Source organism: Strigops habroptila, chromosome 1 (genome assembly GCF_004027225.2).
Source record: "Strigops habroptila isolate Jane chromosome 1, bStrHab1.2.pri, whole genome shotgun sequence".
NCBI classification, from domain to species: Eukaryota; Metazoa; Chordata; class Aves; order Psittaciformes; family Psittacidae; genus Strigops; species Strigops habroptila.
This window is the reverse complement of record NC_044277.2, coordinates 25215101-25351293: the sequence shown is the minus strand read 5'-3', so window position 1 is coordinate 25351293 and position 136193 is coordinate 25215101. Positions and strand designations below refer to the sequence as shown.

The 136193-nt window shown below is 37.4% G+C and overlaps 2 protein-coding genes across 2 annotated transcripts; both read left to right on the top strand.

Annotated features, from left to right (window-relative positions):
• Window positions 1-10986: 10986 nt before the first annotated feature.
• On the top strand, window positions 10987-22535 carry OTUD6B (OTU deubiquitinase 6B). The gene is made up of 7 exons (XM_030493934.1): window positions 10987-11187; window positions 13789-13943; window positions 15603-15698; window positions 17138-17450; window positions 18932-18993; window positions 19667-19773; window positions 20322-22535. The coding sequence occupies exons 1-7, from the start codon at window positions 11097-11099 to the stop codon at window positions 20404-20406; spliced, it is 909 nt and encodes a 302-aa protein (XP_030349794.1). The 5' UTR covers window positions 10987-11096; the 3' UTR covers window positions 20407-22535.
• Window positions 22536-45037: 22502 nt separating this feature from the next.
• Window positions 45038-112563, top strand: SLC26A7 (solute carrier family 26 member 7). The gene is made up of 18 exons (XM_030487949.1): window positions 45038-45517; window positions 59563-59673; window positions 63750-63922; window positions 72203-72367; window positions 79519-79671; window positions 80479-80561; window positions 82192-82339; window positions 83644-83757; window positions 87063-87140; window positions 89176-89271; window positions 95754-95860; window positions 98448-98514; window positions 102941-103078; window positions 105316-105364; window positions 107926-108026; window positions 109953-110007; window positions 110096-110217; window positions 112383-112563. Exons 1-18 carry the CDS (start codon window positions 45328-45330, stop codon window positions 112416-112418), a joined length of 1986 nt encoding a protein of 661 aa, XP_030343809.1. The 5' UTR covers window positions 45038-45327; the 3' UTR covers window positions 112419-112563.
• The last annotated feature ends 23630 nt before the right edge of the window (window positions 112564-136193 follow it).

Genomic DNA, 136193 nt, shown 5'->3' with positions numbered 1-136193 from the left:
GTTGACGTCATCTGCCTGGGCTTGTGCAAAGCGTTCGACACTGTCCCGCACGACATCCTTGTCTCTAAATTGGAGAGACATCAATTTGGTAGATGGACCACTCAATGGATAAAGAACTGGCTCGATGGCCACACGCAAAGAGTTGTGGTAAACGGCTCGATGTCCAGTTGGAAAACAGTAACGAGTGGTGTCCCTCAGGGATTGGTGTTGGGACCGGTCCTGTTCAACATCTTTGTCGGCGACATGGACAGTGGGATTGAGTGCGCCCTCAGCAAGTTTGCCGACGACACCAAGCTGTGTGGTTCGGTTGATACGCTGGAGGGAAGGGATGCCATCCAGAGGGACCTGGACATGCTTGTGAGGTGGGCTGATGCCAACCTTATGAAGTTTACCCAAGCCAAGTGTAAGGTCCTACACCTGGGTCGGGGCAATCCCAGGCACTGCTACAGGTTGGGCAGAGAAGAGATTCAGAGCAGCCCTGCAGAGAAGGACTTGGGGGTGTTGGTTGATGAGAAACTTAACATGAGTCAGCAGTGTGCGCTTGCAGCCCAGAAAGCCAACCGCATCCTGGGTTGCATCAAAAGAAGCGTGACCAGCAGGTCAAAGGAGGTGATCCTGCCCCTCTACTCTGCTCTTGTGAGACCTCACTTGGAGTACTGCGTACAGTTCTGGTGTCCTCAACATAAAAAGGACATGGAGCTGTTGGAGCGAGTCCAGAGGAGGGCCACGAGGATGATAAGAGGGCTGGAGCACCTCCCGTATGAAGACAGGCTGAGAGAGTTGGGGCTGTTCAGCCTGGAGAAGAGAAGGCTGCGTGGAGACCTCATAGCAGCCTTCCAGTATCTGAAGGGGGCCTACAAGGATGCTGGGGAGGGACTCTTCCTTAGGGACTGTAGTGGTAGGACAAGGGGTAATGGCTTCAAACTTAAACAGGGGAAGTTTAGATTAGATAGAAGGAAGTTCTTTACAGTGAGGGTGGAGAAGCACTGGAATGGGTTGCCCAGGGAGGTTGTGGATGCTCCATCCCTGGCAGTGTTCAAGGCCAGGCTGGACAGAGCCTTGGGCGATATGCTTTAGTGCAAGATGTCCCTGCCCATGGCAGGGGGGTTGGAACTAGATGATCTTAAGGTCCTTTCCAACCCTTACTATTCTATGATTCTATGATTCTATAATCTAGCACGATAACTATGATACAGTATTAAGAGCATATTTTGAGAGATAGGCAAGTCTTTTGAAAACACTTCTTACCTCTGTACTTTGTTCTGTGCCACAACCTAACGCAGACTTCTGACTCAGGATAGTATTGTAACTTGGCCTGATAAGCACAACTTGGCACTGATAAGCACAACTGTGTGATTACCTCTGGAACTGTTAGTATGTTGGGATCATAGAATCACAGAATGGTTTGGGTTGAAAGGGACCTTAAAGATCATCTAGTTCCAACCCCCCTGCCATGACCAGGGACACCTTCCTCTAGACCAGGTTGCTCAAAGCCCCATCCAACCTGGCATGTTTAATCTTTTTTCCTCTTTTATTTTAATGTATGTGTCTGTAATTTCATTCACATGCAAAAGTGTACAAGCACCATGAAAATGGGAACATCATACAATTCCATATTTATCTGATCTTGGGGAAAGGACTGATTTCTCTCTCTACAGCAGAAGTTAGATAGTAGGTCTACAGAGCAGAGAAATTAAATATGAACCTCATATGCAGAAGAATTTTATCTCTAGTCCCATCAACACTGCTCATCCTGTTACAGTTATGTGATAAGTCACCCTCCCACTGGCAAAACACAGACAGGGAACATTATGTTATTCAATGATGACAGCAGCTAATGCTGCAGAAAGTAGTTGTTCTTCCAACCCACTCCTTCCCACCCGCAGGGCTACGAGGGCAGGAGAACAGCACACCAGAGCAGCGGGAAGGGTCGTGCTTGCTGCACTGACAGCCTCTGCTTGTCGCCACCTTCTGTTCCCAAAAGCAATGGGTAGCATTTGGTCAGTGACTAGACAAGTCTATTTTTGGTAACTTTTTATCCTGTATATTCTATTCCTGTCACTACAGGGCACTCATGCAAATATATGTATGGAGGCTGCTGTTACAAAGCTGCAATTTACTGGACTGCATTAATTTTACTACAGCAGATTATGACAGACAGAAATTATCACGGCAAAGACGTCTTCATTTACACAAAAGGAGACCTCTTCTGTTATTCCTAACTGGAACTGCAATTCTCACAAAGCTTATTCTCCTGATTGCACATCTGTCATTTCTTTTACAGTCTTGGTGCTATTTCAAGTTAACCTTATTTTTAGAATAATGGAGGAATTTTCAGTGTTAATTCAGAAGCAGTTCACACTGGAAAATGTAATTTTGATTGGCAGGAAAATTGTTTATGGGTTTTAAATTCCTTTCCAGCCCAGCTCCGTATCAGTGTATTACCATAACTTGGTAAGCATTTTCCTGGTTGTCTTGAAGACACCAGCTGCTTTCAAAAATCTTTATTTAATATATTCATCTCCTCTTAATCACATTACATATGCTAAAGATTCCTTCATTATTTGTCAGAGGTTGCTACTCAATAAATACCTGTATCTAGATCACTTCCTTCTGTAAAATCATTCCATTTGTTTACTAATGCCAGTCAAATGGTATCGTACTAGTAGCTTTTGAATAACCTTTTAATTCACTTTTTTCAACTTTATTTTCTATTCTTGAATGGATGAATATTACAGAGATAAGTAGATACCTGTAAGTTTGTAGACACTTCTAAATGTTGGCATCATCTATGATTTTAATTTGATCTCCAATTTTTACTTCTGAGGGTGAGGGCTTGGTGGAACAACAAGGAAAAATTTGTCTCACACTTTTATTTGAGCTTTTTTTACAGTTTCGATTGGAGCTACTTTTTAGCCAGAAACAGCTTTGAGTCTTTGGTCATGAAACCAAGCAGTATCAGGCTTAGTCAGTACCTGGATAAGATACATCCAGGAAAAATAGGGAAAGATCTAAAGTTTCTTCTGGTGCTTCAGTAGATGGCACCCTTTGCTCTGATAAAGAATGGAGCTGCTGGTACCAGGTGGAGACTAAGTATAAAAAAAGAAGCTTAAAACTGAAGTCAAGGTTACAACGGCTTTTGATCATGAGCTATCCTGTGACACGTATCACAAGAACAGCAGCATCTTGGTCAAACTCCAGTTTGGACAATTAATCATCTGACTTGAATTCCCTTGGCCATTTCAGTCTCAATGAGCAGCCTTCTTCACTTTCAACTGGAACTCATTTCAGACAATGTGTTCATTAAAGAGTTACTCCATTTCAGGACTGGATGAAGTGACATAAAGTTCACGATTTGTCCAGGAGAATAAAAAAGAATAACAAGGCCTGTTACTCCAGTTATTTTTATGCAGGCATCAATTCTATTTCAGATAAGTAGCAGTCTTGCTGACAATCTAGTGTTTAGTAGGCTCATGACATCATTGGAAGTAGTATTGCAAAGACTGTTCCACATAGATATGGATGGTGTGGATTGAAGTGGCACAGCGCTGCTTTTTAAACCTAACTGCATTTGTTAACATAGTGCTCAAATGTGATCAAGACCAGTCATATTGAACTTTCAATCTTTGAATCACCAGCACTTTGGAAGAAACATTTGAAATTGGACAGGGGGAGAGAAAATGCTGCTGATGGCCCATCTCCAAGATAAGTTTTACTACTGGGAGCTGCCAAAAGACATGTTGCTGTGGAAGGAATGTGCAGATGTTGGAAATGTGATTGAATTAAATTCTTAAAGAGTGTCGGGTGCCTTGAGCTTGGCTCCGCTGTGGCTTGGGGTTCTGCAAAACTTCTGTGAGTTGGGAAACCTTCATATGGGAAAGAAAAGAGGTTGAGGAGGGGTGAGTTTACTGTAAATACCCAGAAATTAAACTGTTTGCATATTTGCATCTAAATACTGGCTGCACCTGCAGAACCTCTTTAATGGATTCGTTTCATAAAGCAATAATTTAGTTTTACATATATGGAGCCCTATTTGTCTCTCAGCATGTGATGCAAGGGTGGCAACAGCTGGTCTGGAGGAAATAATAATTTACTGAGAAACCAGACAAATTAGAAGCCTGGTGGGACTCCACCTACTAGAAAGATGAATTTCCTACTATAACACATTTTTTTTTTTTTTTGTCTGTATCTACATGTTACAAATTGAAAATGGAAAAGTGAAAACATATTCTCCCATTGATGTGAGAAGCATGACAATACCATCATGATCTTTTGTAGATGAATAATTTACAGCTTTTTGATATAAAACCCAATATATCCTCCTGGGAAAGGTCAAAACAGAGCCGGGAGCTACTCATCCTTATCAAGTGACCAATCTTAAGATTGTCAGGAAAAGATGCAGGATGTATAACAAGGAGAAAGAATGCAAAATGGTGCAATTAAGGTAACAACTAAATATAAAAAATCCCTTTGCCTGTAATGCAAACAAGTTTCAAGATCCATACAACTGAACTAAAGTGAAATGAAATGAGTGTACTTAATGTCATTGCATCATCTTTACAAGTAGTTCTCCTAATGAAGAGATAATAAATATGGAGTCTTTGCACATTATTACTCAGCACATAATGCATGAAACTGATTCCTGAGATCTTTTTATCTGGGGGAGTGGGAGAGGAAAGAGACTTAGTTGTTCCAGTGTATCTCTGCAAAAGTTATTTTGACGTGCATCGGCTCTGGGAGCTAATGACACAATTTTCTTGTGATCTTGCTATCAGGTTACTCACTTAAGTTGCAATATTTTGCTCTCTCCCTGTAGAGCTGGAAGACTTTGCATCGTGCTCTTATTTAATGTGCATATAGCAGTACTGAGAACTTCCACTTCCCTTATTTCCCCCAGGCAGCTATTGTAATTCCAGATCTGCCTTCCTTCCACAACTCCTCCCAGATGACCTGCTGTGTCGTTTGATGTCTCTAGTATGCTATCTATTACAGATCACAAAAAATCTCAACAACCTGCTATATGAAATTTATAATACCTGTCTTCCCTGATTATGTCCAACAGTGATCAGACATGGCATCATCTCTGGGCATGTTACTAGAACACATGACAGAGCAAGAATTAATACAATTCTCCAACATATTTTTGAGAGTACGCTAGTGGAAGTTCAGGAGTTTGGATTTCAAAGGAACTGATTTAGGATTTCCAAGGAAATGGAAAATTCAGTTCTGCCACATATTCAAGCCCTAAAAGTAGCTTTCCTCCTTAAAACCAAGCCAAACAAAAAACCAGAAGGAATGTAATTTGTTTCTGTAACTATCACTTTCTTGTAAGTATGGAAAAAGATTTTTGTGAAATATTTAATAAGATAAATGAAAATACACGCCAGCTTTGTTTATTGCTTTGGTTCTGGAGAAACTGCAGGATTTTCTTTTTTCTCCTGCATGATACACTGCAAATGTACAGAGCTCTGGCAGGTGCTTATTAATAGGTTCTATAACCTAGATATAAAAATTCATGAAGCAGTTTGAGACAAGGACTGAAAGATGGCTGTTGTTAATATTGACACTAATTTGAAATGTTTGCAGTACTGCTTCTCTACTTAGAGCCCCATAGTTCTAATGTACCGATTTATGAGTCCTTTGACCTGTTCTCTTCATTTACCAAGCACTGTATCCTCCATATGTTCTAAAACTTTTCAAATAATTCAGTTGTGCTTGTTCTCTAATCACGTGTTGTCTTACTCCATCTCATCCCTCTACACAATTCAGACATAAATCATTCCTTGTAGAGGGTGTTCATTCCAACATGCTGCAAGAACAAACGAAAGTCTGTTGCCAAACTCAGCCACTATTTAATCAGCTCTTTGTTTGTAAACGTTGAGTGTAGTGTGATATAGTTTTCTTTGGAGTGTGTGCAGCAATGTCTCTGCATGTCAGTCAGAATATTTGCATGGCCCACTTGCTTTGGGATTGCACTGCAGAGTTTTGGAGTTTGTCCATCTGTTTAGTTGATCTCTTTAACCATTCCCTTGCCCCAATACTAATGTTTTTCCATTCCAGATCCTTATCCTGTTTTACCTCTTGCTCTTGTAATCTGGATGCATGATTTCTTGATTCTCTCTGGCTTCTCTCCCAGTTTATCCCAATTTTCTCTTGCAGCCCTGCGTCTTGCCAGAGCTATCTCCCAACGCCACCTATCTGTGATAGGGATCAGTGATTCTCTGTCTCTGACTAGTTCTAGTCCCTCTGTTCATCTCCTATTTTAAAATTCACAGAATCACAAAATGCTTTGGGTTGGAAGTGACCTCTAAAGGTCATCTAGTCCACCCTCCCTGAAATGAGGGACACCCTCCACTAGATCAGGTTACTCAGAACCCCATCCAACCTGGCTTTGAACACAGGGATGGGGCATCCACAACTTCTCTGGGCAACCTGTTCCAGTGTCTCATCATCCACACAGTAAAGAATTTCTTCTTAATATTGAATCTAAATCTACCCTCTTTTATTTTGAAACCATTACCCGTTGTCCTATCATTACAGATCTAAACGTGGCGGGGGAGGTCTGCACACTAGATGGGGTTTGAAGCTATTTGCAGACTACCAGCATTTAGGATTGTCACCCAGCAGGTGTCACTCTTGAACCCCCTGATGACTACCCCATTGCTGAGGAATATGCATGCCTGTGTCGGGTCTCTGCTCAAGTACATCAGCAGTTTGTCTGACATGGACAAATATTTTTGGTTGAGTTGTGACAATGATGGAGAGAATTAACCAGTGGTCTGTTTTCAGGACAGCAATGGTCTGGATCAAAGTGTAATTGTATTTTCTTGATATATGAAATTATATTGAGTGAATCACAGTACAAATATTTAGTCATATATTTGTCTTGAAGTATATGTACATGTAAAATGCAATTTTAGCTGGAATGCTTGCTACTGAATACTACTTTGAGAGTCTCAGAAATTATAGTAACTGTCTAGTTATACTTTTTAGCAGTTTAAGGAGTTCCTGGGGTCCCTCTTTTCTTCTCTTCTGTTATCATGAAATCTGGGAAGATTATCTGGCAAAAAAATGGCTGCTTAACATGCGACACTATCTTTCATTGTTTTATAGCAATAAGATGAGCTATAGTTGGCAACTCCATAGTCTAGAAAGCAAATAAAGAGCATAGTGAAAATGACAGCATCTTCAAGGGGTTTAGCGGAGTGTGGATTATTAGCCAAGATCCTTGCCATGACCACAACAGCAGAACGTGATGACACTCAGTGCTAACCCTGTGAAACCTGATTGACAGTCTCTACTGAATGTGTTAAGTGACTGTACTTCAGTACTGGAAATCCCAAGTGTTGAATTTTTAATTCTTTTTCTACTAAAAAGCAGTGTGAGGAGCTGGAGCTGGGCTTTTTGCTTATTGTTTCTGAGCATTTAGTATGCATTCAAGTCGCCTCTTGTCAAACACATCACATCTCTTAGTCATATAGCCAAGAAAACTGCTTAAAAATCCACACTCGTGTGTTTTCATGAAATCTCACCATTCCAGCTGCTGAGATTTAGGAAAGCAAAACAATGAAAAGCTCACAATACATTTGCAGAGGTTAGCAAAATTGTACTAGCACTAACACACACATTTCCTAAGAGCAGTCTTCATAGAAATCAAGCATGTCTCCAGGTAACAGCCACAGTTTCTCTGCATCCCAGCACTTGTAAGGTAACTGTGAATAACAAGTGACCCTGAATGTCTCTCCATTAACAGAGACCTGAGATTCTTTTACGCCTTCTGGTGCTACACACAGAAAAGGTAAATACATTGGTGTTATAAACCCCACTATTTTGTTTAACTGATAAATACGACTCCTTACAGATTTTATTAAGTGATTGGATTTGCATTAGGTCCTGACACTTGTCAGATATGTGTTGAAAAATTACTAGAAAACAGTTCCACAGATGAGGGATCTTAGCTGCAGATGTCCTGTTGCAAAATTCTGTTAGCACTGTTTCCAGCAAACATAAATGAACAGAAAAGCCCAGCTAATTCATTTACTGATATAAACGAACTTTCAGACAACAATATATAGTACACGTACCACACTAGGAGATTGTAGGAGCTTAACAGAATGTGCCATATTGATCTTCATGTTCTATGGAGGCTTTGTTGCAAGCTCATGTATACTAATTAATTCATGTAAAATAAATGCAAATCTTACTACCAGCCAATTTTATGGCATAGTGTAAAGGAAAAATTAGTTACTTTTGCTTCAGTATCTGGGATCAAGTGACCCAAATTGACTGGTTATGTAGTACAAAAATCAGAAAATGCTCAACAAAACCTCAGTGAAACGACAGAGCCACTTAAGAGTGTTGTGTACAACTTAAGAGTTTGTAGCTACAACTAGTCTATAATTAACTTTAATGCTTAGCAAAAATCATCTTGGAGATAATGGAGGGGAATGAGATACACACTGACCTAAAAGTAGTAAGAGAGCTTCTTTGCTCCACCACCATTTTATATCATTTATCTGAGTAAGATTTGGATATTCTTTGCTGCTGTCAGGAAAACCATCTGCTACACAGCATTAGCTTATTGGGTTTGCAAGTGAAGAAACAAAATGAAGATTTTTGGGGAGGGACAGAAGTTCAAGGGGTCCCACCTTGGCTTATAAAATACCAGTGAACAAACACCCTTCCTGATTTTCAGTGTGCTTACTAAGTGCTGTGAAACCACTGTGAGAAAGATACTAGAAAGGATGTCAAAGTGTAATGCTTTAAATAGCCACGCATGCTTTTGTCCTCAGAAAAGAAATATGAAATAAAGTGAACATGGCAGTTGGTTAATTTGCTGTCTGAGTCAACTGGTATCAGAGGTAACCCTCAGTCACTGATTTCAGTGACTAACTTGACAATATTCGATCAAATTTCAGAAGTGCCCCTTAATTCTCAAAGTTTCAATTTTGACACAGACTGTACTTAGCACAGAACATCTTACAGCTATCATTGATCTGAACGGGAGCTTCAAGTTCCTACAAAACAGATTAATGAAGTCATAAATTTTAATATCGGAAAGAGCCGTTATGGTAATTCAGTCAGGCTTCTTTGAATTCTGAGAGCTCATCAGAAAATGTCACTTGCCTGGAGCCTATCTATAACTTATAGCTGAGCTAATACATACCCATAGGAAGGCTTTCAGTCTTGATTTAAAGACTTGTGTGATAGTGAGCCTACCACATCCTAGATAAAGTGCTTCACAGTTAGTTACCTCAGATTATTTTTTTTTTTCCTATTTCAGTTTCTAACCATCTGATTTTATTATGACCTTACCTGTTAAACCACCCTTTCTACCCAGGAATCATAATTAGGCAAACTGCAGTATGGCTTAATTTAAAGTGCTTTAATAGTGTCAGAGAAGAACACCACACAGAATTTGTGGGAGGGTAAAACATACATACACAATCCTGATGTACATGGTCCCAATGACCTGTCAGGGCAAGGGGTCCCTGCTGAGCCAGGGCCCCCGGGGCAGGCAGCGCAGGAGGAAGCGTCAGGGCCCTTAGTGCACACAGGGAGGGCAGGCGGGATGCCTGCAGCCCTGGCAATCCCACTTGACTCCAAGTCCCCAGTGTATTCCAGTATGTGGTGTTCAAATGAGGCTAGCATATCATAAGATCATTTCAATCAACCTACCTTCATCATCACTTAGCGCTTTACATTTGGTCACCTGATGTATTTATTTATTTCGTCCTTGGCATTTATTCTGTATTCTTTTGTATTACATATTAGGGACATGATAGAAGTCTGGCCTAAAACCAGTAGTCACCACAGGGACCTCACCAGATGTATCCCCATGGACTGGTGCTAGTTGTGCTGAAGAGAAGGAGCCTCCACTACCACTTTTGTGAAAGATTTAAGCCTGTAGTCAAAACTCCAGAGAGCTTGAGGGATGGATTGGGTCATACGTCTGAACATCTAATTGCAATGTCTTGTTATGGCAAAAAGAGGATGTTTTTTCTTTGCTGTAATGTTATGAAGTTCTAAAATAAACTTAAATACAGAAGGTACAAAAGTGTATTATTTTTAAATATACAGCACTTTTAATTGTATTTTAAGTGTATTAAAAGGCAGCATATTCATATACACATACATGTGTGGACAAATATATGACAAACAGGTAAGAGAGCACATCTGTATCTTAGCCAAGGCAAATCTAACCCAGACTTGTCCTTATTTTGTATTTGCTCATAGTATATGAATAATTTTAAACCCAATTACAGTATTAAGGTTTATAAATTAAATTTTGCCCAGATGCACTGAATGTTCCCCCAAATAATGTTGGTGACAGGTGAACAGAAAAGCATCTCACTCCACACTGGCACTCAACAAGAATTTGTAGTTCCCAGTTTGAGGTGGGGATTTGACTCCAACCAGTAAGTTTGGATTTTACTGTAATAAAAATATAACTCTTTATGAGACATGCTTTCACAGTGGTGGGGAGACACAAATCACAAACATCACAACTTGGAAAATCCAGAATCTTCCTGAGTGGTTTTTTAGCTTTCAGTAACTTCAGGTATAAAATTTGCACACAAAGCGCGCCGTGTGTTTTTGCACAAAAGCGAACAGGTTAAATAATTTCCCTCGACGTGATAAATCACTGCAGACCCCTAAACAATTCCTTTCTCACCTCCAGCCCTCCTCCTTAACAGGATTTGTCTCTAGTACCATTTTTCCTCAGTGCAGACATGTCCTTGCAAGTCCTTTATCAGGCAGGAGATACGAGTGAGTAACTCTGCAGTCTGTCAGGGGACAGTCACGGGGGGCGCGGGGGGGAGGCGCAAGGGGCAGCCCCAGGACACCGGAGAGGTGGAGGCGGCTCGGATACCACGGGGTGGTGGAGGGCGGCAGGCAGCCCACTGGAGCTCCGTGGGGCGCGAAGGCCACAGGAACGAAGGTGACTGCCACGCCGCCCCCTTCACCGGCGGGCGCTGGGCGGGGCGGCGCTGCCGGAAGCGCGGCGAGCTCCCGCCTCGCTCCGGGGTCGGGGGTTACGCGCGCTACCGCCGCCGACGCGGAGTGAGACCGTCCTGCGGGCCTCCCGTGCGCCTATGGAGGGCTCCGGAGATGAGGAGCCAGAGGCTGACGGGCCGCTGCAGCAGCTGGTGAAGCGGCAGCGCAAGGAGAAGCGGGAGCTCCAGGGTGAGGAGCCCACGGGCCGGGGAAGGGCGGGCAGCGGAGAAGGCTGGGGAGTGGGGGAACGGAGAGCGGCTCCCTCAGGCGCCCGCCTCGCTAGGGGGTGGCGGGGAGACGTGTGGCGGGCTCGCGTCCCGCTCTCGGCGTCCCGCTCTCGGCCGTCTCCCGGGGGACGCTCCGCGGGAGCGAAGCTTGGAGCCCCGCACGGCCCCGGGAGTAGCTGGGGTCAGCCGCACGGCCTTGGGGAAGGAGGGAGCGGCCCTTGCAGGGCCTTCGCCAGGGGCAGCGGGCGGCGGCCATGGAGATGCCGCGTCTTGGCAGGGGTGTCAGAGCTGTGCTGTGCTGCGAGGTGTGGTTCTTGGCATCTTGCTGTGGCCTCGGGAGCACAGTAACGCTCGAGAGCCGCACCATAGTGCTGGGTTATTAACGTTATGGTAGCGTTTTGCTGCTTTTGTTCTGAGGTACAGAAGGTGTGGGTTTGTTAGGCATTTTAGAGTGAAGAGCCTGCATTAGGGGCCTTGCTGCCAGGCAGCTTCTTCATTCAAAGTGCAGTTGATCTGAAATTAACTTTTAAGTTCTGTCCAACCACAGGACTGGACAGAAGTTTCTATAAAGTAAAGTGTCTATAGTAGAAGACCTCTGTGGTCTTACACTGCTATGAACTGTTCACAAGCCATGTTTCACCTACTCTGTTACAGTAAATTAATATAGCTAAATAATTCCAGTAGTTATGTGGATTCTGTTTTGTAGTTGATTATAACGTTTTTGTTAAGCCTTTCTCATTGCTGATATTCTCAGGTAAGCTATTACTCTCTGGTAAGCTATTCTCATTGTTATGGCCTTTTCCTTGTTTGGCTTTTTTTGCTATGTAATGAAATAGCCCCATCTGCAGCCTTTTCTCAGAGGGTTAAAGAAGAGGAGAAGCTATTGGGCATGGTATTGTTATTATATCTATAGGAATGTACTTTTTTGAGATGCCTTTTTCTCCCTCAAATTTGGTTGAAATTGAAAAGAGGAGTAGGAATTAAGGATCGTGGTTAGGTGGCTGGAGCACACGGCACATTGGTTGGGAGAGGCTGAGGTTTTCTCACCTGGAGAAGGTGATAGGAGGTATCTAATTGTAATCCTCCACTAAAGGTGGGAAGGGTATTCAGAAGACAGAACTCCTGTCTTCCCAGTCAGGAGAGGCAGGTGTCTTACAGGCACATATTTTCGTACTTGAAAAATACATTCCTTGTAAGTACAATGATAACTGTTTGACAGAGAGCAAAACAGTTTTTTCATAAGAATACCATAAAGTGCATCTCAGCCTCTGAAAATCCAGCATCTCCTCCAGCTGATGACCCTTGTCTTCACCACCCCCATATACTCTCCTTGTGTATTTGTGTGTGCTTGTTAAGTCCCAGATTTCCTTTTCCCCCATTATTAATCTTTATGAACAAAATGCTTTTCTGTCTTACCGACTCACCTGATCTGTGCGGCTGAATGCTTAGCATAAATCTTTCAGTATGAGCATCATTGCTGCCTCCTCTTAAAAAGTTTCATTATCATCCCCATCATCTTCAGCTCAGTGTGTCAGGTGAATGATAGGAAAATGTACAGCTGATGAATAGCTGGCAGGGTCTTAAATAGTTGGTGCTGTAACTCTAAAACAGTGGATACAGAACTAGCAGGGAATATTCATCTAAGAGCACAGGTTGTGGAAGTTGTTATTGTTCAGCCTGGAGAAGAAGAAAAGACTATGGGGGATCTGGGTGTAGTTCCAACTGCATAATGGATGGACCAGACTTTGCAAAGTGAAGTGCAGAGAATGAACTAGAGACAGTGTCTGAAAGTGGTAACAACAAAAATCCTTGTGGGAGGAAAAAGGGAAAGAAATTTCATAACAAGAGTAGTTAAACATTGGAAAAAAACTGCCCAGAAAGGTTGCAAAATGTCCATCCCTGGAGACTTTTCACAGTCGTCTGAATAAATTCAAGATCAATCTGAATCAGTGTTACCTGATGTAGGTTTGAATTCAGCCCTGCTTCAAGCTGGAGGCTGAACCAGATGACCTCTGGACATCCTTTCTAACAAAGCTGTTCTATGGTTTGAGAAATGGAGCCTTGACTTACAGCCTAAAAATACTTACGGAATTTGAGCAAGTTGAGGTTTGGTTTTCTTCTTCTTGAATAGAAGAAATTTACTTTTAGAAACTTTATTTAAAAGGATAGGTAAACTCTGGTTTTGCTTTTAATTTGCTGCTTGTGTAATTAAAAATTTACACATCTTCCCTGTGACAGGATTTGAGATCTCAATGCCCAGATAATCTTTTTGAAGGCAACAAGCTGAGGTCTGCTGCATTGAAGTTCATAAGCATTTGTAATAGTAACTTGGCACAAGTTTTTCTCTTCTTTGGATACAGCGTTTGCATCTTTTAAGAAAAATATAGCTGCTTTAAAATGTGATGATCATAAGAGGCAGTCTCATAGCTGAACTGTTAGAACATACCGATACGTTGATATTTGTAGAATTTCTTCTGCATGACTTGCTTGCAGTTGTCTTTTGTGCGGTGACTGAACTTATCTATATTTAGAGGTAATCTTTATTACACTACTTCTCTAACAGCAAAAATTCAAGGCATGAAAAATGCTGTTCCCAAGAATGATAAAAAGAGACGAAAACAGCTGGCTGATGAAGTTTCCAAACTAGAAGCAGAACTTGAACAGAAGCACAAGGAGGAATTAAAGCAGCTGAAGGAAGCTTCACCTGAGCAGAATAAGGTAGGTGCCTTAACTTAAGATGAACAGACCTTTTAGCTAAATTGGTGCAATACTGTTATCTGTGAATGATGCTAATGCTTCACGCTCATACATCTCCTGAAGTGTTTCTTTTGGCTGTTTAGGTCTTGTAAAGAAACAAACAAAACAGGGACCTTGACACACCTGTGAGGTGGGCTGATGCCAACGTTATAGTTTAACCAAGCCAAGTGTAAGGTCCTACACCTGGGTCGGGGCAATCCCAGGCACTGCTACAGGTTGGGCAGAGAAGGGATTCAGAGCAGCCCTGCAGAGAAGGACTTGGGGGTGTTGGTTGATGAGAAACTGAACATGAGCCAGCAGTGCGCGCTTGCAGCCCAGAAAGCCAACCGTATCCTGGGCTGCGCCAAAGGAAGCGTGACCAGCAGGTCAAAGGAGGTGATCCTGCCCCTCTACTCTGCTCTTGTGAGACCTCACTTGGAGTACTGCGTACAGTTCTGGTGTCCTCAACATAAAAAGGACATGGAGCTGTTGGAGCAAGTCCAGAGGAGGGCCACGAGGATGATAAGAGGGCTGGAGCACCTCCTGTATGAAGACAGGCTGAGAGAGTTGGGGCTGTTCAGCCTGGAGAAGAGAAGGCTGCGTGGAGACCTCATAGCAGCCTTCCAGTATCTGAAGGGGGCCTACAAGGATGCTGGGGAGGGACTCTTCCTTAGGGACTGTAGTGGTAGGACAAGGGGTAATGGCTTCAAACTTAAACAGGGGAAGTTTAGATTAGATAGAAGGAAGTTCTTTACAGTGAGGGTGGAGAAGCACTGGAATGGGTTGCCCAGGGAGGTTGTGGATGCTCCATCCCTGGCAGTGTTCAAGGCCAGGCTGGACAGAGCCTTGGGCGACATGGTTTAGTGCAAGGTGTCCCTGCCCATGGCAGGGGGCTTGGAACTAGATGATCTTAAGGTCCTTTCCAACCCTTACTATTCTATGATTCTATGAAAAATCTGTCTGCCTGATATTTCTGGAGTAGGTGTTTTAGTGACCTAACACAGAGTTAAGCAGAATATACTTTGGTTTGAAAATGAGTGAAGACGCTTCTGAATTACTTTTAGGGAAATAGACTTGATTGAGAAGCATCTGCTAAGAATCCTTATGGGGAAAAAACCATGTTCAGTTGTGAGAGTTATGAGCCTTTAACAATCTTCTGTAGCAGTTTTTAAGCAGATGATTAAAGCATAAGCATTAAACATAATGCTTCTGTTTACCTGAATCTTAGATTAGTTTCAAGGGTTTTATTTTGCTAAATGAGCTGTCAAAACTTTATGATGGACCTTTCAAGCTAAAATCCTTGCCCTGGGCATAGCTTTCCCTTTTGTCTGGTAAGCAGTGTTCACACTTAAGTGTGGAAGCTTGTACTAGAACATACAGAGCAAATTTGAGATATGCAGCTCATACCTGTATCTTTGGTGAGACTACAGAAAAAGTAATAAAATGCATGACTGTGGTCTGGGATGTGAAGGGCTTTACTTTTGGCTTTGACAGCTTCTGTGCTATACGCATACCTGTGTGGTTAAACTTCATAAATATACCCTGGAGTTACGTAGGAACAGAACTTAGGTTTCAGGAGATGTGCATCTTGGTTATTATTTATACTAATAAGAACATTTAACTTTTGTTTTTTCTTTTTAGACAGATTCTATAGCTGATGGGGTTGCAAATTTAGAGCTTGAAGGAGTAGAGCAACATAATCAGCATCCTCGAATATCAAAAGCACAGAAGAGGAGGGTATGACTTAACATTTCAATCAAATATTTGTAAAATTTTTAAGTTATATTCACTTAACTGTAATAACCAAAGTTAATCTTGCAGGGGACATTAGCTGGCTAATTCAGTATTGATGCTGTACCTACTGGGTGCCTTGAAAATCTGTAAAGCTGCTACCTAGAGATATGTAAGCATTTTATAAATAGTTATACTTTTTTACCCTCAGCCATGAGCTGGGAATCGGAATAGGTCAGGAGATGGGAGCCAGAAAAAAAATAATTATGTAAAGTGAAAAATTTTAAAAGAATTTCACAAAAAAGTTAATAAATAAAATAATTGAATTAAAACAATGTAGCATACTACATGGAAGCTATGCAAGTAGTAGAACTTTAAACATTTGCCAAAAGAACATAAATACTGAAATTCTTGTAATTTTTTGAGTAAAGAAACACCACTTGGTGTCCAGGCCATTGGGGTTGAATCTTGTTAAGCTTTAGATGTTAGATCGCGGTGGATTAACATTCTCATCGTATCTACATGAATGTTCAGGGCCAGAGAACCACTGCTTTATTGCAGAGTCCATCCCCTCTTACGTCATCACTACTGCAGAACTGCTTTGTAACGCACATGATAAAAAGATGTTCTTAATTCATGGCACCACATTTAGGCAAACTGGCAGCTCCGTAGTCTAGTTTTCCTGTGCTGTGGTTGCCTAAACCAGTCTGGTCTTCATTTGTGGTGAATTTGAAGTGTGAAAGTGGAAAAGATCATTCTCTACTGCTTCATTTTTATTTGCTTGTTTACTTTGACCCTTATTCCCTTGTAAATGTGAGTGTAAACTTACAAAGCGTTCTATTAAAGTCGTGTTTATGTTATGTATTATTTCATCCCCTCTAGTATTTTCTGTGTTTGCATGCATTCTTGCGTGTCCTTTAGGTTAGGAGCAACCTTTTTTATGTATAGAACCTAGCCCAAGGGAGTTTCAGTTTCATGACATGAGCTCCATAATGCAATCATATGTGTAAGTGGTAGATCTCACACTTATTATGAAACAGCAGTATTTTGTTGTTTAATTAGAATTCCCATACTTGTTTTTCAGTGTGTTGAAATAGGTGATCCTGAGAAAATGACTACAGTTAATAGCCTTTATACAATGTTGTGAAGTGTTATTTTACATGTTGTTATAATGAAGATTTCTCCAGTCACATAATTTTGGGTGTGGTGTCAGAGGGAGTTAGGATATATTGGTCACTTACCGATTGCTAAAGTTTGGATTTAGAAGGTCTCTAAGATTTGGTAGTACTGATTCAGGTGATCATTTCACAGATATGAATGTGCTGAGAAAACACCTGAAGAGTTAGAAGCAAGCACTAAGCCGAGAACTGTACAGGTGTCTTCTAAATATTAACATTTGATGTATTTTTGTGTGTGTGTGTATGTGTGTGTGTTTTAAATCTAAGGAAAAAAAAGCTGCCTTGGAGAAAGAAAGAGAAGAAAGGATAGCTGAAGCTGAGATAGCAAACTTAACAGGTGCTAGACATCTTGAAAGTCAGAAACTTGCTTCCCTGTTGGCAGCAAGGCACTTGGAGATTAAACAGATCCCTTCAGATGGCCACTGCATGTACAGAGCTATTGAAGATCAACTCAAGGATCGCCAAAATTCCTGGACTGTTGCAACTCTGAGGAACCAAACAGCAAAGTATATGCAGAGTCACTTTGATGACTTCCTGCCATTTCTTACAAATCCTAGTACTGGAGACATGTATAGCAGAGGTAAGACTTGTGGCATAAGAGACTTTAAAAACTTGTTATAATTATTTCGGATAATTCTCTCACAGCTGAATTGGGATTAACCCATTATGGTTTGTTCCTGAACTTTGTTGGTTCAGCTGTGTTCTGTGGAACACGGAACTGTGATCTGCTGTGAAACTTGGTACACCTGAATCTTTGTGATTATTTTTTAATAATCTTTGTAATTTTTTTTCTTTATAGTGATCTAACAAAACATTATTCCTCATTAAAAACAATAAAAAACCTGCTGATTATTAGATGGTAATCATGTTCTGGGATGTGATTGAAGTTGTTATAAACAACTTGTTAGAACTAACTTACCAGGTTAGGGATGATTTTTTTTGTCAGTTTTATACTGGTGTTTTCAATTTACATAGGAAAGCTGTTAAAACTGAGTGTGAAATTCAAACAAATCTATTTTATAGTTTGCTTAGATGCTTTTTCTTATTCTACCCTTTATTTTCAGTGTTTGTGCTAGGTCTTTTGGAGCCCTTTCTTGTAAAAACACTAAACTGAAAAATACAAAAGCATTTAGTGTGGAGCAATGGTGTAGGCTGAGTAAATGTAGTTAAATGGAATTTACATACTACTTATTTGAGCAATAAATGATTTTTTCATTTCTGTTATTCATGGCATGTAAATGACTTTATACATTGTTTTGAACTTACTGCTACATTCATTTAGTAGTTATAGCTGTGGATTTCATTTGGTGACTGGGGGCTGTTGTGAAGTAGGAGGCATCTTTTCCGGTGTTGACAAAGATAATTGTCACAGGATAAATGTTCCCCAAGAGAAGACTGAAAAAAGTTGCTACAAAGCAGCAGAGAGTTGTGGTTTTCTTGTGTCTCTGAAGTCTGTTTTAAGGGGAATATATGAAAAACAATTCTGAGCAGTTTTCAGAAAATCTGTTCTTTCTTTATCAGAATCTATTCATAGGGTTCAGAAGCCTGTAGGGTTGTAATTTATAAATTTGAAAGCTTGATTCCAGTCAAACGTGATCTGTAAAAGGATTATTTTGCTGTTAACAAAGAAACTATTGGGAATAAATACCTCAGAGGTTAAAAACAAGGCAGCTAATTTGGAAACCTGTTGAACTAGATTTTTATAAACACACCTGACACCTAGGTAACATAACAGCTTAGTGTACTACTTGCTATTGCATTCTTATCTGAAGTCAAAAAGCAACACTCTCTGAAACTTAACAGGAAGAAGAGTATATGCAATTTCATGCTTGTTAGCAGTTCCCTAAAATGTAAAATATAAATCCGCCAGTTAATGGGTGGATTTTTTTTTTGGCTTCTGGTGTTTTTCTTTTATTTTCCTTCTCTTAAGTGAACATAGATATTTTCCTGTATAATGTATTTGGACTTTTCAGGTTCTAGTTCCTCACTGTAGAATCAGTACTTTTCCTTGGTTGCTTGTCCTCAACTAAGGACTAAAAGTTGTCTTTTCTTTCCCTGCAGAGGAATTTGAAAAATACTGTGATGACATAGCAAATACAGCTGCATGGGGTGGTCAGCTGGAAGTAAGTACTGCATTGGTAATTTTTATTTGTGAAATTCTGAAGTGAGTGAACATACCTTCAAAAAAGGGCTTCATAAGAAAGAATACCCGAAGGCATAAGGGAACATAGTCATAAACTATTTATCCAGAACTTTTTTCTGTGGTTATAAATTGTTTCCCCTTTTCTGATGGTGCATCACTGTTCTTATGTATTTGATGACATGCAAGTTAATGAATTTGGTACTTCTAAATGTCATTAGGAAGACTGACAGTATAAGTGGGGGAAGACTTTCTAAGGAGAAAGCCTTTTATGAAGCAAGCTTAGATGGTAGCAAGGCTGACTAGAATAGAGCAGTGTTAATTTTTGTGATATAAACCAGAACTTGAGCTTGAGAAAATAAGTATTTATTTTAGTTTGTCTTATTTATTGTTTTATGAAAGAGTAGTTACCAATTTACTGAAGTTAGCCCAGTGTTACCTGTGTTTTATCATCAAAACAATGATTAAATTAAGGTAACCTGTTTTCAATTAAAGTTTAAAAAGTTAAAATAATTTTGCTTATTTTAGTAAAGTGTAATTTCTAACAATATTTGAAATGTTATGCCTGAGCTCATGTCAGCTAAAGCTAAATGTAATGTCTTCTTCTCCCTGCATTGGATTTAATCCTATTATTGAATTGCTTTTATGCCTTACAGCTAAGGGCTTTGTCGCACATTTTGCAAACACCTATTGAAGTTGTGCAAATGGATTCCCCTCCCATTATTGTTGGTGAAGAATATTCAGGCAAACCAATAATACTTGTGTAAGTATGTAATTTTATCGCTTCTTAAAATTACTGCACTTATTTCTATAGCAGAGGGCTCAGCTTTGATTCTCACCTGCTCTTTTATTTGCTGTTATATATCTGATGTTGAAATGCTGCTTGAATAACGATCTTACAGGTCAGAAATTATGTTTGTGATTGACACAGTTTAAAGATACTAAGATAAGTTTTAAAATACTTGTAATTAGAGTTCTGAGAATGCTGACAATCAGTCTGAAGTGTGATTTAATCACTGCTTTATAGAATGACACAAGGTTATTTTATCTCTTAGGTGATTACAAAATAGTAGTGAAATTGATAGAAGATGCAGGAAACTTTTTTTTTTTTTCTCTTGAAAGTTGACGTCGATTTGTGCCTGGAAGTCACCAGAATTTGAAACTATTAATACTCTTCTGTTTAATGACCCTATATTTTCTGTGCTAAAACTTGAATTTGTCTAAGCTATCTTCCAGTGCTATTGATGTTTATCATGACCTATACTTTTAGTTAAACTGAACACTAATGCTGTAACTTTTTTTTTTTTTCAGGTATATGAGACATGCCTATGGATTAGGAGAACATTATAATTCTGTAAAACTTTTAACAGACACTGCTACAGAAAATGGCAGCTAGCATACAAAAATCAGAAATCCACATGGATAACAGTTGCATCTTGATGTGTTGGGCTCCAGACAATTCACACATAGACTGGAAAGTAAAACTAAATGGAATGGATTAAAAGTGAAAAATACTTACGAGGTTTGACTATAAATCAGAAATAGCTCTTGATTTAAAACAAAACCAAACAACAGTATTTTGAACTTGTTGATATTAATCATGCTTAGAAGATCTTCTCTAAAAAGATGGCTGTGTAGATTGGATCTTTTTTTCGGTTTTTTAATAGAGCTTCTTCCCATGCTGGAGTGAAAATACCAAGTAGTAAATGTTCTCTTCTGCATTTCTGCTGAATGTTCTTTTCTGCATTTCTGCTGAAGAGTTCAGATTACCTGAAGGTTCCTGTTACATTGTTTCTGGCAGATTTTGATGATTGTGGAAGAGTTAAGGCATTTAAAATATTTGATTTTATTTTAATGGATGCAATGTCCTCTACAATGCGTTTTTAGTTCCAGCAGGATCTAGTTTTAACACTGTAGTAGGGATCCTCTTGTTTATTTGGGCAGAGAAGAGCAGGAGGCAAATCCAGTAGTAGGGTATGTTGCTTGTGTGAAGGAATTGCACAGTTTCAAGACTTTTGCCTAAGATTTTTACTAAGGTTTGAGGACTTAATTTTTTTTTTTTTTCCTTGCAGTTGACAGTAGGAACTGAACACATGGTGCTGCTCCTAGTACTGAATCTGTAGGAAAAGCATTGTTCATGACTGTACATCATAACACTGATGCGGGTTAAATGTGTTTTTCATCCTTCATAGTCTTTCATCTGTGCATTTCAGTGATACAGAAATCTTACAAACAAAAAGCTCCTCAATGTCCTCACTTGAGGTAGTGAAACTCATCTGACCTTGTAACTTATGGATCTGCTGAGCTAAACACTTAGTGTTTTAAAGTATGATGTATTATAATGCTCTAAAACAGCTGGTTGCATACGGGTGTAGAAATAAACACTTTGGGTTTTGTTAGTAACTTTAAAGGTGATCTGCAGAAGAATTAGGTTTGTTGTCTTTGCTCCTTATGATGCACAGAGACTTGAAAGGTGGAGGTTTTTTAAAATGGCTTGATTATTTTACGTTAGAAATGCAGATTTTTGTCTTTAAGTTACTGTAAATGTGACTCCAAAATTAAGCACCATTCTGAAACCAAAGTTATAATGCAATTGTTTTCTAACCGTAGAAGTGGTTAGGTTTTGGTTTTGATTTTTTTTTTTTAAGTCTTAGTCTATAACATGATAATTTGTCTGTATTTTAGTGCTGATGAGTTGGTTTGGAGAAAAACAATTCATACCAAGCTTAAACATCTTTGCCCTCATTTGAGGATTATGAGCTAACAGTACACATCTTGTAGTCCTTCAGTAAAGCTAGCCAGCAGATTGACATTCCTGGGACTTACAGATTGCAAAGGAAAATCTGCTCTTAAGAAGGAGGAGATAAGTGTTCACTTTATAGATCAGAATATGTCTGTTTTAAAGCACTTTGAGAGAGAGGGAGGGAAAAAAAAAATCAGAGAATTGTAGCAGGTGGTTTTGGACAAGCAGAGTTTGAATTATGACTTCTTTAGACTGGTGCCTGCCGGGAAAACAAAGTATTAACCAGATCAAGAGGTTTTTTACATCCTTATTTATCTGATACAGTATAGCAAATAGAGCTGTATTTATAGCAGCTGGTTTACTGTAGAATTTGATTTACTACCTGGATTGTATAAAACAATGTTTTTAATTTCAAACAAAAAATTGGATACAACACTATGGAAAAAATGTTTCTATTTATAATACCACTATGTATTTCACAAATAATAATGAGAAATCCTCTTCTCTGCTCTTTAGATTTGATGTGATATGAAATGCACGCTGCATTTTATAGATACCCTGTGAAAAAAGTTCTTTGGTTTATTGGGTTTTCATTCTTGTTTGATTAACTGGCAGAGAAAAGATGCCAGAATCGTGGAAGGCCTGTACCAACAGTTTGTCCTGTTGAAGATGTTTACAATTTGTATAAAGCGAAATACTGTTTTAATATAGTGAGTGAAAGATCTTTACTCAGGCTGTATGGGACGTGCCAAAAAGTAATAAATTGATTTGTTTGTGGCAAATCTTGTTGTGATCACTTTTTCTTTTGTACTTACATTGTTCGCTTCTTAAGTCCTAGTATTAGTAAGTTTACTCATGTAATTTTTATGGCTTTAGGGTCCTACTGTAGTATGAATTCTCCAACAACTGACTATTCTTATTCAGTTTTATTCTTTATGAAATGAAGTTGTTTCTAAACAAAATTTATCCTCAGTGTTTTAGCAGTTAATCTTGAGCTCTTCTGAAAAGCTGTATTTGAAAATAGTATTGAACTTCACTTGATCATTTTTATGTATGGAGAAATTGAGAGGGTTTTCTCACACATTTTACCTTTTAACTTCTTTGTCAGATTACGTTTTCTCTGCAAAATATCACTACTTTGAGTTTTTATGTATTTAAGTAGCTTTTCCTGCTTTTATCTGCAATTGATTGACATCAGTTTATTCAGCCACTATTTCTTTTAAGGGCTATTAGGTAACTTTTTTTTGCAAGATTGAGATTAGTTTCCAGTAGGAATGCTCACATGAATAGGAGGGAAACTGTCTAGTGGTCTGCAGTCAATTGTGTGCAATATTCTTAAAGGGAAGAAGTTATTTGTTCTAGAAAGCAATGGGTACAGTCAGGCAAGTTGGGGCATGAAGGAGACTGGCCTCCTTTTGGAGCCACACACGGTGTTTAGCATCCATTCCCTTCACTTAGTCTGCTCACAGTTGTGTGTGTTCTGGGAAGTCCTGATCAGGCATTCTGAGTAGGTGTGCTAGGTAAGTGACATCCTCAGGGATGCTATAGCCTTTGTGGCATAGGAGTGAATGCAGAATGCCCCAGAGATAGCCCGAAGGCCATGATGAGGGTGGGCATTGGAATGTCCCATCTGCAGCATCTTGGTGGACAAGACAACGCTTTGGGTCATCATCTTTCATAGGCCATGGAATTGCTGCGAGTACTACTTTCTATTTTTAGTCCTCAAGACGCAACCTGCCTTTCTCTCTGTTATGTCCTGGGATGTACTTAGGAATGACAAGCAGCCCATGTTGATTACTTGATCTGTGTGGTAGCTGAGCAGACTTAAAAATAGCATCTGAAATATAGAAGGTGTTTTCTGTGCTTTCCTTGGCTCCAATAAGAATGCTAATCCACCAATTCCTTCGTTTTGAGAGACTAATAAAAGCAGCAGATGAGTTATGATTAATCACTAGATATGCGTACTTCTGAATGCAACTAAAATCCTTAGCAATTGCCTCTGTACATTATAAACGGATATATTATAAAAAGAGTTGTTTACACACACCATGTTCAGTAAAATTCAAAATAAACTGATTTAGTCTCTATGTCCCAGATTAAATAATACATCAAGGTGTCAATTGACAAGCTTTACCCTCTTCACAAATCAGAAAAACTAGAATGCATAAGCTTAAATAGTAAGGAGATAAAAAATATTCCTAGGGAGCTACATTTTCTGCAAAGCCTCCCTGAACTTCATCAGTCCTGCAAACAGGTTGTCATGGTGTCTGGAGAGATTAGATACATAAAGAGTCTGAAAGTGCTGCATTTACCAGAAACAAAAACATTCCAGATGTGAGTAATGCTGTTTTATTTTTCAAAGGTTTTTGGTTTGGGTTTTTTTTGAGCAAGATACCTTTGAGCAAGGTACCTTTCTGTCACATTGTTACGTAAGTCATGAAGATGCACTTTAATAGTTGTAATCTGGAAAGTATTTGCATACTCTTTCAAGGAAGTTAAGGGTGTGGAGATTTTGAACTAATAGTTCTTCATTTGATACATATGTATCCTATAAAACTCATCAATAAAACCTCAGCAGTATAAATAGGCAGTAGTTCGTTGTTCAATCCTAATGAGTCTCCACTGACTTGGGGAAAAAGCAAGGGAGAAGATAACATAAGGAACCATTTTTTCCTTAGCAGGATGCAGAATGTTGGAGCACAAAAAAACAGAAGCAGAAGAGGGAGAGTTGTTGCTAACTGGAAATACCTGAATGAAATGCACAAAAATACCTGGGCTAGGAACAATGAGAGGAGAGAGAATACAAATGTGAGGGCTAGAATAGCTGTAGGAGTGGCCAAGCAGAGACATGGCAAACTAAGCTAATAGCCTGTTTTCCAGAACAAAGCAGGTAGATTGTGCGTGACTCTGGGGATCTCTTCTTAGGCTAAAATACGTTTCTAAAAGGTGAAAGAAAAGAAGGTAAGCATTTGCTGCTTTCTGTAGCTCAGAATTTACTTAACAATATGAAAAATGTTAATATATATCTTTGTACAGGTCTTACGTGTGTGTGTCTTTGTACCTTGTGCTTCTGAAGCATTGCACCATATAACCAGCAGTCTCAAACATTTGGTGAGCTCCCCCAAAGAGACACCTGTTTTGTAGCTTTACTGGCAGCCTTCATTGCGCTGTGCTCACTGCTAGGTAGTACTGCAGATTGCTTCAATGGATTTTAAAAACTTTAATTTATTTTAATCTCTGGTATATTTATCAGTATTTGGCGTACTGTGTTTTATGCCAACTACTTAGTAGTAGTGTTTGCTGTCTGCTTGATCTGCTGTTTGGGTATGTTATCTGTCTGCTTCTGAACATTTTACCACAACTTTTGCAGACATGCAGACTGAGAGTCGGCATGGAGATCTTTGAGAAAACCTATGTGGGACAAGAAGCTGGAGAATGTAATGAAAGAATGCTTTAAATCCAACTGGAAAAACTGTGCTGTTTGGTAAGAAGAATAATGAAAAGATTCTTAAGGAAAATTACCCTGGTAATATTTCAAACCTTTACAATTTACTTTTTATGGTTTAGTTGTGACAATTAAGTAAAAGTTTTGTTTATTTGTTTTTAATAGAGAAGAAAGTGGATATCACGCCTCCGATAGGGCGTACTCAGGTTTTGCAGATTCTGTTATTTCTAAAAGAATGGTAGCTTTCCCTGACATAACAAATGATATTTCCCCTCTAGTGCAAGGACACATCACAAAAATTAAGATAAAGGTCTTTTTTCTAGTTAGCCCATTTTTGCTTCTAATGCTTATTGTGAAATATCCTTGATGCTGAGTGTAGGAGTAGAGCTGTTCAGGTTTTTTTAATTTAAAAAAGTGTCTTTAATGGTGGAGGTCTTTAGAGGGGACAGGAATGACATGGATTACTTTTCTGAGTTAGGCAATAATTGAACTGAGATATTTGGGCGCTCTGTGGGTCTACTGAGAAAACCATGTATTTAAAATCTGTATATCGGTATGCCATCTACCTTTTGGATCTGTGCTGATTTGTCGCATGTGATAGCCCCTTCAGAAAAAACTTCTTAGTTTCAGAGTTTTGGCTGGAGCTGGAAGCTACAGGCTGGAGCTGAAGTCTGTGGACTGTTGCAGATCTAGGATGTCACTGGCAATAAAAAGAAATGTGGAACAGATTATGTGACTGGAGTGGTGCACTGGATTGATACAGGGTTTTTAGGAAGGACAGGCTGGGAAAGTGAGGAGGAGACGTTTAGCTTCGCGCTCGGCTGTGGTAACAGGTCTGTTTGTAGCTTGCAGGTCAGGATCAGAGGGGTGGCCTACATGGGGCATGTGGTAGTGGGTGCCTGCTAACCACCAGCCAACGTATTTTTACTGATTTTACTAACAATGGGGAGTTTATTTTGCACAGTTCGAATTCCCTAGCCAACTCGAGCCTTAATCTAAAAATAAAACAAAGCAAATTAAATTTGAAAACTATTAATTAGTAAATACATTTGATTATGAAGTTTCCATTAAATCCTGCACATGAAACTCAGTGTCTTTTCACTGCAAGATTTATTTATGTATTTTAAGAAGAACACACTAGATAACCGATTTGTACAACAGGTGAGACCAGGTCTCGGTAGAGACTTTCTTGTATTCTCGCTTACTTCCCACAATGTATGGTACAGATCGAAGTGGCGCATGTAACATGAAAGTTTGTCAGATGTGCAAACTAAGGTATTATCTTCAAAGAGTGTGCTTGCCAAAACTGGTAACAAATATTGCAAGAGTCTTGAAATAATCTTTATACATTTCAGCTGCATTGGTATGCAACATTTTCCAGATCAGAGCACTTACAAAAGGTGATTTCAACGACTGTAAGCAGATATGCATTTTAGTGAGGAGAAAAAAATCCAACCCTGTCCTGCGCACTGTAAAAAGAGATAAGAACTGCTGACTACTATTATAATAGAATCTAAGTAAAGAGTCCGAGAAGAGAACAAACAGGTTATCTGGTAAACCTGTACGTTAATTTTTTTTAGCTGAATTACTTATGCATAAGATGCATAAAGAAAATATATTTTCAGGGCTACAAGTTATATTAGCTAATTAAAACCATTATTTTAAATAGCAATGCCTAATTAGGATATAATGTTGAATAGAAAAGTAGTTCCTGAGATTTCTACTCTTCGTTTCTCACAAATCACTGACACAAGATCTTTGATTTAATTTATGCCAATAGATTTAAAAAAGATCTGCAACTGATCATTAAAAAATATGCAAAATGCACCTTTAGAATGACCAAAAAAATGAACCACCACCTGCACTATTTGTGGTTGAATTCCTACTCATCAGGTGAGTGAACATCATCAGAAAAAGTACCACAGAAATACACCGAAAAAAAGATAATCTGAAGTTTCTTAGAATGTTCTGTATTACTGAAGAATTCAATAGTTGGTTTGAATTACTTTAGTTATAGTAAATGGAATATTTGAATTGTCTCATTACTACTCTTCAGAGGTCCAACAACTGATGAGTTGTTTCTAAAACAGTGCATTGTTGTTACAGGGCAATTCCCTCAACCTAAAGTCTTCCCTTGGAGCAGTTTTGCTGCTTCAGTTTACATCAACTGTTTTACAAATTAAAAAGCTATTTAAGAATAAAGAAATAAAAACAGATGTTCCATGCAGTATACTAAGTCAAAGCTCATCTTCCTTTGCAAAAATTTAGGAACTTATTGTCCCCTCATGCTTCTAATAAATAATTCTCATATTTTGATCAGACAGCTAATCCTCATTTGCTCTACTAGATTAATCTTGCCATTTGAGTGACAGTTTACTGGGAGAGCTAGAAACTGCCAAACTCAGCCCATTTGAGACCCTGAAGACGATCGGAATATCTGAGATCAACACATAAAAATGTCTTCTGCTTGACTGATTCTAGATGTACTTTAATTTTGATATCTGTAAGTGTTTCAGTGCAAATCACAGAGTGGTTTTAATAGTAGACTGTCCCAGCAGTGAAATGCTTCTTGTTTCCAAATTTTCAAATAAGTTGTCAAATAATTTTTTTAAAGCACTGTACAAATTAATTATATATCATTGAGAATAAAATTGTCAGTAAGTATTAATTGAAGAGCCTTAAAAATTTTAGAAGCAAATTCACTTTGAATTTTGCATATAGTACATCTCACAGACATTTGCTTTTGAAATATAGAAGTCTGGGAATAGATAACCCGTATCTATACTGAGTAACTCAAATTATATTTTAAATTAAGAAACTATGATTCTGCATGTCATCTGCCCATGAACATAAACCCCCATATAGGAATAATTAAAAAAAATCCACTTTTTTGGTAGTACCTTCCTCCCTCCCCAGTTAATTTTCTAAAGTAAAACAATAGTTAAGCAATTTCTAGTCAGTTCTGAACATATTAGTGGCACACAAAGCATATGACATTCTGCTCATTCAGTTAAGGGCTTCCAGGGTAGTTTAACCAATGATTTGAGGGACTGTACAGCAAGATTAGAGATACGTATTAAATATCTTTTAATATTGTAAGTATAATAAATTGCATTTAAAATAACATAAATGAAAATACGAAGTGGTGGAATGTAATGTTGGAATGTGAGTCTCAAAGTTGGGCAAAAATTCTTGACAAGTTTATCAGTGGCCTCTATAACACACGTTATAAAACTTAGCAAGTATCTTCCAGCAGTTGGTTTGCAAAATGTAACAATTGGTCACACTTTTCTAAAATGCAGTGCAAAACAAATGAGTAAATACGAAGCACACTTTTAGTAGAATATTTTCGTTTTGAAGGGATCTCTGGTGGTCCCCTAGACCAATATTCAGCTCAGAGCGGCACTAACTTCAGGCAGATTACATTATTCTTTCACTCTATGAGCATTGTCCTTCCATATGTGGAGAAAGGGAAGGAAAGGCTACTGACAACTCCATGGACAGAAAAGAAATGCTTGTTCTGTGTGTTTCCTTCAGCCTGTGGGTCCCTTGTAGCTGAGGGTTTCCTCAGTTTGAGCTGAGTTTTACAGCTTCATCCAGTTCAGCCTCCTAGTTCATAGTGAGGGAGATGTATATTCAGTGTTTTCCACTGTCAAAGTTGTTACTGAAGAACTTCACCTGTTTGACCTCTGTCCTTGCTTGAGATTCCTGGAGCTTTCACTTGTATACCATGGTGGTTGTGAACATGCCCCATGCAAAGAGATCCTCTTACCACATCTGGGCAGATGGTGAGCAGCGCACCCTTTGTTTCAGTTTGTTACTTTGCGTTTGTAATTGCAAGGATCTTTCTATGATTGCACCTCCCTCCAATTTAGCAGCAGCTGCACATCTCATTAAAGCATTTTCTACTTCCTGCACCTCATTGAATGAAGGCTATGTAAGACTGGATGGGACAATAGTAATTAACTTTGTCACACAGCATTAGCACTCTATCTCAGCGGTGCCTTGAACTTTTGTAATTCACCCTGAGTTAATCTATGTCACAGAGCACCAGTCCCAAAAAGTATGCAGTGTTTCTGGCAGACTTTGTTATGTGGCATCAAATACTTTGTTAGCTGGACATAAGTAACACCACTTTATCACTCGTTTTGTATGCCTTTCCCCTCTTTTGAAAAGACTTCCCCATCTCAGAGTAGCTGATGATTTCTCTGCATGTGTAGTTCTTACTGCTGCAACTGCAAGTAAGAGTCCCAAATATATGATGATTTTTTTTTAAAAATCTGGACTTCGTCCATGAGTATCTGGACTCAGGCCAGGGAGCTAATGTCAAATAGTTTGTAGTAAGAGCTCTTGATTACTATTCAGAGAGTACATAATGAAAGAGTGACTTGGAAACGGAAGGTCCTAAATTCCATTGCCGTCTCCATCAGCCATCCAGTCCTCCTGACACGCTTTCGTTATATTTACTTTCTGTAGCACTGATAATCCTAGCTTTTCCCTGGATCCTCTTGAAGTTACAGAGTTTTGGGAGTAAATGATTTGAGTGCTGGATAATGAACTTTCAACCCCATATTAAATGATGTAATGCAGTTAAAACACTGCCCTTGAAAGAGACTGAAGTGGATATGCCTCATTCAGAATGTATGTGACTTAAAGGGTCCCATTATGGAAAAATAAATGGAACTTCATAGCCGTAATTACTTTAGCTGACATGTTTAGCTGAGCAGCAATAAAACATATATCATCTTAATAGGTACTGTTAATCTTGCCAATGATTTATACCATGCAAGCTAAAATTACCCCACCAGGTTAGGTAGAATGAAGTCAGTGAAAAACAGCTAAGCTTGGTAAGATAGATAAAGTGGCAAGTAGGTATTTTACTGCTTAATATCTTATTGTAATTTATTTAGATACTGAAAGACAACATGAAATTCCTTTCTTTTAACTATGACTGGTCCTGCTATGGGTGTGTTCAAACAAAATAGATATTTCATAACAGTAAATATACAAGTGTTTTATTTGCAGATCTGCATTCAGTGTGCTGAGATTTTAGGTTAAGAAATACTTTCTGCTTTGAAACTCTTCCAATAACTTGTGGAAGCAAAGCAACAAACAAGAGAACGTCACTGTTTGTCAGGGCTTTTTTTTTTTTTTTTAATGTTTCTGTCAGTACTGCTTGGGAGAGGGGATTTTTGTTCATGTGTTTTTCTTACTATCTTTTCTCTTCTGAGGGGAGTCAACGTGGTGGTGATAGGATCTGAGAATCTTCATAATAGCAGAAAAATCAAATTGTGTATTCATCTACCTTTTCCATTTGAAAATTATTGTTATTTAGAGAAATACTGGGATATTTTCAAGCACTTTAGCATAAAATGAGATAATTATATTTCATCAGCCAACAATATACTTCTTTCCAATTTGACCTTTGGGTCAGGTTTTATAGAATCATTGTGCAAAATGGGCTTGCCAGTTTCTTATTTTTTTTTTAAGCATTCTATAATAGAAATCAGATAAGCAATTTCATTAAAAAAAAAAAAAAGAGGAAGCCGTATTTCAAACCTAAAATTTCGGAAAAAGAAAATCTGTATGTTTTGGTTTGGTTTTGTTTTTGTTGTTGTTGTTGTTTTTTGACATTCTATAACAACTTGGAGCAATATCTTAGTCCAAGATTTCAAAGAGAACACAGTCACTTAATGGCACCAGCACTTCGTTCTGTATGCCAGTGAATACATGAAAAGACAAGTGTCTTCAGATCAAAGGCCTGATTTCATAACCTATTTGTGGTTACTTTTAGTTTTTGTTTTTGACTGAGCTGTAAAGGGTGTGCTCTTATGCAAGCCTAATTTTTATGAGGTGGTGCGAATTAATGGTTGCTCTTTCTATGTTATCACTTGAACACAGGTGCAACTTTGTGCTTGTTATACAGGCCACCAATTTGCTATGGTAGATAAGGTCATAGAGGTTAAATGGTTTGTCTGTAATGTGATGAATCATACAACAGGAAAGAGAATTGGGTTACACGTAGATGTGGGATGAGAAATTGAGATGGAATTGTAAATCTCCAAGAAGCATTTGGATGTCCAATATTGAGAAACAGGAAGCCCTGAATGTGTACTGTTCAGCATGAGCATACATTTCTATGGAAGTAAATGAATTTTAAGGTGGCCAAAGTATTTGGATTTTAAAGCTCTATTGTTTTTCTGGTTCTGGATGATCCGAAATAAGAGGACTTACAGTACTTTTCATTGAAGGACTTAATATTTGTTTGGTTTCTTATATAACTGCTTAATCAAAGGCCTTATTCTTTTTTATAATTTATAGGTTTATAAAGCAATTTAAAGGTATTAAATATGAGAGCATTTTGGGTCCCAATGTAGGTGATAGAATTGAAGGTTGAAAGATGATCACATTGGAAAACAAATCTCTCAAAAGCTGCTTGAAAGGAGAATTGCTCCCACCCAACAGTGACATCTGGATTTCACAAAAGCTTAAATGACTTCCCAGATGGATGTTGCTTCTGCTCCCATTTATTTAGACACAGTTAACATTATAAAAAAAAGAGTGAGAAACTTGAGGGTCTGTTTACGGCATCTGTATAGTGCTTACCTTGTTATTACTGACAAGTCATCCATTTCATGGAGCTGGAGAATCGCAGAATTGTCTTGGTTGGATGGGATCTCCCGAGATCGTCTAGTGTAACCCCTTGCTCAGGCAATTGAAGTTTCTTGGTATGTTAACTATGGATAGAAATAGAATTAGGTTTTTGAAGATGTTAAACTGAATGTTGAGTAGAGAATAATATTAACAATACCTGGAATTTTGAAGTCAGGAGTGACGAAACTGCTGGATGCATCACACAGCTGAACCTTGATGGGGAAAGCAGTGCAGAAGGCTGCTGCAGCCCACTGCCAGGAGTTGCCACTCTCTCTGTGTTTGTCTGCCCTGTCTCTTCAGCCTTAGGCTGCACAGGATTGAAACCACTGCTGGTTATACGGGTAGTCAGGCCCTGGCCATGAAGACAGGTGGCACAGGGAGGCGGGTGTCTGTGTTTCTCAAATAAATGGAAGACAGTTTGTTCAGTTCACCAGGGTGATGTTTTTATAGAATGGAAGTGAAGGTATATATGCACCTTTTAAAGTGCAGCATGAGGAGTTAGTACTGTACTGCAGTACATCCAATTAATTAATTCCTTCTTCCTAAATTAAAAATCTGCTTTTGTGGTCTTGGAAAACTTGTTTTCTGCAGCAACATTCCTGTCTACTCCTTGCTCAGCGTTACATATGACCCAGCAGATAACAGTGGTCCCTGTCCTAAGGATCTTTACATTTAAATATTAGTCTTGAAGACAAAATTTGAGTTTAAGTTGTGCCCTTGGAAGCCTTTGTGCCTTCTAAGCCATTTGAAAAAAACTAACACTTTACAGGATGTTTGGCAGGATAAGAATTCAGCGGTATTTGTGGTACAGATTTGTGGAAAGTGATTTTGAAGCATCGGTGTTACAGCTTCTCTTCAAAAAGTATATACAATATCTGTTATTTTCAGAAGAAAATGAAAATAAGCTGAAATGTATACCCGCTACCTACAGGGATGGTGCTGTGTTCCTACCCAGCGTGGTCACGGACTGGTTGCTGTTGCTGTGCTGTAGAGCAAGCAAGGAATGCACTCACTAGATCAATCAGATTACTCTCTTTGGTATTGTTTGCAATAATTGTTAATTAGTTTCCTAGGATAGCACTTAATTTGTGGTCAAAATAAAATGTACACCAGATGGAGAGAAAATTAATTCTGAAGTAGTAATCTATTCATATATGTAATTATTCCAGCATTACACTGTAATGGTGGTGGTTTTGGCTGTTTAAGCTCCAGCAAAAGATAGATCAAACAGATGTCATTGGTTAAATATTATTTGGAGTTTTATTGAGTAAACCATAAACAGTTGATATATGATTGCTTTTTGACTGGCTTCTTCCATGTGTTGTGATGTGATATTGTGTTTAACAGTTTTTCAGTTAGAGACAGTTCAAATTTTAAAGTTGCAGAAAATGTTTGGAAGTGCATAAAGTGTTACTTCTAATATGTTTCATCATTTTCATTATGAGTCCTATTTTTCCTTAGTTTTGAAAATAGCTTTTGAAATGTGATATATAGATGTCAATATAGAAACAGATAAAATCTTAGAAATGAAGAAGATCAGGTTTCAAACGCTTGGAAGTTTTTGGTTTTTCTTTTCTCAAACAACTTTAAAGATGCTCTTATACCTTATGGAAAACATTGAGAAAGCACGAAGTACTTTATCTTTAGAAATTCTATATTCATACTCTTGCCTTTGTTTTTACTCTTATGGATGATTTTATGTGGAAGCATTATCATTACTTCTTTTTATGCTAAGAATCTCGTTATTCATGACATTTCTTTCTCCCCTGAAATTACAGTTGTTATTATCATAGTTGTTGTTATAGTTATCAGTTGTTATAGAACCATAGAACAGTTCGGGCTGGAAGGGACTTTCAAAAGGTCCACCCTCCTGCAATGAGCAGGGATATCTTCAACTAGATCAGGTTGCTCAGAACCGCATCCAGCCTGGCCTTGAATATCTCCAGGGATAGCGCATCCACCACCTCTCTGGGCGACAGAAATGATCATGATGTTACAAAGACAAAGCTGATGCAGGAAACATATTCCTAAACATAATTATATAATTAGTAATTTCAGTGGGTTTCTCAATGTGCTTGAATTTAAGGAAGCTTAGTAAACTTCTTTGAGTGGTCCACAGTTATTTATTTTGAAGTAATTCTACTAAATATACTGTTCCTATAGTAGATACTTGTAAGACTAAAGAATAAATAAATAAAAATTCCATAAACAGGTGCAGATTTTTTTCTATAGGTTTTCTGTTTAGAATGAAAGATTGCTGGCATGAAAACATATCTGAAGACTTTTGGCTCTGTGATAGAGCCAGTGGAGGCTTTTGGCATGATTCCTGAACAATGAGAATGGCTGAGAGATGAATTTCTTTTATACTGCTGTACAAACTGTGAGACGTGTCTCAGTAATGCTCCAAATATTCTGTCACCTGCCTGAATTTGAACATTTCAGCAAGCGGGTGATTTAAAAACATCTAATTATTTTTTGATTTTGAGGTAGAATAAAAATGTAAACATGGTGTAATAAATTCATATCCTTATCACATTAAGAGGATGTTAAGAATTGTGTGGAAGATGCCTAAATGTGTGGAAATGACAAAAGCAGAGTTGGTTGGAAGACCTTAGTTATGCTTTCCTTTTAAGGATCTTTAGAAAGCAATGTCTTATTTGCAATCAAGTTGTATTTCCAAATACCAGATCAGAGTCAGACTATTTTCATAGCTGCTTAGCATAAGATATAATATTATGCATGATAGAAAGGCCAATTGTTTAAAAAAATTAAAGAGAACCTACACAAATTTTAGTTTTTACCTTCAACTAGTTTATGTAATATATATATATTTAGTGTATAAATAATATTTAGTGTATAAATAATATTTAGTGCGAGGTGTCCCTGCCCATGGCAGGGGGGTTGGAACTAGATGATCTTAAGGTGCTTTCCAACCCTAACAATTCTATGATTCTATGATTCTATATAGTGATTTTTCTTCGGATAGGGCATAAATCAAAATCCATTTATGAGAAGGAGAAAAATATACTACTGAAGTTTATGCAAGTGCTGTCACAGAGCAAATGTCCATATGTGTACTTGCATAAACTTTGTCTATACGTAGGAAGAAATCCCCACATACAGGTTTTGTTTAGAAACCTTGGGTATATACACGTAGAGAATTTTGTAGAAATTTAAAAATTATCTGTAATTTATATACAAAAGATAATTCCTGTCCAATATAGGTTTATTGTTAAATGTAGACATTCCAATTCACACTGCAATGTTTATCCCATTTTTGTTTTCAAAAGCAGCTTCATTACAGCATCAAGGTTCATGATGTTTCCTGTCTGACGTTATACTGACATTGTGTTAAGGTGTTAACTTTTTAAATAATGCTCTTTACAAATGAACATACAAATAAATAAGGCAACACCAAAGTGGTAGATGAAATAAATCATTGATGGCAGACCGGACCCTCATTTATCAGACACCAGGGTCTAAGATGACTCAAGACAGCAGGAGGTAAAACAAGAGCTGGAAAATGAAGTCATGAAGTCATGATGTGGCAAAGTGGGTACTGGCTCTAACAGCTGCCCAAACCTTTGGTCTCCCAGCGTGGGTTCCCTTTACTCCTTTTTAGATCTTTACAGCAAAAAGGAAGGTTGTCAGGCATCTCACTGCTTTACTTTCCCATAAACTTCTCTGTAAAATTTCCTCCTTCCCTTTATGGGTTGCCGGAGAGCATCTGAAATGTAAAAGGACCATACACGGAACTCTTCTGTCCATGGAGGCTGAAGTGGTAGCCAAATGTGACAAGCTGGTGTCAGTACATGTATGTGAAATTAGTCTTGTTTCTCATTCAAAATGTGTAAGTAAGCACAACAGATTTCTTTGAAGTCTGAAAAGGCACTCTCTGAATTAATCTAAGTTTCTTTCATCCTGGAAAGTAGGTTTTCTGTAGATACTGTCCCAAAATGTGTTTCAAAGCAAGATATTTTTAAAAACTATTGTATCTTGGAGAAAGCTTCCCTTCAGTGAAATTCTATTACAGTTTCAGCTTTGCAAAATAAGCTCAATGTAGTTATAGTTGGAAACAATAAATCTGTGCTATATATGCCTTATTTTATGCACTGTGCTTCCTAATGTCTAACTTACTTACAAATATTGCAAGTTTCTGAATGAAAAATTCATTTGAGGGAAGTAATTCTAAACTGAGAAAGTGCAAAACTAATGTATGGTAGAAAAAAAAAATCAGTAAACAATAGCATCAGCATGTTTGAGCACATGGGAAAGGTTTTAACGGTGAGGAAGGGAAATGCCTGCATGGAGTATGAAAGTCAGAATGCAGAAATCTTGCATAAAAGGAGGAGAAGAAATTATAAACCAATGGAAGAGATGGCAAAATCAACACAAGAGCTAAAGAGTCTAGACTGCAAAAGTAGCAATAGAAAAGGAACTGTGAAAGGAAATGGCAAAAGAAAATGTTTTGTGTCATTTGTGAAAATAAGGAACTAAACAAAAGCAACTGCTAAGCACCTGAATCAGCAAACTATCCAGCCATATGCTCAAGTGCATTTTTATTTAACAAAGCACTTCACAGTCAATTAAGCAATCACTGGAGTCAGGAGAAATCTTTCCATAACTGCTGTGAGAATTAGTTTAATATCTCAGACTTGGGTTTTGTTTTTTTTCATTAAGATGTAGGTTTCGTGTTCCCATTTTTTATGGGGTTACAGAAAAGGAGGCTGGGGAAATTATTTTAAAAGATTTTTAAATTTTATGAATAAAATTTTAAATTCATACACAATGAAGAGCACAACCTTCATGATTACTTTCGAAAATGTATTTGAAAGATTTGAATGTAATCAATCAATGCTTTTCTGTTTTGGCAATGCATCTTAAAAATACATGTTTTAAAGTATCTAGGAGAGAGCACTGGTTAAGAGTAATCTCAGTTGTCTGTGCTCCCTCACCATGACAAGGGAGGGTGGCAATTTCGTCAGATTTGGAGCTGCGGTATTTATAGACCAGTAACAATTAGAGCAAAAATGTCCAAATTGTAGAATCCAGGCCATGCAAATTGGATCATACATGGAATCACTTTCTTACATAATCAGTTGTATAAAATGTACACAGTTGCGTAAAATGTGGAAGTAGATGCAATTGGTTGTGTTGTCATCTCAATTATTCTGTATTTTGTATTCAAATTAAAACTGACCTTGGCTTGGGAATCAGGGAATACGGGTTTGTGTAGTGGGAACTTTGAATAAAATATATGGGCTCATTTTGATTGCATCTTTGAAAAAGCAACTTTTTTTTTTTTTTTTTTTTTTTAATACATTTCCATGGTTTCTTAATTACCTGGCATGTGAGTCACTGTGTTCTGAGTTACCGGACACAGACTGAGTTGGTTTTGCTCCCGACACTTTGGAAGAAAGTGCTGGAGAAGTAGTAACAAGGCTCCTGATTTCAGAGCACTTGGCAAGTATACCTGTGGATTTACTTTGACTGATTTCTAACAAAACTGTTGGAATTTGGAATTAATATTTTTTAATAAGTTGTGGATGCATATTTGGGGTAGTTTAAAATACTTTCAGACTTAAGTATTTTGTGAGTAGTTCACTAAGTCCCAAGCAAGGATGAGATTCTTTATAGAAGAAAGGTAGTTCAGTACAGCTGTTTGTTGTGCGAGTTTTCTGAGGTTACTACCCTTTTTAGCAGTGAAGTTGTTTAGAAAAATAGTGTTCTTATGCCTCAGGCTTATTTCTGGAACCAGTTAAAGTTGATGTTACAATTCAGATTAGAATTAGCACAGAAGTTTTTGTCTTGTCTCTAACTTCATAAACACAAGGGTAGTATTTTGTACAATACACCAGATTTTCATGTGTATTTGCTAATGATTATTAAGTCAGTGTGGCAAACAACAATTCTGGTGAGGGAAAGCATTTGGGCTCATGTTTGAAAATCCCCTCTTTATTTAGTATGCACTGCGCATTCTTCATGAGTTCTTCTGTGAAACTTTCTGTGAAGTATACAGATTACAAGGTAGTAGGCTCATAAAACACCTTTTCAAGTATTTTAAAGCAAAATGAAGAAACAAAGGGCTATGTGAATAAGTTAATGCTTTTAGATCAGGTTTTTCAAGAACTGTTTTAACTGTCCCACAGGCTCCATGGAATTCGCTTGGCTGTTGTCCTGGAATTCCATCAGTTTGCTGTCTCTGAAGGCAGCAAACTACTAGCTACTGAATACTAAATTTTAATTATTACACTTCATAAGCTTTCCTATTTGAACGGCTGTATTTTCTGTCGTATGTTGTAAAATCTGTTACCACTGTGATTTATACTATGACAGCCTCCAGATCTGGATTAATATGCTGCTTTATAACTACACTATTAACTTACTTTCCTCAGTGAGATGATTAATTATCCATTTCAGCTGGATGAAATTAAGCCAATGAGTAAAGTATATGGACAGTCTAAGATTGCAGGCTTTTCCAACTAGCACTTGCACCGAGTGATGTGTCTGTAAAATCCTTGGCAGCAGCACAGTGCATGATAAGAGTTGGTATAAACAAGGCATTTAGAAACTTCCACACACGGGAAAAGGAGTGTGGTAAGGTTATCATGTCAGGCAAAAGAAGGGATTTTATTTGCTGAAGGGTCTGGAGGCAAGATATTGCTGATTGTTCAGATAGTGGTATCTTCTCTCTGTAGGAGTGTCAGAATGAAAACTTACAATTGACAGGCTATGTAAATCGGGATAACCTTTGATTTAGTATCCATTTCTCTGCCATAAGGTGATGCAACACTGAAGAGAGAGAAGACGAAAAGCTTTCTGTGTTGCCCACATTTTTTAATGTAGTGTATGTTTTGGGGAAGAAATGGTAACCAAAGATGCTACAGGAAAGCGATGCTTTCTGCACCACTTTCGAAGCAAAAGGACAATCATATCACATTTCAGCAATTTTTTTCTCTTAGCTGAAATTTGTTCTATTGATCTATCACATGACTATTAAAACTATTTTTCATGATCCTGATGGTAGGTAAGGTTTTCCTGTGTTCAACAGAGTCACATGCAGTAGAATTCCTGCGGCACAGAGGTGGCTTTCTTTTCAGTCACGCGTTGCTACTGCTCCACCTAAGTGCAACAAACTTCACTTACCTTTAATATACCTTTTCTGTCTGAAGGCTTGGAATCAGCTGATGTTGCCCACTGATATAAAAGACAATTAATATTTTAATTAGTTTCATGTGTGGTTATTTTTCTAATAAGACTGCCTTATTTTTGGAGTCCACTTGTAAGTGAACTGAAGCAAGGGAGTCTCGTGTCTGAGGAACAAGTAAAGGAAGATGATAGAGAAAACCGAGCCAGTCCGTTGTCAGGGCTGAACAGCAGAAGGGCAAGAGGCAGTGCTCACAAGCAGCAGCAAGGCAAATTCTATTTGAATAGATAGGGCGGGAAAAATGCAGCAAGGGGGGTTAAGCACAAGTATAGTTTGTCCCTATTGTTATAGGGCTTGTGGAATCTCCATCCTTGGAGATTTAAAAAATGCTCCTGAGCAACTTGATCTGGCTTTGCAATTATCCCTTCTTTGATGGAGCGTTTGGATGAGAGGACCTTCAGAGGTCCCTCCCCTCTTAAATTATTCCATAATTCTAAGTATATCTGGAGATAAAGTTCTTCAGGAATGCTTATTCTGTGATAGTTGTTCCCAGATAATTCTCTCATGAGACAAACAGTAATCAGTGAGTACCTAAATGTTCTTTGGTTAATGAGAACATTACATTAATTCAGGTAAAAAGTAACTTGACATATGAACTCTTTGATGGCTTGGGAACAGTGGGTGGTACTTTTTGAACACAGTTATGTTTTAGACCTATCTGCTGTTTGCCTAACTCACAAGGCATACTCAAGGGAAAGGGGGTCATTTAAATTTGGATCTGTTGATTTCCAAAGTTTAAATGTTCTCCTTTCGTTATGTGGCTTATAGGCTGGTTTGTGCACTCAATAATCAGAAAACCTGGTTTACGCTCTCTGCCTTAACATTTGGATAAGTGAACTAATAAGAAGAAACTGATGTTTGAGATTTAAACATTTATTCAACATGCATTTTTGGTGTTCAGACTTTAAACAGATCTCTCACATAGATGAGTCTGTGTCAAGGCTAAGGGTTAACACAAAATATTTCTGTTTAGTGTATGTGTATACTTATTTATGTGTAGTGGCTATGAATATGCAATCTCAAATGTATGAGTTCCTAAACTTCAGTTTCCAGTCCATTCCGTGACACTTATCCCAGTTTAAAAAGAAAAAAAAAAAAGAAAAAAGGGGGGGTGGGGGTGGGCTTTTTACTATTTTGAAGGTAAATTTGAAAGTAACCTTCAAACAGCTGCAAGAAACAACCTTAAAAGAGGGTGAAAAAATTACATTTTCTTTACAGATGTTTTCTTTAAGAGATGGACGCTAATGTATGTTCAGTTTAGATGTTCTAAAATTATTTAACATAACTTCCAAATAGTTTTAAGTTTTTTTTCTTCATTAGCACCTGCGTGATAAATACCAAACAAAGCCACTCGGTGTCAGTGTTGCTTCACACAGTTTCTTGCAGCCGAGCATCATTAACGGTGCTGAAGAGATGTTAAAGTCGAGCCCGAGCCATTCGAGTCAGGTCTGACTTCTGTGTTATCTGGCTGCTCACCTTTATCTCGTGATAATTCAGATTATTCGGTGACAAAGGAGTTATTAGTGTCACCATAGCATCTCCTAAACGTCCTGTATGATGAAGGGATGGAGATTTTAGCTTAATCTATTTTGTGAAGGGTAAGAATCATATCTTTTTCAATTTAGGTCCACATTTAAATATTTGATGATTGAAATCAGGAGTGCTTTTAAAGTTAGGTATTACTGAAAATAAATGCATTGCATACAACTGTGGAAGATATATTGGCAAGCTTTGGAGTTAGTGAATAATGTTTGGTTTTGATGTACCAGAATCTTAGAGGGGGAAGTTCCTTAAATTTCAGTAGTAAATAATACACGTATTTAAATGTATACTTCTTCTATGGCTTATTGTTGCAGTTTAACCCCAGTTGGGTTTATGAAATATGTGTGATTGATAACCTATTTTTAAAAAAATTCTCAAAATTCAGGAATGCTTTTTTAAAGGTATGGATTTTTGTCATGGTTTTTTTGTTGTTGTTCCATTTGTCAGCAATCTCTTATCATTCCAGTAGCTTGTATAATATTCCCATGTGCTGTGTTCTGTGGTGTACGAACTGCAGGTTTTTGCCTTTTTGAACTAGTACCTATCACCCCTTACTTTAAGTCTGATTTCCATTCCCATCCAGCTGTGCTTTGTCAAACATACTTGGAATTTTTCATAGGATTTCTCTTGGAATTTTAGCTATCTTTCCTAAAGTCAAAAGCTTTGAGTGACTAAGATTTTTGCCATTTTTTTTTTTCTTGATTCTTTCATCTAGTATCCTCTTTTAATCCTTTATCCATTGTTAACTGTATTTGGAAGAAAGACAGCAGCATCAAAACTGAGTTCATAGAAATTGTTGGTCAGGATAGAGGGCAAGGATGAGTGGAAATTACTTTCTCCACTGAAGAATAGGTGAGAAAAGTTCAATTATTATATATTCAGTACATATTCAGAGCTCAATCATATATACATTCTGGCAGCGGCCAGCCAACCAGAAAGGTGCATGTAGCTCTGAATTAATGATAGCATGTACTTTTTCTTGCCCACTGAAAATAGGTGGAAGGACGTGGGGAAGTGACTTGGATGCACTGGAAGTTCTTGGGGAGCAAATGATGTGCATCAGCACAAATACAGGTTTAGTTAGTCCAAATTGGTCTTATATTGGATATTTGCAGGTATTTAGTATAAGTGATCTGTCTTTCTAAGAGAGCTTACAAAGAGCAAGTCATATTATTTCCATCATGGCACCTATGTCTGCCCAAGGTATGAATAACTTAAATTAATTTCTTTGAGCATATGTAAACAGAAGTATAGGTCTTACAGTTCTTGAACTTTCCTGACAGTTTGTGTGGAGACTAAAAGCAGTTCTTGAGCAAGAACACAGTGTTTTCCTACAAAAGATGCTTATATGAAGTGACAATTAGGACTTCTATCTCAGAGTTTGCCAGAATTTTTTCTTTTTGAGGTCTAAGTTGGAGTAAGGTGCTAGATTTTATTATTGTTATTTTTTTAATCTTTTGAAGCAAGAGCCAGAGAATCAAACCCCTTACCTCCACATATCCATCATACATGTAAATACCCAACATATGTAAATGTTAGAGGAGCTGATGAAAATAGAGGCTGTCCCCACATTTCTATGCTCCTACCATTTCTATGGAATCTGCTATAAATCAGGTTTGAAAAGCCCACCAGATATGATCTATGATGCAATAATTCTTTCTTTTTATATATGATCTGTATTCTAAAGTTTGAATTATGGTAGTTATGTTTTTAGCGCTGTACAAATATACACTGCTAGAATCATACTTTTGTGTGTTTCCTAGAAAAAACAACTGTCTAATCACTTGAAAATAGGCTTTACTTACATAAGATAATCAAAAGAGCTGTTTGTAAAACATCCAACCGTACAGCAGTGTGTGAATACACTGACCTAAATGTATAAACCCAAATGTTTCTCACAATTAGCTTTTAGTATTACAGAGTACTAACTTTTATACACCTGTTTTAGGAAAGGAGAGCTTCTCATAGTTCTGGTAGCTCAAGTGCATTCTGATACAGTTTGAAGTATGAAAAGTCTACATATTCTGGGAGTTTATAGATTATAAATTTATAGGTTAATGAAAACCTCCAGATGGGAAAACTTTTAAACATTGTGTGTGTGTGTGAAACAAGATGTGTTTCAGGCTATTGGTATGGTTTAGGAAAGTGTCTTTTTCACGTTTCTTTAAAGTTTTTATGTTGGACTACTGTGTAGGGAGGTACAGGCTTACTGTTATGAATATCTGTACATCTGTTTTCCCTTAAAAATTTTGATTTCTTTGTCTGGAGGTTTTAAGTAATATGTTGCTTTGTGTCATTGCTAACTAAGAGTACTTTATTAATTTCAAAGTTACAACAAGGAACAATGATTTTCAAGACTACTGAAAATGTTATAAACTGCAGATTTAATGATAATGCAATTTTTTACTCATCAGAGTAATTGTTCGAGTAAAATAAAATTTCAGCAGAAATTCCACATCAACACAGACATCTCCAAGACTTTGCACATGCAGTTCTGTCTGCACCTAACCAGGCTGATTTTCGAGTACCAGTTGTAAGATGTTTGCACTCACGCATGCCCACACCCATAGAGAGAAACCATCTCTTGTTGTTGGTGAGCGACAAAAGTCTGTTGATATAGCTAATCCTAGGAATTTAGATACTAATCTGGGATTGATGACTCTGCAAATACGAGGTGGGAAAATCTCAATTACAGACTATTTCAAACAGCCTCAACATTTTGATATAAAAATTTTGACAAATGGAGAACATGTTCTTGAGTGTTTAGAGATGGTTCTTTGGTTTCATAATGTCTTTTTTTCCACTGTTTCATAATTGTCAGAACTTCTAGTGAACCATGATTAACAAAAAAAGGGACCAGTTTATTTTACAGTAATACCCATATTTGGATACATTTTTATACATACGTGTCTATGTGTAGAAATGTTTTGTTTTGTTTTCTTTTTTCCCCAGTAAATGCTATTACAGTTAGACGTACTGAACATTTTATCAAAACTAAGCAGTCTCTGACAGCTGAGTAGCTCTTGTACTAGAATCCTCTTGTAGCTAGGATTCCTGTCTCCTCCTGATCATTGAAAGTAGGGAAAGATCTGTGTTCTGAAACACTCGGTAGCCATAAAAGCCTTGATTATGAAGTCTTTGAACTGCACTTTTGAGCTAAAAGCAGGGACGCACACACAAAACCCAAACCAGAAATGCCACATCAAAAAAAAAAAAAAAAAAAAAAGAAAAAAGGAAAAAAGGAATTGATGCTTAGACGTTTATTCTAGTTAACAGAAGTAAGAAAGGTAAACCTGTGTTGTATTTCTTGTTTAAAACTTGTACATGGTTAAAAGGATGGGCAAGGCAAAGAATAAGTATGCCTGGGATAGTTAATAGTGAGGGTCTGTCTTAAGCAATCTTTTTCTGTTATTTTTTTTTCCCTTTGCACTTATAAGGGACACAACAGTGGACACTATCTGAATGTCACTCAGCAGAATGAACTGTGGTGCATGTGCCCTTGTGCTTTTCTCCTTATTGCATCTGGAAACAAAGTCTCAGTTTTCTGAAGTTGTTTTGGGTGGACGATGCAGTTCTGTTCATCTGAAACTGAAAAATAAAATGTAAAGTAATTTAGATAAACAAAATGGAAATGTTAAAAAAAAGTTGTTGTCTTCTGCAGAATAGTGATTGGGAAGACATTTTACACATATGATGGGTCTTACACTTTAATTTCTTTGTCATTCAGAGGTACAAAAAACTTGGAGAAAAGCCACTATGTCCTTGCTCCCTATTGGACAAAGCAGTTAAATGCTTAGTGACTTTTAAAGTTCTTCCATGCTCTTATCACTTTGAGTCTGAGCACTTTATATCATACACAAGGTGCATGATGTTATTACAAGATCAAAAGTTGCTTGGTGAGCTGTCTTTGTTGAGAGAGCCTTTGCTGGGTGGACTACCAAGAGCAGAAAGGAGTAGCTTTGAAGAAGAATGGTCATCTCAAGAGTTTTTGGTACTTTCCCACGTGGAGCTGATTGCTGCAGTCCTCACTACACTTTGAGCTTGTTACACTTAGGTGTGAGGCTTCAGCCTACAGAGAGAATCTGTATATTTTCACCAGGGTTTATTGCTACCTGATGTTCTGCATTTTCTACATAAGTAAGCTTTTTACTGTCATTTAGAAGACAGAACATTGATGGACTAAAACAAGTTTGTTAGCACCAGGGTTGCTGAGGACTTAGTGCCTTTCGACAGCGGCAAGAAAAGCTCCCCCAGAAGAGGCAAGGCTTGGCAGGGAGATGCCTGCTCTGCTGGGCACTTCCTGCTCATATTAGCATAACCCAGCCTGTATCGCACACACCCCCAGTAATACCTCATTTTGCCACTGGACTGAGGCCAAAAGCACAAGCATTACAGGGAATATAAAGTGGGAGGTTACTGGAAAGAATCACAAACTAACATGAGACTGGACCAAATTCTTTGCAAAGAGCAGAAAATGTGATCCTTGAAATAAACAGTTCTTTCATTTCATGTAGCTGTTTATATGATTGAGCATTTAATAAGTGTTTTTGTTGAGTATAGTTAGACAGCAGCTGCAGAAATCTGAAGTGCTTCTGTTCATTTTTTTTTTCTCTGTGGTTTTGGAACTACAAGATCTCTGAAGAGAACCGGAGACTGACATAGATCAGGGCAATTCCTCAACTGTGTGCTCTTCTGAAAGAATCACTGCTTTTGAGGGCTGGGAAAGATGACAGGAGCAAAAAGGAAAAGAAATGCAGTCTGCAGGAAGATCCAGGCTGTTCGCTTTGAAGATATCAAAATCTGGTGTATGAGAAGGCTGCCTATCTTGAAATGGATGCCTGCCTACGATTGGAAAGAAAATTTGATTCCTGATACAGTTTCTGGGATGATGCTAGCCATCCAACAAGTGACTCAAGGTACAGTGAACTCATTTCAAATTCATATTTTTAAATCTAGTTATGCTGGATTTCTCTGCTCTTTCTTTTTTTTTTTCTTGTTTAATATTATTGTAAAGCTTTGGTCAAAACAAAGATATGCTTACGTATCTAATGTTGATTTAATCTAAATAAAAATACAAAGAAAAAATGTATAGTCTTAATTTTTATGTGCATGTAGTGGATGTTCAAATGTGTATAGAAATGCCTTGTGTTATTGTAGCTAATTTCTATAAGCTGGAACTTTACTATATATCCCATCTGTCTGATAATTTTTTAAAGACTTACTACAGAAGATAAGAGAGCAGTAAGTCTGTTCACATAGTGTATGGTTGTATATATTGTTTTTTACCAGTTAAATGACTACCTTTTTTCCCTATTTCATAAAGAAAACAAAATATATCTACATGCTAATTGCATTATAAGATGTGCTGTTCTGGAAGAAGCTTTGGCTTTATTACCTGTGGAAGTCCAGATCACAGCAGCAAAGATTAACAACTTTCTGTGCATAAGGGTGCCCCTGCCAGAGACATTAACCATGGAGAGGATCTGCCTGCATCTGCAACTTGTGTACTTCAGCTTCTGTGTTGCTTTAATGCTGTATTACAGTATCTACCATTTCTCTTTTCAAGAAGCAACACAAAGTAGGGGTGGAGCTAGACTCCATTTGGCAGCTTAAAGAAAAAGGAAAAGCTCCCCAAAACAAAAGTATGCACAATGACCTGTAAAAACCTTAAGTCCCAGTAATGTAGGTTTGTAAAGGGATTGCTACTGAGAAATAAATGCTTTTGTCAGTTTTTGATGTGTCTTCCATAGTGTTGCTTTCTTTTGGCAGTATTTTATATTTGTCTCAGGCAAATCACAGCTTCTTATTTGGCTCAGATAGACTTGAGCTCCTTCCTTTATGTAAACTATATATAATTATTTCCTAACAATTTCCCATCTTAGCTGTGCTTAACTATTATTCATTTTTTTCAATTATAAGAACTTCTTTAACTGAATTATGCTGAAGCTGGAAACAACTGATTTGTGTGTTTGTGCTTTAAAATAATTAGGAACATCTGCACTGGCATGATTTAACTTTGAGAACCTTAACACTGTAAGACTGCAAAGTATCTAATTTCACTGGTATGTGTGTATACAACAATTCTAATTAAAATGCTGTTAATAACTGTATGCTGATATCCATTGAAAATATGAAGTTAAACAGCAGTTCTGAACTGCCGGTAATTTTAGCCAGGATTTTCTTGAGTCTTGTGTATCAAGAAGTAATTTAATGTAAAACAGATAAATTTAGGAAGATACCATGAAGGCAGAAAATATTGGTGTTGTTTTTCTAGGATATTATTAAATACTCTAGAAATAATTTTATCTTTATTTTACTGTTGAAAAAAAAAAAAATGCATTGAAACTCTTCCCTCCTATGGACCTGTTTTTACTTTCTCTTCCTCATGGCTTCTCAAGATTTCAGAATGATTTTAAAGGGTGGAAAAATAGGAGAGTTAGATACCTAAGCATTTTATTACATTTATGGTGCTTTAACTTGAACATAAGATGTTTATTTAGACCCTGCTTCCTTTAATGCTTTCAGGGAGAGGGTTATGCAAGAAAATAAAAAGTCCCCCAAAATTCTGATGTCTTACTGTGTCTGTTTCCTTCCACCCACAAAGAAAAACCAAGAAGTTTTGTAGTTAAACAAGAGGCAGAAATTCTAAAAATGGTAGGAAAAAATTAGTAACCAGTGATAATTGACATGCAAACCACAGCGTCATTTGGTGTTGCAACAGCATGCTTAAGTAAATTCAAGTATATGGAAATAAACTTGAGTTATGGAAGTATATGGAAAAGTGTGCAGTTGTATTCATATGCAGCAGTTTCTTGAGTGGTGAAAGTTACATACTCCAGGGTAGAAAGCAGTCCAGTAGCTTGAGAGTAATTAAGAAAGACTTTCCAACTGAGCTGTGTTTTTTACAGTTTTGCTGCTGTGAGATTTCTTACTCATGTGGCATTGGCCATCTTCAGACTATCCAGGCTGGCAACTGCTCTAATCTGGTGTAATGTAGCTAATCTTTAGATTATATAGCTGGCTTCCCTTTGTAAAGGAAGGAAGTAAAAGTGAAAGTCACTGTCCTTGGCGTGTTGTAGTGAATGCAACAAAGATAATCCTCATAACTGCTCGTCACAGAATTTTCTGTGTTTTGGTTGGTTTTTTTTTTTCTGGAGAATTCATATGCAATAGTAGATTTTGGTGTCTGCCTTATAAGTGAGAAAAACAATAGAGCAAATTAATAGAAATATCAGCAGTCAATGTATGCAAATATTTGCTCTGAAGAAGTCTTTTATAAAGGTATTGTATAGGTCAGAATAGCTGTTCTTACGTTATCTTTTATTTTGGATAAAGTTTGAAAGAGCTACTGCCATTCATCTTGTCATGGTCAAAATTATGAGTTTCTAAATGTGATTTAAGCCTGCAAACTCCAGTAAGATACCTTCAAGTCAGCTACCTTAAAATTAAAACACTTGAGCTCATATATCAGTTCAGGTTTAAATGTCTTCCATCATAACATAAACTAGAAACTATGTTCTATGGTGACAGAGTCTAGGAATGGTGTATAAGAAAGGCATGCTACCTGAGTGTTTGATTGTCTTTACTTCCATGTACAGTGTGGAAGAATTGGATCTTTAGAAGGTAAGGTGTTACTTTGCCTAACACTGAACTAAGGAAAAGCCATATGCTTCTGTTCCTTACTCTTTCATAATCTTATCCAGTAAAGAATATAATAATTATCAAAGAACACATAACAAATTATGTAATAATTTCTGCAAAGAGTGCATTTTCTGACTCTGCTTTTCAAATGCTTTTGAAAGTTGTTTAAAACATGACTGAGTCATATTTGACCATTCAGAGGGAATCCATTGATCATATTGGAGTGGGAGAGAAGAGACTGAGGAGTGTAGGGAAGTGGGAAGGAAAGGCATGCAATTATCATTACCTGCTGCTTGGCATTTATGGTGAAAGAGTCATTGCTGAAACCAAGCAGGCATTCTCCAAGTGTTCCTATAGTTGTTTTGTTGTCTGCTAAAAATGCCAAATTAATCTTAGGTTGTGAGTCCCAAAATTCACTGCTGAACTCTGTCCTATTTACTTATTGAGAGAATACTTGTATGGTCTCTCTGCATGTGCTCTAATTTTAGAGTACTTTAGCTGATTCCACAGAAGATGGAGAAAGAAGTGTCAAATATAATTATGTTTCTACAATTTTCTTTTTTAAATGGTCAGTGGAAACAGAGTCTACAAGTTCCAAAAAGTGGTCATACAAACTGATACCTTGTTAGGCATTTGGTAATCTGTGTAGAAAAAAAAATAATAGAAAAAAAGAAAAAAAGAAAGTCCCTTTCAAGTGCTCCAATTGTTAGAAAGATTTGGTTGGAGCTTGTACTGTTTCAAATTGCAAAGCCACAAGTCAAAACTAGTAAAAGAAACTAGGCTCGTTAGTTCCACCCATCATCTAATATCAGTTCCAACTACCATTTAATAACACAGAGCTCAACATGTATTTTTTTCCAGACATAAAATCCTTTTTCTTGTTCTGATACCTAAGGTTGAAAAATAACCTTCAAATCTGAAGTGAACTTTGTCATCCAATTTTGAAGTTTGTTATATACTTTCACAGTTAAGAAATTTGAGCTTTCATGCTTTGGTAACCACTACTTAATTCTTCTGTGTTTCTCAAAAATCTGTTATTGATAGGCTAGAGCAAGATGCCTCTAAATTAACAAATAAATCTTTAATTTTTTTCTTGGAATAGTACTTCACTGTTCTATTCCCTTTCCTTTTAAAACTTCTTAATACCCCATCAACAGTTGTCATATGAAGATTTTTCTTTCCATTTCATTCTGTGTTCCTCGTTCATAGACACAAATTCAATTGCTAACAGGGGATTGGCTCAACTGTAGACACTGATAATGTAGACATCAAAACTTAGGTGATATGTGTCTCAGCCGTTATATCTGTGGCATTATGAGTAATAAACAGTTCATGTTCAACATGGTCAAAGGCAGGTCTTCCTGTTTTTTGTAACTCATCCATTGACCTGTCACAATAATACCAGAATTATTCTTGTAGCTTCTTTGTGTGACCTGGACACCACCTACTTGTATAAGAAACATACTTCAACCAAGCTATGTCTGAATTTTTCTCACTTACCTTGCACAATAATGTTAAGATGCATTATGATGCTGTCTTTCCAGGTATAAAGTTGTCAGTGTGTTTTTTCCGTAGTCTTCTGAACATGTACTATAGCCCCTTCATATCTCTTCAGAATGCAGCTGCTTATCTCATTTTGAAAGTCTGTGGTAACTTTTTATTGCACCAAGCAAGTTATTCATCTTTACTTTCAAGGCCTTTCATAGGTGATCTTTTCTGGCATCATTTATTTATTACTAAGCTGCTGATCTATCTCTCATTCATCCATTTTGCTAGTCTTCTTTCTCCAATCTTGCCTTTTCAAGCAAATAGTTTTGTGCCTTCTCTTGGGATTTTAATTATGCAATATGTGTTGGTAGGTATGTCACATCTCAGTATTTGCTTTTACATTGTTGTTTAGAATGTGTTTCTTTGTGGTTTGTTCATTTGTTTGTGTGTGTGTTGGTTTGCTTGTTTTGGTGTTTTGTTTTGTTTTTGTTTTTGTTTTTTTTTTTTTTTTTCTGGGTAGAACTATATAGCCTGTCCATGAAGACTGGCATCTAGAAGTCATATAGGTACTGCTGCAACCCATCAGTAAGCTTCTCTGACTGTCATGGACTATAAAAAAGTCTAAGTTTGTCTGAAATGGTGTATGCAAATATACCCTCTGTTGTGCAGCTGAGTTTGTCACCACAGAAATTATCCCCAAAGTTAGTCTATATTAATTAGTGGCCATTATTTATGTATATCAGTTCTCTATATACTTAGGGGACACAGATGTATCTGAAGTATTTTGGTTAGGACATTAAATAATATGAAAATCAAGTACTCTGCTTAACACCTGACACACCTAACATTCTTTTTCGATGTAAATTCCTAAAGCAGGTACCCAGCTCCAGACAACGTCAGCCCTTTCCCCTAAGCTTCTTCCAAGATCTCACTTGAGGTTTTGATAATTATAGTCCTCTTCTGTGAATCATTAATGACCAGAGAGAATCCTGCTCAGAAAATACATGACTTGATTTCTATTTTGTCATTCACTGGGTGATGATGATACTTGCACCCTACACTTTTCATTACAGCATGTTGGAGTTCTTTTTCTATCCTGTAGTAGAAAAGTATATGGGGAGGGAAATCAGAAACACAAAAGTGCTTTTGCTTGAAACACAGAAATGGCTTATGCAACACTATATTGACAGTGTATGGTTTCGATTGTTTGAAACTAATGTGAATGTTGAACACCACAAATGAGTTAGACCCTTCCAAAAAAGCCCATACCCACAAATGTTTTTTCTGCTTTAGAAAAAAAAGGACAAAACAAAGACATGGTACTTTCTGCTTAAGTATTTGGTCTAAACTGAAGCCTCAGTACAAAATTAGAACTTTGTTTTCCTGAAGGATGATTACTTTGCCCATGTGCGAAATGGTCAAGCACATGGTTATGTAGCTGAGATTAAACATGGAAAATGAAACACACTCAGATCAAAGGCTGAGATGGGCAATTGTAATTTCAGGATTCTGAAAGAATAGGTAAGTGACATTGCATATGCAGTAACAAGTACCTCTGATGATTTTGTCAAATTTGGGATGATATTCTGTGATTGGATCATATTGAGTATTGTGTTGTATCCAAGTTACAAGTCTGTATTGCAGATGAGAGTAGATTTAGATTAGACATTAGGAAGAAATTCTTTACTATGAGGGTGATGAGACACTAAAACAGGTTGCCTGGAGAAATTGTGGCTGCCCCATCCCTGGCAGTGTTCAAGGTCAGGTTGGACAGGGCTTTGAGCAACCTGGTTTAGTGGAAGGTGTCCCTTTGTCCAGTGCCCCCTGTAGTGGACAGGGGGGTTGGAACTACATGATCTTTAAAGTCCCTTCCAACTCTAACTATTCTATGATCCTATGAGGGAATGGACCAGATGCCAGCAATAGAGGTGTATTTCCCTTTAATGATAATAAAATAGCATTTGCATGTGCAGCAATAAAGGGTACCAGAGCGACTGGTTCTGCTACCCAGTTCTGAAGCAAGACTCTAGGACAGCTGGTGGGTTTTAATTCAGATTTATATATGTGTTATAAAGACAGCTCTGCTGATGCTTTCAGTTAGAGCTAGCTTTAACGGTCTGCTGGAAAATAATCAAGCTATTTGAAAAAAATTATTTGTTAGGTGGGTTAAGAGCTGTGAAGAAGCTGATAACCACAGGTAGTGCTAAGTGTTGATCCATTATCTGAAATATACTGTGTAATTTTGGTTGTCTCTGTTCGTGGGTGATTATTTCAAACTTCAGTATGAGAAAAAAAGGCTAGGAGGAGGCTCAGAAAAACAAAGATTATATTCAGGAGAAGACTTCTATGGCTTGGACAGGTTAATTAAAACCTGAGAAGGTTTGTCCTTATCAAGAAAGGCATTTGAAGTAAAAGACAGTTTCAGCACATGAAAAAATGAGCATAAAGCAGCACGAAAATGTTTAAACTTAAAATTGAAAGTAGTTCTAAAAATATTCCATTAAAATATTTGAATATGAAAGCGTATCTCCTTATCTCACATAATTCCATTCATAACTGTACTGAATTACATGTTTGCCTGTCATAAGAGGGAACATAGCACAGAACATAAGGGTGTTCCTTCATGAGTTTGTTTCCTTTCAGCTGCTCAAAAGAATCTGGAAAGTTTGGAACAATGGTCTACCTATTCATGAGTTAAGACAAATGTGTGGTTTTTTTCAAACTGAAATATTGTCACTATTTCTTGATTCGGTCTACATCTTGCTAAGTTCCTGGTGTTTGGCTGGATTCATGAACATTATGCTATTTGTTTAGAAATAAACATCTGTCCATGTGCTATACTGTATACACTCAAGAGTTGCCCATGTGGAAGCATGGTGGTATAAGAGCTGGACTTTCAAATTTCTCAGGTTTGGGACTATGGCAGTGTTCTTTTTTAAAGAACATATTTTATGTAGTCAACTAGCACATGGATATACTTCATATAGAATCTATATGTACTGTTATATATTTTCTGCCTTTGCTATGACCTATCATGAACAAGAAATGCTTTGGCTCAAGTAGGTTTTGGTGGGCTGTTTTTTTGGGGGGGGTGGAGGGCCCTTGAGATGTATTTCCTCTAAAAATGAAATATGTAGATGGCATCTGATGAAATCATTGTTGTTATTTCTTCCAACTTCTTTTTTCATTCTGAAAGCCCAATAATAACCCTCTGAGGATTGGTGTGCTTTGTGTGTTTTAATTAAAGTTAATTTAATCTTGAGCTGAACAACTAATTCCTAAACACTGGCTGGAGACCTTGGTGTTGAAAAAAAGATCTATACTGCCTTCATACATTCCAGAACTGGTGCCCAGTGTTTTGGAAGGCATGATGCCAAAAACTTATACATGATTTCTTTTTTTTGTTTAGCTTTTCATGGAGGAACCCCAGCTGTGTCTTCTCAAGGGTTATAGTTTCCGGTTGGTTTTTTTTCAGGTTCTGACCAGAAATGTAAACATAAATATACCCTGAGCAGACTAACTGGAGCTAATAATTTTATTAAGGGGTAGAGCTGTCTTGTAAATATACATCTGGCATACAAATAGCATGTGTAGATGAAATTGAATAAGCACATTTGGAAGCAGAGCCAGAAAAATCTCCCAAAGAATGCGTTGGAGAATCCATGTAGTTCATAAATGATTTGTGGAAGAGAGTGTCCAGCTGAGCTCTGTTATGGTTCTCCAATAATGATGTAAGCTGATTATGAAATGTAACACGTTAGTAAGTAAATTAGGACAATGTTTCATATTTATACAACTTTACAGCAGGAGGAAAAAGGCACTGATGCTGCTGTGCATGCAATATTTCATTACTGATGTCTATTAAAATTCTTGCAAGTTACACACGTGCTAATACAGGCATGTCTGACAGACTACTAGAAATGTGAATTCAGCTTTTGAATGACCTCTGAATCCTTTGGAGCCTAACATCCAGGTACGCTTGTCTTAGTATGACCAGGTAAGCTGTGCAAATGTCCAATCCCTGTGCTGGGGCGTGCCTGAGCACCATGGACAGAGACTGACAAACCCAAGAAAGACTGATTCCCTGAAGGAAGAAGAAGAAATTACTTCACCTATAGTCTTTCAGGTCAGAGACATCAGGAAAACTCTTAATGATGAGATCGTTGGCCACCAATTTGTCAAAATGGATGCCCTTTTCATGGATTTTAAAAGTTCAGTTCATCTTGAGTAAGGCATGTCATCAGTCATGACTGGCCTTTGTTTCTCCACACCATTGATGCCCCTCAAAAAACTCTTAGTTACCTGCTTGCCAGAAACTTATGGGTTTCATTCTGTTTATTCTTACTGAGATGCAGAGGAATTTCTCTGTAATCTACTCTCAAAATGCCTCTTTATTTTTATTTGGAGACGGCCAGATTCTTCATGTATTATGGCTAAACAGTGTATAAAAGTTCATAGAATTCTCTTAATAATAGTTTACAAAATATCTGTGGTGTTCAGATATTGTGTCAAATTCATTCCAAAGAGGTCTGAACATTTAATGTCTGATTGCCTGTCAAGAATCATAGTCTTCTGCAGAAAATCCATTAAAAGAAAATAAAATAGTAGGGTTTGGGGTTTTTTTCTGTCTGTTTTTGTTTGTATCCAAGCTTTTTTATGTACAGAAAGGCCAAGCTATCTCTCACAGAGAATTCATGTATAGGTCATGCAGTCCACTTGTTTCTTCTACCATAATACTTGCATATTGTTTCTTTTGAATATCCAGATGCAATGTCAGGATCTCGAGATCTGCAAAGTGTCGAGTAGAGCAGTGCTTTCTCAAACATAACTTTGATGTAGTGGTTAGATGGTACACTGGGAGAATTACATTTCAGATACTGTGAAATACTGTGAATTCAGGTATCATGACTAATCCAGATGTCAAAGAACCTTCCAGAACTGCAGGTTTTTATGGGAAAATTGTTGCAAAATATATATATATATATTTTTTTTTTCTGTGGTATTTTGTTTCTTCAGTAAAAGTTAGCTACCCTGGACTTAGAAATTAAAGCCTGTAATATGAATCACTGGATGTCTGATTTGTTGGTTCTTCAAGAAACATTGATAGGAGACTCATTAAATCTATGTTAATTCTACAATTTTAGGCGTCTACAGGAAATACCTTTCTTACTACATAATTCAGCTTTGTAACTGAAAGAGGAAATTGTCTTTTTCTGAAGCACTGGACTGGCCACAACTGCAGATAGCGTTCTGAGTAGAATAAGATGTACTAGTGTTATTTTGGGTTCCCTGAACTTATGGCGTGACTATATTAGTATAGTCACTTCTGAGAATAAAAAGTTACAATAACAAAAAAGAATTTGAATATATACACTACTAGAATAAGTTTTAAATTTATAGTTTTTTATAGTAAATAGTAAACAATACAAATTTTGAAACTCCTCAAATTAATTATAGACTTACTAATCTGCCTGCTTCTTCATTTGAATTTCTGGTTTGCATACTGTATTTCCAAAAGTCATGGTATAGCTTTCCTCAGATCATATGTATGTATCATGAGTGTTTTTCCAGATGCAGAAAGTTGTTAGGTAGTTGACCATACTCTGGTGATTCATAGATCCTTTTATGGAAAATATTTTTTATCGCTATAGTTATGGCACTAGCTTAATTAGCAGAAACTATCAACTTTAACTGAGACCTTTCTCCTGTGATAGGACGCGGCCTTGTTTCTATTAATACCAAGCTTGTTATTTTATAGTTATCTGCATTTGACATTTACCAACAGTGGTGCAACACCTCTTGCTTCTCAGTGTGGCATGCCAGAAGATTGTTATGCATCTCGTGATTGCCAGAGAGCACAGTTTTCAATGACACTGTGTCGCTTAATGTTATCTTATGATAAGGAGCTAGTTAAAACAAAGAACCACAATATTGTTCTACGGTATCTGACCTTACTGTTCACTCTTTGTTTGCATTTTTTTCCATGGAATTTGTATTCTTATTTGAAAACTCTAATGTCACTGCCATGGAGGCTTCTACATATTACCAGTGAAGATTAGGTGGGATCCTTATTTTATGATCTATTTCTTCGAGTATTATTACTGTTTGGAATGAAAAAAACTAAAATAATATTTCCAGTCTTTTGACTAGTTCCTGAGCATATGGAATGCATTGTAGCAAAATTTAATTAAAAAAATAACCAAATGAGCTGAAATATACTACTGATAATATCTTTAAAGGTATTTGAACTTTTTGAACATTATATGCCTAATCAGAAAGCCTGAAGTCTTTACTAATTCTGTTTTATAATGCCTCTCTGCTCTTGCACACAATTGACGTGCTTCAGTAATGGGAGCATAAAGCTAACAGGACTGGTAATGGGCTGGTAATTTTAGCCCATTTTGGCTCTGTTCTAATTGCCATTACTGTACCATGAAAAGAACAAGACATCACTTCTAGAAACTTAATACAAAAAGATTGTGAAAGGTCTATAGATGAAATGAAAAAAACAAGGTCCAGATTTATGTTTAGATTATCTACTTGTAAATAAGAGCTATTCCTCCTCAGCAAGTCTGTGAGTAAAGCAAAATTCCTGTTGGATGCAGGGGGTTTGCTGGGCAAGGTAACCCCTTTTCCACAGTTTTACAGGACTCAAGCCAGATTTCTGTTGGCCAGTTCTTCTGACCATAACGGTTCACTCAGGTTGTGCCTCTGCTTTCCTCAGAGAGCTGTGCTGAGATGCTGGCACATTTTCTTTGTGAGTGATCTAGGGCTGGGTTGAGCTTCTTGTGTCCCACCCACAACATGCACTGTTTATGCTGGATCAAACACAGTCTGGCCATATTGTCAAATGTTTCAGATTCGGAAGGTCTAGGGAAACATAAAAACAAATTAAACACATGTAGAGAAGTGAGAATTGGCTTTTACAGCCAGATGGTGACAGAATATTTTGCGGTAGCTGAACTCTTGTTTTAATTCTAAATGTGAGAGGAAAGAACAATGTATACTGTTTTTAATCTTGGATTTACTGGAAATATTGAATAGTAAAAGAGCTAGCAGTTCCTCTTCTGGAAATATTTTAGCTTAACCTGTGGTGCATTACTGTACCCTTCAGTTTTGTTTTGTACAGCTTCCAAGATAACCTCTTTTTGAATTGAGTGATAAAAGTAGGGTGAAAACCTATAAATATTATAACCAGATAGATTTTATAAGGAAAACTTCAAGGTCCAAAATTAACATAATTGAAGGCCAGATTAAAAAATTATATGAACATAATCTGTTTTCTGCAAAATGAGCTTTATATTTCAAAACATATCTTTCAAAATTGTTAACGTTTCCTAGTGAAAAGGGAGTATTTGTGCTTCTCTTGTATATAGTTGGTGGAGTCCAAACATTTGAAAAGAAAAAAATGCAAGGAGGAGACCTTGCAAAGAAACTCACTGAAGTGAGTTCTCTATGCATTGTGTAGCTCTTCTGCAGTATGTGAATAGGAATTTTTGGAAATAGGAACGTTTTCAGATTAAAATGTTTTGTGTTTGCAGTTCTCTGGTTCAGTGTTAGAGAATTTCTTTTGATTAATAAGTATCTTTAACACAGAAAATTTTGCAGATCACCTTTAGCAGGATTTATAGACTTCTTCCCAATAGTGCTTGTAAAGTATATACCTGGCTCAGCATTCAGTACTGAATATTGTATATTTCTCTTATGCTTGTCCATACAGAGAGGTCACTATTTCAATTATGTTGTTACAATTAAAGTGTGGCTGAAGTTATACTGATTTTGCTGAATCCTTTACTTTTTGGAGAGTAAAATAAATTAGCCTTGCATAATGCTTTTTTACAGGTCTGGAATATCTGTGTGAGGGGTATTCTAATAGTGAATTAATTACAAGGTTTTGTTTGCTTGTTTGTTTTGTTTATAAAACTGTCATAATGGAAGAGCTTTACGGTGTTGAACAAGCCTTAAAAATCTATCTCTATATTTTTTCCTTCATGCTCACTTTTGACTGAATAGGGTCATGCAGTTCTCTCGTGTGCTGTTTTTGTTCTCCTCAGGCACACCCTTCTGTGTTGGTTTTGGGTCAGAATCTTCTTTTACATCTACTGATCATGTGAACATGGATGTAGGACTATAATTTCAAAGATCTTTCTGGTTCATGATAATGGTGTACTAAGAGAAAAAAGCAGAAGTGATGATCAGTATGCATGCAAAAAGAATGGCAAAAGAGCAGTGAAGTCCATTTCTGTTGAAAAGAAGGTACCAAATTTTTAAAACAGACATGTTTAAATATGTCTTCTCTCCAAGTCATAACTGATAGTGCTACTTTGCTGAGCGCAGTGCAGATGAAGATGATCCGTGTAAGATTCACCTCAGCAAAAGTTTCACTGTGATGTTTTTCTAAGAGCAGGTGAACTGCTTGGCCTTGTCTGCTTCACAGGGAACTTGACACTTCTGGCCTTTTGGCATTTTATTGCCTTCCCTAACGTTTGCTCTTTGTTACAGACTCAAATGCCGATTCAAGAAGAGAGCTCTTAAATTAAAATGTTCAAAATTGCCACTTAAAGCATTTAAGCAAAGATCCTCTTTGCACTCTCCATATTATTAAAACCCCATAAACCAATGTTTCAGGTAAAAAATGCTTTCTGGAGCAGTCAGAAAAGTTTGGTGAGAACAGTTAATCCTATAAATTTAATTTTCTTTAGAGATTCCAAATGTACACAGAAAGCGTCTTCATTTCATTGCTCTGAATCACCTCTGTCACAGACCACACATGGTCATTCTCAGGTTGAGCAGGGTGGACTTCAGAAAATCAGCTTATGTGTTACACAAGCCAATCCTGTCTTCCTTACTGTACAACAAGGTATTCACCAGGATTTACGGAACAACTCTGCCAGGCAATTCTTCCTACTCTTAGTTTCTAGAGTAAAAACTGTGAAAGGGCAGTGGAGGCTGCTGGTCTGAAGCATAGTCTCAGGAGTCTCTCTTTCTGCTGGTGTGCAAGAATTCAATGCAGACTTGCTTGCTATCTTATGTATCTAAAGTTGAACAGCAATCAAAGCTGTTGCTTTGCAGGAATGTCTCTGTAAAAAGCTGATTTCTTGGCATATTCTGAGACTTTCTAAGGAAAAGATGGATGCTGTCCTGCTGTCCTCTATAGCTGAGCAATGAAGGTAGCTAGTAAGTTTGTAAAGTTAAATCCTAACCAATTCAGTTCATTCTCCATGTCAATATGAAAGTCAAATACATTACATTTCTAGACTGAGAATGAAAAAAATGTTAATATCTAAAGAACTGAAAGAAACAGGCACCTAAAGACAATGAACTCTGGAATAGTTTTTTGTTTAAGAAGAAAGGAGGCTGAAGAGGCTCCATCCAAACCAAAATTACAGGTTTTGAACTGTTTGTAAGAAATAACCATCTGACCACCTGAAGCCCTGGCAGACTCAAACGCATGTTTGTGAGGGTGGGGGTGAAACAGTGCTGCCTCCTCCTGCGAGGACTGGCTGTTAAAAAAACACTGATGGAGACAACCTGGAACCATGGTAGCTGTTGACATAGATTGTATCTATGACCCATTTGTTTCTGCTGGTGACCAAGACTCAGGAGAAAGTGTGAGGATTTTGATGATAAACAGTAGATGAAAAATCTTCCACAGTTCTTCCTGATCCTAATTATAAAGTAGTTGACTTATGGTTTAGGTTTTTGTAAATGAAAATGGTTTTTTTCCCTTCTCAATAAAATTGTAGATATTTCTTCATTTAGAAAAGAGATAAAAAAAAAAGGTTGAATTCAGAATAGTTTTATCTTCATAATTCCATTTAACTTTCTATAGGTCTGGCCTTTGCTATTCTGTCTTCAGTCCATCCAGTTTTTGGTTTGTATGGCTCTTTCTTCCCTGTCATTGTTTATGCCATATTTGGAATGGGACGTCATGTTGCAACAGGTAAGTGTCTATTTGCTAAAAACATTTTCAGAAATAAGAAATTGGAAAGTGAACTTTTTTTATTTTGTTATAAGATCAATGGAAGGAAAATTATTAAACAGAAATAAGATGGGTTTTTTTGCTTCTTTTTCCAACTTTTTTTTCCAGTTTAAGTACTTCAAAGAGCCTCATTAAGAATATATAGGAGTTATTCCTGCCATTATAATTTAATACTGCATTGACACTTCCTTTGTAAATGTAATTTAAGGGCTTTTGTGTTTAACTTTACTTTAGAAATCTGCTTCAGGCTAAGATTTTAACAAAGGGCTCAGCCAACAAGCTACATGCAAGCAGGAATGAAAAAGTCCCAACTGCTTCTTAAACCATAGAAAACACACATTACTTCTCACCTGTCTGAAACACAAACCCTGCATTTCTTCACCAAAAAAGCTTTCCGTGCCTATTGCCTGCTAGTTTATTAAAGCTAGAGATTCTCCCAGTGAGTTCAGTACAACTCCTCTCTACTTGCAGAATAATCAGGTAGGTAGCAAAAGCAGCTACAAGAATTGAATGAGTGATTTCCTAATAAGTTGGCAAATGTTCTGTTTCTGACTTCAAGAAACTAAATTATAGATGGAAGTGGTGTGCAGAAGTGGGGACTGGTGGCCTCTGAAGTTTTCAGGAAGGTTGAGGCAGGCCCAGTAGGAATGCAGAGTAGGACTGGGTAAAGGGAAGCAGCCTCTGGTTGTCAGAAAATTTAAGCAGAAGGAAGTATGTTTTCATCGTGGAGGAGAAAAACTCCTGAAAGGAAAAAAGATGGTTCTGGGTAATGACACGCAAAATGAAATGCAGAACCTGATTGCTCGAGTATAGTCACTCTAGCGTATGCAATGTTTTAGTAAGAAGTTAGCCACATATTTTAAGCACCATTTTTGTTCAAAAAATTTTCAGTTAATTTAAAATATTATTAATATCAGGTTACATATAATTTTTAAAAATTTTAAATGTTTTAAGATATTATAAAATTGCTAAACAGCTACAAGTTGTCTTAGAGCAAAAGGAAAGCTGAAAGTTTCTTTTCTCTAGAGGCACAGAAAGTATTTGAGTCTTTTAATGTCTGAGAAGGATCTGTGGATGCTGTTAGTGACCTGATGTTGTAACAAGTGGTGGAATGTACTCAGCTCATGTGAAAAAGAGAAGCATTAAAAAAAAATGAAAACTTAAAATTTGAAAAATAATATGAGTAGATATTTATTAGTATACTTATTAAAACATGAATCTGTATTGAAAAGCTGTTTCAAAAATGAATAACTTACCAGTGTATTTGCAGCAGTTTATTAGTGTAAGATTATTAGGAAGACAAGAATCAATTATATGATCATATGTAGGAGAACAGATAAATAAGTATCTGGCTGACATAAATTCTAGTAATGAAACTAGATGATAAAATAGGTAAGTAAAGGTGTTAAGTCTGATGCTTTATCCTTGGGGGGGAATATAATTCAGAGAATGATTTGCTGTGTCCCACAGCTCCATGGCTGTGGATTCCTGAAGTCCTCGGTGTGGGAACCTGTTCCTTTCACACATGTCTATTCCAGAATTTAATCTTAAGAAAAAAAGGCAACAAAACAGTTCTCTTGCAGTGATGAAGATTTTTTTTTTATTTAATAAATGTGTGAGACACATACTGTTCCTTTCAGTAGAAATGTCTCATGCGCTTGTCCTACCAACCTTGGTTAAGGCATTCTGATGTGCAGGCTGAACTGGAGCTATACTGCCTGCCTCACATCCTCAAATGCTCCGTAATTCCTCATGTACATTGGTGACATACAGTGGAACTCTTCGTATGTGAAGAGGTTACAAAATTGCCCTTTGTTAGAGAAGACAGCCATCTTAATAAGAAATGGAAAACTAATCAATGGCCTGGTTCTGTCAACTTTTACTCACTTGAAATGTCTCTTCTGTGAGATAGCTGATCTACTTGAAAAGATTACTCATCTGAGCATCTAGCCCTTATACCTTTTTCTTGACTCTTTGTGGTATAATTGATCTTGGAGTATCCTCTGAGACAGCTTTATCTGTCATCGTACCACATATAGGTCTTTGATTTCAGATAGAATGATATGTAAACTGGTTTTAAATCCAACTTTATGTAAGCTGGGTTTTGTCTGATTGGTTTGTGGGGTTTTATTTCTTTAGTAATTATTGTATTTTGGGGGATTTTGGTTTTGCTTTTTTTTAATAAAAATAAGAGAATGTAGTTAAAAGAAAAAAAAGTGTAATCTGAAAAGTAAAATACCTGCAATAATCCTGAGTGTTGCATGGAAAAAAAAAAAAAAATATAGGCCCAGGTAAAATGTGTATCATGATTCAAAAAAGAAAATGTAATCAAAAACCACCTTTCATGGCTCAACAGGAAAATTAAGGGAACTGTCACAGGGAAGAATTTGGCACTTGAAAGATGGAAAGCTTAGCCAAATTAAGTGATCAGAAAAGCCATAAAATGTCAGGTCAAAAATATGCAGGTTTAGAAGGTTTGAAAAACGAATTTGAAGAATGCCATGGAAATGGTAATCAAACTGGTAGTTAAATGTTCTTTAAATACATCAAAACAAGGACCCTGGAAAGGAAACTGGTGAGACACCTCTCTGACAAAGGTGTAAGAAGGACATTCTTTTACAAAGCCACAGGATTGTCAAGTTAACAGTGTAATTGCATTGTCAGAAGGGCTCTGGAGGGAATCTTGGGAACTGCAGCCCTGTCTATAATAAAAATATGAATACCGAAATATAACCTGAGTCTGCTGGAGAGTAATATGACTCCTGTAGAGGAAAATCCTACCTCACTAACCTCCTAGAGTACTGTATGAGTGTCAGTAAGCACATAGAAAAAGGAAACTTTGAATATAAGATATCAGAATGGTCAAACAACTACTGATAAGGTTCCACATCAAAGGTTACTAAAGAAACTAAGTTGCCCTCGTGATTAAAAAAAGTTCTTTTATTGATTATTATCAGGTTAAAGGAAAAGAAATAAACGGTAGAACTTAGTGGTTATTTTTCAGGGTGAAGGTGTCTTTGGAGTCCATGCTGGGACATTTACTCTATGAAGGCCAAGATGGAGGTAGAACTGTGTTCACCATGTCCAGAAACAGTAGTAATAAGGAGGGCTTGATGAAACTGGTGGGAGATCACTTTAAAAGACTTTTAAAGTATAAAGAAAATACTGCAACAGATGGTGAACTTACAGAACCTGCTCCCAGAGGACATTGTAGAGGCAAAAAATGCAAGCAGGTTCAAACACAGCTTTGAAAAATTCATGAATGCTAGTCCATAAACAAAATCTAAAAGGGTAGTTCCCTAACATGACAGCTATGGATGCTGGAGGACTATGAGACGAATGGCCTGAAGAAAATGGCCAGGCTTGTGTGTTTCCTTGGGTAACACTACTGATTGCCACGGCTGGAAGCAGAGTACTGGAGAAGATAGACTATTGGTCTGAGATAGTAGGGCATTTTTTATGCTCTTCGAGCTCTGCAGAAATGTATTTATGCTTTTTAATATTAACTTATCATCCTTATTTATCTGTGTGTCGTTAAACTTACTTTACCTTTCTCAGTAAATGAATATTTCTTTCATAATCTGTGTCCATCTGTTAGAGTGCTAGGTACTCTATAAAGGACTAGGTACTATATATATATAGTGTGATTAATTGCCTTAGAAATCTAAATGGTGAACATTCGGGAATGTTCACCAGTGTTGGGAAAAAAATGCTATTTCATCACATCCAGGGTGAATTAAATAATTTCTGATGGCTTGAAATCATCATGAATTGTTGTTTTCGAACCTCTTTTGTTAATGTGTCTAAATAAAAGCACTCACAAATGAATTTACATTTAATTTGCCTGTACAAATGATATTTTACATGAAGAAATGTGTGTTACATAAAAAGATTACCTTAAAAACTGTTCTTAATATGACAGGAATGCACAAAATGGCACTTTCACTCATAATGCCCAAGTTTTGAAAAAGAGACCATGAGTGATGAGTATGGACAGATACAGAACTTTAGTGTCTAATGTGTGGCTTTTTTTACAGGAACTTTTGCTTTAACTTCCTTAATATCTGCCAAAGCTGTTGAGCGTCTTGTTCCTTCAGTCAGCGCTAATTTCACTACGAACAATAATTCAGGAGTTTTGGGCCTATCAGAGTTTGAAATGCAGAGGATTGGTGTTGCAGCAGCAGTTTCATTTCTAGGAGGAATCATTCAGGTTTGTGGTGAACACATTCTTTATGCACTGCATTTGTGACAACTATGACTTTTGTAATACTTCACTTATCTGGGAAAAAGAGAACATTGGGTCTGGTCCAATGTTAATGAATGATGAAATTAATGTGTTTTAAGAGTTTGCTGCTCCTTTGTAGAGGTGTAGTAATTGTATGTATACATGGTCCTAGGATGTTGCAATATGAATTAAAACCACAGTCAGATCTAACATAATGTTCAGTTGCTGCTGGTGCTCCCTTTCCTTCTCCTTCAGAAACAAAACATGAATCAGCTCCTGATGAGCACTGACATATTCCTGAGGATTTCTGTTGCTCTTGGCTTGAAGAGAAATCCTATACAGTATTCAATAATTAAAAACAGTAGGGAAAACATCTTTAAATTCTTTTAGAGTTCTCACACACATCATTAAAGTGAAATAAATTAGTAAACCAGATGTCTTCAAATGATTCTCCAAAATTTATTCAAATGATCAGAGGTCTTATAAATTTCTTGTCTTTTCCTATTCTGACCACAAGTGCTGAGTTCCTTTATCCATTGCCAGTTGCTTAGGTCTTCAAAAAAGGCTTCCCTCTTTCCTTGTTCATATTAAAATGGAAGAAATGTTCCATCATTTGACATTGCAACGCCTTCTGGGTACCTGGCCTCCTGAAAGAAACATAAACTCCTGTGTTTGATGCTTTGGATCCTTTTACCATGCAGAGGATGAGCAAAGAAGCCCGGAATGGCATCTCCAGCGGCCCACACGCTTGGCAGGAACAGGATCATATGCTTATGTTAGTCAGTGGGATACTTCAAGAAGCAAGTTCATTTCTGTTGCATTTTTTTTTCATTCTTTTATTGGTTACAAAATTATGACCTGGGGTAGCAGCATGAGAGAAACCATATGGATGACATACAGGGTAGAGCTGATGCTGATTGTGCCTGGCTGCTGCATGTGCTGTCCTGTTGCACCAGTGTTTGCAACACAACACTGCATCATGTGCAGGGTGCTTGTAACAGCAGAGTCCTTTGAGCATGCACAGAGTTCTTCATGTGGGAGTGCTGCGCTCACAGCCTGACAATCTCCTGTGTTGTCCCCAGAGAGGCCAAAATGCCTCAAGTGGCAAGCTGGTACCTGCATTTGACCTAACGTCAAAATCCAATGCAGAATTATGTTGCTTAGCTGCTGCTGAATCCCACTAGGTGTGTAAATCCTCTAGACATATTACTGTCTCATTCTGAAAAGTTCTGCTTTATTATGTGCCTTCAACGACACCAGCTGACTTATCTTAGCCTATGTCCTATTTAAGCCTGATTGGAATGAGAAGAATTAAAAAATCCTCTGCCTGCATCTTCAGAGCAGGTCTGATAGGGAACTGTGCGACGTGCATGGGCTCTTCTCCCAGGTCACTAACGTCACTTGCATTAGAGTCATACTAAAACAGCTGGTGCTTGCAGTGCTGCCATTAGTCCTTTATGCAAATTTAGTGGTTAGAGACCAGATTAAAATACGTATTTCCTAGAGTAGTGCCTTGTAGCTACTGATATGCGGTATGCAAGTGACAGTCTGGATCAAGGCTGTGATTAAACTTTGCCATCATCCCGGGTGCTGTGAAGCGTGGGAATCCATGTTTCTCATCATTATTCCAGCCTCCTGACTAACAGTTGCTGCAATTCCCAGATAAGGTGACATGGCACATCTTGCTGTTAATGAAGAGCTAAGTCAGTGAGCTGCTTCTAGTTGTCAGATTAAATTAGAAATTAAAGAATAGCTTGGAACAGATGTGATATTCTGTGACAAGAAGAATAATGTGGTGCATGTTGAGGCAACAGTTTGCCACTGAAGACATGCTGAAATACAAAAAGAAGTGGAATTGTCAGTGTAATTGGGATGGTATTTCTCTGGAAAGGGAGAAGACCTGGGTAACGATGTCTGCTATAAGACTGTTTATTCATTCTGAAAAAAGTTAAAATGCAGTGCTCTAATTAGCTACTAATTGTACAGAAACAGCTGATACTATGACTGTTCTACTGGGCAGCATCCACACTAAGGATGAAATGTCCCTCTCCAAAACAGGTGGTTCCTTCTTAGAAATAGTATGAAAAGACCTGAACCTCCTTGCCCAGAAAAGCAATTTGATGCTATTTTTCCTGTAGCCTGGCTAAGTATGCTAATCAGCAAATAATGTTAAAAAAAGAAAAAAAACATACAAACTAGTGAGTTGTGGGGAGAAGGCAAAGGGAAGAGGTGTATTTTTGAGATGAACTGCTGTTGGCTGGTTTGCGTTTTGTGAAGACCGGAAGTGCGCATCTGTGCGTGAGGCAAGCTCTGAGCAGGCTTTGTGAATCTCAGTGCCATCTAGACTCGAAATAAATTAGAACTGGTTTCTGATCATCAGACAAGAATAGGTGGAGCTTCTAAGATTTTAAATTTGGGGCTTAACTGCTTAATTTTTTTTAGGTAATAAGTTTCAGATTCCTTAACTACTTTTTTAAATCTAATGTTTGAGGAAGTGTTCATAAAAGAAGGAAAATATTTCGTTATCTTAAGAGGTATTCTAATGAAAATAACATAGTATTAAAATAGAAATTAAGTAAACATAAAAGAAAAACTGTAGTTACAAAAAAAAATTAATATAATGTGTTCACAGAGACTATTTCATTTTTAAAAGCAGAATGGAAGGTATAATGCCGATTTTTTCATGTTGTGTAACTGTTACTCTATGAATAGGACATGGAAAGCTAAACAAATTAGTGAAATTATTCCCTGATATTAAATACCTCAGAGTAATTGAGGGGAAGAGGAAATGGTAGAACATAACAGATGCCTATGGAAGAATTTTATAATTAGAATTGGATGATGCCTTTATAGCATTAAAAAAAAATCCTCAAAAAAAAAAAGCTTTTGGGTAAGATTTTTTTTTTCTATTAGTATATTGTCTGTTCAAGAATGCTTGCATAAATGTATGTATCTATAAAAAACCTCAACATACTAAACTAAAATCCAATATTTAATTTGCTGAATAAACAGAGAAAAGCTGCTTGCATTTCAAAGTGAGGAAAAAAATAGGTTTTATCATAGAAACAAGCATTATTCTCTTAAGGGCTGCAGTGCTACAGACTTCAGTTGTGCTACACTTCTGTAAGTGCTGGTTATTGCATTCTGGCAATTTGTATTTTAAAAACTTACAGATAACTAGTTGCTGATATACAGTGTTGGAAATAAAAAGTGTGTCTGGTTATCAGGAGAACAAATTTACATGGTCTATTTTCAGTTTAATAGTGAAGGAGCACGTTTTAATATGAAGTGTGTTTTTGTGAGGCTAATGGTATTGTCCAAAGCTTTGTTTACCTGTGGGGAAAATTGTGCTGCATTATCCTATGTTATACATATTTTTTCATTAGGTACAAACATGAGTCTTTATACAGTGATAATCAGGAAAAGAGTTCATTTTTCTTTCACAGTGGAAATAACTTCTTACAGGCTCATATTCTGTATCTTGAAAAGTACAACTAGGCTGGATGGGAGTCCTGGTTCCCACAATTACAGTACATCATAGAATCAGAGAATCATAGAATTGTTTAGGTTGGAAAAGACCTTTAAGATGCTACATGTTAGTCCAGAAAGACCACAGAAGGAAGTCTTTTTCAGGTACTGGACTGAAGAAAGCTCATGCCACACACCATCAGAAGCTACCAAACACTCTCAAGCCACCCACAATGAATTTAAGAGCTGCAATTGAAAAGACCAAAAGCTACCAATTATAACTTCTATTGAAACAGGTTTAAAATTGATGACTCAATCAAGCTGAACTGTGTCTGAGTGTTGTCTCCATATGGTCCATAGATGCCTTCACTTTTGCAGCTTCTGATTCTGAGATAATCAATGCAACATACTAAATGAGAAGCTCACAGCCTGTACTGTTTCCCTTCAAGAGGTATTCCCCGTGGCTGACCTTGTCTTCTTGGCCCATGCAGCAAATGATCAGAAAGAGTACCACCATATTCTGTTTGGTTTAACAGGGGAAAAAAGCCACACCTTCTAGGACGTGGAGTTTTGAGGGGTTTAAAATTCATTTGCCAAAACTGATTTCATGCAGCAGGTAACTTGATATCGGCCTTTCAATTACTGTGGACAGAAAGTTTGACATGAGTGATTTCCAGAGAGCTGTTAAGGGATAAAAATTTTTACTGGCCATAAAGTTAGATTGACTACACAGCGAGAGTGGTATTTTAACAATAATAAACCAAGCGTGTTGTCATGGTAAGAAAGTTTTGAAAGTGAATAAGAACCAAAAGGGCTTGAATTAATGAACATAGAGGGCTTTGCTTTTTGCTATTACTCATTTCTTTTCTCCTGGCTCCACCCCATTCTTTTCTTCTACTTGTCAGAGTAAAATTATGGACCAGTAAAGACAGCTGCAAGAAAAGGTTCTCTTTGTATTATCTTTCTTCCATTCTATAGTTTTCTTTTTTCTCTTTTTTTTTTCTTCTAAATCCTACCACTACTGTCTAATCACTTGGTTTTATAACTTGTTTTCAAGATCTTTTCTCTTTTACAGTGCATTAAATCAAGACTGCTTTCCTTCACTTTCTCCTGAGTTTTTGTTGGGTTTTTTCCCTTTCTATGACAGCTCCTGATGTATTCACATGAAGTTAATTGAAAATGTATACCTGGTGAAAGCAAAATTCACCTCAAGCCTTTTACGTGGTGTGATGTACTGAAGAAGCTGCACAAAGGAACTAGAGCCATGTGTCTTTCAAACTATTTTTGTTACTGTGATTGTTCTTGCTCTGAAATATTCCTTCATTCCCTAGGAACTAAATTTTGAAAGAGGAAAAATTCTGGAGTCAATCCTAAAATACTAAAATCCTAAAATCATAAGTTTTCTTCCTTTTACATTATAAGAAAAACCCAGTATACCAGTACAAATAATGAAAACAGAAACATATTTACCTTTGGCATTTTTTTGTATTTTATTTTTTGCTGTTCTGACATTTCACTGTCAGTTTTCCCTGTCTGCATCAAGAAGGAAGAAAAATCATACAATATATCAGAAAGTAAGATGGGAAAGCTGCAAAAAATGAGCATCACAACCAAAGCAAAGACAAAGTAGATTATTAGAAACTTCTTTAAGAATATTGACCTTTCTACATTTTGGTTATTGCTTGGTGGGTGAAAGATTTTATGACATTATGCAATGTGATGCAATTGTGTGCTGTCAGCTGAGCTTAGTTTCAAATGGTGTTTCTCCAAGAAGCAGTGACAGCCAAGCTATATGCCTGTTGCCCAGCACCAAGGGTGAACTGGAGTGTTGATCTGGGCCTGTATAAATGCAAAAAATTTTTAAGTGTAACTGTCAAGAAAACTCACATGCAACAAGATTTGGGAGGCTTATTTCAAAACAACTTTTTGTCTCCTCTTGATCTAAGCAGTTTCTGTACATTACCCATGTTGCAAGGACAGCAGAAGTTTCCCATACCAGCTTATGCTGAAAATTACACTCTCCTTGGATGTTTTCTGCTCTGATTGCTTCATTGTTACATCTTCATCATGGAAGATATATAGATGCACACTATATTTATTTAACTACAATGTAAATAAAAAGTCAGATGCACATGTTGATGAAGTATTGCCTTTGTTTCTGGAAATCCTGAGCTACCTTCTACAGTAAGAGATGGAGGACCAAGTGTAGGCTGCTGCTTGTTTAGCTGAGTGGCTACAGAAATTGACTACCTGAAAACATACTTATGGTAAAAAGAGTGGTTATAACAAAGAATTAAAAGTGTGTTTGAAATGTGAACTTTTAGTTACTACCTGTGAAGCATCCCCTTAAAATGCTGAAGATTTAAAGCAAAAAAATGAACGTAAAAAAAAGGAATAATGAGAGTGATGCTGAAGTTGCTAAGTTCCACAACCATGACACCTTTTCGCTGTGCTTCACTGTAATAACTTTCTCTGAAACGTAATATTAGCTAATATTTCTCTGTGATATTACATAGTTCATAGAATTGTCTCTGTTTTGATTCCACGGCTAAATAAAAATCTGTCTCTCTGGAAACTAAGCTATTACACAATTAAAAATTTCACATCCATACAATACAAATTGATCTTAGAAAACAAACAAAAAATTCACTAGTGAAGGAAGAATTTAATTCTTATTGAACTTTGCTACTGTGAACAATGTTTTAAATACATGAATAAGCACACTGTTAGAACAAACAGCTAAACAAAATATCTGAAGTTAGTAATTACCAGTTTTAGGCCTGACTAACTAAATTACTACTCACTGAAGGTATAACAGTAATTACCATCATTGGAGTCCAATCTGGAATGGCAGTTAATGTTCTGACTGTTCATAGTACAGAGCCATTCACACGCTGTTAGTGGGAAATAGAATAAAATATCTCAGATTTAATGTCTCAGATGGAAGAGAAAATTGCTCACTAGAGGTTTTTGTAGTAAATTAAAAGCCACTCTGGTAGTTTTGTTTCTTTTATGCTGTTTTAGCTCACTACATACAGGTGAAATTTATGGTGAAAAATAGTGTTCAGGCATAAAAAATGAGAACATTTGAAAATTATTCTTTTAGCTTCATAACAAAATGAAATAAAGCAAAGGGGGCTGATAGATATCAGAAGGATGATATTTAGTATATTCAACACAAAATAAACCTCTTTCTTAGAAAGTACTGTAACAAAACTCTTTGCCAAGAGCATGTACATTTTCAGGCAGAAGAACAGTAAATGCAGAAGACTATAAAAGTAAGAAACTGCTTTTTTATCTAATGAATGATCATAACTCATTTGTAAGGGGAGATATTTTAAATGTAACTTAATATAGATAAGAAAAGGGTTAAATGTTACACAAACCAAAGTAGCATGTCTAAGAATGTAACAACTTTGTACAAAGAATTAAGAGCTGTTAAATCTTATCCTTCAGAGGAAAAGAGTGATTGCAGTCTAGGATCAGGTGAGAAAACACAGCAGGATGGGATGATACTTTGGGTATTTGTCCTATGTTTCTACAAAGTATTTGCAATAGTAGATTCAGCTGTAGTTCAGATTCCCGAATTAGAGAGGAATATTATTCTTTCATTATACACCTGTACTTTGAAATAACTTCAATCAAAGTTGCAGCAAAGTTGAAATAATCTTCAAGGTCAAACGTAGCAGAGCTAAAGGTTACTTTTTTTTATCTAGCAGAGAAATGCAATTTTTATGTGATTGTATTTATGAAATTGGATGTTGAGGTTTTTTTTGTGTTTTAAATTTTCTGGTTATATACAGATATACAACTTTAAAGTAGTTCAGGTATCTCTCAGGTGCATAGGAAATACATTTTAATGGTCTTTAAAATAGTTTACTTTCACTATAAGTTTATAAAGTTTGTTCATACAGAACACATAAATACATAAACATCTCTGTTTCTCTGTAAAGATGGTAAGTATTTTTATACCCTTCACATCAGAAGCAACTTCTGTCACTCCCTTACCTGAATGCCTGCGAAACCAGAAACCTCAGAGTATGAAGCTGATGTAGCTAGAGGTAATGGACTACTAATACTTGATGGTTTTGTTTTGTTTATATTGCAGCATGATAGTGCCAAGTATTATAGTATATAGAATAGTACATGCAGGCTCAGTGGGATATCAGGAGGTTAAGAGTTTGTAGGAGGAGCAAAACTGTTGTGTGACTGCTTGGGAAGGGAAAACTGATGGTACAGCAGCCTGGGGTAGGGCAGGGTACCAATGGGATGATAGAGCGCTAACCGTGTGACTTATCTCTCCATAGTTTTAGCACCTAATAAGTTTGGTAGCAGTTGAAATTTCTAACATTGGGAATCCTGATATTGACTTGCTGTCAATTGTTAAGCCAGATCAAGATATGGCCCTTTGCCTTATCAGGCTGAATAGCAGTGGAGCAGGAATGAGTTAGCACCACTTTCACATTTTGAGTTGCTTTACTTCATGTCGCTGTATCGAGTTGATGTTTTTATAGTGTTTATTGGGCTCGCATATTCAAGCAGGACAGAATACTAAGTCCTTTGAGTCTGCTTTTGTTACTAATCTAATGTTACAGTGATGTGAGTAAGACAAGGCAGGTAAACACACAGAACTCCAGTGGGTTCTATTTTCAGCTATAGTTGTCCTTCAGAAGACTTTTGTTTTTTATCTTTATCTCATTTATCTTAAAGTTTGTTAAAAGGATCCTGGCCCATTTTCCTATCACCAGGAAGGGGCTTGTTATTATAATTGCTGATGCTTATGCCTTTGTCTTTTAGATAGCGATGTTTATGCTGCAGTTGGGCAGTGCCACGTTCTTATTAACAGAACCAGTGATAAGTGCAATGACAACAGGAGCAGCTACACATGTTGTGACTTCACAAGTGAAGTATCTGCTTGGAATGAAAATGCCATATATATCGGGACCACTGCGATTTTTTCATGTGAGTTCAGTAGAAGAGATGAATTATTCCATTAGCTAACATTTTCTTCACTATGCTATTTGGCTACATGTAAGTGTAAGAAATTTGTTATGCATGCTTGTGAATGAACGGAAGATGTAATACCAAAACATTCATCTTGCTAGGTCTATTTGTAAGAACATGCTAGGAAAACTTGATAAAGAATTAGCAGGAATGGATCTTATTTTGAAAAGATGCAGTAATCAATTTAAAGTACGTGTATTACAGCATCAATAACTCAATTTGCTATCTCAAGCAATTACTCACTTGTACAGGGAGGGTTAACTCTTTCTGGATCAGCATGTGGGAGGGATATATCCAATTACTATTCTAAACATATTTTCTTCATATTTTGCTGAATGAAACCTAACTGTCATTGTGGCAAAAGGAAAATTACCTGTGATTTGTGGATCTATGCAAAAATTACTGTAGATATGTTACTTGTAGCATTATGAGATGATATTACTTTGCCATGAACACAGCAATAGTACAGCTTTAAGGTAATTTTTAGAAAATGTGTACAGCCTTCCATACAGTATCATGGTTGCTCCCTTTGGAAACTAGATATTGTTGACTGAAGCCTTAACAGACAAAGTAGTAAAATCTTATTGCATAAAATACATGAGAACATATTCTTTATGGTAACTTATTCCAACAAACCTTGAGTTTAGGTGCTGTAAGCATAAGCTTCTGGCTGAAGCATTAGTAGTATTACAGTGGTATCTGTCAAAATGATATTTTGATCATAATAGAACTTTCTTTAATTTTTGAGGTGGTATTTACATCGCACTGATAACAATAAATGAATTGATTACCAGATGAAGCGAGGCTTAATCTAGTTAACCACTAAATTAGGACACCTTATTTAAAAGCACTGACTTTATTTTCTTGTGCTGTTCTGCTCTTTATCTTTTCTTGTTATTTTGGGAAATGTGTTAATGTTAAATTTGTGATGAGAAGGTGTTGCTTTTTAGAATTGTATTTCATAATACTTTATAAATTTGATAACACTTCATATGGATAATCTATTGGTAAGTTTTTTACAGGACCAATTTATTGTGATAAACTCAAATAATTTATCTTGTAGATATACAACTAAAAGTTTCATAGCCATTTTTATGAGCAGTCAGCCTGCGAGACTATTGCAAATGATTCATCATATTTTAAAATATGTTTTAATTCTTTAAAAACCTTTTCATAAATATTTCTTGATATAAAATGTGACTATCGTCTTTTTCATGGTGTTTCCATGGAGACTGTACTTACCTATAGGAATATTGTCATCTTGTAGAGATAACTGGTGTTAAGTGCCACAGCCAAGACATAATCAAAATATACATTATGAGCAATAATAAAGAACAGCAGTGATACAAAGAAATATTTCCATGTTGGTGTGCTGGTGATATCATAAATGAGGTCATTCAAATGCTTTGAAATAAATATATTCCCTTACCGCCTGTATTTTTTAATATATCTGAAACAAGTTCTTTGCCCTTCACTTCACTTTTGAAATCAAACCCCTTTGAACATTTTCCAAAGAAAAATTTTCCTGGTTTTTTTAAGGTTCTGAATTACTCTGTAGAATTATGTGAAAACAAATGAACAGACAAAAACCCTGCTGTACAACTTAAAAGAATAATAAAAACATCTCCATATTTAGAAGGGACAATTTTACCCTACAAGTCTTTTAAAGTTTCTGGTATCTGTTCAGAGTTATGGGCTGCTTTAAGAAGGTCCAGTATCTAAGTCAGAAGCACTAATTTGAATTTTAACTATTTTTTTTTCTGTAGTGGTAGTTTTATATGAAAATTATACTAATTAGATAAACCTTAATGTGTACGTCTAACTAGGGAGGGAAAGGCAAATTTGACATGTCTCTCTGGACATGTTCTTTACTCCAAATTCTTGAAACCCAAAGACTGGTATTTTTGCTTACATGTTTCTTCTTTCTTCACTCCAGAACACCTCCCACTCACAAAGCCAATTGCTTTGCCTCAGGCAGACCTTGGGCTGGCACAGCAGGAATAAGAACATTTAATAAAGTGTGATAGGAGAGTTGAAAGTGAAGCTAGCCAGTGAAATTGATTCTTTATAGCAAGTGAGATCATGATTAAATATGTAAAAATGCACTTTGCGCATGGAGAACAAATCTACTATGCAGGCGTTGAGCCTATGGGATTTTTGTGTTTATACATAGTTTATGTAATTTATTAAATTTCATTTTCCCTGTACATGGTTTGTAATACTGCAACTGAGCTGCACATTGCAGCATCAATTGATATTTTGCAAATGGGAAAAGCAAGGTGAAGATGAAGAAGAAAAATGATGAGAGAAGGCTACATGTGAGATCTAATTTTTACAAGAGACAAGAAAAGTGTTATCAAGTTTTAGTTAGTGTCTGAAAACAGAAAAGCATATCTATATTTGCCCGTTATCCATGTGCAGATATATTTATTCTTCCACAAGTTTCCGAGAAAACGAAGCACTGCAAAATGAACTGCAACATGACAAACTGATTTTGTAGAACAGGGTCTTTTGTGATTGTTTTGCAAGTTTGTTGCAAAATCCTTGTGGTTGTGCTGCAATTAGCAGAAAAATACCTTCATGTTTCCACTATCCGTCTTTTTTTCCCCCCTTTTTTCCCTCCAGTTTGCCTCCTATGCAGTTCACAGTAGATGCTTGTACTTTTTTCCCCACGGTGTGTTGTATTTGTCTAACAAACATCAGAACAAACCATTTCTGAAAATGAAGTTGTCTACGCTTTAACTGTATTAAGTGTTTTAACCAATATGTTCCTTTAACTCTTTTGTTTGCTTCAGCATCTATGCTCATTTTAGAACAAATCTTTTGGGTTTTCATGAACACATTTAAAAAAAAAGAGAGCTCAGCATTTCATTAATACGTCAGAATACATATCCTTTCTAGAATATAAACCATTACAGTGCTCATTATTACCATACGAAAGCATGTGAAAATATAATGGGGCTTAAAACCATTAGTTTGCCATGAGAACAGGGACATTCAGTGTCTGTATATATATTTGTACAAAGAAAGAATATTGCTTTTTTCACGTATGTGTAAATTTGCATCAATTGCCAAAAAAATTCCCTGATGCCTCATGATTGCCACATCATTTCCATTAAAAATCTTTACACAAAACTAACCATAAAAATAAAAACCTAAAGGCAAGCAGCTAAATATATTATTGCTATATTTTCTATTTTGCTGTTTATATAATGACACCAAAAAATTGCTTCTTACACTGTAATATCAAACTAAATTCTACTATAATTCAGTAAGTAGATCATCAAAAGAGCTAAAGTACTGAATTTGTAATGATGTTTGTGATGAAAACATTTGTAAATATTTCTTTTGAATCAGATGCTAGTTATATTACATGCTTGAACTCTAGGTGCTTACATTTAGGATTTACATTTTCACCTTAGTAACTGCCTGGATAGTGTAGTGCATGAACTGTGTAATACAGAGAGATGGCTGTAGTATATGTTATAATATAGTATATTGTGTTAGGAGCCACAGTCTCTCTCTTTCTGAAAAGCCCATGAATGGTTTGTGAAATGGTCTCTTGGATTTGCTGGTCATAATGACATGAAATGGGTGTTTTCAGATTTTCAGGGAATGGCTACTTGGGAACAGACTAGTCAGTGGAAGCTCTTTAGTTTGATGCAGTAATTGATTTAATATTTATTATTAAATTTTATTGCTATTATTAAATCTTTATTGCTGCCAGAACTGTTTCAGTGTACTACAGTCACTTTGGGGATAGGGCTGGTGGCGCAACTGTGAAAAAGCACAGTACATCTGAAAAAGCTGTGACAAAGGATTACAAGATTTGGCTATAAGTTTTAAAATTGAAATGGAAGCTTCTTTTTTAAACAATTTGTAAAGATAGACAGAAATTCTAAAAGCTTATGCATATTTCTTTGTAATCCTTCATTAAAATCATATTTATTCACTCAATCTTGTGTCTCACTTTGTCTAGGAAAATAAAATGCCATAAAAATATATAGCTGATGCTGACTCTTCAATAGACACTGTTTATTTCAAAACAAGCCCACGTCTTTGACTTTGACAATTAGGATTTAATCCATTTCTTTCCTTTTCTTACCTTACTTCACCTTAGATCTAGTTTAGCCTTTGGTGAGTTTGTGGGCACAGTTTGCAATATAGTTTTCCAGATTGACTCCTTTTGTCCTAATTAATCACAGCTTCTGCTTGGGCACTGAGCCAAGTCCTGTACTATCATGAAAATCCATTCTGGGAAATTATGGGTACAGACACCAGTCTCAAGCCACTCAAAACACATTCCACGTATTGTCTGATTACAGTGGGGCAATATGTGGTTAAAAACTGTGGTTTGATTACTGTTCTTCAGACTTAGGACATGTATAAATCATATTATTTAACAAGCTGATTTTAAAATGTTCTCTGAGCTTCTGAGAAACATTTGTGCTGGGTTATACAGTGCATCCTTGAAAAAGGTCCAAGGGCTAAATTTTAAAGGACTGGACTACATTTTTCCTCTTTATGAGGAAAATAACATTTTGTTTCCTTTTCTGTAACTATTTTTAGGTTTTAAATTTTTTCCCTTATATATCATGAAAATTGAATGAATGAGAGAAGAAAAATCAGGAATTTCTTTCAATCTACTCATTTTTTAAAATAAGCATCAGCTCTTCAAGGAGAGACAGAACAGCAGAAAAAAATTTTATCACCATATTGATCACCTTTTACTAGAACAGGGTTCTTTCCTAAGATAATTTTTCTAGTACCTTTTCCTTTCCAATATAAATATATGTATTTAAACTCCAAACTGTCAAAACTTGTTAGCATTATACATGTTTTTGAGAATAGGTTCTCTGGTGCAGAAAATTATTAATCTTTATTTTGATAAAACTACAAGTGTCACTTTTCATGTATTTTACTGGTCATCTTAGTTGTTGCCAGAGAAAACACTTTTCTAAATACTATTATTTCAACCTCAGTTTATTGATTTTGTTATCCTTAATGTTGTGGTTTAAAAAGAAGTTACTTGTGATGCAGGCTAAATCGACATCCTAGAGTTTAACTTCTGTTCACTCTATTTTTATGTTTCACAATAGTTCCCAGAATATAAGAATTCAAGGGACTGAGCCTGCCTTATTTTTTACCCCTGCAACTTCAATAAGCATGTGTACTATATCCATTTTCATGCCTCTCCGTTCCTCCAGGCAATAGGCTTTTATTCATGAGGCCTGAAAATAACTAGTGATAGGAATCTGATCATTTCTTTGTTTATTGGGACAGAAGTTCCATTTAACTTTCTACACCCCTTCTAACCATACCAGTAAACTTGTAAATTTTTTCATTACTTTCTGTTAATCTGTTGTCATACTGATTTATGCCTCATTTCCTGGACTCTCAAAATCAGAGTAGAAATGAAATTACAGTTCCCTGTTATCTGTGCTGGTGTGAAGGCAACAGCATTCTTCTGAGTCTGAGTTAGTTACAACATTACATTCATCATCAGTGATCCTTGTCACTCATCACTACTAGTCATTTGTCCTGGTTTCAGCTGGGATGGAGTTAATTTTCTTCCTAGTAGCTGGTGCAGCACTGTGTTTTGGCTTTAGTCTGAGAACAATGCTAATAACACACTGATGTTTTTGTTGTTGATAAGTAGCACTTACTCTGATCAAGGACTTTCTAGTCTCATGCTCTGCCAGTGAGGAGGGGCACAAGAAGCCAGGAGGGAGCAGAGATAGGACACCTGACCCAAACTAGCCAAAGGGATATTCTATACCACAGCACGTCATGCCCAGTATATAAACTGGGGGTAGTTGGCCAGGAGGTGCTAATTGCTGCTCCAGGATGGGCTGGGCATAAGTCAGTGGGTGGTGAGCAATTGCATTGTGCATAACTTGTGTTTTTTGAGATTTATTCCTCTCTCTCTTTTTCCTGTTATTGTTATATCTTACTTTATCTCAATTATTAAACTGCTCTTCTGCCTTCTTCTGATTCTCTTCCCCATCCCCCAAGGGCACGGATGGGGGGAGAGTAAGCAAGCAACTGCGTGGTACTTAATTGTCGAGAGGGGTTAAACCATAATTCTATTCCTGTTCCATATTTCTATTCCACATGTTCCTTATATTCAGCACCACATTTCTTTTCTTCATCATAGACCCAACTGTACTTCTGTAATGATGTTTTACAGCATGTTGTAGCATACTTTTAAAAGTTGAATGTCTCCTGTTTGCAGCTCTATAGGTCTGATCCAGTTTCCTCGTGCTCTTTTAATGCTGCAGTCAGCCTCTCATGTGCAGTGATGTAGTAATACACCAAAATCCCAGAGCCCGTTGCAGCAGGACTTTGAACTTCATGGGCCAGCATGCTGTACCCCTTGCACCTTTGCGCCTGCAGTTCTTGAACCTTGCCATGGAGTTTCCTCTGGAAAGCACTTGCCACTAATGTGTGAATCACCCCTTTGTGCCCTACCTTCTTTCTACCTCTTCCTTTGAAGCTTTTAAGTATAGGCTAAGGAAAGAAACAGGGCTTAGTAGATAACATCAGTGATTTAAATAACCAATAATATGCATATACAAGCATGATAACTAATTAGTGCATGTGGCATCTGGACCTGATCAAAGCCTGCTCCATGGAGCACTGTTTTTGTGATGGTCAAGAGCAACCAGCAGGGAGACTGAGCACACCCTGTTGAAGCTATACAGTTACTCTGGAAAAATAAATCTTTGTGCACAGAACCTTCTGTCAACATTTTTTGCAACACTCATTTATCTCACTGAATTTAATGAGACTGAAAAAGAAAAGGATATGTACCACATTTACTGGAATTTTCTTGTTTGCTTCTACCAACACAAACTTGTAAATTCCTATATACAAATATTCATTGAATTTTTTGAGATCTCAAATGTCCATAGTAATAATATTCGGTGATTTTCTTCCTTACGAAATCTTTACTGTAGGCCAGTTTGTCAGATGACTCAGCTCCTTCTGTACTGATTGAGCTCTCGCAAAGTACTTAAGATGTCTGAAGTTATGTAGAATATGCCATAGCATATGACCCAAAATCATATATTTTTTGATATGTGATTGTTATTTTCCATTCACTGTAGATTTATGCCTACATATTTGAGAATATCAGATCAGTTCAGTTGGAAGCTCTACTTCTCTCCTTGCTGAGCATTGCGGTGCTTGTTCTTGTTAAAGAACTGAATGAGAAATTTCAGAAAAACATTAAAGTTATTCTTCCCATCGATCTCCTTTTGGTAAGTGCAGAATCAAATATCAGACTTTTTTGTTTACAAAGATTTCAGTGGTTCAACTAACCTACTGAGCTTTACTGTGTTGTCTACAGTTATCCACAGCCACGCCTGCCATTTATTAAATGGATAGCTAATTTTCATGGCTGTATGTTAACTGTAAGAACAGAGAACAGTTTGGCTAAATAGTTAAGAAAGAAGTGACATACGTTCCCAATTTATGTAATATTTTTCACGTGTTTACTACTTTTTACATAATCACAAGAACATGAAGCCTAGAATGTTAACATGTAAGAAGTTTGAAATGGAAAATGGAAAGTAACCAGCACATTGTAACTCCAGGCAATGCGCTGTGTAGTGGCTTAGATGTTGTTTGTTATTTACCTGCAACAAGGTTAAATAGCTATGCTATTGTTTTCTGTGGTTTTACTTACAGTTTTCCTTTCACACAGCATAGGCACGAATTTAGAAAAGATGACTGAAGAAGAACTACGGTGCCACTGACTGGCAAGGTTCCCAAGGCTTTACAGAGGCTTGTACAGATCCCTTTCATTAACATAGAATATACAAACTCCACCATAGTTCTTCTTCAGCCATCTTTTCTAAATTTATTATTGTGTCCAAATCTTAGTTTCTTCTGACTCTCTTCCACATTTGCAAAAATTTTCATATTAATACTTCCACGTCTTACTGGGTCGATCTAAGGATAAATGCATTAACGCTATCATGTGCTTAAGTATGGCAGTAACAGGGACCACGTGAAAAACTAAAAGCAATAGAAATGTAACATCTTTTTCTCTGTTGAATCAATAGATAATTGCTACATCTGTTGCTTGCTACTATGCTGATATGGAATACGTCTACGGACTAGAAGTTGTGGGACATATTCCTGAAGGGTAATGTGTTTTTTATTAGCTTGTGGCTTTTATATATGTTTATTTCTGAGAACAGTCTCTGAAGAGGTCAAAGAAGTTTTTCTGAAATAAGGAATGGCATAAACCTATTATGTTAATTTCCAACCTCCTCAAATACTCTCTCACAATTGAACCCCATGTTAGCAGGGTATATCTGCATAGGTATCATTGTCAAAATACAGACTTTATTGCACATTTTTCTAGCTTTTTTATTACTTTATGGAATAACAAATAGGTACTAAGTACCTGATAATGGTTGATGGATGTATGACAGGAGGGCAGAGCACTCTCTACAAGATTATTGCAACCTGCTTTTTGAGGGTTGCCTTGGGTTATTGCAGCAGAAAGGACTTGCAATGTGATCAGGCTTGTAGATTACTACACTTTATTCTTCTGCACTCACTTACATAGTAATTTTAGAAAATGTGGTTCTCAAAGAAATATAAAGGATTTAGATATACTTAACCTAGAAAAGAGCATTCTGAATACAGATAGTGATACATTTTTCTCCATGATCTTGAAGAGAAGGAAAAAATATGCTTAAAATAACTAGCTGGAAAGAGAAATTAGATTAGATGTCAGAGAAAATGTTCAAACCCTAAGGGTTGGTAAGCACATGTTTTGTGTAATCTCCCCTTTGCAAATTGCAGGGTTTCCCTAAATTTCACAAAATATAAGTGCCAGACAGCATCAGTGCATGTGTGCCAATTTACAGTGATAGAAATAAAATAAAGGAAATTGCTGAGAAAGAAAATCGGTTTTAAGTATTTTGAGTATGCTATCACATGCTATGTATCTGAGATAAAAACAGGGCTAAATGTGCCCTTTCCATATATGTTATGAACAGTTACAATGTATTTATGCAGCTTTAATCAAGAACTTATTTTCTGTCTAACCTTGCATGAGAAGATTCTGTAGTTTGAAAAACAGGAGCAGAGCCTGGATCATTCTGATGTGTTTTTTGTAATTTACTTGAAATATAGAACTGCTTTTTCAGTGGAGAGTGCTAGAAACGTTAAGAGCATGATTTGGCTCCTAGGCAGTGTGATTTATACTCTGAAGAGAGTGAAGCCTCTTTGTGGAGTACGGAGACAAACCGGGATGGTTCAGTTCTTGGCTGAGGCATTTCATTGCTGTCCCCATTAGAAAGTCTCTATTGGATGGAATAAATATACACACTGTCCATAATCTACAGGAATACTAAATTGCTTAAAAGGTTTAAATTAAACATTACAGGAAAGCCAACTATAAAAAAGAAAAAATATACAGAAGAGTCTCTTTTATTGAGCATTACAGAATTAGGGAATGATTGCTTCTTTTATCTGTCAGAGAGGGAGCTAAGTTAGAAAGATCCCTTCATAATTCCTCAGATTGAAGTCTGCAAATGGAACAATCTATCTGAAACTGTTTCATCTGCTCCTACAAATTCTCCTCTGCAGGTCCTCATAGGCTGAGGTCTTATTAATCTAAATTATTAAAAAATGTCACCTTACAAGTATTACAAAAATTAGCTGCGCATGCAAAGATAGTTTATCTTTTATCTTCCTGAATTGCAGGTATATGCAGGCTATGTATCAGGCTTTTAAAAAAGGATTGTCTTTATTTTTTATAGGTTACCATCTCCAAAACCACCGCCCATGAATGTTCTGCCTGAAGTAGTCACTGAAGCTTTTGGAGTAGCACTGGTTGGTTATGTAGCATCACTAGCTCTTGCCCAAGACTCTGCTAAAAAATTTAAATACACTGTGGATGACAACCAGGTAAACCACTTTCTCCTTGCTGTCAGTAAGCCTTGAAATTGCTTCACCATTTTGAAAATGTATTCTAGATGGAAGCCCAGTAGGAAAGTGTCGAGAGGCCTTCCAGCAATTACAGTAAGCCCCAAATCTAGTCCAAATTAGCTCTACAGAATGCTCAGGTCTCTAAAGTATTTTTCAGAATGAATACATTAGGTCATGAATTTCTGTTGATACTTCAAAGCCATGTTCTCCAGGGAGCAGAGTGAAAATGTTTTGAGCTTAACACAGGTGATACTTCAGGGAGATATGCAGCATTGTCTGAAGGGCATTACATGGAGCACAGCAACCTGCATGTCTTTCTGCATATTTGGAAATCTTGTAGCTTACACAGCTTAATTACTGAGATGTTGGAAACTAGGTGTAAGTCTGCATGGAATAATGGAGCCAAAAAGCAAATCCTACATAAGATCAAAGACTACAATGGCAGGATCTTGCTGTCTTGCATTCAGGAGCCAGGCACAGGGCTCTGCATGGTGGCATGTGGCTATGTAAAGCTGTCTGGGGAGTTTTAAGGTAGTGCTGTCTTGTGTTATGAAGACAAAGTTACGATCAGATGTTGCCCTGGCTGGATACAATACGAATTGTGTCCTAGGCACTCCTAGCAGTACTGAGGTCTTTTCTTACACACTACTCTCAGCAGACAAATGAACTCCTTATAGGCTGGGGAGATGAATGATGCTGGGTAGCCAAGTTGGGGTGCTTTCTTAGAAAATATTCTTCAGATGGCTTTGCAGATACAAGGTGGTTTCTCCATTTTTTTCTTCTAACACCAAATGCACTTATAATGAAAGATAGCGTACAGATAGTATTGCTACCATATTTCACTTTCACTAAAGTATACTCCAAAAGAAAAAAAATCAGTGGCTGTCTTTTTCCAGTAGAGTCATAATCCAGAAGCAACCTGGACACCATCCAGATCCCACTGCTTGAGGCTCTAGCTTGTTAAAAAGCAGATGTGCATCAAGACGTAAATATTTTTGTTGAACTTAATTTTCAAAACTTAGCAATACCATTTATGCTGTGAACAAAATGTGCCTCCTGATTTTGATGAATCTGTTTCAGCAGTTTTATTATTCAAATTAGTTTAGAGTTGTGAGAATATATATTCTATTGGGAGATCTTTTATCATGTAGATACGTGATTTTTTTGTCCTCAAACATCCTTTGTCATTGCTAGTATTTACATAGGGGACTCTTCTGTTGGCAAGAAACATTGAAATGACAGAAAAATAGGAAAAAAACATATTCTATTTAACAACTTTGCAGGAATGTTTGGCTTATGGCCTCAGCAACGTGATTCCTTCATTTTTCTTTTGCATACCAAGTGCTGCAGCTATGGGACGGACGGCCCTTCTGTACAGTACGGGTGCCAAAACACAGGTAATGGGTTAGAGTGAAGTACATAGGAGAATTAAGGCTATGGTACTGCTCAATGGAACTTGTACTGATTTATCCATTGTATTTCCCTGTTCTCTTTTTTCCTCTGTCCTGGGAAATGACTCTGCCTTGTCATTTTTAACAATTTGCATGGAATTGTATCAAATCAACAACTGTCTTACTAGAAAAGCTAATGGTTCTACTTATTCATTTCTACCTGTTTAATACAATCTAAACTCTAAAGTCTGTGGCAGTAAGGAGATTAGGAGTTGTATATTCAGGCTGCAGTAAATGACAAACAAGCCCTTTCAATTTTAAGTGAGATTTGTCAGCACTGTAACAAAAGTGCCCTCTAATGGTGTTTAATGGATTTAATGGTATAGGCTAATCTGAAGTTTTAGAAAAAGGTCAGATTTAATTTAGTGCTTCTACCTGATTTTAAAAATAAAGTGAAAGTAACCATAAGAGCTGCTCATTTAAAAAACCCAATTAATCCACCAACTTTTGCTTTGTGACACAATGTACTTGTCCTGTTCCTCAGTATATACTGAACCCACAGAGATGACACTCAGATTTTTGAGGATTTTGGGGGCTATTTCCTGCTGCTGATAATTAAACCGACAAGTTCAGTAGCTCAGAAAAGAGGCAACTGCAATTGAGAAAAATATATATTTTATATATTCAAAAAATATATTGAGATAACTGTGGCCCTGTGAGGCTGTTACCTGTTCAAATCATGCTCATGAACAAGTGAGGCAGCAAACTGCTCTGCTGTGACCTACATGTGTGATGGCACCACGTGGGTCACCACAGCTGGGTCACCCTTGTGCAAGCCCCCTAAGCACTGTGTCTCACTCCTTCCTCTGAAACTCAAGGGATTCATCAAGGGCATTCTGCCATCTGAATGTTATGTCCTTTGGTGTTTGTTGCCGTTGTCTTTTTATAACTATTGCTCTTGCCTGTGTAAAGGACATTAATTGCAAGGAAAAGGGTAATAACGTACAGCTGATAAAGCGAAGTGCAGTCTGTAGATACTGTTTCTTCTTGACCATATCCTGCAATTATTTCTCATGCAGATATGACAATACTGAGAAATGATACGGGGCTTTATTTCAAAACTCTACATGTTCACTGCTTGCTAATTAACCTACACAGTACTCTGAACTCAGTTAATCATAATTGGTATTTTATCCAATAATAGTATTTAAAAACATTTATATGCAAATAGTTTAGCTACCACTTTGTTATTAGCTATTTCATGTCTTTGAGTTAGATTCAATGTCATACCCCATGTCCTCATTCTCACAGACATCTTCTTCTGTCATCTATTAATGTATTGATTGTCCAATTGGCAGTTGTACGGCACCATGGCTTTTCCAAGGAAGCTTTAAGGTAACCCAAAAACCTATACCTGAAGACCAGCAACCTGGAGGCACATAGGTCATACACTTTGGCTCTGGTACATGTAGGCCAAGGCCCCAGTAGAAGTTTATTCAATATACAAAATGAAAAAAGAAACCACCATAATCTGATTTCAAAGTAGGAAGTACATGGTAAAAATAACATATCTGCTTGATTTTATCCTTTGGTTTCACAGTATAGCAGAGCCTTCATTCAGAAGTTGGTATGGCCATGCATTAGCACTACTATGAGAGTACTTTAATAAACGTAAAGTTCTCTCTCCTGCTTTATTTTTGGAAAGCAACACATCCACTTAATCCTCTACTTTCTGGGGTGTCTAGGCAGAATGAAGAGATGAGAAGAACATCACTGATAAATGTTGGTCAGATCATAAGCAAAAAGAAGGGTGAGAGGTTGTTTGGACTACATAGAAGTCAGTTTACTTTGGCAAAAGACACAATGACACAAAAGAAATACAAAGAGTCTTTCAGGGGCTCATAGCAGCCCTTTTTTTCTCCAATGGCTATGCCTGAGATTAGGTGATGCCATTTATTTTTCAGTGATACATTCTCCTGCAAGAAAACAGAAATGAGGGAGTGTACTATAGAATCATAAAATAGGGTTGGAAAGGTCCTTAAGATGACCTAGTTCCAACCCCGTTGCCATGGGCAGGGACGTCTCACCCTCTAACATGTCACCCAAGGCTCTGTCCAACCTGGCCTTGAACACTGCCAGGGATGGAGCATTTACCACTTCTTTGGGCAACCTGTTCCGGTGCCTCACCACCCTCACAGTAAAGATCATCATGGGCTAGAAGCGTCGTTCAAATAGAATCAACACTTTTTTTCTTTTTTTTTTTTGCCTTTGGGAAAGCGGAAAGAGGGAAAAGTTCCTTGTGACTTCACCAACAGATTTTGTGTCCCTTTTTCTGTAAACATTCTGTCTATCCTTCTTGATGGTATTTTTAAGTACATCATGGCTTTAATTTTCTAGTGTTTTAGCAACTTGTCTGCTTTTGTTTTTAACAACTCGTCTCTTAAAATGAAACCTAATTATTTTAGTAAAGAAACATCAATATAAAAATAAAGTGAGCATCTGTCTACTTATCATCAAAAACCTTCTGTGAATCTGGACTGTATCTTAATGAGACCAGAAGTACCCCACTTTGTGAGCAATCAAAGTGGGGTAGGAGGCTGCAATTTTACTGTAGTTTTCCATCAGATTAATAGCATGTAATACTATGAAGAGAAATATAATCCTTAGACCATATATTTTTCTGGATTCATGCCACCTGCATTAATTATAATTTTTATATGTTAAAAAAAATGTTCCTACATTTTTTGAAGTCCACTGATAATAACATGAAATCATTGGTGTTTTCTGACTGAACACAATAGTTTTCTTTTAGTGTTGATCCCAGTAAAAGAAGTTAGAAATCTTCTCTTGTGCAAAAATGATGACAGTTCTCCATATATAACTTTTGCTCAGTGCTATGACAGGTCTCTTATTTAGTGCAAGACAGGGTGTGTGGCTATAAATGTGTTACAGAATGAGAGTGGGTGCTGCAAGACTTCTGGGATGAGATATTGCACACACGCTCCATTTAATTACAAAGTGTATAAGGGATACTGTGGTCTGTGTCTGTGAGCTGTCTGTGAGCTGTCAGCAGGGTCAAGCACAGATGTTGAGATCTCTTACTGTGTTTTCACCGTAGTTGGTTGAAGGTAGTCACTAGAAATTAAAACAGTAATTAAATGCATTGGCAATCCATAGATACATTAACAGCTACCATGCTCAACATCTTGTCCTTGACTTTGTAATATTTGATGATTATCCCTTTTCACACATTTTAATATATTTTTTTTTTGTTAGACTGAATAATCTGCTTTTCTTGTTTATTGTTTTAGGTCTCTTGCCTTATCTCTTGTGTATTAATTATAGTGGTGATATGTGCAATTGGACCTATGCTGTACTGGCTGCCTATGGTATGGTACTTTTCTTTTTTCAAAATTATGTCAAGCATTTTCTAGTGACTTGATTTCTTTCAGGGAAAGACAGTACTACCTCTAAAATAGCACTGTTTAATTTCTATGGGAGAACAAATATTAAGGGCACAACAAGTCTCAGAATTGTGAAATACAGAGGTGACAACATAATACATATAGATTTTACACATATAGTTACATATATAAGCTGTCACATAAGCATTTCTCTTCCGCTTACTTTTGGCACGTATTTTATGAAAAATATACATCCAGATTGCTGTGTATTTGTAAATTGACAAAGTGTGGTAGAAATTAATGAAGACCCACAATTTTTATCTAGTTGTGCATATGATGTACGACTTTGCTTCTCAAATAAATTTAACACAAATGATTGTAGCTAGTGATCTAAGGTTAATTACAGAAAGATATGAGGTGTTCTTACATCTCTGTCATGGAATACATCTTTTACGCTAAGACTCTATACAGCAAGGTGGTGCGTTTTCACACAAGCTATATCTAACTTCTGGTATTACAAATTAATAGCTAATTTTAACCAGAGGCATGTCAAAGATGCAAAATACAGCTCCAAAATTATCCTGAATTCTGCCATGTGTGTACATGATATTTTAACTCAACTGTGTTTAAAATTTACTTTGTGCTATTGTTTACATAGTGTCAAATGAAGATTCTCACTTTTCAAACACAGATCCTTTTATAGTTTATTTTAACCATGCAAAGTAATGACACTTGAAGAGGAATGCACGATGTCTTTTTTCTTACTATACTGCTCTCCTCCTTTTTTTTTTATTTTAATGGATTATATGTAAATTTTGACTGGTTTCCTGTAGGCTTCCCCCCATTCCCCATTTAAAAAAAACCCACCTTTTAATATGTTGCTTTCTGGATATTTTATTTCTTTTCTACTTTGCTTTCTTAGCCTCCCCACCTCCTGTGCTGCAACTCCACCATTTTGTACTCCATCCTTTTTGGCTCCAGATAATTTCTTCATCCATCTCCTCCTCCTTTCTGATTTGGAGAAAAATAAATTATTTTGTTTGCTTCCAAGTTTATGGATTTTTTGCTCTAAAGGCCTTCTCTAGGTGGTTGTCCTGGGTTCAGCTATAGCAGTCATTTTTCTGCTTCTTAGTAGCTGGTGCAGTGCTGTGTTTTTTAACTTGCAGCCTGGGAACAACGCTGATAACACCGATGTTTTTAGTTGTTGCTAAGTAATGTTTATTCCAACCAAGGGCTTTCTCAGTCTCATGCTTTGCCAGGGAGGAGGGGAAGCCGGGAGGAAGCAGAGACAGGACACCTGACCCAAACTAGCCAAAGGGGTGTTCCATACCACAGCACATCATGCCCAGTATATAAACTGGGTGGAGTTACCCGGAAGGCCCAGATCACTGCCCGGGCCGGGCTGGGTATCGGTCGGCAGGTGGTGAGCAATTGTATCCTCTGCCCTTGTTATTTCACTAATCATTATTATCATTGGTGATAGCAGTAGTGGTTTTGTATTATACATTAGTTGCGGGACTGTTCTTATCTCAACCCGTGGGAGTCACATTCTTCCGATTCTCCTCCCCATCTCCCCGGGAGTGGGAGGAGGAAAGGAGGGGAGTGAGCGAGCGGCTGTGTGGTTCAGAGTTACCGGCTGGGCTCAAACCACGACAGTGGTGAAGAAGAGGAATTAAAATTCTTCACCATGTAGAAGTTGAGTGCTGATTTGCTTCTGGGTCCCTCAGACTATGGCAGAATGTTGTTGGTCTGGCAATGCATGGAGATTCTTAGGAAGTCCTGAAATTTCTGTTGTTTTTTCTCACAATTGGGTGGCCTGCAGATTGCCTTCAGGAAAAAAACAAATGGGTTCGATACTGTTACGTTTCTGTCGCAAGGACAGCTGTGTTCACACCATTTCTGAAACATCAACTTCAGATTTTTTGTGATTTAATTATAACATTGACTGCTAAATCGAAGAAAGAGCATTTGTTTTCACTACCAATTCTGAAAATGGCTTTTGTTTTTTATTTATTTGCAGTGTGTGCTAGCAAGTGTTATTGTTGTGGGCTTGAAGGGGATGCTAATACAGTTCCGGGACTTAAAAAAATATTGGAATGTGGATAAAGTAGACTGGGTAAGTGAAACTTAATCTAAGGAGATACTCCTGTGGCCCTTTAACAAACACCTGATAAATAAACTTCAATGATTCTGTGGCCCTAGAAGAGATAACCAGACCTTTATTTTAGGGGGTTTGTGTTCTATCAGTTTATTTTCTATCTCAGAATAACAGCATCTATAATCCCAGTTGTATTTAAAAAAGGGAATTTTAGCAAGTGATAAAGAATTAAACCTAATTCAATGCTAAAGATGTGTATACAGCCAGATCAGGGTTATCTGAGCAGATGTGTGTCTAATTTTGCATGTCTGGTCTAGCTGGTTAGCTAGAGAATGCTTTTGCTATTGTAGTTTTATTGAAAAGAATCTGGTATCTTTGTCCACTGGGGATACAGAATGACCACACAGGACAAACAGAACTGGAAACACTAGAGGTGCAGACAGATACATGTCCTAGGGTGATGTAAGTAAATTGTGTTAATTCCTTCAGATTTTGCAGAGTGTCTGTTGTTTCAGTACAATGAAAGATTCTGCAGTATGTGAGGAGGAATACATCAGAAAAAGCAGATAGATGAAAAAGGGAATAATATGAAAATCTAGTTTAATGCAAAGTTTTAATAGTCTGACATACATTTGCACAGAATTCCTAGCAAATATTAAAGATGACTCCATATTTAGGAAGACTCCTAGATTTCTCTTCTGAGGGAGTTTTTGAATATACTCACCAATTAGTGGAACCGAAACCTATAACCAGTTATGTAAACACATACTGATATTCCATAAAGCTTTTGGAACTTATGTTTATTATTTATATTTAGTTTCAGTTTAGTATATTATTATGTTTAGTGTCAGTTAACAAATATTCAGAAAAGTATTTTGGCTGTATCCTTCTTTGTGGTGGGAGATACAGGCTACTGGAGGTAATATTGGGCTTTGAACACACCAGTGACTTAGTATTCTACAGCAATAATGGTAAATCTAAACTGAATAAAACATTATTTATTTTTTTTAATAGAATACTGGATTTCAGTATGGAAAGCGGTGCTGAGTAAACTATATCGAGTTTGTGAGATTTTTCACATTTTGTCACAGAAGACTAGAGGTTGGGATTTTTTGTTGTTGGTTTTTGTTTGTTTGTTTTTCACCATCCAGAAGAAAACCTTTTTCTCTCATGAAATCTTATGTTCCTCAAGCAGCAAAATTCTGAATATATTTTCTACCCCATATTGCCAGTGACACAAATGGTGGATGATGTAAATCAAGAATTATTCTGGGGACAATGGATTTAAAAAAAATTGGTAGTTATGGGAGAGAGATATAGCTTGTCTGTCAGTGCATTGAGATAATAAGTAGTTAAGTTTTCCAGCAGGATATTCTGGAATCTCACTAGACTTGATATATCTTCACAGTTAGACTAGCCTGACAGGGTAAATCAGCTTGCTTTAAATAGCATAATCTAAAGTAAGGCTAAAAACATTACACTGCTCCCTGATTGGAGGAGCCCCACCAAGCCCAGTGATTAGAGTAGCTACACCAGGGTTGATTTTGGCCTGAAAAGATTCACCCCAGCAATTGACAGCACATTGGAAATGAATTAGTTACATTACCCAGGTTATCCAAAGTGTTTTGAAGATAGAAACGTTAACAAAACATTTGGAAATAATTAGCATCTGTCCTTTCTGGAACTGATTCTTTGAAGGGTGTGTGTCATTGTAGCACAGAAGTCAGATTTGTTATGCTTATAGGTCTGGCAAATGATAGTATGTAGAAAGGGAATATTATGAGGTTTCTTACCTTATTACTTCACACTTTAAGCTTCTCATTGAACACAAACAGGATAAGTAATATTTATTTGTTGCTTAGTTCTTTATAAAACGTCATCCTTTTAAATGTAAAAGGTACAGCTTGAAAGGCACATCTCAGGAGTTGGACTTGATGATCCTCATGGGTCCCTTCCATCTCAGGATATTCTGTGATTCTAGGAAATTGTCCTTCAGTCGTGGGTTGTTTTTTCTTGCATATTTAATATTTAGGAACAGCTGAGTTCAAAGGAGCTAGGCTGACAGACCTAAGTAGATAATACCAAATGTTATCAGCTGAATATTACTACATATATTTGGTTTGGTTTTCTTTTAACTTGTTTTTTGACAACCCTCAGGAAATGTCCTGGATTTACATCCCACCTCTCAAATCACATACAATTTCTTTCCAGGCAGAACACCATTGCCCTTACTCCAAAATGTTCCTTCCTGCCAGTCACAGCATTCATATGAACTTCAAAGGTCTCTTGCCTCAGTTAAGGTCTTCTGTCAGTCCCTACATCTTCTTGGATGACTTCAACAATTTCAGATCAATAATTGTTCTACTACACGACATACATGTTAAACACGTAACTCTGTACACAACAGTATTTGTCCTCCCTCTGCTGTCTTCATCTGTTGGTGGTTTCCATGGTGGTGTTTCCTGCATTACCTGCATTTTATATGTTTACCTGAGAATGATTTGTCACGAATTTTTGTCTCTTTTTTGGAAACAAACAGGAAGTTGATCTGGAATTCATCTTAAATGTACCTCAAATTGATCCTCAAATTCCTCAAATTGAAAGTTGATTTCCATATCCTTTCTGCAAGCCTCATTTCTTATGCAGGCCTACTTGTTGACTAACTTCCCTTTTTTATTCTCCAGTTTGACAGTGCACTTTTCTGATCTCAATAAAAAGGCAATGAAGTTCTTGTTAACTTAGTTTTTAAGGCTGAACAACCCAGATAAGATGGAGGAATTAAAGATTGTCAAAGACTACTGCCTGATAATTGACTGCTCAAGAGAATGTTCTTTTAGCTGTCAAGTTGAACTTGGAAGTGACCAAAGATGGGGAAAAAGTATTTCAGAAGGTGATGCTGTGAATGAAAAAGACAACAGAATAAGGATTATTTAATGAGTTAATCATAAACAGGGATTTTTGGTATTTAGCAGAGAAATACTATGACATTTAAAGAGAAAAAAATATTAGAAAATTGTACAAATGACTTGGCCAGGAAATGACCACAGCAGAGAGAAAGCCAAGTTGTATTCCTGACTTGTAAAGCAGAAAGAATGACAACAATTTGTGGTAAAAATTGCACATTCCCTGCATGGTGTCATGACATGAGAGGTAGTTATTGATGTATGAATTGTATGTGTATGCACATATATTAATGTGTAAGGATGTTAAAAATTATACTAATTCAACAACTAAAGAAGATCCAACAAGGAGGGTCTCATTTTCAACAAGTATCCTCCAAGATCTTGCCAGTGTGAGTTTCTGAGCCTTGGATCCACCACCCTGTCAATCTATTTTGTCACAGTAGTTTGGAGTAGGGGGAATGGGGAGGGTCTTCCATGGTATTTTGAAGATTACTGGTCCAATTTCATGTATGTTTAAGAGGTTTTTAACGTGATATCCTCAGGGAGGAGATGGCCTTTTAGATTTGCTCAGGTATTCATCTCATGGGGGCCTTGATTCATGAGAGGGCTCTGAGAGCTCTGAGGGTTTCGCCATATTTTCCACAGAGTAGGAAGCCGTCTCTTCTATATAATAATTTACATGAATACTTCTAGCTAATGACATCCTAGCGAGATTTTCTATCTTTCCTTTGTTAGGAATATGCTACCCTGAGTTATACTACTTTTGTTGTAGTTTTAGTCTCAGTGCGGTGAGAAGGAATTCGAAAATGTTTAATTCATTGAAAGTATGATTGCCATATAAATTCTTTTTAAACAATAATATTTATGCCAGTCCATCTGTCTCCAGTGCAGTTTGCAAACAGATACCCTCTCAAGCATTCCACCATTACACCATTGTGTATGGAATGCTTGTGAAAAATTCTATTAAAGAACTACCATACCACTTCACTATTAAGGAGTTTCTGCTCTATGGCTGTGGTGGTCTTCACTTTAAGTTTTGATGAAGGGTGCCCTGAGGATGTATGCATGCATTAGGCATTTGTCTGCAGAAGGACAGGGGAGCATGAGCGTGCTACTCAGCATCCTTGTAGCCAGAGCTTCCTCCAGGACTCCAGCATCTTTCCTGCCAAATCTCTGAATGGACAGGAATTTAATGGGATTCTTCTTTTGGCTGTGTGCTGGTGACTACAGCATGGGCCTCTATTTGAGCAAGTCACCACAGCATTGCATTTTACAGTACAGAGCTGGTCAATTTAGTCATGTTAGGATATGATTCATCTCTTTCTCAAGAAGGCACCAGCATAACCAGGTAGGAATCAACAAACTGCATCCTAAATTCCCTCCTGATAATCAAATCTTCTCTGAGTATGGTGAGTGTCTAGACAGCTCACACAGATGTAGATATCTGTGCTGTAGATAGTTAATGCCAAGAGAAACGAACCCTACCCCTTCAGGCAATAGCTGATCATCTCATCAGTTTGCAATGAAAAGGGAAGTTTATAATCCAGTTTCAAAGTGATACAGAAACATTTAGTATCACAGTACTATAGTATTCTGTCCACAGAATTTTAGAGGCAGCTGCTCGTGACAACGCATGAATTAAAAAAATATCTATGAGATCAACATAACTTCTTTCTGTAAGTTTGACACTTCCCTGACTAAAAAAGTACTGACTTCAGGCCAATTTGAAGCACTGAAAGAATGATTGGCAAATGAGAATATAATTGTTTTGGCTCACCCTCTACAATAATGGCAGTCTCTGGTTACAGTTAAGATGTAAGATACTAGGCTGCTAAACAGGTACTCAACTAGCTTTCTCAGTACTCAGCAGTACTTAAATATATTTGTCTTTGATTCTTCCTATGTAGACTTTATATCGGTTTTTCAAGCTTTCTGTTTTCTTCTGAGACAGAAGAATTTTTTAGGTCCTGCAACAGTGATTTAGTTAGATGTGATGAGGCTCAGGTCTGCAGCTGAAGTGGATTGGTTGATCTCAGGTGTCAAGAATTCAGCCTTATCAGGATGGGCTAATTCTTGATCCCACTGGAATTTCAGATTTGCAGTATGTCTGTTAGCCCTTTCACGTCCAGCAAGCTCCTTTATAAGTATTTGTAAATCTTAGAATTTGTTTCTCACTTACTAATCAGAACTCAGTTTGTTGCTCAAAAGGTATTCTTTGCAAATATATACACTGAAATTTGTATAAAATGTCATTTTTAAATACAACTGGAGATCGAGCACCATTTCAAAGAGTGAACTACCTCTTTACCTAGCAGCCATGCCCTTGAAGAGACTGCAAAACCTTTTGCAGTAGTTTAGAATATTGAAGATAAGAGAGGAAAAGGTTTATCAGTAAAATCTAACACTCTGTCCCCTGTGAAGCACAAGTTAGTACAGTATGACTTACATTTTATAATTCATAAAATAACAGTTCTGAAATCTGCTTGAGAAAAATTCCTGTGGTTAGACTGCAAGTATGCTATTATCTCTGGCTTTCCTGAGCTAAGTGAAAGCACCAGAAAGGATAATTTTAACACTGATTGTGCCACTGTAATGTGATCTGTTCCTCTGCAAACATTAACAAGAAGCACTGTAATTGTTGAAATGGGCACCTGCAGAGATCAGTATATCCAGAGGAGTGAAAATACTTTCCATTCTTCTTTAACTCTTTTTATATAAAGATTAGGTGGCAGTCTTTGCTTAAGGCTCCCTCAAGGAAAGAAATATGTGCTGACATTATGTTGGTATAAGAAATCAGGTAATTTATATTTTTCTCCCTTTAATTGTAAAATCTGGATATCTTTCAGCCAAATACTTTTCTGTATAGAAAATTATTAAGAAAAAGATTTGAAATGTTGAAATATTTTGAATTTTTTCATTTTAAATTCCTTTCCAAAGCAACTAGTGTTTCAGATATGCTCCTTTGCATTTTTTTTAATTATATTCAAAATTAATCCAAAGTTTTATTAAACAAATATTGAAAGATGGGGAAGTAATCTGAAATCTCACCATTTCCATGTGAAGAAATTAATTCCCCAATAATTTTTATTTGTTATAGAGTTGGTTTAGTCAGCTGTACTCTGATAAATGCCACTTTTGATTAACTTCCTTGCAAATTATAATTCCCATTTATACCATTAGTGGGAGAAGAGCTCTCTGTATTTGATCTTTAGGGTACATCATTGTGTAAAAGGAAAGGAAGATTTTAATCTGTGCAGTGAAAAAGGTAACAACAACTTTCAATGTGAAAAATAAAATACAGGTTTCACAAAACAACTGAGTTCATTCTAAACTAGTGCAACCACAAAATGCTAATTTAAGTAGCTCAAAAGAAACTTCTCTGAGCATTGGGATGAGTAGCATCATATCATATGCATTTTCCCACAGGGAAGCATTGTTTTAATTGCTCATTCAGCCTTTAATATTTGCCAGTTCAAAGATCCAACTGTTCATCTCTGAGAAACTATCTTCAATTTAAAATCTTTATTTCTCATTCATAAAATGCACATTGTTACAAGAATTAAAACTAACCACCTCTTTCTGTTTCCCTCCTTAAAGAGCATATGGGTTAGTACCTACGTATTTACAATATGCTTTGCTGCTAATGTGGGACTGTTGTATGGCGTTGTCTGCACTATAGTAATTGTGATTTTCCGCTTTCCCAGGTGAGAAACTATTTATTGAAACATTCCAGTAGCACAACATTATGTCTTTTTTCTGGCATGTTGCCTCACAGTCAGGATAGGCATACGGTATACTAAATTTAACAATGAAATTCAGGTTTCTAGTTGCAGAAAATTACAAGGTAAGAGAATTCAAAAGGAAAATTCACACCTGTGCATTTGCTGTAGACTAAGGATCTCTAAAACATTTCATACTACAGCATTATTTTGTGATTTCTCTTAGTATTACACATCTGTATGATGATGAAGGTAGCATAAGATCAACAGAAAGCTCAATTATAAAATTTTTTCCCTGTTAGATGTTTATATGCTTCTTAAGGGGAAAGTATGTCTAGCAAACCTTAGTAACTAAGTGTCTTTATGAACTAGATACTATGTTGCACAGGAGTTGATAGTTAACTTTTGCATTGCTAATACACAGAATCATAGAATTGTTTAGGTTGGAAAAGTCATTTAAGATCATCAAGTTCAACTTAATGAAACATAACTGCATCACTATTCTAATATCTAATGAAAAGTATAAATTATATGTATCAATGAATTAGAAAAGAATTAGAATGTATGAATGTATATATGAATTAGAAAAAACAGGACAAAGAAACTAGAGCTAACAGAATCATAGAATCATATAATAATCAGGGTTTTAAACAACCTTAAAGCTCATCTAGTTCCAAACCCCCTGCCATGGGCAGGGACTCCTTCCACTAGACCAGATTGCTCAAGGCCCTATCCAGTCTGGCCTTGAATATTTCTGCGGATGAGGCAGCTACAGTTTCCTTGGGCAACCTGTTTCAGTGCCTCACCACCCTCACAGTAAAGAACTCCTTCCGTATATCTAACCTAAATCGCCCCTCTTTAAGTTTGAACCCATTACCCCTTGTCCTATCGCTACAGCTCTTGATGAAGAGTTCCTCACCAGCATCCTTGTAGGTCCCTTCAGAAATTCATATATTATTTCACATGTATTACAGTTCCTACTTAGAATCACGAGTAAAGGAAAGTAGCAGCTGAGGTTTGTGATCATTTTGTGTTACAGAGTTAATCCATAGCTCACCAGTCCTGGAAATGACTTGCTGCTTGCAGGCAGTTGTTCACATGAATATTGAATTGCGCTGAAATCAAGCACAATATAGACAACTCGATTTAATGCTTGTTAAGGTTAATGGTGTTAACCATTTACGCGTAGCTCTGTTCTTATGGAATAAATTGCAGATCCAGCGTGAAAATAGCTCAAAATTGCAAAACAAGTACAAATTATAGAAGATGGTTCTACCCGAATCAATCTGTACCTTTGTGGTAATCTTCTGCTACTTAGAAAACTAAAATTTTGGTAAATTCTGGTAGTAAAGGACAGCAGAAGGGGAGGGATATCTGACACAGAAAAGCATGATCCTCTGTCATCTGATCTAACAGAGACCTGAGTCTGAACCTGCTCTAATTAAAGTAAAAAAGACTTTTCCCACTGATTTCTGTGATCTTCAGGCAGGTTGCACATGATTGTCCATGCAGCCTAAAGGCACTGAACAAGCTAATAGTCTTAAAATTTGTACTGCAGGTGAGGTTAGCAAGAGAATGTTTAGTAAGCTGTCCAGTCATGGGCAAAAGCATCAGCAAAAGTGAAGCAAAAAAACACTGTAGGTGATTTGTTGTGAACTTTCTCTTCGGATGCCAGAGTATTGGACATGGTACCTGTCAAGTATTAGAATATATTAAAACCTGCAGCAGCTACAGCTCAATTTATGAAAACATGAGAGAACAGCTGACTTTTACAAGCCTCATTTAGCCAACCCCAGTACCTGCAAACACTCCTTGCATATTGATGCCTCTTTTAAATGTTTGCATTTTGGGATTATTTCTATTGTCTAGCTTTAGGCACCAAGCTCAGATAACTAGTTTCATAGTTTGCTTCTCCTGCAGTTAAATGTATTCCTGCAAAATGATGTATTGAAGCAGAAGGTCCTACATTAAGCTACCTTCTCAAGGCAACTTTCTCTTTTCACTGGCTGTATAGAGCGCATAGGGATATTGGCTCTTCCAGTTAAGTCCCCCACTTTGATAGCTAGAGTGCAATGTTCTGCTTCAGCATACAAAGATGTGTCAATGTTAATGACAAATAAAACATCCTTAGGTTTCATGACCCATAGCTATTTGATATCTTTTTTTTTTTTTTTTTCATTTCCTTAAAATACAATTTTCCAGGTAAAAAAAAATTTATGAAACCTCTGTACTTTTGAAGCTGTAGGTTATATATTACCTACATTGACTTGAGATTAATTCTCTGGCCAGATACAAAACAATCATGAAACTTAAAAATAAGATTTTATTTATGAGAAATTTTGATTACTCATATTTTCAAAGTGCTATCTTATAATTTAAAATGTGCTTTTTACTCTTTACCTGGATCATTATCACAAAAATAAAAAAGTTCTATACACATGAAAATATGTATGGAATGCATTGTTGCACCTTTTAACTTCTATGCTGTAGTTTTGGGGGGTGTCTCTTTCTGTTTCTCTTCAAGACAACTAATCATTTGCCTGAGAGATTTTTCTCTATGTATTGGTTACAGAGCAAAGACACTGAATTTGAAAAATGTGAAAGAAGTGGAATATAAATACAAAACAGAAGATAATTGTGTAAGTTAACTTTGTGTGCATGTGTGCATGTGTGTCTTGTACTAATCCTAATTTTCTCTACTTGGTTACCAGATCATAAACGGTGAGTCAAGGAAACATTTTTATAATATAAGCAGTTGAAATCTAAAGCCAGTATGACGTAGTAAATACAAAACTAGTCCAGACATCAGAAATTGTAACATTTTCCTGGTTCTGCTGCTGGCCTGCAAAGTAAACTTAAGCAAGTACTCTTAGATCTCTCTATCTTAGTTTATTTGTTACTATTAAGTTAGACATGGCTCTTTGTAAAAGTTTCCTAATTCCTAAGTCTAAGGAAATCTCTTGGCAGCAAGGGCATCTGAGCAGACAACATCTCTCTTTATATTCTTATAAGATTTCCTAATTTCTTGAAAGTCCTTTGGTATTCTCATCATCCACAATTTCTTTTGTGACCCCTTTTCTGCCACCAGCCCCTTGTGATTGGACTGTCCCAGAGGACACTGTGTGTGTCTGGGGAAGGAGGGACAGCAGCATGAAGCTGTCACAGACTACTTCACACACCACTCTGTACTCAAGCAAGGGTACCCTCACATCTAAAATGAATGGAAGAATCTCTCCCAAAGTCTGTGTTTTTAAAATTCGGTTTCTCACAAACTTAAACCTGCCAGTCAGAAATCTTAAATTCTTTCAGTTAGTTTCATTACAATTATTATCAAAGTTGCTTGCGGTCAGGCCTATGGTAAGAAGAAAAGGGTAATGACCCGGAGAGGTGAAATCCCTGTTCCAAGATAAAATATTAGGTCAGCAGCCAAGGAGAAGTAGAACCATGTGTCCTTTCAGCACAGAGTGCCATCAATAGGACATCCTGCCTTCTCTTCTATGGCAGTTTCTACTATGTACTCTTTCCTAATGCTTATGAAGTGTCTTATGTATCAGCAAGCAACATGCTCATCAGTTTTATCACCTCACCACTAAGAAGCTCTCCTCCAAAGAATTTTTTTTTTTTTTATGGCAAATATTTTCCATCATAGCTATCCTGAGCTCAAAATCTGAACTTAGGGGTGTTTAATGTTTTGGCATGCTGAACAATGCTGGAATGTGAAAGGTACGTGTGAATGGGGAGGACTCTGAAATGTGAATTAAAACCACTGTTGAGGCTGGTCCATTTGTCAATTATTATGTGATTTTTCAATCTTAAGAAAAATGTTGGAGTTACTTTGTCAGAGATGGGTAACCAAAATTGATTTGCATGCTTGTTTTCATATAAATTCATAAAATACTTTGTACAAATCCTTATGTGTCTTTTTTTAAGCTAACTGCTCCCGTTATTTTTCTTTAATCATGAAGATTAATGCCAGTAACCAAGTAATAACAAGCTAGTGTCTGCATACAGTGGGGAAAATAACATTTTGTTAAGAAAGCAAATTGCTCAAGAGCTTATTACACAAAACAAAGAAGGGAAGTATTTTTAAGATTTAGAAAAATGCCTTTAATTGAACTTCAAGTCACTGGGTTACAGCAGGCATTTAGGGTAATTTTTAATGTATGAATGTGAGACTGATCCAAGTTCCCCTGGTAAATAACAACTTACACATGAACAACAGGACTTTTAAACATGAAAATACGCAAGCTTAATGATCTACCCTGCCATTAAGTTTTATAGATTTATAGGGGTTATTTCACCAATGAGAGAAAAGACAGTTTAATGTGGAAAAAGCCAAGAAGGCATTTAGAAGCTTATGTGAAACACATTGCATCACAGGCATTCACTGAACTGAACTCTTACTCAAGTTTAGACAGTGGTGTGCAGGGCAATTGTCGGTATCCTTCTAAGTGACAGCAGGGATGGGCCACCTGAGATAATTTTCTTTCTTAGCAAGGACATAACAAAGAAGTAGTCCATTTTTCTCAGAACAGTTCTTATTAAGAAAGGAACTAGAACCAAACCAGAGCCAGGAACACCTGAGTCAAATTTGGCACAGATGTCCTTGCCTATCCTGGATAAAAGATTACACCTAAGTCTGCCATTTGCTTGATTTGGCCTTGTGATTTGAGCCTTTCAAGATTTTCACCTTGTGTTTTTGGAAGCTTATTAGCTTCTTGATCATCACAGGCTTCGATCTTTGCACATTAGTCTTGCTTTTTCTTAGTTTTCATCTTCTACTTTGCCAGTTCTGGTATGGCACCAAAGTGCCCACTTGTCTCCACACTCCAGCTGTGTATAGCATTTTTATGGGAATCTGTGGAATACTGGAGTATTTCTCCAATCAATCACATATTGCCCTATGTTTTGCCCTTATTTTAGAGCTTACTTGCATGTTCTGTGTTCCCAGAAGTCTGAATAGCAGTCTACAATAAGAAGGTAGTTTGTGTGGTTTGTGGTGAAGATTTCCATCCCTGTTCTGCTTGAAGGTCTGTTGAGAAAACTGCATGTCTTCAATGCAATCCCATGCTTTTTGAACTACTTAGAAAATGGTTTGTGTCAGCTCCACTTGCTTCTGTTTGGGTGTGACCTTGTTACATGTCTCTGACTTCTGTTAGGAACAAGAGAGGATTTTTGAACCTATATTCTCTTGCAAATTCTTGGCTTTTACTTCCTGTTACCTGTTGTCACAAGTAGTTCATTTTTGAGAGCTGATACTCACATAATTCAGATATTGTATTTCAGTAGAAAATGGGTATTTTCTGTAACCAGCCCCCTTTTTGCACTTAGTGGTAGGATATTTTATTGCATATAGTGCTTCTGGAGTGAAATGCTTTTGGAGAACCTCTCAGAATCAGACATGTTGATCTGCCATCACAGTCACCTGCTGACCTGCTAAGATGTTGTCAGCTGCAATGCTTGCCCCTGAAAATCATCAGAGTGATGTCTTTCCTCCTGTTTTCATTCTTCCAAAGCAGGCAAAGCTTTTTATGACACTGTTGAAGCTGACACTCAATGGTACCATGCTTTGCATATGTGAAAATATCTAGTGGGAATCATTGCTTGTGCAATGCTCAGGTGTGTGGTCAGGGATTGTCTTCTCACTGGGAATGAGAATGCTCTGAACTTCCACTTGCAATCTAGATATCGCCAGCTGCAATAAAATACTTGCCTGAAAGGCAAATTAATCCTATAACTTTTTTGGCAGCTGGTGCTTATGAGCAGTGTTACGTGTCTATTTCAGATTCTCTACTTGCATGCATGCTTGTCAGATAGAAAACCAGAAAATGCTACTGAAAATATTGATAACTTTTACATGCCACACATGATCCTACTTATTTCTGATTACAGTGCTATATGTGCTGAAGATTGATATAGTTATTTATTGGAATATACATAAAAAACTTTGCAAGTTGATGTAATATCTTTCACTAGATCAAATAACAGAACTGGGAAAAGTAGAAGACCCTAACAACTGACAGACTTTTCCGCAAGTCTGAAACAGAAGCAGCAGAAGTCAAGGCAGCTGTCCTCCACACTGAATTTGGTCTTATTTTCCTAAGGAAAAGAGAGACATGCGTCACAACCTGTGGAAAATGGAGAGTTCAGTAGATTAACTTCATTCTACCTGCCTACAAAACCAGTATTTCAACTGGGCTTGTGATTGCTGATATCCAATATATTTATATATAAATATTAATTTTCTTACTGGCTTTTGAAGGTATTTTATAAGTCCACTTTGAGAACGAGAGAAATATTACTTGTTTTGTGGGAAATATTCCCTACTGGTACCTGGAAGTTTCTGACCTTTATCTGACATCCTTCAGAAATCATTCTGCTGTGTAACATCTATGTTTTGAGCTACACAGGTTCGTTGAAGGTACCTGGTGGACTGATTGAAACTTATTCAAGAAAGTGCAGAGACAGGATCTGGAGCAGCTGATGGTTCTTGTGTAGATTATGTATTATCTTGCTTGTAGATATGTATTGACAAAGTTTTAAACGTGTTGCTCAAGCTTGGTCTGAATTGACTAAGTATTTCCATAGAGAAATATCCCTGTTGTACGAAAGTCATCTTCAGATGACCAAGATGAACATTTTCAGCCTTCTCAAAACCACCTGCAGTGTTTGCTCCAAAACCCTCTGTACTTTTTCCAATACATGTGTTTGTCTAATAGAAGATATTTGCAGTCTGCAAACCTTGTCTTTCCTAAGTTTGGGGATCATACCAACTGATTTGCCAGATAGTAATTCTTCGTATTATGCATCATAATGACTATGATTTTCCTTTCATGCTAACTTGAATTAAGGATAATTTTCCTTATAGTTTACTTATATTTCCTTTTTACTTCAGCTGTCTGTGAAGGCTGATCAAGACAGTTACCTGTTAAATCATTCTCACAATCCAAAATTCCTGCTAGGTTGATTTACAGGAATTTTCAGGATTTTTAAAGAAATTAGTTCAGTTTTCAGTCTTCAAGCCCAAGATAATATTTTCAGCTTTATGTTTATTTCATTCCACAGGAATCATTAAAACACGTAAACATAGTTTCAGTCAACAATCCGTTAGTCTTTCTGAATGCCAGGAAATTTCATGCTGACCTGATAAAGATAATCCAAAAGGATAGCATGAGCAGCCAGGCATGTGAAGACGTAAACAAGGTAGGTTATGCTATATACTTCAGTAATCACGGTGACAGTGTTGAAGATCTTGATTGCTTTCCTTATACTTCATAAAGAATGTAATCAGATATTGAAACAGATATAAAAAGGTAATATTGTAAATGATTAATTTAGAATAAAGTTAATGCTTATCTTAATCAGATTCAATAACATTCTTTTCTTATTATTAATTGAAAAGAATATCTTTACTATTTCTATATATGATCTTGTAAGAGCCATTAAAGCATTGATCCAAAACTCTTCAAAATTTCTGGCAGAACTTACATAACCTCAGCTAACATAAGGTGGCGATTTTGAAAAGACAATGAGTAGCTACATATCTACGTGAATAAGATGTGTTTTTTTTTGTGCTGGAGATGAGTCCATGAGAGATGATAGATATTTAATTTCTATTTCTAACTATAAATACTTCCAGGAAAATTAGGAAGAAGGTAGTGTTTCTCTTTCATTTTCTATACTGATTGTGTTGGAAAAATAAACAATATGCAAACTATGGATAACTCAGTTTTGGAGAAAATCTCTGTAAGTACGGTATTTTTTGAGTTGAATTGAACTGCACATAACTACTGCAGCTTCCTACAACACTCCTTGGAAGGGGAAAAAAAAAAATCAGTTTTCTATCATTACAATAAAGACATTCCAACAAACACTATACAATGCTTGCTGTAAGCAGTTTCATGCAGTTTCATACAGTTTGGCAAATTGGGCTGAGAAAATAACAGCCGTTTCCTATACGGGTTGTTAAGACCGTGGCAGGCAATCCTGAGGAGAGGACAACCCTACCTAAAAAAAATCCTGTGGTTGGAGCTAGCAACAGGAGCAGCTGTGCTGATGCACAATGATGAGCTGCAGAGCACCGATAATCTTCTGTACTCTTGAAAACAGGGATGGGACCTTATGGCTTCCATCAAGAGCAAATGCTGCTCCCAGGGTTCAGAAGCAGCACCTTTTCCAAAGGGACAGACCAGAGGAGAGAGTGTTTCTTTCTGCTTACGTGTGACAGCAGCAGTACAGACTTTCTGTGTCATCTTTGGCAAAATGTGTTGATGGTCCTAGCCTCAGTTTCCCCACTGGTGAAGTCAGATGTTAGTGTTCAATTCATGGGGAGTTTGAGGGGAAGAAAAACAGAAAAAGGACAGGTTGGATGGGGCTTTGAGCAACTCGATGTAGTGGAAGGTGTCCCTACCCATGGCAGAGGGGTTGGAACTACGTGATCTTTAAGGTCCTCTCCAACCCAAACCATTCCATGATTCTATGATTCAGCAATGTATGTCTACCACCTCTGTTGTCTCTTGCCAAAGAGCTGTGCTACCCATGCCTGCTTTGATGGGGGTCTTCTCCCCATTTTTCATAAATTCAGCTCAGAAATCGTGCTGCTTTTATTCCTTGGTTCTGCCAGGCTAACTGATTAGGATCAGTATGATAATAAACCTCCAAACAGAAAAATTACTTAGGATTTGCATGGAAATAAGTTATGAGTTAATTTAAGATGTCTAATAATTTAATAAGTTAATATATAAGCTACTTAGGAGGGAGATTTTATCCTTTGTGTCTTCTGTAAGGTACATGGCAGTACAGATGTCTAAAATACCGTGCATGCATTTTTCGTTATGGAATAAAGGTTTTTGTAGCGTATAATGGGAATGAAAAAAATTGCACTTTGGATTTTGTTTCTGTGATGTATTTCTGGTTTTAACTCATATTTCTATTGAGAACTTAAAATTCATATTGAAATAATTATAAAAAAGTTTATCCAGATAAAGGTAATTCTTTAATAAATTTGCATGTCAAAAATGTCCTCACTAAAATATTAGCATAGCAGATGAGATTTCAGCAAGTAGAAAATGAATCAAAAGTTAATCTTATAAAATCACTGGCTAGAATTTATCTTTCCAAGAATCTTTCCCATCTTTTGACTCATCTCTTAACCAAAATCATCATGTTTATAATATGTTTTCTAGTGGATCCAAACATGACAGAGTTTGAGTCATCTAAAAAGAAAAGTGAAATATCAGTTTGATATAGCTTTAAAGAACAACTGACATACATATTCAACAAATATATATCTAATAGGCTGTTGCATAAAACATGATTTTGATGAGGAGTTAACTTTGATATGGAGAAACAAAATGCTCATATATTGCATTGATTTCCTCTGGTTACTACGCCAGACTAGTTTTCCTTGGTATGTTAATAGTTTGTTGCTTTTATTTCAGTGTGAGCAGAACACATTGCTGTGTTCATTTTCCCATGGAAGTTTTCATGGTGAGTTTATTATCCATAAATGATATTAAAATGAAAATGGATGTAAGCATGCAAAATGGCTCTATGCTTTTTTATTTATTTCTAGGTGAACTCAAGTGGTTTACAAACTAGTGTTTTCAGTTAGACCTAACTGAATGAAGCATGAGTCCTAAATAATGCTATACTCTTTTAAACCTGGCCTAACGGGTCCTACTTTTTTTCTGTTCTTGACTGACTTTTCAAGATTTAAAAAGCGGGGAACCCAGAAGAATACCTTTTCTGCGGGAGTCCCTGCTTATTTCACAATAATCACTGTAAGCATACTGAGACAGGTATGCCACAGATTGATCTTCAGACCAAGGCCTAAGAGGCTGTTTTGCTAAGCACTGATTTTTGCATTCTTAGTGGAACTTGAATATTAGTATGCAAAAGTAAAAAAAGGATAAGATTAGAGCCATGTTAAATCTTTGTGAGCTTTAAAGCCACTGAGGAGAAAAATCTCCTTAAATGTCAGATGACATCAGTGACAGGATGGGCACCAATATTGTACAGTATATCAGCATAGTATAAAGAAAAAAAACCTAAGGGTTTGCTTTCAGCTAAGGATTAAGCTGGGTAATTCCAGTCTTCCCACATTTTGTAACACTTAAGTCAAACCAGAGCACATACATTCCCATGGTAGAGCTGCAGCAACCTATTGCAGTAGATAGTTTATACAGATGACTTTATTGTGGATGGAATTAAAACACTGTGTTTATTTAAAATACTTACAAGCATTAAGGCCACAGTAGAGAATCTGATTTGGAGGCTGTTGACTGAATGTTTACATTTATTAACTAGACTCATGACATTTTTATGATACTACAGTGTTTAATTTACTTAGGGGTGACAGGGTGCTTTGCTGTAACAAATCGCAACATGATGATACTGAAGACTGTATAATACTGTAAAATACTAAAAGAGTGTACAGCACCCTATGTGTGAGAAGATCTTGCCAGTACATACTTCAACCTTCTTCTTTTAGATCAACCAGTTTCTCATGTCACAGAAGTGACAGACAGCACAAGGCCTCTTTTCTGATTGCTTAAGGCCTGGCTTGAGGACTTAAATGCTTTGTTGTTCTTTCTACCAACCAGCCTGTGGTGACTATTCTAGGGGGCTTTAGAATAAAAACCAGAGAGAAAAAAGAAAAATACCTATAAAAACAAAATGTAGGGCTTCAGTTTTCAGGAAGGAGGGGAGCAGGAGGACATAATCCTTACAGCAGTCATCTTGGAAAGCGTAGCAACTTACATCGTGTCAAAATCTTCCCTTTCTCCCTCTGGGGAGTACTGATTTGCTGTTGGTCTGTGTCAGCACCAAATTAAACAGCTGCTGCTGCCCTCGCCACTGGTTCAGAGAGGAAATAGGTCTGTACCTCCCTCCCCGTTAAGAAGCCAGGCAGTCTTTACTGCAGCACAGGATGCCAGCTGGGTGGGAAGGTAGCAGGAGTAAGTAACAGGCAGAAAGACTAAGTTCTTTTGTTTTGGAAGCAGAGGAGGCGTGTAGAAATTATTGCAGTGAGCAGCATAGCAGATCTCATAAATCCTTTCTGGGGTTCTATCACAGTGATGTCAGGCAGGAGGTTTACCTTAAAATTCTGTATTTCTGTTTGTTATGTATCTGTTAATGTACATTGGACAGTACAAAGAGAGTAAATCTCCAGAGGTGCAAGTCCAAAAGTCTCTGGCGTCAGACGACTGTCAGAAAGGATTTAGCACCATTATAAATCTACACCATGGGGATATCCTAAGTCCTCTCAAGAGTTTAAAATCTTTACCTCTGCTCTGTCAAAACCACTTTGTTTAATCCATCTTTATGTTCAGAATTCCTTTCCTTCATATTTTTTTGTTTTAGTTTTGTGCATTATGATAACTAATCTTTGTTCACAGAACAATGTAAATAAGATGTGCATTATTTTCTAGTTTTCCCTTTATGAAAGCCAGGAATCATTTATCTGTGTGCTAGTTCAGTATGCATTTAGTAGAGTGTTCTTTTAGTTTAAGTACAAGATGGCCTGAGGTTGAAGAATGAGCGTAAGACCTTAGCAAATCTTACCAACATCTTTCCAACATCAATATGTGATAGTATATAAAAAATAAACCAGACAAAAACCATCATAGTAAAACCTTAGGAAAATGAAACACTCTACATACTTTTCTTCCTTACAGGCAAGTATTAATTAAGCTGTAACAGATGTTTAGATATTACAGAAATGAATGTCGTATTAAGAGAGATATATTGTCTGTGTAGCCCATGTAAACTCTTCCAAACAACCCGAGATATTATCCTGACTCATTTAGAAATTCAAATCTGAAGAAGCAATTCTTTAATTCTTGAGAGACTATTCATGTCTAAAAAAATCTCATTAATAATATGTTCTACCCATCATAATTTCATCCCATTGCTCTGAAGATCATTTCTGTTTCTAAAATGTTCTATTTGCTAAAGTCTGGGCCTATTTTGCTAAACTATCATTATTCTTATATGCATTTCTTAACTATTCTCACTTAATTAAAGTTTTTAATTTGTCAAATGTGTAGGTGAACCATTGCAGTCATGTCACAGTGAGCGACGTGTTTTGATATTAGATTGCAGTGGACTGAATTTCTTTGACTACACTGGAGTCTCAGTGCTGCTTCAGGTATTTATGACATCACAAAAATTCTGTACATAGAAATATAATTTACATGTATGAGTAATTGGGGCCAGCTATTAGTCAGCTTGCCTATACTGGTAGATAAACATGTCACTCGTGGAAAATATGAACACAGATTTCATATTAAACTAGAATGTGTTCGTTTTTAAAATTATATAAAAAGTAATTCTAAAGATTTTAAGTGACATTCAGTGCAACTGTAAGTATCTGTACATAATGGAGAAAGGACCAGGGGATGTTGGTTGATGGCCAGCTACATGTGAGGCAGCAGTGTGCCCAGGCAGCCAAGACGGCCAACAGCATTGTGGCCTGTATCAGAAATAGCATGGCCAGCAGGAGTAGGGCAGTGATCATTCCCCTGTACTCCGCGCTGGTGAGGCCACACCTTGAATACTGTGTTCACTTTTGGGCTCGCCACTACAAGAATGACATTGAGTTGCTGGAGTAGGTCCAGAGAAAGGCAACAAAGCTGGTGAAGGGTCTGGAGCACAAGTGTGATGAGGAGCGGCTGAGACAACTGGGGGTGTTTAGTCTGGAGGAAATGAGACTCGGGGGAACCTTATCGCTCTATACAACTACCTGAAAGAGGCTGTAGCAAGGTGGGGGTCAGTCTCTTCTCCCAAGTAACAAGCAATAGGACAAGAGGAAATGGCCTCAAGTTGTGCCAAGGGAGATTTAGACTGGATGTTAGGAAAAATTTCTTTACCAAAAGGGTTGTCAACCCTGGGACAAGAAATTTAAAAGACATGTAGACATGGCACTTAGGGTCATGGTTTAGTGGTGGACTTGGCAGTGCTGGGTTACTGGTTGGACTTGATGATCTTAATGGTGTTTTCCAACCTACATGAGTCTATATCTCCACATAATCAGCGGTTCTACATAGTGGATGAAAAACTATGCTCATAAGCTATTTCTTATGTTTCCATTGGGTCTGGCATTTAATAATTGTGCAGTGGGTACAGATTTAAGTGGGTATGCAAAGTTTGGTTCATATAATTTTTTTGAGTAAGATTGAAGACTAGATTTGAAATTAGGTCTCAGTCCACTGTTTCCAAAAGATCTTAGAGACCTCAGAACTAACTACAGGTTATGTCAAAGAAGTATTTGACTATGAGAGATAAGGTTGGGAGTGCAATGTCTGAGTGAATGACTGGTCCAAAATTGAGTTACTCAGAGGAGAAACGTACTCAACATGTACTTGTTGTTACATTCTTTCCCTGCTGCTAAGATTGGAGGGATTTTTATACTTATTCAGGCTTTCGATTTGTTTTTAAAATAAGGTATTCTGACTTGTTTCTCATTTAATCTCTCCTCTCAGAATTGTTCCACTTTACATGGATTACTTAAACACTTTTTGAAGCGGGGTCTACTTTGGATGTTCCTTGTCCACCAGAAAAAGGCCTTACTCTGATTATTGAGCTATTTTCAGATATTTTAACTTTCTAGCTTATTGAATATTTAGTATCTGTGAAGTTGAACGTTTTTAAAGAAAGAATAGAGAACAACTTTATGAGGATAGACTTCTGGAAGTCTCAAAGTTTCCTAGGTCTGGTTCCTGTCTTTGTGGACTGGTAGGTAAGCATATGGAGAGGAGGTGTGAAAACTTGCTGAAAAAAGGAGAACTGTGAAAAAAACCTCCTAAAAATAGTAAAAAATACAAAATTGTTGATCAAAGTCGGATTTAATTCTCAGCAGAGCTGTAGAGTACGTTGAGGAGGGGGGAGGAAATTAGTGTGGGTTTGTGGTGCTACTATTGTAGAAGAGCCCTCTCTGGTGGCCACTGGCAGTATAGCTTCAACAGCAGCACTTCATGTTCTCTGCCTGCTTTGAATATCATCTTTTTACGTATTTTATTCTCTCTTGGTATTTTAAACACGGCTTTTTTCTAATTTCATGTTTTCACACGTATAGATTTACATGGACTGTAAAAGCAGACACATCGATGTGTTGCTAGCACACTGCAAAGGCAAGTATCAGCTTAACAGCAAAACTCTTAACTTGATGGTTTATAGATCCTCAGTACCTTACCAATGCTCACGTTTGTTTTATTGCAGCTTCCTTGATAAAAGCAATGCAGTACGGTGGAAATCTTGAATCTGAAACTCCTGTCTTCTTTGAATCTATTTCTTCAGCAATCGATGCCATTCAGATTCACAGGATGAGACTTACAGCAGGGGTAGGTGTTGTCTGGAGGGCTTCTTGGATGCTCACAGCAATTTGTTAAAGCCTGGGAAATCTTATTTACCCAGTAAACTATTTGTGTAGAAATCTGCTATCTATATGTTCTCTACAACTGGTCCTCAGCCTCTGGACCGCAACAACCAAGCTTTTCCTGCTAGCCCTCTCTTCCTGTCACCTTCTCTCCTTGAGCAACAACTTCCCGGTCTGCTACGCTAGACCCAGAGGCGCTGTGCTGTGGTGCATTAATCTGGGTGCATTCTCCACTGGAAAGTGTAATGTCATCTGGAAAGCCCTAGCATAGCTTCTTAGTGAGGCAAATTTAATTACACCCTGTTCTGTATTACTGAAACTACACTCTTCCATTCCTCAGCCTGGATTTCTTAAAGCTACTTCACACAGCACCACACTGTTCTGACTGAAAGGCTTCTGTGCAAGTTTGTTTCAAGCTAATAAGCTTGTCTGTACCCTGCACTGCAGTATGCTGTATTGGCTCACTGGTAGAAAGCGGGGAGAGGTATTACATGAGGTAGAAAGGAGAGCTAGAGGAAAGCTTGGCTCAGAAATTGAGGCTTGAGGCTTGAACATACATTTGATTGAACACATATTTACTTGCTCAGTAATTCTTGCATTCCCTGTTTAAAAGTCTGGGCTTTCCTCATAAACCACGTGAGCTTTTTCCATTGTAATCCCAGCGTAACTGAACGTGCATTACAAGTAGTGTGCTTTCCCATGGTTCTATTTACAATTCCAAACATGGCTAGAGCTTGGCTCAGAGCCTTCTCCGAGAGACATTAAACTCATCATGGTCTGTGGTTTTGGGTTTTTTCCTCCACATTACATTTTACTAATTAAATTAGAGTTGCCTATGGACAAAATCATTTTCCATTGATTTATCCAGACAAGGTAAGTTAGCACAGTTGGTCTAGTGGATTGACCAGAAAAACATGTACTATTCAGAGCTTTTCATCATTTCTCATTTTGTTGCCCTGCAAAAAAATAATTTACTGGAATGGTAACTGAAGGGTAGAAATAGTGGGAATGGCTATTGTATATTTTGTCTGGGTCTGATTAGAGCCATTAGGATGATTGCTGTGTTATAAAATGTCTGCATTCTTTATAGGCATTAATTGACCTTCCTAACATTCTTGTAAGACAGTTATGTACTAGTATTCTCATTTTATGGGAATGGGACATGGACAGACCAGGATAAATATTCAAAGTGGAAAGGGGGAGTTAGAGCTCAGAAGCCCACTTTTCTAGGAACTGATCCTATGTTTTACCAGAGCTGCTAGGCAAATCAGAACTCTGAATAGTGGCTTAGTGGATTAGTCTGAGGCACGCAGCCTCAAATTTTAAATGTAATTATGAACAGTCACTATATGATTCTGATGCTTCTTAAGAGTATTCAAAGCATGTGTTTTGGTTTTTTTTTTTTAATGTGTTCCTTATGTTTAACACCTGAAAATAAGATGAACAGGAATAGAAAGACAGGGTGACTGCAATAGCAGTACCACACACAACTAACATAGATGATCTGTCTACTCTTCCTCTGCCTTTTTAAGATGCTGAGGTGGGAAGGTATTTTGAGTGTTTACATAAAGGAAAAATGGCAGAATAAGATAGGATGGGTTGGAAAAGGGGGTGGGAGAGGAGAAGAGAGGAGAAGAGAGGAGGGGAGGGGAGATGGGAAAGGGAGAGGAGGGGAGGTGGGGAGGGGAGGGGCGGGGAGAGGAAAGGAGAGGAGAGGAGGGGAAGGGAGGGGAAGGGAATACTTGGATAAAAATGGAAAGAGATTCATTCTTATTTAGATTCCAGTTTCCACCCCACAGCAGGAAATAGTCTTTCACAGGCAGAAAGGCAGAGGCAAAGGGCTTTGTGGTTCCTTTTCATCTCTCCTGCTGTTTGTAAATGCGAAGGTGCTCTTGCCTATATCCTTCAAGGATAATGTCATGTAATTCTCATTTTTATGTTGATCAGTTGTTAAGAAACTCAGCTGTTGTTTTATGTAGTTCATCCTCTTCATAAATAAATTTTTGATTTGTTAATTTTTGTAATGGTGGCATTTTCAAGCTAGCACTGCTTCATCTGCTAATCCTGCATTAAATTCTAGGAAAACATTATAATGCTTTTTTTTTTTTTTTTCTGTTTCTCCCAATTTAGAATTACAGCAAGTTCAGTGAACAAAGTGAAGTGTGATGTCAACCCATTGAATATGGATAGCTTCATCTGCTCATATTCGGAATTAACTACACCGCAATTTCTCCTTAGCTTTTTTCTCCATGGGATCTCATAGATGATCTTTTGTATGCCATATATATTTACTACATCCAGTAATGACAGATCTGCCATTCAGAAAAAAAAATTTTCAGCTGCTATCATGCAGAGAATGTTCATGCAAATGTTCTATAGTAGGCTTATATAATATTTTTTTATACATTTAGATACAAATTATTAGAAAGCAGACATGATGTACAGACTGTGTTTATCAGTGAGGTATATTCTTTTAGGTATCTTCTATTGTAACATTAGTTGTAATATGCATCTGTAGTTTTGTGTATGGAATAGAGACATTATGAGTTCTTAAAAACAGTGTGTTATATTCGATACAGTATATGCAGGAAGCCATATACCAGTACTGTTTCTAATGGCTTTACTTACTCTTTCTTCTGTTCAAGACAGCCATTTGCAATAACAGCATCATATCACAGCTAACATCCACTTCCATTTTTTGTACTTGGTTTTGCATGCTTTTTAATGCCTGCCAAGGTCAGTGAGAGCACTGCCTGTTCAGAGAAGGCAGATGTATGCTGGCTAATTGCACTGGCTGGTCTCCCCCTCCAGTAGCTGTCAAAAGTTATTATTATGGTTTGCTACATTTTCAAAGCCACAGGTATTCTTTAGCTCAGATCAAAGAGGAAAAACTGACAATATTTTTCCAAAACTTGTTCTTGTTTCCAGCATAGAGTAGTCTGCATTTCCAGTTTGAGCTGTGATTTGTTTGGTGTTTAAATCTTCAGCTGTAGCAGCTGAAAGATGACAGTGGAGACACGTGTGACCACGTTTCAGCCCCAATCCTGATGTGCAGTTCTGTGTGCAAGCACACAAATGGGGTGGAAGAATTCGAGGGTTGAGTATTTGGCTTGTAAGTATGGATTGCTAGCAATCATTTTAGACAATGCTATCGTATCAGTATCATGTTATGTGGCAAGATGTATGACTTTTTCCTCCTACCTTTGTTGCCATACATGAACACTAGCAGTAAAAAGTAAGTTGAGAAAAAACAAATAAAAAAATGGGAAATGATGAGGAGGTAGGTTTTTTCCTTGCTGACCTAAAAAGAACCTATGGAAGCTAAAAGGTGAATGAATATGGCACAGCCATAATGGCCAGGTTAGTACTATAGGGAGGAAAGAAGCACAAGGGTGCTTTGTGCAGCTGGAGTGTGTAGGCAAAATCTAATGCTAAGCATTCTGTTTCAGCAGCAGTTAACATATCTGTGCTTGTCTGGACTCTCCTTGCTCTGTCTGCCCAAAGCAGCTACCTGCAGTAGATGAGGAGGCCCATGGAGTGATTTTCACATCTCTGCATACTTGTTCTAAGGCATCTATAGGCTTTTCTTCTGATCTTGGTGATGCCACATTACTAGAAGACAATGAGAGAGATCCATGGGGGTTTTTACCCTTTCACTTATAGGTGACTCTTGGAGTTATTTCCTACTTTGTCCCACAGGTGACCAGAAGTGTTCTATACGTGTTCTTCTGAGTCTGCTTTCATAATTGCTATGCAAAGGGTTGATTCGTAATTGTGAGTTCTGTATATTGTCCCAAGTGCGCTCATTTTGGAGGCTGTAGTTGATTGCAAATGACTCATTACTTCCTTGGACTCAGGAACAGGCTATAACATTTGATTAATAATTTCCTCAAACAGTTTTAGTAATTTATTAACAGTTTAAAAACTATATTTACAATGTATTTTAATTGTAGAAGCATCAATTTTATGTCACAGCTGACTGGAGATCTCTACTTAACTACAAAATGAGTAAATAAATAAATGGTATCTTTTCTACTACATTCAGTATTTATTCTTTGACAGTTAAAAGTTTTGTTTGATTTTTTCCCTGAAAATTTACAGACAAATTGATTAATGAAATTATTAAAAATAGGGTCTTTAACAAAGATAGCATCTACCGGGAGACTTTCAGTTTTGTTCTGAATGATCTTGTAAATGGAACCACGCAGATAGATACTTTTAAAATTCTTTGTAGTGTTAGTCCTTAATGAAACCCTGTGCATCTCTGCATCAAATTAACAAAATGGCTTCTAATTTCCACTGCTTTCAATAAGCATAACTTTCCACAGCTAAACGGCTTTTTTGGGTAGACATTTATTTCGCATTTTTTCAAAGACCTTGTTATGGCACAGTGTCATTTTAGAAAGGATTTCATCAGTGTAAAACTTCAAAATGTCTTGTTGCTGTGATTACTGCTTGATTGTCTTTAGGGCAGAATTAGGCACTAAATACATTTCTTCCCTTAAAACATTTAATCATAACTCTAAATTTCCTGATTTTTGAACCCTGGGCTTTGGGATACTTGTAATATTCCTGTATCTGTACCTTATACAATTAGCCTGAATTTCTTTCTATTTTCAAGAATATACTTTGCTAACTAGACTCCTTCACCAGAAAGTGTTACCACTTAAGATAGCTGTTGCTCAATGGAACAGAGCATTCAAAGGACTCATGAAGATAGCCACACTTTCAATTGCTTCTAAACCACCTGTAATGAGCTTAAGCTCTGTTGGACCAGAACTGCTTTACAGAACCATGGTTAGCGGGAGAGGGACAGTCACTATTTTTTTTACCATTGACCTAGAAGGGCAAATTACTACTGATGCAGTTTCCATCCCACCACCACCACTCCCCCGAGCTGTTGATGTTTACTAAAACTCATGATTACACATTGCCTGTCTTCAAATGACCAGGATGCCATGCCATCAAATCTCCTGCACTGGCGATCAACCACCAGGAGTTCACTGGTCACTCCTATGATGGGCTGGGAGTTGCTTAGCATCTTGCCTCAGATGCTCTCTGCAAATCTCTGGTGATGGTGTGTTTGCTTCACTTGCTTCACAAACTGGCAATTGACAACAACAACTGCTCAATTCTTTGATTTAAGGAAGCACCCTAAACCTTCTAGATTAAGTTTTGGAGTTTACAATCAATTTCAATCCTTTCCTCAGTGCTTCTCTCTATAGACCATCCACTGGCTTCCCTCTGGCTCTCAGGAAAAATTACTATGTAAACATATAAGAATTTAACCCAAAACATCTCAAATAGCTTCAATAGAATAGAACAGAACAGAGCAGAAGAGAACAGAATAGAGTAACATATTTCAATTGAAAGGGGACTACAACTATCGTCTAGTCCAAATATGACTGTTATAAATAATAGAGTATTACAAAATAGAATAGAATAAACCACATGTATTCTTCTGATTCAGAAGGGTGATATAAGCCAAACTCACCCTGCAGCAAAGAGAGTGCACAAAGTCTGTTTTTCCTTACAGTGGTGCAGGTCCTGGTCTTGCTATCCACCCTGAGGTGGGGTTTAATTATTATGGCTTCCTGAGGTAAACATTCATCTTTGTACCTTTCAGCCTTATTTTCTTGAACATCTCTAGAGAATTTTGAGAATAATGTGAAATTTTATTAACTATGCTTGCATACCTATGCTTGTGCAGTGTTAGCAAAAAGGGCAGAGTCCTGCAAAGTCACCCTGTTCTTACTGATTTCTAAAGGTGTGAGGAAAAGATGGCACTCTCCAGCAGAAGCTAAAGGAAGTTTCTCATTCAGTAATGGATTTCAGCTGATGAAACCAAAGAGTTTTCTACTCTGAATAGTAGGCAATTCTGAAAATCTAACCATTTACTTCGATTCCTATAGGTATACTTAGGTGCTCAGATTTTACATTCCTAAATTCAAAATGTATGAATTGTCTAGCTTATGAAAATAAATGATTCAGTTTTGCACATTTTGGTGTATTCTGCATTTCATTGGAAAACATTAATATGAGATTGTTTTGAAGAGATGGCCCAGTATTTTCAGACATGTTATATTTGCTTGATATGTTTAAGAATTTTTAGCTAGTTTTAGGAATTATTTCTAAATATTAGGTAGTACATTATGTGAATTTAAGATGTGTTAATCAGAGTATATTAAATCCAGATGTAATCATATGTTTCTTACAGAAGTTGTGTATCACATATTCCAAAACAAAGTGAGCAATGAGGAAAAACAATAGAGTGCATACTCATGTTAAGAAATGAATATAGTGACAATTAAAAATTAGGCACAACATATGTAATAAGGAAAAGACTGTTAACATTATCTTTATGCAAATTAAATGTTTCTAATTCTCACCATATGTCTTTCATTTTAAAGGTTATTTGCCCAGTTCTATGATTCAGGTGTCATAAGGTCCGGCTTTTGCTGCTTTGACATAATTTATATGACAGCTCACTGTGTCATAAATATATAACGTAATAAGGAAAGGTATCATCTTCACTGTTGAATGAAAACATTAATGCATCAATACTGTGTATGAATACGGTCTGACATTTACTAGTTACAAAAATAAAATATACAATATGCCTTGAAAATATGGCACTACTATTTTGGGGAGATAGATACTTTCTTTGTCTACAGAAAGTAGTATCTCATAAATAAATGAAGGAGTGCAGTTCCAGAGAGGATGCTAAGTGGTGCTTTCATCATTAAGATGGATTTTTAGTAAAGATCACATAATCTGTATGCTTCCATATGTTTTACAATGCATTTAATTATTTTTTCTTCTTTCAATTCTGTGTATTAGCATATGCTGCAATAAATTTATACAGAAATAAATTGGAATATGAGACAATTTACATGTAGAAGGAGGAAAATGCCATCATTATTTCAATACTTAGCAGCTGATTTTTTTTTACATTCTGTACTAACCAGTCTGTGATGAGAGATGTTGCCTTCTCCAACCTCAAAATATAGTAAATTTTAACAATGAAAGAAGAGAAATTCCATTACGTTCAGAAGTTTGATTTCCTCACAGTTTTTAGGGGTGTATGGCATCCAACAGACATTTTTACCTCTGTAAGAGATACAGAAATCTTGGGCCAATTTTTCCAATATTGCCTCTATGCATGCACAGTTGTTTGAATATGTCTTTTTAAATTGTCATATCCATCTACAGATGGTGCACCTCATATCCAATTTGCTCATACTGATGGTATTGCTTATATACAGTCTGTAGCTTACCTCATTTAGAGAGGAAATGATAGGTAATCTCTTTCCTTCACCCCACCCCACCCTCAATAACTGTGATGGCATTAATAGAAAATAGATTGCTATATTTTTAAAAATTCTGGTAATTTGTTAAGTATTTGCCTTTACCAAAATTAATATAACCTCTACATTTCTGATTTTATAGTGTTTTGCAAAAGTATAAACAATTTGCTATACCATAAATTCCTAGCTGCTATACAGCTAAATAATCTTAATGATATTCTTACTGATAAAGGCTATTTCCTAGTGCTATGCTTTTCAATTACATGCACACAATAGCAAGGAAACCACTTTGGAGTGAGATGGCTGAACAGTGTCATTCTTTTCATTCCCAGAACAAGCACATAGAAGTCCAAGATCAGCTCTCACCAGGTACTTGAAAGTTAACTATAGGAGCAACTCCTTCCCTAATGGGAATCCTTTGGCTCCATGGCATTTCTGACAGTATGCATGCAAAAGCAGAGAAATGGCTGTTTGGCTATTTTTTTCTAGAGTGTTTTCCAGTAAAGAGGTCTTTTATGCTGTATACATTTAGGTAGTTAAGAATTAAGAAGAACCAAAGGAGCGGCTCATAGCATTGCACAAATTGTCATAAAAGTCCATGTTGCTGATTTGGTACATTCACTTAAATTCCACAAAGTATATCCAACTAATTGGGTACACTAACTTATATTCCATTTGAGGGACAAAATTATTTGATCCCTTAATTGTTACTTACAATTAATAGTTGTAAGGTTTTGGTGAAGGTACTTTTTGCACATTTGTGCTTTGTTGAGTAAATCACAGACTTTTTATAAGTAAAACTATCAGCAGATATGAAACGTAGACTGCCATACGTAGACCCAGGTAGTATAGTTACAAATGCTGCTCGTCAGTTCAGGAAATGAGGTCTCTATTAGTCCCCAGGCAAAGTGGTGGAGTGTCACAGAGTAATACATAACATCCCCTGGATGGCTTCAGATTTGTACCACTTGTAGCTTCTAGGGATAATTGAACCAGTACACTGATAGAAAAGTATGTCATTTTAGAAACAGAGGTCTGGAAAGGACCTATTTCATCACTGAATTCCATTTTCTGTGTGACCTGGTAACCATGCTTTATAATCTTTAAGAATGATCATTAAACTCGCGATTGCTTGGGACATGACTTGTTATTTCAAACATTTGAAGCCTGAACAGGCTATAATGATTATAGCCTCAATTCATTTGTGGTAGTCTATGGATGGGAGATTTTCAGGAATGAAAAGTAGGATTACTCAAAGAGCAGTTGTACACTTGAAGTACTTCATAAACCTCCACCTGCAATTACCTGTCCTTTTCCTGATAGACTTTCATACACAGATGTTCCTCATGCAATCTGTTCAATCTGTAAACTGCTGGGACAGACCGTAAATCTGCCTATGAGCTAGGGGGAACAGGATCTCTGCCTTTTGTTCTCCTGTAAAGAAGCAGGAAGGAGTGGATGATATTTGCTAATTCATTTTGGAAAGTAGAATAATTGGCAGATCACATCCACCCTTCATGCTCTTTATGTCAAAGGGAGAAGTGCAGTGTTTTATTAGTCCTGCAGTCTTGTGGAGGACTATTTATAAACATTATGTATCAAACATTGAACATCATGTCTGCCTTTGAATCCAACTCATCTGTGGTATCAGTCATCATTATTTTGCTGTAACATCTATAGCTGATTTTCCATTCTGCCTCTATGGACCTGCTGTGTTTACATCTCTATTAGTAAGCCCTTCTAAGGTATATTTTAAAATAACATCATGATATTTCCTGTCTAAGGGAGTTTAGTAGTCAACTTACTGGAATTGTTAATTGATACTCCAGTGTAGTTTGTTTATACTCCAACATAAACTAATAATTTCAAACACATTCAGCATTTTGCTTCAAGTTCCTTTTCTTTTTGCTCTCTCTGTGACTGTTTTTAAATCTCTGGAACTTCATTCCTTTCTGGTTTAGCTTCGTTCCTACAGCCAAATTCTTAATTCAGAGTACCTCCATAAAGAAAGACATGTTTTGAAAGAATGAGAGCAATCCTAACTGATAAGAAAAAAAATGCACTTTTTTTGGTCTTGGAGTGCTTCCAGATTTGAAACAGGTTTTGAAATATTACATTCGCAATCTGTAATTTGTGATCATTTTCATTTTATTTACGGTAGTAAAATTGTGGTTAGATCTGCCAATCATAGCTCAGGTTCAATGCTATCCTGGCTCTACTGTTGCCCTCACTTCACACACCTCCGATATGCCTCTTCTCTTCAGTTCCTAAAACCATGAAGCAGAGGTGGTGACCTTTAGGGGACTAATGATGCTCTGCAGATCAGGGAGCTGCTTCCTTCACTCCTTCCTTCTTCCCATCTCTCCTATCAGGATATGGTCTGCTTTACAGACTGTATAGCACAAGTGCTGGTGGGTGCAGTACTGACTGAACTGTGCATGAGAGGGTGCAGATGCAAAGCTGGAGACCAAGGCTAAGGTGCTGGTGAGGCTGTGGTGCATGGGACTTTTTAGGACAGAGGCACTGGGGTGGACAGCGGGGTGGGGGAAGAGGGTATAAGAGAGAAGAAATCTCAAGGTAATGAGACTGTGTGATACTGTGCCTGGATGAAAAAGCCGAAGAGCACAGGATGCAGCTGGGATGTCAGGCTGCATGGAGGTGCCGGATGAAGGAGAGGCAAACCATAAAAAGTAGAACTGATTGATTGACGTTGGCAGGCTTTTGATCAGCACACCAGGTCATTTACTTCAGAAGTGAAGTTTGCCTCGCACAGGGATATAGTTTCCCCACACTGTCACTGATCCTGCTAATGTGGTTTTAACAGCATTTAAATTACTTCATATCAATAAAAGAGGGTTGTTATTTTTTCTAAAGTAAGACTTTTTCAGACAAAATATAGTGTTTATAGGTGTTTCATCCATGTAAACGTGAAGCACGTGTTTAAGCAAGCTCACATCTGCCTCTTTTCAACTTCACAGTCTACACCTTTTCAGAGACACAGGTGGTCCATAAGGAGGAGCAGGTGTATCCTGAGCATTACCACCTCCATGTTATGGACAGTCACTGCAAACACTGCACTCAAAGCATTTCAATTATTTCTCCATCAATGTCACCACTCAGACACCTCATCAGGACCCAGCAGGGGTAGTGGCAGCTCCATTCATGGCATGTTTCCAAGAAAACTTAAGATAGGACCAGAAGTATGTTAATCAAAAGAGAGAAAGGTAAAGGGGAAATACTTTCAGTTGAAAAATTAATTTGAAGCCATGACAGTAGCTTTAGAATAACCAGTCAACAGTTAGCTGTGAACAATGTTACTGGAGTTTCATGGGGACATGGCAGCCTGTGCCTTGGTGTGTGCTGCCACTTTGCCTATGCAGGGGAGTGCCAACTCAGTGCAGAAAGAGATATCTTCAGTATGGCCCGTGTACCCTCAGAGCTGCACTGCAGTACCCCTGGAGTTGTGCAGACCCTGCACAGAGGACTACTGCGACCTACTTGGCACTGGGCTGTGTGCACTAAGGTGTATTCTGAGAGCTTAAATTGAGTATTGCCAGACCACTAAAATCGACTGTGCCTAGGTCTGGTCTTCTCAGTAGAAGAGATAGCTGTACTGAAGTGAGTCCAGCAAAAGCCATGAGGTCTGACATAGGAGAAGACGCTGATGGAGCTGGGGCTGTTCAGTCTGGAGAACACAAGTCTCAGGGAGATCTTATCTTATCTGGTGGGGGAGTAAAGAAGACAGAGTCAGATCCTCCCCAGTGGTGCCCAGGAACAGGACAAGAGGTAACAGGAACAAACTGAAGTACAGGAATATCCATTCAAAACTGCTTTTACTGTGAGGCTGGCCAAACACTGGAGCAGTTTGCTTGGAGAGGCTGGGGAGTCTTCATCCTTGAAGATACTCAAACCCCAACTGAAAATGGCCCTGAGCAACCTTATGTAGTTGACACTGCTCCGAGCATGGAGATTTGACACGAGACCTCCAGAGGTACCTTCCAACTTCAGTGACTCCCTGAGTCTGTGTGCCTGGAGGACCACAGCGACTTTGGCCAATTAAAGTGTGCCCTTCTGCCATGTGTGCCTGCTGCCAGCCTTTGTACAGCAACCTATGTATTGGCCCTCTCCCCTCTCCAGGCAGGCAGCAAAGGCCTGTGCAGCTGATACCATGATCTTAAACACAGGCTATCAGCCAGCATGGAAACAAGCACACAGGCAAATGGGATCTAGACAGTCTTATGTGAATATTGCCCAAATATAAAACACACTCTGGTTTGCGGAAACCATGGTGCAACAGCCCCCATTTCCCAGCCCTAGCTTCATGAAGGTAGGTACTGAGGTCTTTTCTGTTAAGAAGGAAAAGTCCGCTAACTCTTTCTTTTTCAAAACACAGTTGGAGAAGGACTTAGGCTTTCTGTGCGTTTTTGCATGTCTCTGTGGCTCAAACAACCTCCTGAGAGCTGAGATATCCAGACTTAATCACTATTTCTGGCTGGAGATTTTCAGCCATGCATTTCCTGTTCCTCCCTTGGGTAAGTGCCTTAGCTTTTCTATGATTTCTCATTCCTATGGACATTATCCTGCTGCATAGAAAAGACAGCAACAAGTTGCACTGAGGCCAAGGAAAAGACAACAATGGGCATGAGCTGGAGATCTACAATGAAGTTCCTGGGATCTGGTCCTTGCAATGGTGGTTCAACATTAAATGTATAAATTGTCCTGGGAAGAGGGATTGGTGCCCAGGAGGTCCCCACTCATATGACTTCAGCAGTCACTAAACCAGTCTCTTCTTTTCCCAGAGTGCCCAGTTCAGGCTTGAACTCTTCTTGGTATGGCTTTGGTGGAATGTATTCTCACCCACCAGCGGGGAGGGTATTCCCCTGAAGGTAAAATGGTAGATTTGAATCTCATCAGCCTAAGAAGGACTTTGTTTCTGGATTTAATTTCTCATCTTATATGGTAAAACCTGGCTACTATATTGAATGAGCTGTCCTAGCTTATGTCTGAAATGAAGGCCACCACTGTGCTTTATTAGCCGTCTACTGTCAAAATGGTGGAAACTCTGAAAGGTCAATGGGGACCATCTTTATATTTCTACAAGGAGTAAGGGAAATACCTCACTGTGTGGCCTGGCCAGTGGTGGGACAACCCTGGTGCCACCAGAGCCACAATTCTGGGCATCAGATGAAAGAGAACGTGATGAAAGAAATGAAATAAAAAGTGATCTAACACTGTGGCACCTCACAGTCAGGAGCAACTGCTAAAACCTTTACCAGGTGTTGGAAGTTCTGCCTCTGCCCATGCAGTTGTCAAAAAGGATCATTCCACAGAAATACTGTTTCCTTTAGCAAGTACCGGCAAAAAGAAAAAAGTGATGTTTAATTCTGTGGCATGTAAAGTGTGTCTGCCTCAGTGGTTTCTTCCCCATGGAAAACAGCAGGTAAGTTTTGGTGACAGTCAAGCCTAGGCCTTTTATTTCCCTCCAATTTCCTGGCATTTGTAAATTTAAGATAGGTGCTTAATGTTATATTAACATAGATTTTTATGTGTCAATTAACAGATAAATTCATTATGAAAACTCATTTAGGAAAGGGCTGACACCAGACAAAGCCTTGAGGCAGCTGTGGAGTGCCGGGATGCAACATCTGCTCCATCAAATTGCACCCAGATGCTCCCATTCCTCGGCTGTTCACCACTGTTCCACCGTGTCTCAAGCAGCTACTTACATCCCCAGGACATACAAGTTTGGACACAGATCCCCAAAGGCCAAATGTCTGTGTTAATTCTCCCAGGCATAACCAGCTAAAGAAAGTTGTCAAGATACACAACCCTTTTATACTGTAAAAGGAAAAGGTCTGAACAAGCTACATGCCATGTTGATTTGTCATGTGAGATTTGCTTTCATTGACTTATTTACTCAGTATTGAATCTGACATCCATCTGATATATTGAATTTACCTTTGGAGCCCACCTATTTTCTATTTTGTGAACCTCATTTGGTAATTTAGATAATGTAAAAATGCCTTCCATTACTAGCAGTGGTGCTTCTCATGACATAACAGAAACTGATTCAAAAAGTAGCATATGCTGTTATCACCCATAATAGATCAGCCACATCTCAAAGATTGGAAGCCAAATTACCATTTGGCATGTCTGTAAATTCAAACATACCGTCTGTCCCAAGTTAAAAATTAATGGAATTTTATCTATTTTATATATATATATCAAATGCTTTGCTTTCACTACTGCCATATAAGAGTTTTCATTTAGTATTTGTATTCTAGTAATTCTCCATGGGTGTTTAATGTTGTTGAAGAGCTCCATCAGACTGCAATTTGTAAAACACATCCCCTTCTGCCTCTCTGCAGATTGTTTCCTCCACATTGAGGTTCAGTGCCTCCAGAAACACAGAGCTGAGTGAAAGACCCCAGAGGGCTATTTGGCCATCTCCCTGTCTCAAAGCACGATCCACTAAGCCATTCCCACCAGGTATTTGTTGACAAAATAAAAGGCAATACTAAAATACTATACATATATACGTATACACATTTCCACATATTTGCAGAATACGTCAAAAACTCCTCCATATGGTCTGGCATTATGTACCTTTACTTTTAAAGGGCTAATAATTTAGAAAAGGACAATTACTGAGGAGGAACCCTATTTGCACACCTTCGGAAGAGAAAACTCCCTGGCAGCAAGCAGATTTCCATGCATACTCATGGCAGGATCAGACCTTTCATGGGCAGCTCATTTTTATACCTCTAGTTGTGGTGCATTTTCAGCCAGCACACAAGTTATTTTTGAGGGTATATGGTGGGGCTTTTGCCCAGTTGAATTTACAGACTCTTTTCAGGCAGCCTCTGCCACTCAAGTGTTTTTCATGAAGGTTTCTTTTTGACAACTACAGTTTCTAAAAGGGGCAAATTATGCGTCCAGTCCTGCGAGCCTGCCTGCAATGAACGCCTTTAGAAATCAGTGGAGCTTTCACATGGCAGATGGCTCCCTAGGATTGAGCTCTACATAATTTTGTGATATTTTAGCTGGGGATATTTTAGTGGCTTTTTCTCTATGCATGACAGCATGATTTGCTGGCTGCTAGAAAATGTCATCAGACCCTTTTTCATTCCACAGTAAAACCTTTGGAGTTTTTTTTTTTTGAATGAGCAGAAATGGTTTCTTTCTGTGTTGTACAGAGCAATCCTACCTGGTGAAAGATATTTCCAGACAAAAACAGTGACAGTGGAAGGGTAGAAGGGCAAAATATCCATATTATGTTTCAAAATAGACCTAAAGCCAAAAGAAGAGGGAAGAGGTTTTTCTAGAAGTCTTTAAACAAATGTCCTACTATTAAAAATACTTGTATTCCTTAAAATCCCTGTGGAGGACCGTCTCACAGTTTGATTTGTGGTGTCATCTGATTTTTCCTAGAATGAAATAAATGAAAAAATGTGATAAATTCACCAGGTTTTGCTTTTTTGCATTTGCTCTAAAAGGATAGCCTCTTAAGCACAAATTCAATGGTTACTGCAGATTAGTCTGCAGCTATCCTGCCTCCTACAGAAACAGACCAAAAGAAAAAAATCAGTGCAACCTCTCTCTGCTTTGCCAGCATCTGTCTCAGTCCCAGAGAAAATTAATTCATTATCCCTGGCCAGGCCTATATCTGCATGCAGAGACTGCGGCAAATTACTTTGCACTAGCTTTGTCTATAGGCTTTGCAGTATAAATACTTCTCCTTGAAGTTGGCCACACAACTGGTTAGTGGTAACAAGACATTCTGAAAAGCTTAAAATGGACTTAAATAGTGCTTAAAATGGGCTTGCATGCCCAACAGATGTTTAAGTTCAAAAGACCTATGGGTGAGTGACGCAAAGGTGGTCTGGCTCCTTGGGCACTCTATAGAATGAGGTAGGAGCCCTATTCAGACAATTTACATTTCCCAGTATGTCATGCCCTTAGAGCTAGCTATGACTTACTGTCTCTGGCTAGAAAGATTGATTCTGCCATCAAGTTTTTTGAAGGTGGGTGTAATTCTAAGCCTCTGTGTCTGTATTATAGACCAAAATAGTTAGTCTGGATGTGTCTCCCTCCTTCCTAGACTTAGTAGTCTGTAATATCATTTACAACACACACAAATACACACCCCCTTTTGTATCTTTTTCCATTCTGATCTGTGAATAATTATTCCCTTCCAATGTTTCCACTTGTTTTCATTAGTCACTTGTTCTTCTTTGACCTGTCACTATGATGGCTATTCAACAAAACTAAAATTAATGTGGCTTCCTCAGCGTAATCAATAACATCAGTTGATCTCTGGAGACAGGAACTGCTAGTTAACCTTCCTTGCCACTCCTGGCTGAAGAGTTGCCTGGCTTTGCAGTGCAAAGACATTGTAAATTATAGAAAAATAGTGGCTATCTTTAATATGATGATACAAAAGTGATTTTAACAGCAGGATGTTTTACTTCATTGTTCACATAATAAACACTTCTGGATTTGAGTCTGAGCTATTGAAGAGGGTTTTTTTTTGGTTTGAAATAATTCTTAACCACTGGACCAACGACACTATGAGCCAGACACTAGATAAGAAAGGTCTGGAGGCTTTGGGGAGTACTCAGAATCCCACCTGAGCTCTCCACGCACATTTCATGTGCTGCTCTGCCCGAGCCTGGAAATACAAATGGGAAAAAACCTCACAAAAAAATACAGTGCTAGGTATCATATGGGATCAGTTTTGGTTTCGGTTTTTTTTTTTTTTTTTTCCTTTGCACAGTTATACTGTACCAAATGGACAAGAGAAAATTATAAGAAAGTAGAATGGGTAGCAATGAATTTGCTTTGGCACTTGGGATTCATGCATGTATTTTTTTCATCTGATAACAAACTCAGCCAGGGAGGAAGAGTGCTCATTACTGCACCAATGACAACAAATCAGTAGATTAAAAGTTAATAAGCCCACATTTAGAAAATTAGGGAAATGGGACCTTGAGGAAGCACTCTAAAGCTTAAAATGCAAAACCATTTTTGCTAATCAAAGAGGCATTGCGAACTTGGCTGACATTTAATGAAAGACTTTCATTGTTGTCCAGCTCCTCCACAGAATTCAAAACCATGTAGCTGAGCTCCAAATTGTCTAGTATTTTGTGTTGAAGGACTGGGCTTCTTTTGGCAACAGAGAAATCAATAGATCATGAATTCCCATTTACTAAACTCTGTCCAGCTAGTGTGGGTGACCTCTTGCTTACTTGCATTCATAGACTTGTAGAACTAACTTAGTTCATGAGGATGAAAAGGAACTAATTTTGTTATAGGATGAATACACCAGAATTAGCATTCTTTGCACAAACTTACTGAACAAGACCAGTGAGTTCTGTACATTTCACTTCAAAATGTCCACCATTCCCTAAATACACAAGCACTGCTCTCCATATTTTGGAGGAGCCTGTTTTTTGACTTTTTACCATATTGTAGTCTTAAGTAGTAACATTCACATAAACGTGTGCTAAGCAATACTCCAGGGCAGTCTCCTTCTCCTTTTATATTCCAAAATCTAAGTTACATATTGGACTAAAACATCAAAACTGATATATCCATTAAAGAAAGATACTCTCTGTCAGGGGTCCTTGAAAAGTTTAGTTAGTGTAATTTACATCAAAATTCAGTCACAAAGGAGAGAAAATAGGGAATATTTATTATCAGAAGTAACATGTTTTGGAGCTGTCATAATTTTTGTAATAGTTTTGTGGAGTCACATTTATTCCACATTGTGGAATAAATGTAATGGTGTTGCCTTCTCCAATCTGGGATTTGAGGGGAACTAGTCCTTGCAGTAGCAGAAAACAGTAGCAGATCATCCCTGAGACAGTAGGGATCGCTTCATTTGTCATCATCCAAGAAGTGCCAGATTCATGGGTTGACCGCTGAAGAAGAGTTGTCATGCCTGAGATACTCCCTGCCCTGCCTAGAAGGTGAATTCTGACACTACCTAACAGCATTGTAAAACGGAAATGGTTAAAGAGAGGGTAAGGATGCCAGAACAAAATAATTCTTGTATTTATTCTGAATAAAATCTTTATTTTCATTCTTTTAGGATGGACTGGGGGGGGGGGGGGGGGGGGAAGGAAGATGGGAAGAGGCTATTATTTTGATGAAAAAAACCCCACCAAACTTGTTCCACCTGCTATACTGATTTGGTGCATAAAACATGAAAGTAAAGTGCTTTTTGTCAGCCAGTGACAGAAAATATATTTAGATTTTCCATTTCAATTTTTATACCATTAATTAAAAGGATGAACATTCTTGGATTCTTTCAGTAAAACTTTCATGTTAATTGTGAAATCATTTTTCACAAGGGAAAACATTTTGGTAGAAAATTGTCAACTTAGCCTGATGTAAATGAGAATTAAATACTTCCATATTGGTGGAGAATAACAATGATGTAAATGAAATTATAATCTACAGGGGAAAAGCAAGTTTAATTTATGGGAGGCAAGAGCTTCAGTGGCTATTCAGCTGAAAATCCTTAACATCCTTCCAAAGGCTCAGACTGAGTTGCATCTGATGTTGTAGCTGCTTATGAGATCCAGATTTTAATTCAGAAGACAGATCTGTCTTGACCAAAACTTCTGCAGTGTCATGTTCCAAGTTGTTACCCATCCCAGGAGATGCTAACACAGGCAGATTGTGAAGGGCTGACACCTTCCAATACTTTAATGTTGTTCTACAAACTTTAACTGAGCTGAGGTTATTTTACTTTTATTTTTTTCATCTTCCGACCGTGATAAACGGGAAACCCATTTAATTAATCTACATATTTCATGGACTGACAATATCAAAAAAAAGATGACTTTTGGTCAGTATCTTACATCTAACATTTGGACAACAGACCGGAACAGATGCTCTACTTCATTGATAGTGAGTTTGAAGTATGCACAGCTATGCTTAGACACTATTTCCAAGAATGAAACGAAAAATAAAAATACTCTTAATCTAAGATTTGAAACAACGTAAGTTGACTGCTCTACTTATATTAGATGCTGAAAACAATAATATTGTTTATACAATTCATGCAATATTATACAATCATAATTAATATTATTGATTCCATTAATTTCTTGGTATTGAAGTAGAATCCTGCCGAAAACTGTTTCCACTTGATTTCTGTTTGAAAATGTTTTTAAAAAGCTGAACTAAAACTGAATAACAAACTGTATGGGATTTTCACTGACAAACCAGGTTTGTAACTTGTAAATTTTGGAATTTCAGCTCACCATTTCAGTGAATTCAGAGCAGAGAAAAGGGGAAATATTGCTCAAAATTGAATGGCATTGCATAATAAATGAAATTATAAGCTACAAAAAAATGAAGATGGAAAATCTTGGTCTGTGAGCTTGTACTTATGTGTATAAGGATTGACATTATTTATCGTATTAACAAATATGCATATGTGCATATGTTAAAAGAAAACAAGGGTTTTGACATGACAGTCAAAATTTTCAGGGATTCATCCTCTGCATTGCCTTAACTTGTAGAGTATATTTATCACTTTTATGAGGACACATAATTTATACCTACTCTTCACTTGACCCGAGCCACTAAAGCAAACGGATTACCATCAGTTCAAGTCAGTTTATACAAAGACTCTTTTCACTGACAATGTGCTGCTTCAGCACAATAACCTAACAAAGGCCCCACATAAAAGACTTTGTAGTGTATTTTTAAGATACTTTGTATAAGTTTGATCTACTTCAGTATACTTTGCATACCTTCTCTGTGTTGATATTATTTGAGTTTTAACTACAACGGACTTTGTATAAAACTACAGAGGAACCAAACAGGGAATTAAAGAAAAAAAGAATAGAACCCATTTTATGCTTTCATTTGTGGTCAGTCACCACTGTACTTCCTCTCATTTCTTTAGAGATTTGTAGCCAAGAGCAGATCTATGGCCATCTGGTTTTAGTCTACTATTCAGGATGATAGTCTGTGGATCAATGAACTCTAGCCACAGTCTATGGAGAAACTGCAAATCTTTTTGGGATAATTTCCAGAGGATAATAATATTCACAAGAGACTTCTTTTACCTTCCTTATCTCCAACTACAGTTTTTCATAAAAGGATAGTATCATAGCTGCCTGTTCTAACAATTGCTTCTGTCATGATGCATTATTGCCAACGAGCTGAACAATTGAAGTTATAAATCTTTGAGCTTTTAACTATGCTACCACTGCCCAAAGGAGATTTTGTGAAACAGCAGTGAGTTAAAGAGAGTCAAGTGACTAAATGCAAGATGGTAAAATGGGACAGACAAGCTTTCCTTCTAAAATATTGTTTGGATTTTCTTGCAAGAAGAACATATGAAATACAATTCCTTGGCAAGTCTGAAATTAAACAGAGTGCACTTGTTTCAGTGAATGCCCAATAGACACTAACTACAATGACATAAATGAGTAATTCTACTGACTGTACATTACACTGAGAAAAACATTTCAGCAGAAAATAAAAACTTCTGCTTGCTGTCCTGATACCCATTGGCTTGGCATCTGCTGAGAATAAAACATACAAATGCATACTAAACAGTACTAATCTCTCTGGCTATTGTATGGTTCCCCCATTTACCACTTTCCTCCGTGCACACTTCTGTGCATGACCTGCTACCATCTTGCCAAAGCTGAAAAATGCATGGCTTAGGAAACCCCTGAGAGAGGTCTGCAGTGCTGCTGCTTCTCCACTCCACTCCCTGTCCTGAAGAAAAAGCAGGAAGAATATCTTGAACTGAGAAGCTGCAGGTTCTTTATTCCCAAACTGAATTCAATACAATATGGCTGTACAACACAGTACTCTCTCCAAAGCTGGCTGAAATCCCGTGACACCAAAGGATGCTCACTACCACATATGCATTGCCATTCCTTACAGAGGGGAATGAAGGCATGACAAGCCACCCCACCAAACTGCTGCAAATAAAAACAGATAAGCAGCAGTCCTTAACCATTAACTCTCCCAACATGTTTTGTTATTTCTTTTAGAAATTTATCTGAAATGAAAGTGGCATGAATACAGGAACACTTTCTGATCTGAAATGCAGGCCTCCTATCCAAATTGCATCACTGCATTTACAAATTCTTGTTTATGTGAATACTCATCTTTTCAAATTATTGCTATATACCCCGTGTGAGCTACAGCATCTTCATGTCTCTTGAGAAAAACTTAAGCTGACCATTCTTTCAGATTCTAGAAATACCATTTAAGTATGTTGAGATTCTGAATTTTAAATATGAACAGTTGAATTCTCCTCTTAGATACATAAATGCAATTCCCACTGAAATCAATTAAAGCTGTCTTGAAATCTCACAGAGTTCCCAAAGCTTTATATCCATTTCTATCCTGTAAGTAATTGGAGATACACCATGTGAATTTTCTAATGGAATGATGAATCGCCCCCATTTCTCTATCTGGAAGGAGAGTTTGAATACTTGATCCACAGCTTTTCACTTGCTGTAAATTTTCACGGCCACATCTTCTCTGCTACGCCTTCATTTGTACAAATTATTTCCATTTCATGGTGCTAATCATCTTTTTTGTGGGCCTTATATGGATTTCCTGCCAAGAAAGAAAGAACTAAGGGGAAAAAATTGTATTTTAACTGAGGCTACTCCTATATAAAATATTTCTACTCTATAATATAATGGAGAACACTTTATAACAAAACAGATTTTATAAGAAAACCGAATGGCTATGGTATTAACCTGGGAAGTATTTGCCAGGGAAATGACTACAGTGATGGAAATTCAAATTACTGGAGAGTAGTTCTTGTCCCATCCAAGTCAACAGAGTCTTTGCCACTGATTTTTGTGCTGGGCAGGACTTTACTCTGCTCAAGGGCTGGGACTTCTTTCTTGCCAGCAGAATCTTTAGAGCATTTGAGAGAAAAGAATGGAATGGAAATTTCTTCCAAACTATTATTTCAAGAGTGCCTAGAAACACTGATAAGCACGTTGCTGATTCTAAAATGGCTTTTTACTTCCAGTCTGTCTCTATTTTCTATTAAAAATAGTAAGGATTCTAAGCTTATATAAAATATTCCAAATTAATTACAAAATATTTTCTCTGAAGTAATTTCTGAGATATTCGTTTCATTGTTTTAATAGAAATGTATTTTTGGTTTTAACAGTTTTAATTTAGATTAAAGTAAAGTTTGATTGGGGTGGAAAATCCATTTTTAAAGACATATCTGGCTTGGAAATACGAGTGCAGGTCAGAATCTATCACTAGTCCTTCTAGAAAACCCATGCAAAGCATCATTGTTAAGAATGGGAGTGTGAGGAGTCATATAACCAGGACGGAGCACCTGGAACCAGCTTCTCCATCTTCCTTTCATTCCTACCATAGAGCTAGCAAGCTTCAGCTTTATATAAGAAACTTCCTTCTTGACCATACTTCTAATAGAACAGCCATAACCTTTTAATTAGGAGGTAATCTGAATGAAACAGAGTATTTTCTTTGAGCAATAGTCTCCTGCTGTCAGGCAGGCAAGGCGTTTACTGAAATGAGATTTATCTTCAAAGCAGAAGATATAGATCATGTGCCATTACAATAACTGTATTATTTCTTTTACTAGGTGATTGATGGTGATGCAATGATTTTGATTGATGGATGTCAGTACACAGGGGACACAGTAGTTTAGTGTGGTTACTCAATAGCAGATACCAACCTCTGATTAGTTCAAATCATAATTGCCCCTTATGGGGGTCAGAAAATGAAGAAAATCTTAGAAAGGAGTGGGTATTTCTTCCATGGAAAAAAAATCCATTTAAAATACTGTATGATTAGGATATTTCTTAATCAATGGGCTTCTAAATACTTAATTAAAGTAATTTTAAATTCTTTCAATAATTCTTTCCTAGCAACAAAGCAATTTTACTAATAATATAATAACAAAGAATAAATCATATTTTTTCACATTCATCTTCAGAGTTTCATCCAAGATTCATAAAGTGTTTTTATGGACACAGAATGCACCTGCTGCGGTCACCCAGTTGTGTGTTTTTGGGTGTATTTTTGTCCACAGATTTCCTCCTGGGGTTTCTGGTACCCCTCTCCCAGGGGTATGAGAATGTCAATTGTCTCTTAAGATTGGTGAGGAATTGTGTGTCTGTTTGGGGGACACACCCTCCCTCCTGCTCGTCACTAGGGGTACAGCCCTGCCTAATCTTACTTGTGTCGTCCATTTCCCCCTTAAAACCTTCTACAGTTCTTTGATCCTTTCTCAACATATATGGAACATGTAGGAAAACATACTCCTTTTAAATACAGGTGGGGAAAACCACATTTTTTTATGCTGGCTATTTTGTGCTGAGAGCTGTAGGCAGGATATCCTTCCCAAGAAAAATGGTAAGAACTCTAGCTATGGTTTCCCCTTCTTTTTTTTTTTTTTTTTTTTCCTCATTTAGTTTATGCCTGTTCCTGAGGACTTGGTATACCTCATAAATCACTGAATCTGCCCTAAATATTGTAGTTCATTAGTTTTCCAAAATTTTGGGTCTTTCTGCCCTGGATAAAAGTTCTTTAGGATTTTTATCTTCAGTTCTACTTCTTTGATTAATTTACTGGGGTTTTAGCAGCTGTGGTAAAATGTTTTTTTCCTGTAGCCTGTTAGATATTACGGTGGGTTGGGAGCCTTACAGAGAAAATGAGAATCGGTACTTATTTCTATTTTCAGAAGTTTGGTTGGTTGACTCCAAGTCCTCCATATTTTCAAAGAAAAATAGATATATATATAAATATGAATAAAGGATTTTTAAGTTTGCAAAAGAAAAAATAATTTGCAAAAAATGGGGAGGCACTGAAGTTTGGGCATGAAATGAGGAGCTAGTTTACAAGTGAGAATGAATACAGGACTTCCCTTCTATTTTTAAACCTATCTTTGTTGTCTTGGTAGGTAGGGTTGAGCAATCATGGTGTTTCAGAGCCTCAGAGAGCAGCATGTTTTACCTGCCCCTTTGCCCAGCTCACTGCACTCTCACCCAGCAGCATCAGTTAGGATGGCGGTTGCCCATGATGGGGCTTGGTTAGCTGCTCGTTCCCTGAAATGCCACAGCCATCAACACTGTCCTGCTCCTTTCATTCACAGGGGAAAGGCAAAACAGACAGCTCTGTGTCCCTGGTAGGGTAGTGAAGGCGAACCCCCTCCTTGGCTCCTGCCTGGGCTGGTGTCCTTGCTGCTCCCACTGCCTCCCACGCTGCAGGCCAGGAGCAGTGAGGGGTCTGTGGAGGCCCTCACCCAGCTGCCTGGCAGCTCTGGGGGGCCACCAGGCTCTTTGTGGGGGCACAAATGCTTCCTGGCACCCTGTCATTCCTGTCTCAATCGGCACCGCTGCCAGGGAGTCCGTCTCTCCCTCCCCAGCCTCTCTGCTGCACACACTGAAGGCACAGCTTGTCCTTCATTTGAATAAAACCATCATCAAAACCATTCAGTTGAGTCAGCTATTAAACCACTTAATTCCAAAATCCATACCATGGGTGATTTAGAAAGGACAATTAAAAAGCCAGAGAACAGTCTCTATGGTTTTTTATTGTGAAGTTCATCAGCCCGGAGTGCTGCCTGCCATTTGCTTTGCTAATAAAAGTCTTGATACACAAATTAAAATAGTGTTTTATAGGTGCCTGCTATGCTTCCCCTCCTCTACCCCAGCCTGTCACAAAATGCTTTCTTGGACATAAATAACTCTTTTATTTCATTTTATTTTGTTCTGATTGCAGTTTTAGGGCTAGATTAGGAATGGCCATGACATAGTCAACAGAGAGTGAAAGGCAATGAAACCATCACCCAGTGGGAGCTGTGTGGCTCTTCGCAGCTGGGTGTTATGTTGTGAGCTTAACACCCTTCTCCTGGTCAAAGTAAAGCAGCAGCAGGACTTGGGAATGAGCCAGCTCCACCACTGCGACAGCAGCCCCATAACACAACCTCTCCTCAGGATCAGGACCAAAGGTTCAATCTCATCCTTGCCAGTAAAAGGCAAAGAAGATAGGACTTATATCTGAAATTAAACTAGACAAAATTTTGCTTTAATACCTGTTAATTCCAGAGTTGAGGAAAAAGCCGAGTGTCTAAAACAAGAGAGTCATAGCAGGATTAATCTGAAGTTAATTTTTTGTTTTCATGTTGTCCTCCTGGCTGCTCAAAGGAAAACCTAATATCATGCTAATGTTCCTTTTCATAGACACTGCATGAAACTTGCCTGTTCACATCCTGCAGTGTCTGAACAAGAACCTGGCCCAGATCTTATGTTCTGCATCTCCATCTGTGCCAGTGGGTCAAACTGCTCTGTGAAAAGAGCTCTCCTATGTCTCCTTATATTCAGCTAAACCAAAGAGAATTTGAAGTGCCAAGAATTTGGATTGCACTCAGCTTTTTTTTTTATTAGAAAAATTCGGACAAACTCACAAATTAAAACCTCCCCTCTTTTCCCAGGTGAAAAGGAGGGTGAGTTGGAGTTGTAAGTGGGAAAGGCTTTGCCCTCGCTGTGGGAGCAGAGCAGAGGGACAATGCTAGACCGCAGGAGTAGGAGATGCCTTTCATGCCTGGAGTGAAATTAGCAGACATATAGTCCCCGAAAAGAGCTAATCTAGTCCACAAGTCCAAAGATCCCCGACTGTGCTGCATCCAATGTGTGGGCCTTTGTGAAGACACTTTCTCCCTTGTTCTTCTCTTTGACAATTTGCCATCCCAGCCAATTGACAAGGCAGCGCTCCTCGCTGGATAGCATTAATGGAAGTGTGTTTCCTTGCAGTTCCTACAACCATCTGGTTTTCTACTTCTCTCCCCCTTTTCGTTTCCTGTTGGCACTGCATCCTAAACTCCTAACCTCTTACACACATGCACACTTTTTTTCACTTGCTGGGGGAGGTGCTGCGCCATGAGATCCATGTAGCGAGAGTTCAGATGCTACATGTTGGAGCACTGCATATGCTAGCCAGTTTTCTCACCCACACCCCTCTCCGTGGGATTTCTCAGCACACTTGCTTCCCAGCTCCTGCACTCAACATGTGGTGCAAAGTGTAGTGGAATATCCGGGTCTGAGGCCCTGCAGTGTACAGGACTCTTCCTGACTTGTGTTAATATTGCTGCCAGTGAAATCTGTGGCATTTTGATTGCTTTGGATCTCCAGTGCCGGAAGACATTTCTCTCTGCTTACCCATATGACCCTCCTTTCAGCTTTTTGTCTTCACATGAAAGAGAGGGCAAAAAAATCCTTTTGATGTTTTTGAGAATATTGCAAGATATTCTCAAGAAAACACCATTTCATTTGCTCAGACTCTTGTTCATACAGGCTTTCATGACTTTCAGGATTGACTATTTTAATTTGTTCCTGGTGGTGTTCCAGATTGTTTGCTAAACTGGCTGCAGATGGTTTTGAATATTGCTGCTGCCAGATTTGTTACTAGGACTTGATCTACAGATCATATTTCTCCAGTCTCACGTTCCCTCTACCCTGGTGCCTGTTAAGCAGCATATGGCTTTAAAATTCTTTTACTGGCTTATAAAGCTTGCACTGGCCCTGATTCTCTTTACCTGCCTGTCCTTTTATCTCTTTTAACTTTGGCTTAGGCTTGTGGCTTATCTGATGTAATG

What these genes read in the sequence shown, in the direction of transcription:
- SLC26A7 (XM_030487949.1), top strand. Translation starts at nt 45,328, where the DNA reads ATGACAGGAGCAAAAAGGAAAAGAAATGCAGTCTGCAGGAAGATCCAG. An exon ending in GTACGGGTGCCAAAACACAG is followed by an intron (nt 83,758 to 87,062) that starts GTAATGGGTTAG and finishes TTATTGTTTTAG; the next exon opens with GTCTCTTGCCTTATCTCTTG. An exon ending in GGATGAGACTTACAGCAGGG is followed by an intron (nt 110,218 to 112,382) that starts GTAGGTGTTGTC and finishes CTCCCAATTTAG; the next exon opens with AATTACAGCAAGTTCAGTGA.
- OTUD6B (XM_030493934.1), top strand. Translation starts at nt 11,097, where the DNA reads ATGGAGGGCTCCGGAGATGAGGAGCCAGAGGCTGACGGGCCGCTGCAG. An exon ending in CAAAAGCACAGAAGAGGAGG is followed by an intron (nt 15,699 to 17,137) that starts GTATGACTTAAC and finishes TTTAAATCTAAG; the next exon opens with GAAAAAAAAGCTGCCTTGGA. An exon ending in CATGGGGTGGTCAGCTGGAA is followed by an intron (nt 18,994 to 19,666) that starts GTAAGTACTGCA and finishes TATGCCTTACAG; the next exon opens with CTAAGGGCTTTGTCGCACAT.